The 119,600-nt window shown below is 31.6% G+C and overlaps 1 protein-coding gene and 2 long non-coding RNA genes across 4 annotated transcripts; 1 reads left to right on the top strand and 2 right to left on the bottom strand.

Moving 5' to 3' along the window:
• Positions 1-2,857: 2,857 nt before the first annotated feature.
• On the top strand, positions 2,858-47,843 carry LOC111634520. The gene is made up of 3 exons (XR_002758235.1): positions 2,858-2,899; positions 42,153-42,341; positions 47,318-47,843. It is a non-coding gene; the product is annotated as an uncharacterized LOC111634520 (long non-coding RNA).
• Positions 47,844-59,854: 12,011 nt separating this feature from the next.
• LOC111634521 lies at positions 59,855-63,855 on the bottom strand. The gene is made up of 2 exons (XR_002758236.1): positions 62,126-63,855; positions 59,855-59,962 (listed from the first exon to the last, which is right to left on the bottom strand). It is a non-coding gene; the product is annotated as an uncharacterized LOC111634521 (long non-coding RNA).
• Positions 63,856-64,495: 640 nt separating this feature from the next.
• On the bottom strand, positions 64,496-110,348 carry LOC111634522. 2 transcript variants are annotated; one of them, XM_023379318.1, is made up of 6 exons: positions 110,137-110,348; positions 76,213-76,359; positions 73,011-73,208; positions 69,219-69,404; positions 66,647-66,820; positions 64,498-65,873 (listed from the first exon to the last, which is right to left on the bottom strand). In XM_023379318.1, the coding sequence occupies exons 1-6, from the start codon at positions 110,246-110,248 to the stop codon at positions 65,584-65,586; spliced, it is 1,107 nt and encodes a 368-aa protein (XP_023235086.1). In that variant the 5' UTR covers positions 110,249-110,348; the 3' UTR covers positions 64,498-65,583. The 2 variants fall into 2 exon arrangements, with proteins under 2 accessions (XP_023235087.1, XP_023235086.1); XM_023379319.1 differs by lacking the exon at positions 66,647-66,820 and having other exon boundaries at positions 64,496-65,873.
• Positions 110,349-119,600: the final 9,252 nt, after the last annotated feature.

Below are 119,600 nucleotides of genomic sequence, written 5' to 3'. Positions count from 1 at the left end.
ACTTTCTCTTTAAGCCTTTCTGTTGAAAAACGGGCATTATGGCTGGCTTTAATGTCTCTTCTCCTCTCTTCCTCCGCTAAACATAGCCCCTTTACACTGATTTTTCGCCATTTTCTATCCATTAACCTTTATTATTTTTATCAATTTATCCGTTTTATCGGCGTTTATTGCGTTTCCCCCCTTAAAAATGGCTTTAAAATCCGTAAAAGTAGACCCAGTAGACGTGCCTTCTCCTCCTTTATTTATAATTAGGAAAGTTGAGAAGATTGAAACTCGTGTAGTTCTGCATTCATTAAGCGTGTGCTTCGTCTTCTCTTCTAAGTTTATTCTATTATTTTTGCATTTTCTGTATTGTTTCTAATGCGGGTCTTATTTAGAAGAGACAAATATTTAAATATATCTTTAACGGGAAATTATACACAGTTTTTATATTATTTACTCCTTAAAAACTTTAAAATTTTATAAAAATTCAATCCCTCTTACCAATCGATAAATAGTAAGAAACACTACAAAACACCAGAAAACACTACCATAAACAATAGTAAACAATCAAAGACACTGTATAAACACTCGAGTAGTGTTATAGGAAGCAATGAATGCACAAAACACTAGAATTCTATCTAGTGTTTCGTACCATTTATTGCTTCCTATAACACTACTCGAGTGTTTATACAGTGTCTTTGATAATTTATAAACAGTGAATCAGTGGATAGACACGAGGAAACACATCTTCATCCATGTTTACGGAAAGAAGTGAGGAAACACTGCCTATGGAAGTATTTCCTGATATTTCTTAGTATTTCGTGGTATTCAAACTGAATTTTTCAATCAAAATTTTTTAAATTTTTACACAGGGTCTACCCTATAAAAGGATTGCAGATTTAACAACAGTCTCAACTGTTAAATTATATAGAACCACACGGGAAATAATTTAAAATATTAAAGACAATTGCTGAAACTCCAAAGTTTTCTGGACTCTTGGACAATGTCCTCATCACGTTGCCTCAGCATAAGAGAGGTGCATGAAGATGTTGTAGTGGAGTAGCAACATTCTGAGGACAGATAAAGATCAGTTTTTCTTAATAGAAAATTTTTATAGGGACTGAAACAGACTTATATAAAAGGTATTGAAGTGCCCATTGTTTGACGACCTTCGTAATTCTTACATCCTGTTTTGCTTGGATTTACTAGACAGACATTGATGACTGATTCCCGAATGCTGCACGAGTCGTTTATAAGGCATGCGCTTATAGTAAAACGTGACTATTTAATTAAGAAGATGAAACAATGGATAAAACCCTGTTTGGATTTCATAATACCCATTTGATAACTGTGTTGGGCCTTGCCAACTTCGACTCACTCCTAGTCGAAGTTTTCACCATATTTCTTAGTGTTTAAACTCCAATCGAGTTCATTTTATTCGTGTTTTAACACTTTAAAAAGTGATTACGAGTATAATTTTATGAGAGAAGTTGCACTGTTTCGAATTTGAGAGGTCGAAAATGTGTAAATTTGCACGGTTAGAAGCGAAAAAAAAGAAGGTAAATTTATGTTGAAAATTGATAAAATTAAATAATTTTCAACCCAAAAATGTGTAATTTTACACTCAAAAATTACTGTGTTGGGCCTTGCCAACTTCGACTCACTCCTAGTCGAAGTTTTCACCATATTTCTTAGTGTTTAAACTCCAATCGAGTTCATTTTATTCGTATTTTAACACTTTAAAAAGTAATTACGAGTGTAATTTTATGAGAGAAGTTGCACTGTTTCGAATTTGAGAGGTCGAAAATGTGTAAATTTGCACGGTTAGAAGCGAAAAAAAAGAAGGTAAATTTATGTTGAAAATTGATAAAATTAAATAATTTTCAACCCAAAAATGTGTAATTTTACACTCAAAAATATATTTCTTTTTCCTCTACATACATTTATACAGTTTTGAACGGAAAAAGCTGTAAATTTATGATAAAATTCACAAAATTTCGAATTTGAGACACGTAAAAATTCAATTTTTACATACAAAAACGTATAATTAAAAGAAAATAATTTAAATAAATAATACATTCTTCATCCCTTTCTCATATAACATTCCCCATTTAAATAAACCCGTATAAAAATACACATCATCCAGAATCGGATGCTGGAGTGATGCGGAAGATCAATTACAGCATCACTACGCATTTCGGGATAAGAATACGCGATTTAAAAAAGCAATTTTTATATAAGTCAGAATGGCTTTCACTAGGATCGGGAGTGATGCGGACAGATCAATACGTCACGTGCTCAATTAACATCTCTCTACACGTTGCAGGATAAGAGGAAGACGTATCTGGCCCATAATTTCGAGTGTAAAAGTCGCAGATTTCCAGCAATCTTCTTACTTGTAATTGGATGAAAGGGAAGCAAATGTCCAAATTTTCTCTCTCTCTCTCTCTCTCTCTCTCTTCTTCTCTTCTCTGTCTCTTCACTGCACGCGAGCGGAAACCCACGACCCAATTAAGAAATGCAAGCATGCGTGACAAGCTTCCTTCCCGCACACATCTAAAAGACCCTGAACTGCGGTACTTCACGGGTCCTAACCTATCTTCGTCAATTAACAGTACATGTCAATGTACGGAAGCTTAGAAGAAGGGAGGAGAGAGAAGGATGGAGGAAGAAAAAAAACTATATATTTTTAAATATATAAATTTATATTTTAGTAATATATATATATATCTATATACGTGTACTCCGAAGGGGGGGAAGATGTGTGTGTGTGTGAGGTTTCTTTTTAGTGGAATGACGCATTAATCACGTGATATACCGTCCGTTGATTGGCTGGCCGATCAACTGGAACTCCTCCGCTTTTACAAGATTGATAGCTGAGAAGTGAGAGATGAAGTGGGCGGAGTTGTATGAAGTGGTAAGCTCTTTGCTTGAATAAATAACCTATTAATTGTAGATCATCTCCATAAAAGATCGAAATTTGATAATTTTCTGAGAGGCTGATTGATATGGCCTTTACTTATCGCCGTTTTACAGTTGTTTTATCCTATTTTCCACGAAAATTTACGGATTTTTGTATAATTATGACCATTCTATCGATTGTCAGCAACGTCTATAAAAAAGTTCCACGCTGATCCGAATATTCGTTTTTATATAATGAGCCTTTAAAGTTTCGATCTTTTAAAGAGTGATTTTTATAGTTTAAGATAAATATCTTATGTTTTTAAAATAATTTAAGTCTTGTGTTAGTTAATAAACGGCTGTTTACATTGCTCTGACGCTTCTAAAATTAAGGAAAGTGTCTTAAAAACGTCGCGACGATCGCTGTTGTTTCCTCCTTTAAATCTCTTCAAAAGCTTGAAAATTTAAGAAACTGCTATAAAATTACTTTTTTTTAATTGTTATTTTTATGTTTTACACTCTTTTAAAGCTTCTAAAATTAAGAAAATTGTGTAAGAAAGTCTTTTCGATCGCTGTTTTGAACCGCTCTAACTCAGGCCAAAATTTAAGAAATTGCATTAAAAGTCATCTTTTATGTTTTAGCTTCACTTAAAGTATCCAAAATTAATTTTCACTACAATATCCCTTTTAATTCCGCATAACAAAACGATAATTTAAACCCGTCTATCATTCCAACATCACCCAGGCCTGTTGATCTTTCTTATCCTTCACCAGACAGATACAGGATAGAAACCGCTCCTACACTGTATCCTTTAGGATAAAGCATTTAAAATTAAAGGAAAAAAACATTCTAATAATTAAAAAAAAAAGAGAGAAAGTATGATTAGCAATTATCACTAGAAATGCAATTAGTATCAATGAAAATTGCCTGGAGGGATGAGAAAATTGTTAAGTGTGTGTGTGTCCGTGTGTACTTAATTTATCTCGCACGGGATATTTAGAAGAAATTTTATTAATTTTTATATAAATTAATTGTTTAATATTACATAAGGGATAGACAGACATTGATGACTGATTCCCGAATGCTGCACGAGTCGTTTATAAGGCATGCGCTTATAGTAAAACGTGACTATTTAATTAAGAAGATGAAACAATGGATAAAACCCTGTTTGGATTTCATAATACCCATTTGATAACTGTGTTGGGCNTACTTAATTTATCTCGCACGGGATATTTAGAAGAAATTTTATTAATTTTTATATAAATTAATTGTTTAATATTACATAAGGGATAGAACTCGTTTAAATTTAATAGTTTTCTACTGATTTTTACGAGTGGTAGGGACGATTTTATAATGTTGCGTGAGACATTTTCTCCCTCTTCCCCCCGTTTTTTTTCCCTGTTCTTCTCGAATGTAGATAAAAGTAAAAGCACTTTTCGGATTTATAGCGTGTAGCACGATCTATATTCATCCAAGCAAGATGCATAATGACTATTAAACATTATCTTAAATTTATTTAACATGTTAAATAGTTATAAAATGCATTTAAAGTCGAATTTGCATAATTCTCTTTTTTATGTATGCATAGAAATTTAATTCATTAATTTTAATACATTTATTGTCTTTCTACTTCAATGATTCTTTCGAATTTTTAATGATATTAAGACATATTATTCAATAATTAAAGTTAATTGTAGGTGTGTATGAGTTTTCACCTCCATTTTTATAAATTTTTCCTATGTTTTTATGGTTAAAATATGTGTTTTATGATTAAATAAAGTCTTAAATTATATCCTAAAATGATTTTCTAACTATTTAAGTCTTTAAAAAATGAAAAAATAATCTTAAAAATCGTGCGAAAATTGAAGTAAAATCGTCACTTCAGTTGCCTTTTTATCCATTTTTTATGCAAGTATAAATGCTTAAAAATATTATTTTAAGACTTTTAAATATAAAAAATAGCATAAAATATTCGAACCTCCCAACGACGGCCATTTTTTCGGAGCATTTCTTTTTTTGGAGTGCCTACGAAATAACCTGCAAACAACGGCCACTTCCTAATAAAGGCCATTCTTTTTGGTTCCTATCAGTAGCTGTTGTTCGGAAATTTGCTTAAATGTTTAAAAAATTGCATAAAGTCTAAGTTTAAACGTTCAAAAATTATTTTGCCAGCCTTTAAAACCATTAAACATAAAAGAAATCACAAGAATAACTTCTAAAAACTCAAAAATTAAATTTAAAAAAATAATAATAATAATACAATTTCATTTAAATTTTAATTAAATATTACGCAAAATCCGAAATAATTCCAAAAATGACAATAACTTTTATACTGTAAAACCTTCGAACAACGACCATTGACATAAAAAACATAAAAAAAATGGCCGCCATTTAAAGGTACAGCATAAAAAAACCTAAAAATAACCGGATAAAACACCCAAATTACATTTATAATTATTAAATTTCGCGCCCCAAACTCAAAACCCCTCAAAAGAAAGAAAGAAAAGAAAAAAAGGGCCCAATTTAGGCCCAAAAAAACTCATAAAATTCGAGCAGTTTGAAGCTGGAAACTCATTTAAATCACGAAAAAAAAAAAAACTAGAGGAAGGGGTGGAAAAAAAAAACAAAACACGTGGATGATTAAATTAAAATCAAGAACTTAGTTAAATTACTAATAAAGTTATCAATATTTAATTACGTATTTAGTAGAGACTTTCTTCCTGGCTAACTGTCATATGCAATTCGAATGTCATGAAGATTCAATTTTTAATTCGCTCCCCCCTAGTTAATTTAACGACTATAATCAAGTATCTACGAATGACAAATGTAATTAGATTTCCTTTTATTTTTTATTATTAGTTTTTTTTTTTTTTTTTTTTTTAAGTGTCCACAAGACAAACTGGAGTGCGTATATATATATATTCAGCAGTAAAGGTAGAACATGACTGAATATAATTAATGTTTTTTAAAGATCACGTGTAGAAGTGAAGTAAATATTAATGACTTTAGCTAAGATTTAAGATCGTTGTCTGTGTATAATGAGTATTTAACTAGGTCTTCTTCTTCTGTTTTTTTTTTCTTTCTTGTTTTATTTAATGTTCTGTTCTTCGATGCTGTTCTATGGATAGATTATGTTTAGTTTTAATTCGTTTTTTTAGGGGGGTTTTTGTTGTGTTTATATGGGAAGATGTATTTGGATTTATTTTCTTTAGTTTTCGAGTATTGTGTGAAAGGTAACCAACCCTCTTTAACACTAGATTATATGCTCGATTCTTGAATTTTTTATGGGGTTATTGCTGGGTTTTGTTGTGTTTATACATGCTTATAGTTTAAGAATTTTTCACATTAAAGGGGGGTGAGAGACTGTCTTTGACACATTTTTATAGGTGGGTTACGCTTGAGATATTGTTGATGGGGTTGCTTTTGAGAGTTTTTTAAATATTTTTATGAGTTTTTCGTTGATTTATTGAGTTGTAATTTAATAAATATGATTATTTTGTTGAGAATTTTTAAATATTTTTCATTAGAGAGGAATAATACAGATCCACTTTAATTTTTATGAGATTATTATTGAGATGTTTTATGAGATTTTTGTCAAGTTTTTTGTTTAATTTATCATTATATAAACTCGAAAAATACTTAATTTATTCAGAATTTTCTCATGTTTTTCATTAGAGACAAAGACAAGCTTTAGCATTAAGCTTTAATAGGTGAATTATGCTTAATTTATTTAATTTTATCGAGGTTTATTCTTATTTTAATGAGGTTTATTAACTTCGAAGATGTTTATTTTGCAAAAAATATGTTTATTCTGATAAGAATTTGCGAATATTTTGCTATATATACACATAGAAAGTAACCCTCTTTAACACTTAATTCTTTATATTATAATTCTTTAATTGAGATTTTCCGAATTTTTATGAGATTTTATTAAATTTATTATCTTAAAAATCAAAAAGATATACTTACTTTGCAGAGAATTTTCGAATATCTCTTCAGTAGAGAGACCCATATCGCACTTGCTTATCGTTAAAACTTGCTTACGAACATGTGCAAGACATTCTTCACATTATGATGAGAAAGATGTGTGCGTGAGTCATCAACTACTCGTTTTTTAAAGCTTTATTTATTAAAAAAAATTCTATATTCGTGTATAGAACGGAAGTGGAACCACCGCTTTTTTTTTTATATTCGTATGTATCAATGCTACGAAGCCATCGAAATGTGTAAAGATGTTGGACGTTTAACAGTAAGTCTATGGCTTTTTTGCCAGTGTAAACAGAAAATTTGCATAATATTTCGAACGAAAATCGTTTAAAATATTATTTTTAATATTTTTAAACCGTATAAAATTCATGGTTGCCGCGTATCTCTATTAGTTTTGGCTGAATTAACAGCTGAATAACAAGAATATCTTACGCTTTGATAGTCACACAATAGGAATCGTTGTCCCACTCCAATGGTTCTAAAACTACAGCGTGACCCCCCTAAAGAAGGAGAGAGAGCTCAAAGTTCTTTATATAATATCTCCCACCGCTCAAATTTTCATAATTTCATCTAGAATTCTATAGTCTCTTCACCCCTCACAATGATGCTCTTGTACACCAGACTGTGACATAAGCACACTATTTTTTTAAACTTCCCGAGAATTTCCTTTCATATCGACCGTTTTCTACTAATTAAACTCCACGAAAAGGGTCTAATTATAAAGTTAAAAGCAGTTTTCTAGATAAGATTTCAGGATAGAGTAAGGGATTCTTCCTTGTTTTGGAATCCATAATACAGGAGAGGGATACAGGATACGCTTATTAGACGAATCTCTACATCTTTCTACGGATATACGAGAATAACTTTATAAAATTCCAAGCAATTTACAGAATTGGAAAAGCTTTTTAAGATATTTTTATAAAAAAAATAATGTAATGCTACTGTTGACGTTTCACTTAAGGGAGAAAGTTGTTTCAAGAAGAAAGGAAGAAGAAAAAAAAAATCACTTAAGTTTAAATTTCACAGATTAAGCGCTGTGTCTCCAGAATCGACAAGTAGATCCTTTGTCTTAATATTTTCTAGCTTAAGGCTAAGTTTTTGTGGATTAGATTCCAAAACACGTTCGAGCTCCCGATCGTTCAAGAATCTGTATTAGGAAAGTCAAGAAGAAGTAAAAAAAAAAGGGAGAGAATTCTTCTTAAAAATACAACAGCTATAAATTAGTGAGACCCAGATAACAAGTGGGACTTTGAGCTTCTATAATGTCCCAAAAAATAGGAAAGCTCTAAGAGGAAAAGAGAGAAAAAAAAGAAAAGGAAACATCTGCCTCTGACATGTAACGCAGATGCATTTTTCTAGCTCTTCCAGGTGAATAAATATCGATGGAAAAATATATATTTTTTTAACAATTTAACGAAGAATTGCGTTAAATATAAAATTAATACTTTCTTGATTTGTTTAAACAATTTAAATTGTATATAAAATCTATTTATGTGCTTCTAAAAAAGAAAGATTTATTTAGTTAAGTAACATTGGCCTAGATACGTGAGGAAGAAGATCCAAGGTTTACTCTTATACTTTCTGTTACTTCTTCCTTTATACTGCTCAAATTAGGTGAGTTTAGACGTGGTTTAAGTGTGGAATTTATATTTAAAGGTGGCAATATTTAAAAATAAAGGATTTGCAGTATTTAAGTGAAGCTCAAGATGTAATTTTTATTCGTTTTTCTGCTCTTTATTTTACATTATACAGCTCAAAATGGGTAAGTTTAGATGTAGATTTAAGTCTAGAATTTATATTTTTGAGTTATAATATTAATAATAATCGATATACAGTGTTCTGACATCATCCAGTTAAGCATCGCTGGCCAAGATGCTTGAGGAGCAAGAACTTTTACTCTTTTTCCTGTTCTTTCTAACCATTATACGGCTCAGATTCTGTAATTTTACATACAAATTTAAGTCTGGAATTTATATTTAAGTGGTAGAAACGTAGAAAATAAAGTATACAGGGCCGTTAAAGCACATCTAAAAATGACTTTAAAGTACGAAAAATGGCACGGTCGATAAATTATGATCGAAAATTTCGGGCTATACATCATACACACAATGTTACTTTTATGCTAGAACACAAAATAACTTTTATCTGAAGAGAACAGCGTAGATAATTGTAATTTGTAACGATTCTCCGTTTGCGATAAAAATAAGACATTTGAAAAAGGACCAGTGTTGACTTTGGCACAAAAATGGCGATGCTATCTCACTTGTAGTAATTTGAATCGAATTAGAAGGTCTAAATAGCTTCCTCTACTACAATTATTTATACAGGGATACGCTTATACCCTATATATTTACGTCCCTAATTCTTCTTAAACAGGAAGGGTATTCTAAGAATTCTCAAGAAATTCTCCATTTCTCGATTAAAAATACATATTTATGATCAAAATTCTTCACCTAAATATAGAATAATTGTATTTTTAAGCTTCTAGAGTTGTATATATTTTTTTTAAAAATTATTTAAATCATGGATAACCTGAGACTTGCTGGAAAATGAAACTTTGAAGGTAACTTTGGACCGAGCACGTGTTAACTAATGCACTTTGATAATAATAAATTATCCTTACGGGGTTTAAGTCCTACTCCATTTATATCATTTGACCCGAAACTAAGCGAGTTGAACGATATACTCCATGATCTACAACTCTACTCCATGCAGATGCGATAGAGACAAATTGCTTCACAACAAAAGTAATTGTCACTGGGTTAAATCCTGGTCAAAAACAATTTGTTTTGACAGTTATAAAGCACAATAAAACACTACAAAGTCCTATTTTTCATTCGAAATCCACCCACTCATAATTCAAAAATTATTAAACAAGCATCTTGGAGGATGGAGATGAGATTCTGTATGCATAAAGTGCATTGTTAGTTGGGAGGGTTAAGGAATTTTTAGTACAGAATACATTAAAAAATTCGATTTAAATGATGTTTAAAAGTATAAAATATATTCAAGCCAGTAATTAAATTGTTTAAATTCAAGAAATTCTTCCCAGTTTCAAGTCTTGTCGCAAGGAATAGAAGATCGGAAATTGGATGGATTTATCCACGTATTTTAATATTTATTCACCGAAAATTTATATTTTAATACTTTATAAAGTAAAGAAATTAATTTTTTTTTTACAATTTCAAAGGTTATTTTGTATAAATTTGTAAAAATAATAACGTTTCTAATGCATAAGTCAAGCGTATTTTCTCGTGTCAAACCGTCTTCATTAGTGAAAGATTTTTGAAGAAAGATGAGAAAGATTTTTATTTTAACTGAAATGTTTGTATTATGAATGAATGACCTCTTGTCTATCAACTCTTCTTCTTTGGGATAATGTTAAAGTTACACGCAAACTTTCCTTAGCCTCGGGTTATAATATGTTTTCTGTTATAACCCCAGGCGTTACAAGGTAGTCCAGCTATTAAACCGGTTGTTCTCTTCCGAATTCATCAAAGGGGTCCTCGAGTATATATAAATTTATCTATTTTTAATGTATTGCCTAGTAAAAAACGCTAATATTTCTACCCGAAAAGAAAATTTTCTCGAAAGACGACCAAACGTTTAGTTTAGATGATGATGCAGTTTGGCGGGAGAGGCAGGAAGATAAAGCTCGTGCTTTGAACTTGTGTAGTTTTGTTTTTATCTTCATTGAACGGCTGATGACCTATAGTCGATCCTCATGACCCTCCTCCTGCTCAGGTAGTACCACATTGATCCAGGTGTTGACATGTTGAGAATCCCGATACGCATCACGTACCGCCTAATAGCAACGTTTTGTCAAGGTTAACTTAGAGATATAAGAGTGTGGGAAGGATTTTTTAAAGTGTTTTATAACCATAAAACCGTAAAAATATTATAATTTCCTACATTTTTTTAAAATAGGAATAAAAAAATATATATCGAATTTAAAGTAGTTTAATCGATCAGAAAGGCGTCGGATGAAAGTTATCTTCTCTTTGTTTTTGTTGTTCGAGTAAAGGTCATAGGTCAAGCTTTGGACGTGACGTCGAAGGATTAAGTGGGGAACCACGACCTCGTCATTCATTACTTTCCAAAACGTTGCAATTTTCATTGACTCAGCGTGACGATAGGTAACACGAAATGGGTCGCTCCTGTCAGGTCAAAGTTCATCGCCACTTGTTGCGATTCACTGACAGGTTAATGAGTGACCTACCGAGGATGATTCACATCAAAAGGTGCGACCCTTTTTTTCATATATACCACATAAAACCCACTATAAATATATATATATATAGTACTACATATAGGCCTATATATATCTTTGGTCTCGAACACGGGACAGATTAATCCTTCATTTTGATCCCTACCGAAAGAAGAATGTTTGAACTTTGACCCGCAGCTCGTCTAGAAGCGAAAGGCGCCGGGTGACGTATTTTACCAATGCACAGTGATGATCCGGAACAGTTGATCCTAGTTAGTTCAAAGGTTATTCATAGATGAGAATGACCTTTGAACTTACGGGTGAAGTTATTGTAACAGCATTAAAGCAAATTTCGTAGAGTGTTATATTAAGGTGAATTAAAGATCACGATCTGTGATATATAAGTTGACCTTTGAGGCTAACGATACAAATTATATTCATTTTAATAAATTAACTCCAGAGATTTTTATGTTAGAAAAGTATATTTGAGTTACGATAGCAAAGAATAAAGAACGGGTAATTTAATATTTTCGGCTTTGGCCAATTAGTCGAAACTCGTATCGGGTTACGGTAACAAAAATAAATTTCTCCTTTGTTTACTATCGTTTACAGCCTCCTGATAAACTATAAGATTATATTGCAAGAGTTTCATGTAACCCCCAACTTGGGACGTAAATCATACCAACAAACACAGCAAACTACTCGAATATTTCGAATTTTCCAAGGTTTTCCTGCTTAAAAAATCAATTTTTCTCGTGATTAAAGTGTTTAAAATTGTTATAAATTAATTAAATTTAATTATAAATTAAACAGAAGTTAAAGAGCTTCGTATAAACCGGAACTTTGGACGTAAATCATGCAGCAAACACAAGAACTAGATGAAAAATTCCAGTCTTGGGATGTTTCCCTCCACCAAAAGAAGTTTTCAGAGGATTTCCCATACTAATACCCTTAAATTATCCTTGAAAATTATCAAATTTTATTATTAATTAAAATCATATTGCAAGAGTTTAACATAAACTAAACTCGGAAGGTAAAATAAATCTCGCAAAATAGTTGGAAAAATCGAATTTTGCATGGGTGTTTTTTCATAAAAACGTGTGCCTTTCTAAGACTCATACAGTTAATCTACGTCACAATTAATGAGAATTATTCCCTAATTCCCTATTTTCCAACAAATTTCGAATTAAAAAGTGCATAAAACGACACGAAAAACGTAGGGAAGAGCAGTAAGAAGGGTAAAAAAATAAAATCATGCGATACTGATTAACAAAATAAATTAAACCCCCCTTACAAGGAGGGGTGTGAAAGCTCGGGGCTTCTACACGGTAGCAACGCAAGGGGGGATTCATCAGGTGGCTACAACAGTTCAAATACCCTCTTTAAAATTCACCTCCGGATAGTCATTTGACCTTAAGTAATCCTTCATCTGTTTGGCGTACAATAAAGTGGATAATTACAATAATGTGGAGTGTTATTATAGACAAACTCTTTGGTTTAAAAAGTATAATGACAATCAAACGAGTTGGGTGTCTTTGGAGTGCAGTTTTTTGGTGAGAATATGTATTTTTTTTTATTTATTTTTTCTTTATATACGCGTATATATAGAACTAAACGCGTGGTAGGGACGTGGGAATGCTTCCATCATACAAATTCCTACTCCTACTTTACCTACAAAATATAAACTTATATATATATATTTATAGAAAAATAACACAATAGCCGGAAAGAAAGATTTCTACACTAAATTAGTGACTCATATTCTTCATTCTTTATTCATTAAAATAAAAAAAATATAATAAGAAGGGGAAAGAGAAAGAACTAGTAAGCTAGCGGCCTTGATTTTTGCAATGTTTTTGTTCCTAATTTTGGGCCTCTTTACTATATATACGTGTGAGGTAGGTCGCCCCGGGGGCCCTCCTTTTGTAGTAATACTGATTTGCTAGATATTTAACGCTGTTAATTGTTACCCTAGGCAAATTTATCGTTTGTGTGGGGTCTCTGGTATAGATACGAATCGTTTTCGAGACCGACCAATGACGGGTTTCGTTATATATTCAAAAAAAGAAAAAAGAAAGAAAGAAAGATGGCGGCTTCCTGCGAAAGATCCCACGTTTCACAAGTTTCTCGAAAAACAGATCGGTGGGTGGTAATTTCATTTCGTAGAAATGCAACTCCCGTAGCGAACGCGTTGCGTCAGTTCCTTTGCGTCTACCTGAAGCAACCAGGAGGGGTTCACACGATAGAAACGACGATTTGGTTGGTAGAAACGTAGAATAATCGAAAGAGAAACTTGACCTATCGAACCTTGACCTCTGGTATGTACATATCTCGTCTTTGAAGACATACGCCCTTTCGCGATCCCTGAAATCAGCCATGCATCAAAAGAGGGGGATTGGGCAACGAAACGGAACGCTTGTTGCGTGCATTTCTTATGTCAAGAAGCGCAATGTTAGGGAGGGTTATGCGACGAAAAGAAAGTGGAATGACCGATACACTATACTACGAAAACAATAGTAAAAGTCGGGCCTTAATTCTCGTCTGCTACGTGAGCCAGATACGCTACAATGCTAACGTAACTTATAATCACAATCGGCATTTATATACAATAAAAAAAAAAGAAAGAAAGAATTAATAAGTAACGAGAATTAAAAATATATTCGACCGTTTTTTTCGAATTCAAAAATCGTGACGTCAGTAAACAACTGTAGTACGTTGCCGAGCAACCGGAAACGTGGCACGTGACTCGAGGTGTCGCTGCTACACCCCCCGTCGCTCTATCGGGGTCTGTGTATGAGAAAGTTTTTTCTTTTTTTTTAAAGTTTTATCTAAGTTTACAATCGTTATTAAGAGTAATTAAATATTTATGTTAGGATTTATAAAATTTAACTTATAAATCATTTTGTCGCGCTGTTTTTCCTTCCACGCAAGTGTGACGTAATCGGCGTTATATCGAGTGAATCTGCGAGACGTGATGGTAGAGGGAGAAGCGAAGTTTGTAACCGTGGGAAATGCAGGACCGACGGGATGTCCTGTGGAGACGAGCATACGTCTGCTGTGACTGAAAGGGCGGGATGATTGTTCTACAACTCTAGCCCATTCACACCTGAATAAACGGCTGAAACAATAATGTGGTAACGTAACACGAGTTTTTTGATATTGAAAACCCTTATCTGAGGTTCGATCTGGCTCCCTATAAATATGAGATCGATTTTTTTTAACACTTAAAAATGTCTTCATTTACAATAGTGATCCGAAAGTCCTTCGGATTTGTATGAAAAGAATGTCACATATAAGGGATTTTATTCTTAATTCCTTATAATATATAGGCTATTATGAAAGATGATTTGATTTTAGATAAGAATATGAGACATTGCGAGTAATATACGTTCTAGAAGAGATGTAAAATGTAGTTTAATTAATTTATTTTTCACATAGATTAATCGCTGTTGTTTAGAGAGATAAAATATAGAATTTCTCACGTGTTTCTTCAAGTAATTTCACGTACAAGATATAATTAGAGAATTTAATATCAAGGATATACATAGGACAGTATAGAATATTTGTATGCACAGAGAATAACAATAGTATTCTCTGTAAATTCAATAGTAATTGTATAAGTGGTATAAAACACGAAATATTCTATTAAAATTAAGAATTTTTGTGTACAGGGTGGACTAAAAATCAGTTAACTGCGTTTTCTTTTATATGCCCTGTTTACACTTTCCAACAACATCGAGAACTTGAATAAAGCGCCAATTTATTTTTTGGTTAACTGATTTTTGGGCTACCTTGTATATGATTTAAACAGGGTGTAAATTACTACGATTGACTTACAAGACTTTACACTATGGGAATGTAACACAACTCTACGGATTTTCATGTAAATATACTGTGTATAAAATATTTCATGCCATATAAATTACTGACGTAGTATGAAAAGTGTGTAGAATGCACCTGTGTGATTCGAGCAGGTGCAATTCTTTCCCCACCCCCCAACTTCCTGTTATATAAGATTTAGTGTGACACTATAATCACAATAATAAAATAATAGTAATAAATTATTTTATGAAAGATTCATTTGGACTTTTGAATATTTTCTCTTGTTTATTTATTACAAAAGGATATACAAATAATCTTTACCACTTGTGACAATGGAAAAAAGGAAAGGAAACAGAAGGAAAAAAAAGGGGAAACCAGGTCTTCTCTGCCAGTGTTGTGCAATGAAGCATCCCTGAGAAAGAAGGATGCCTCTGTATCCCGAAGCATAATATATAAATATATTTTTTTCCCTCCCCGTGTTTTAAAGTCTTTATAGAGTACATTCTGCAGTTATATATTGTTCCAATTAGAAAATAATAGTGGCAAAAACCCATTTAAAGTGGGTGACTACTTTGCAGATTAGTAATGGTTCGTCGCCTGAGAAAATGCGCGGAAAATAGACGGTGTCACGATAACGGGGACGAAAAATTACGGGGGGTCGAGTTTAAGCACGTGTTGTTTCACTTGTCTGAATATATAACTCGCACACTCAAATGAAGTCATTCTCATGTTTCATATGTCTATAGACTATCAATAGTAAATGATATTCGATCCCCCCTTCTTTTTAAGAAGGAAATGGATGATTGAACCGGTTCTTCTGTGATCTTTATCTTAACACAGAGAGAAGAGAGAAGAAGAAGGGGAAAAAAAAGGAGTCTTGAATAGCCACTGTCATTCCTCATTCGTATGAATGACGTGTCGTGTGAACTTAAAAACAGTAAAAAAATCGCCCAGTAGAATTGAATTTGTAATCGCTATTTGCGGGAAGGTTTTTCACAATCCCACAATCATCTGAGATCGTGGATTAAGATTAAAAAACAGTAAAATTAATGTTGAAATAAAAAAGCTTAAAGATAAGCTTTAAATCTATCCTTTGGGGTATACAAGTTCAACTGTATTAATTTATAAATGATAGTGTTAATATTCAGGTCCTTGTACAAGTGTTATAAGTCCTCTGATCTGAACTGTAGGCCCTCGAATCTCCTCCTACTAAACTAAATTAATAAGGTCTCTTCTAAGAATTAAAGTCTGATTTCATAATTGGAGCTCCTCTGAAGGCCCTCCAATTCTTGTTTCCACTCTCCCATTAATAAAAACATTATGAAATTTATCAAATTTACTGGTTCCTATCGCTATTAAAATGGTTTTAAAAAGCATAAGAGATTTCAAAAATTAGATTCTTCTACAGAATGCACCCATTGATCTGTTTGGCATTCAACGTATGTGGACCGGGTCCACCTGTAACCTCTCTAAAGATCTAAATGCTCTTTAGATTCTGTCTAATCTTTATTGGATCCTGTTATGTCAGATCAATAGATGGTTTCTTCTAGAAATTGACCAATCAAAAACGGATTTAAAAGTCAAGTCATGACATGCTTGATGTAGCAAGTGATTGGCAAGTATAATAACCATATATAATCCTTTGACCAAATGGTTTTTCTTTTTCTTCTTCTTCTTCTTTCTCCCATCCTTTTAACTCAATAGAGCTGCATTTATATCCGTCTGGCACGTAAATATCTTAGATTAGGATGTATTTTCTTTTATTTTGTGTTATCTGACAAAAGATATCGAAGAAGAATTGATCCCGTCTCGTGGAACTTTAATTAGATCAATTTTCAAGAAGGATTCATGGTTCCCTCCTCGAAACAGCGACTTAGATTTTAGTTTAGACGTTGAATTATATTCATTATCATTGTAAATTTTCTTTTATTTTCTTCCAAGTATAGTTTATTTATGATAATTATTATGAAAATCAATTCAAAGAAAGTAATTATTGAAGAAATTATATATTCTCCAACAGCTCTTCATCAATAGCCCCAGGATAAAAATTGAATCTGTTGAATTATTAAAAGCAGATTCAGGAAGGAAAAAAAAAAACACTAAAAAAAGGGCAACTTTCTTTAAAATATGAGAAATATTTAAAGATAATTATTCAAAATACAAGAAATATTTAAAGAATAATTGAAAGTACAACGAGTAAAACGCTCGGAATTGCTACTATATTCATGCCATTTGCCGACAAATTCATCACAATCTGCGATAATTAATTAAAATTAAGATACACATCTTTGGGAATGTTCGTTAAATTATCCATAGACAAGTCTATTAATTGTCACTTAGTGAGACGAATCTACATTTAGATCTGCAAATTGAGCAAGGGATGTGATTACCAACCCGTTATCTTCTACCTCATCTGCTACTAAATTAATACACGGGGGGACCCGAAACGTTTATTGATAATGATAAAGTTTAAGCACGCCGAAATTATCTGATGTATACTTTTTTGAGGGCAGCAAGATGTCTTCTAGACGAGACACCATGAATATATATATATATAGGCCTATATATATAAATGGACGACGATAAAACCCGAAAGTTCTACTACTATCTCTGCTTCACCCATAAGAGATATGCAAAGGAATTTTTTGATGTTGTTTATCTGATTAAATGTAAGAAGTTGATTTAAAACCAGTACCGGGTTGTAAGTAATTGTGCAGAGGCCCCCTAAGGGTGGGAGCCTCTTGATGTTTGGACTAGAGTTACAAATGAATATACATAAGGCGGACGGAGACATTGAAAGAGAGACAGAGAACGACAAGATATTAAGACATTTTCATGCTTGATCGATACGTGTTTGGATCCTTAATTCAATAATCTACACCTTGCTGTATTGTATTTTTGCAAGGGATTGTTTTTCTTTAACACGGTTTCTTACTGTTTATGCGTGGGAAAAATGACGTATTTAGAGCCATAAAAGTGAATTTTTATGGTGAATAAGCGAAGGCTACCCTGGCGGTAATCGGGCATTCGGTGGCAAATGCCTTTTTGTATCTCAGCCAAGGGCTCCGCCAGACGCCATGTAACGACTTGTAGCCACGTGACAGCCGACTGATTTAGCGGCCCCTAGCGGTGGCACTAGAGACTATAAATTCCTACTTCTGGTGCCTCTCTGACTCCTGGGTGTTATGTGCGGTAACTACCCCTTATTCATGACAAGACAACGACTATGGTTGCGTGTCTCACGAATTTTGGGAAACAAAAATGTAAATTATTTTCCGGCTAATACACAATAGCGTTTTATTTTAAGTTTGAAAACAGGAATTTCTATCAATCGGTGCAAGGGTCTAGTATTCTCTCAAATGGAATACTCACTCTTCGTGTTATGTACTGTACGTATGTAAATGGGTAAAGACCGATTGGAAAAATCGTACAACGTAATAAAAAACTATCAAACGCATCATTAATCAAGCGGCAAACTTGAATTTAGCACCGGTCCGATGTACACAATATTGATCAAGTGTCAACTATCCTATTGTGTTCGATACGATTCCACCTGCGTTTATGAATTCTGTCGATGGGATTAAAACTTCCGTTTACGATTGACTGACAAGGTCAAACGATAAACACACATACGGCCAATAACGAAAGACTCCCGAGACCAGATTAACGTAGGAAGTAAGCCGAATGATCGATCACTTCCGATAGCAATCCCAGTTAGGTGAGCGCCATATGCTTTGCACACCCAATCATTGTAGCCCAACCACAAAGCAACAATAGTCGGAAGCGACCATTAGCCGAACGGAACTATCGCCTTTTACTAACAGCACGTTCTCCCATATTGTAGTCACGTGGACGCTCTTTCCATTGTCAGGCAAAGAAGCCGGTAGTCCTCAGGCGACATATGGTCGCTCAATAGGAGATCCAGATCGTGTTTCAGCCGCTAGAGGTCCCCGAGTCGGTTAATTATAAATAGGGACGCAGGTAGGGTAAGGTTTAATGAGTGCCACTAAGGTCCGGTTGATAGTGTAACCATTAATAAGGTATTACTGACTTCACATCGATTTGTATGGAATACGATACCTGGAGCACCCTGCGACTTCTTTGAGTCCCAAATGTATTTGATGGACTACAATAAATCGTCCATATGTTCTCTTATCTGGTTTCGGGTTTGTAATAGGAGTCTTAAACGACTAAATCATTAGCGGACAACTTATATATTATGTGCCTATTACTTCTTATTCAAGAAACATCTGTTTACGTTTTAGAACTTTTTTAAATCAGAAATAAGCCTTCTGTTACGGGAAATTAAAACAAGTAATGATGTAATTTCATCCTTTTTTTATTTAACCAATCAAATGCATTCGTTTCTAACCGATTTTCAATTTAGCCAATCAAACGTGTGCATTTCAAAAATTTAAATTTCGTAAAACGCCTCACTCAAATATATTTTCAATTTAAAATTTTCAATTCCGTTTAACTGCGCATGTATTCTTCAATTTCAAATTTAAAATCGACCAATCAAACGCGTCGGTTTTAAAAATTTAAATTTAAACAAATAAAAATGACGTTATTTAAAATTATCCAATGAAACGTGTGGGTGGCAAAATTTAAAAACGTATCGAGATATTAAATTTTACAGGCAAAACACGCAGTGGAAATATTTTAAAAAATCTTTTTTCTGGTTGCTTTTAACCATTTTTTAACCTGTTACAAAAGAAAAGAAGACTTGCCACCGAATCGTTTAGGTCAAGACGGAGAAAGGAAGACAAGAATCTTCCGAGAAAGGCAGGGCGACGTTACATACCCCCTTGCCCTCCCCCCACTACCGCAAGATGTGAGTGTCGTGAAGCCTGTAACAATCCGTCCGACTTGCTTGTTAAAGCTCAATCGATATAACATACCAAAGACGACCAGTTTCCGGGGGTAGAAAATGTCCGTTTGTTAGCGTTCTGTAAGGGTCTGCAGTAACTTTATCCTGGGGCAGATCATTATAGGGTGAGATGCTGTGCTTTCTCTTTCTGTCTTTCCTTCTCTTCTGCGATCGCTGTCCTAGAGAACAACGGTATTGGCTGTTCGGACTTTCTACTAAGACGTCCCCCATTCAATTATCACTAATGGTCTATGTTGTGTGGACTTACTTTTTTCCAGTGGGAACGTCGAACGATTTTTTCTTTCTTTCTTTTTTTCTTTCTTATTCTCTCTCTTTCCTATTTCCTTCCTGAGGAAATCGATAAGATTCCGTTTTTCCTCTAGTCTAAAGAATAAAAATTCTTTCCCTCTTTTTTTTCTTTCCTCTTCCAGTTTGGTATATATATAAAAACACTTTGGTTTATATTTAAAAACGTGGAAATTAATAAAAGTTTTTAAGGGACGGAATAAAAGGAATCTGACGTCATTAAATCACTCATCGTCTTAAATTGTTCGAGAGAATTTCGAGTGTAGTTTTTAAATGCTCCCCAAGGGGGGGAGGAGATGCGTATCGCGTGCATTTCTAGTGATGTTTATCTAGAAGTTTGGCGTGGAAATAGAGTAAGGATCGTTGTAAGAACAACGTATTATTGTATCCCAGTTTGATTCCAAGAGCCAAGAAGAGTCTGAGCCAATTAGTTGCTCACAAACAGCAATTAAGAAGGCTCGTTATGTTCCGAGATAAGATTAGAAAACCGAGTTTGAATGATGTTTTCACGCTATACTAAGATGGAAGAAGGAGAAGTGTTTATTGCAGGGGAAACACTTTAACTAGGATAAGTTATAGACTTAAAAATATATTATTAATTATTATTCAATTTATAAAAATAATAAAAATTAAAAAATATTTATGTTCTTCAGCCATTTCGAACGTAGAAAATTGAACACACTCGCTAAGACCATGCCTCGTTAAAATAGAAAATTGTGAGAAATATTTTAAAATTTAAAGTCCGCTGTATGCCTTTCGACGTGGGTAAAAAATAAAAAAAAAATTAAATTCATTAAAAAGCGGAACGTTAAACTTAAGCCGGCAGGAATGCCCTTTATAGTAAGGAAGGCCTAGGCCCACATGCCAAAGTTCGATTCGTTGGTAAGATAGGCTTAGGCTAGAAAGTGTACCGACATACCTCCGGCTTAATGTATCGTTAAATGAGGTCCTTCTACCAGTTTGAAGCTGCGCAAACCCCCCCTTCACGCAAAAGTCCGGTATGGGTGTAGTAATATGAGTAAGAGATGTACCTCGTTATCTTCGTGTTGGAATGTGAACTGTCTGTTCCGAGACGTTTAAGGACTTTTTTCCGTCTCGAAGGCCATCTTACACTAGCATTTCGGTTAGCTCCTTCCGTGACGGAATTATTGGAACGTTCCCTTATGGGTCTTAAAACAATATGACTAAAAGTAATTCGAGTTTCTTCCCCTGAAAAAAATAAAAAAAGTCTTACTTAAAACAAGAGAAAGACCTAATTTTGGCCATCCGAAAATCGGTCGTAATTTAGACTAATTAGTAGATTTTTGTCGTAATCAATCATGAAGAAAATTTAACCTAAATAAGGGGCGGGTCTAAGTGGGTCGATCTATCAACCCGACCAACCAGCTGCTTATCTTAGAGGCCTACAATTCGGTTTTACATACGCTTAGTTAAAGTGTCCGGCGCTAAAATTCCACGAGGAATCTATCCGAATTTCCCGAATAATTCGGGGAAGATGTGCGATGGCAAATTTACACCCGACATTTTCGGTAAAGGCATAATGACAAGCGTGAAACGTTATAGAAAAGAATGACTGATGACGTCAAGTCGGAGAAGGTATCAAATGAAGATAAACTGTTAAGTTACATGTCGTTGTTTTGTGTGCGTGGGTGATGGACCACCCAGTGAGAGGGACCAACAGCCAGTCGGACATAGTAACACTAAAGACATAGTATTTCATCGCTAGTCATGGCAGACAACGATTCTTAACATTAGCTACGGACGTTGTACAGATTCGGTTACTCCATGCGCGGTTAACACAAGAATGCGAAAGGGCCAAAATGTCTCTTGCCAGTAAGATTGTCTTATATTTAATCAGTTTTAATCCTAAAATATTTTATCAATTTAATAAATTAATCGGTAAGAAAGTAAATCAAAACGATTTCTCTATTAAATCACGTGTAATCACCCAATTTAAGGTGACATGTCGGCCATTGTGTTAGCATTGATGCCTTCAGATAAGAGATAAAAATATACATATATATATATATATATATATTTAAAGTAAAACACTGTTTTAATTGCAAAAAATATTTTTAGAGAAAGTAAAAAAGGAGAAGATTCTTATAAAAAAAAATATTCAAAAAAAGCCGGAGGTCGTAGGGTCAAGAGAAGAATGGGAAAGGTGGCGAGAACTGTCACCCTAGTAGGCAAACGTCGCCCGTACGAGACAGTGAGAGTTGGTCCTATCTTCCGTGGTCTCCCGTCATTTTTTCGCGCTAGGCCGAAAACAATGGGTACGTGACTAGAAAATCAAGTAACATTCGTGGGAAATAAGAAGAAACAGGCTCTTGACGAGCGACAGTAGCTCGACTTTCTAAAATACCAAACGTGCTTTGTGTGTGTAATAATGGAGAAGAGACACAACTTCTTTTTTTTTTAAATAAAAAAAAAGCCGCTTTAATATTCAACACTCGCCAATTACTTTCTTCTTCTAACTTAACCGCTCTAGATCTTTATTAAGAAAAAAAATATAGAATATATAGGACTGCGTATCTGATATTGCAAACACGAATGTTGCCATTTAACCAATGAGTTCGCCGCCTACATATTTAATGATCTTATTTTTAAGTGCGGCCTATTTAAAAAGTATTCATTTTTTAATTTTTTTTAAAGACACCCCATAGATTTAATTGTAAATATAGATAATGTGATAAAATATTAGGCTACTGGTAAATTAATACACTGATATTAATATTTAGCTTGCATGAGAGTGAGGAAAAGATGCCGCCAGGGTAAAATGGCCAATATGTGTTGGCACAATATACTTTAACTTGGCTAAACACCGGACAGATACGGGGTAATATGGCTCCGAAACTCTCAAAACTTCGTCTTTTATGCAGTAATTGAAGTTTATTTTCGTAAAATTATTCATTTTTATTTGTTTTATTCTCGTTTTTATGACTTTCAGAGAAGAGTGAGGCCCGGATCCCAATTCACCCCCTTGTTAACATGCGCTTCACTGCACAATCTATGGTTTCCACAATTATTTTTGACATCTTGCGGGTTCAAATTCGAATATATCTATACTTAAAACAGTAAAAAAACAAGTGAAAAATGAAAAAAATTACACTGGGAATTACTATTTCCAACACAAATTACATATGTTTTAATAAATTTTTATTTAATTGGCGCTTCAAAAGATGAAGATTCAAGTGAAAATTCTGAAGGTACTTTTAAGTCCTACCACTTAAACATTAAACACCAAGCGCGTAGGGCACGTCTTAAATGTATGATCATCATCCAATCGAGACGTATTCTAAATTAATTTTTACTTAATTTCTATAAAGAGATACACCGACGAGAGCGTGCCAGAGAGGTACACAACTGATAAATCACAGCGTGTTTAGAGGGGTGAACATTATATTTTGGGGCCTATTCGGAATGATATCTTTTGCATATCTCTGTGTCATTGTTAGACACACCTGAGTATTTTTTTTCCTAGTATCTCATCGCAAGTGGCGTTCCGACGTGCTATGACCTTTGATCTTTCCCACGTAATTCTCTACCAGAGACATTGTTTTTTTTTTCTTCTTCGTTCTCCCTTTCTTCATTGACTTCTATGTTGTAAGATGAATAAGTTTTAATTAAACACTGTTCTTTCGCGCTCTTGTGTTCCGACTTATATAATTACATGCAATTGATAGATTGTTATCTGCCGACTCGGTTATTGATGAATAATACTTTATTTTTTTATTTTTTATTTTTTCCATCAATAACTCATTTGCTTTGTCTCCAATTTGGGCGAAAAATGCGCTATACTTTGTGCTTAATTATTTAAAAAATTAAGCGATTTTTTTAAGGAAAAAACTGTAAAATTCGAGAAATTATAACGTGTTTTATTGTATTTTATACAATTTTTATAATTTATTTATAAATTCTACATATTTTCCGCCCAAATTTCTGTCGTACTCTCGACGAATTTTGAAATTTTAAATCGTTTATACTTTACTGCCATCTGTTGAGAACCTTACGAAGCTTAATTGGTAACATCAAAATGCGCCATATTTATTCTATTTGGGACATTTAATTGCCTAAAATATTAAAAATTCATAAATTATAAACTTTTCGAGGTAGTGTATGTTATTTTCCACATCAATCCGGATAAATCTGCAGCGCGGATTAGACTTGAAGTGAGTCATTTAGGCCTACCGAAACCAAAAAATTGGCTAACCTTATGTTTCCAGGGGGGGTGAGCTAGCAAATTGAGTAGCTTAACTTCTCTTTTTTTTTTATCATCAATGAGAATTGCCCGATCCGCTACAAATCCCAACACGTGCTTGGCGTGATAACCAATTAGGTGGAGCACGAGAGCAGATTAACTCCTAGACGTGTGCACAGGAACCGGAGCTAGAAATTGGTCTCATGTATAAATAATCCTCTTCCCCGTCGACTAATTCATGTATTTTAATCGTTCCATTAAAGAAATTTGAAGTTAAGACTCAAAAATTAATATAATCTTAAGGTTAACCATAGGTTAAGGCGATAATCCCGAATGTAGATTCTAAAGGTTAAAGGTTAAGTTAATGACGAATGGGAATTTGTATATCTGTTGTTACCCTATCAATAGGGACATATCTTTATCATCATTCCGGGACTGAGCAATGTAAACTTTAGGGCCTGGTGCTGAAACTACAACTAAAGGTCCTTTTAATTTTTACTATTGATGGAGAAAGGGTTCTTTTCATCTTCTGCATCAAGACTTTCACGCGTAATTTAATTATAATAAACGTAAGAGGCCTTAATATTACCTTACGGATCGAAAATAAACAAATATTTATATTCAAAGATAACTTTATAGGGCTTAATTTTCGAGAAAATTTTCATTCCAGGGTGTAAATTCCAGGCTTGCCTATAGGGCTACATTTAACAATAAAAAGTAGTTGTGGCGTAGTAAACACTAGTATTGTGTTTTATTCCAAAGACACATGGCAAGTTTCCATCAAATTCCATCAAAATCAACTCAACTAATAAAGGAATGTGATGGAAAATTTACCATGTGTCTTTGGAATAAAACACAATACTAGTGTTTACTACGCCACAATTATAAAACAGGACACGGTTTCAAAAAACAAATCAATAAAAAGTAGGCCTATTTCGTGTAAATTTATACGCAGGCCTTACACATTTTATGAAGAAATCAACGCGTGGTCATTAGCCCACTCCCTTAAGCATGCATATAAATAACATTTGGCGGGAGGGAAGGGCCCGTTACGCGTTACAGTCAAAATCCTTTAAATTGTTAACGTTTTCTCCTAGGCGAAACGTCGAATCGAAGTGGAAACGTGTTAAACATCCGTAACCTTCCCTCCCCCCTGAAGTTAACACGTGACTTTGCGCCAATATTGTTTAACAATTACGATAAAGTTTTAAGATCCTTAAAACTTTGTAACACTTGATAGAGCGAAAGGAGGAAACGTCGTAACATTAAAGGGGATAAAAATAAATTTGCGAAAGCGTCGGAACATCGGTAAACGTCTTTATTCTATTCTGCTCGAGCTGTTGTTAGAAATTTACTTGTGTCAACTGAAGCGCGGGAGGATAATCGTATCAGTAGAAATGCTATAGTATCAGTTATAGTTGGCCATAGCAACGTAAACCATGCGGGGTAAGAGAGTAGCACGTGATCTGTACTGCTTCCACTTTGATCCTTAATCCGTCCAATAATCTAACTTGACATCCAGATTAAGTACAACGATTGACAGGAGATTAATAATTACTCCTGATTAGCGTCGTGAAGTTGTGAGAACGCCATTGACCTAATACTTTAATCTACTTACGTGCCGCATCCCGTTCTGGGCTTAGTCCCTCTTGTGTGCTACTCCACTATAAATATTAGTATAGCCGCGTTTATTGCCTATATTATTAAAGTGTCAATCACCCGATCCGTGTTTTTTTTAACTTTTTTTCTGGAAGGAAATGGTGTGTCGTGATGGCATTTCTTTGCCGTACACTTTCATCCACCTGGCGTAGTAGAGTCTGTGCATCTTACTATTATAATCTATCACGTGATTTGTACCCTTTTATCTTATCACGTGATTAATTCGGCTTGTGTTCTACCTTACAGCCTAATTTACCGTTATAGTTACTTTCACCTCTTTCTGCTTCACGCACCGTCACTCTATACAAATGTCACTTGACGCTACAGTCACGTGATAAATTTTAACACCGTCTTCGTAACGCTTCCTCTTTATGTCAGGCCCTCTTACGACACGTCACTTAAACAAATTTCCAAAATTCGGCTCCGATCGCGCAATCCAATTTGCATAAACAGTCACGTTCCGCTCTACGTCATCTCAGTTAACGGGCGTTGAAAATTTCGTTGCAGGTGTTAATCACGCGTTATGTTCTGGCTGCGGACATTAAGAGCCATTGGCCTCTGCAGAAGAGAGGGGGGAGAAAGTAAAGGGCGCGTGACAAGCTCTAACCCCACACTCTTTTTTTTTAGCGTAAAGAGCGTGATAGATCACGTGATAGGACGGCACACTTTGTAGACAAGGAGAAGACAGAAGCAACGTCTCATCCCCGAAAGTTTTCTAGTGAACGTAACGTAGTTAAAAGCATATTCCATTCAGAGAAAGAAAGTTTGATTCCATCTGGCTCATCCATTAGCTTGACTCTCTTACAAATGGATCCTCCATTTAATGGAAGTCGAGAAGAAAAGAAAAATGTTTTCTGTTGCATTTGGAAGTGAAAGTCCATGTCTGGATACAAAAATCTGCAATATAATAATATCTCTACACGGCGTTTCCACAAATTCTCTTCTTATTTTTTTTTTAAAAAAACGTAAGGAAAAAGAATCTCCCTTTCTAAATCCTGTTCCTGTTTTTTTTACTATATATTTCCCCCCTAAACTTAGATATCTTAATTAAATTATCTTCATTCTTCTTCTTCTTCTTTTTTCCTTCGCCCCTCTTCGATAATTTTGCATTAGCCGGCGCCATTTTTTTCGCGTCACGTGATTTCCTTTACGTAAAAAAAAACGTCACACGAGAACGATCTCGTGACGCGCCGGGAAAGGAATGTTGCATTGTTCGCGCGATTTCGTGCGCGAATAATGCTACGTTTCTTCTCGCGTCGCGGGTTCGAACCCTCGAGCAATCACATGACCGCTATGCCAAGGTGCGAATCACGTGACTGTCCGCACGAAAGATATCTATCGCGTTGTGTCTTAGTATTTAATCACGTAACTGCTCGGTACGCCTGGGAATATGTAAATGAAGTGACTATTCGCACAGCTTGCCCGAGATTACGCGACTGCTCGCTTACGTCGCGCGAGAGGATCTAAGTAACACTAATACTCATTCGCGTCGCACAAAAGGCGATTTTTTTGCATGTGTTGTGTGAAACGTCACTATTGTAATACGTAAACACGTAAATTTCGCCCTCTGCGTGTCACGTAACTAGGTTTTTAGTGCTTTTTCCGCTCCGACTTATATTCTCGGAAGGGTTGCGATGCGGAAATCGTGTCGCGTGACCGTTACACGAACACCGGTTTCGTAAGGTTTCGATGTTTGTTCGGCGATTCGCGAAATTCAATCGTTTGGCACCGTCGTCGTCACTGTCGCGCTTGGCGACGCTTCAGTCACGCGATGCGAACGGCTTAAAGCGTTATATCGAAGCTATTGGTTGAATTTTCTCCATTTTTTTCTTAATAAGCGGAAGTTTTTCCGGGTATCTTTCGAATCTTGGTCACGTATGACGTCGAATTACCGAGAACGAAACGATCGAGAGATTTTTGGAATGTCTTCGAGAGGCGATAAAGCAAAAACACTTTTCCGCACGCATCGATATCGCTAATTAGATGCGAAACTTTCGATTCCGATGGGCACGTTCGCTTGCCCGTCCGCTAGAATCAACTGAAACTAGTCGAAAAATCTCGTGTTAAAATCACAAACTGCAAGCGTAACGTGATCACGAGCGCGTCGTTCCACGTGACCTTACTGAAGTGCCTACATTTTACAACAATTCGTGACAGGAGGTGACACAGTGTCGTAATTAACTCTCTCTTCTCTCCATCGTAACGCAAATTCGCCGGTTTAGATTTTCGCTAGCCTTGCACTTTCCGAACTTTGTTACGGTGTTACGCCCGTTAGGCTCTGTAGTACGTAGGCGTACGATGCCTACAGGCTCACGACAGCGTGTACTAAGCTCTAGTTGGAGCCCATCGGAGTGGGTCCTGGAGAGGAGAAAAAACAATTACACTTTATCTGGGACGGTAGAGAGGTAAGCAGCAACGCTTTTCTAAGCGCTCATCCCGTGACATAACGACATAAACCACCTGGGTGGGTATAAAAGGCGGCGACGGGGCTGAAGAAGGGACGGAAAATTAAAACAATGCTTTTGTTGTGTAGCCAGACTGACAAAAGCGCCGCCAACATTCAATAGCTATTGTATCTTCTAATTAAGCCATAGCTATGACCTTTGTGCTGTAAATCTATTGTTTTTGTCACAAAAACTTTCATCCAAGACTCAAGAAATACATTAAAAAAAAAAGAAGAAGGATTCCTCGAAATAACGCATTGTCTCCCCACCCGCAGTTAACGTTTACGGACACGTCACGTGATCCGCCGCTCCGAACACGTGACGAGTCAATCTCCGTAATCACGTGATCGGTTCGAATTCTGTTACGTCGGCAAAATGTTCCCGAGATCGTTAACGTCACGCGTGATTACTACTGTAAATGAGTGACGTGACGTATGGAAACGTAATCTGTTACGTGACTTACCGATGACCATACCAAACAACGCAGAAAATCATCGCACGAGCTAAACATAGCTCGCGTAACACGTGACTCACATAAGTTTTAAATTCCCTCGGTTACCATTAAGGGGCTCTTGGGATGTCACGAGTTATATACCGGGACGGGTTGTAGATTTGTACATTAAATTACACCTCAAATTGAGACAATTGGGATGAAAGTCGCGTGCGTACTGACCAATTTAAAGGTCTTGTATAGAAATTTACCTCCAAACTTGTAAATTTTGGAGGTAATAATCTAGGAGAAGTCACTAAAACGAACAAAAAGTCTTCCGGATTTAATTTGTAGGTTGGACATTCAAAATTTATCAACTAAAATACATAATATAGCCAAAAAAAACCCAAAAATTCAAGTTAATTTACAGGATTTATGCGGCTAAAATGGGCCGCCGGTCAGACAGACAGGCTGGATTAGCGAATTTATTTTTAGGCTGGCGAATTAAACATTCGGCTCCGTAGAATTTAAATCCGAAAAAGTGGTTAAAATCAGATTTAATAAAGAATTTAAGCCGTAAAATGGAGTTATAAAAATCGATCGGGTGGCTAAAAAATCGTGGAAATTTTACGATTGACACTTAAACGGAGTAACAAAAATATTACGCAAGTTTTATATTGATCGCTAAAATCGGCTTTTGGTAGTAACTTGGTAGTTTATTCGTGTCAAACGGTAGTTTTACCCCCGTTTTTTCTTGGGGGAGAGTCCAAAAGTTTAGAGCTAGAGGTACGACGATGGCATACTGAAGTTAAAAGCGTAGCCCTAGAGTCAAGGTGCGCTTTCACCTGGCCCTTATCGTCCATCTGCGTTTATGGGTTGGGTGGGGGAGGGTGTCGCCCTCATCTGCCGTGGGAAGAAGCTACTGTGTGCTGCCATCTTGTCATTGTAAATCACTATAAGTACAACCGCCTCGCATTCCGTAGTGCTAGGCCAAATACGTGCCGTGACTCGACTGCCCAAAAGTGTTATTTGTCCCAAACCAGATTTGCACTCGTAAAACTTTGAGGGTTATTTTCTTTTTTCTTTTTTTTTCTCCCTTCTTCTAACTCATTACCTTATATTCTCCGAGTTTTATTATCGATCCGAAATATTATCTAGCGCTTATGACGTCATAAATGCTCTCATTATCCATATGGCTTTGTTTACGAGCGTGGCTCTAGTGTACGCTGTATGGCCCTATACGTGTCTACGCTGTATACGGTGTGCTTGCTTGTATATAAGTCTAAGTCTGTAAGAAATTTAGGGACGTAACGGGGGGAAGAAGGTGGACGAAAACCCACTAAACTTCGCTTCATCGTTATAGCGTGTGTACGGCGCTATATTTCACCCCTTTACGCTTTTATGTGACGTTCTGAGCCCAGAGGGACTAACAAATCGAGATAAGGACGTTAAAACGATTAAGCATCTTGCATTTACATTTAACTTTCTCCTACTAAAAACCCCCGACTCGTCTCGTTCGTAATTAGTGAAGAAGATTAATTTGTCGTCGGTTGAGCAATGTCTTGTTCGAATCCCACGCAGGTAGACCCCCTCCCTTCTATCTTTTTTTTTATTTTTCCCTTCTACTTTCAACGTTCTGTATGGTAGAAAATGAAAAACAGGAGACAGAAGAGATAAGAGCAGGACAGCCCCCTTAACAGATCCTCTGGCGTCCTGTCACATGCAATCAGCTTTAGCACTTAAAAGTAAGTTGCTTGTAAAATTATGAGGGTTGGCTTCTGATACCGATTCCTCTAACCGTCCGCCATTTTCCAGTATAAGGAATTACAGTATACAGAACCTTAAAAGAAAAAAAAAGGCGCTACACAGGGTCGACCTTCTGTCGGCTCGTTCTGTAACGCTTTTAACTAGGACACCCATAGGGAAGCGTAGATACCACCTAACCAAGATAGGAATGTCTTCACGTTGTATACAATCCCGTTAACAGCGCCGTAAAGAGGGCAAAGTATAGGTTATTATACGAGCATACTTCTACGAAAACCCTCTACACACGACCTTCCCCTTTGTGAAAAACCCTTTAGAGATCTGCCAAGCTCGACAGTAGGAAGATTTTCTACAGAATCCCCCGTTTCTAGGGGTGTTCGGAGCAACAAGTGCGCGCGAGGAAACAATTATCGAACGAGTTAGAACGGGGATAAAGGGACATAAACGAACGCAATTTTTTAATAATCGGGGCATTAAAGGTGTTATATAAGTTATATTTCTGTCATCTCGACCACACCTTAACCCGCAGGAGTATGTCGGGTTCCTCCCTTGCTTCTTCTTTTTTTTTTGATAAAGTCGCCAATTTGATGGCATCCTTTTAGAAGTCAGGCAAATAGCAAAAGCATCGTAAAATCGATAAGACAAGAAGCTTGCCCACTTTATACAACTACCCAAAATAGGCCTATTTCCACACTTCTTATCGCTTTTCCACCAATACGATAACCCAGAAGATAAAAGAAGACGTACATAAAAAAAAAAGGGAAAGTCCAGGGGGGACTTTCTATCATCTATATACACTATATTCTATTATACCTAAAGATATAAGGGTGTTAACAAATCCGACCTTTAAAAAAAATAATCTAAACGTCGTTAACGTATTTTTTTCTACAAATTTAAATTGTTTTATGTGTTATTTACGCTTATGTTTACTGTTAACTGTTCTAAATTGCATCCCCCTAAACGTTTAGGGAATCGCCTTATACGTGTATTCGTTAACCCCCTTTTTTCTTATTGTAAGTTCAGGAAAGTTTTGCTCGTTTTAAATGTTATAAATTTCGGTAGTTTTGTTTATAATTTTATCTCTAAAATAATTAATTTATTGTTCTATATTTCGATACTTTACCCCTAAACTCTTGCTAGCCCCCTTTAAACCCTTCTAAATTCGTAACGAAAATTTGGGCATATTTTAAGCAAATGTCACTTATTTTCGGCAATTTAAACATTTCAGAACCTCCGAATTTTGACATGAGGCGGCGCTGTTTAGGGGTTTTACCCCTAAAACCCACTAGCGATCATAACAAAAAAAGAAACGCGAAAAATGTTCTCGCAGCGAGCCTGTTTTCTCTCAAACCATCTCCGTTAACTGTTGCAGTACAGAAGCAGTCGAAAGGCTGGTTATTTTCAATCGTGACCTTTAACCTTTATTAAGATTCCCCCCATCGTTTAGCACTGGAATGACGTAATATTGTTTTAGCGTTAAAGACATTTACGAACGTTAACGTTAAGTGAGTACCGATGTAACTTCTTTATTACATATTCGGTGGCGGCCACTTTATATAAATTTATATCTACTAGGGATAATTAAAACGAATTTTGACACATATTTAATTGTAGGGAGTTTTTATGACGTTAATTAAATTAAAATTTCGTATTATTAATGTCTCTAGTGGAGACGTAACTAAGAATATCAAAGATGACTAAGTGCTGACAGCTTCAGTTATTCTCCAAAATGTTTTTGACATCAAACAGGGTTTACAACACCGATAACAGACGAGGAATAAATAAATGATTTGGATAAATATTTAAAACTAAGCTAGCATTCGTGGCGCCATATTGCACCCCTTTCTTCTCTTCCTTTTTTTTTTATTTCTTTTTAAATTTTAAAACTTAAAATTTAGAAGAGCGAACACAGGATTGCTCTCGCTCCTCTCCAGAAGAGATTCCACACAAGAAGGAAGAAAACAGGAAAAAAAAAAAAATCAAATATTTTCGTCCCAATTCTTCGCCCTTATAAAGCCCATATTTCAGTGGCATATGGGGAAAATATGAGGCCTCGTTATACACTTAAAGCACGGTTCCTTTGACGTTCGGCAAAGGTGCAATTCGGATTGTTGCTAAAATCAGAGGAACTTGCCACTGCCAACTATTTTAATGAGCCTCATAAATAAGGAGGAGGCTTAAGAGAGATACTTGTTTTAAAGACATCGATGTCTAAATGATAAGTGCTGAATTTTCTTCACTCCAATGATCTTAGGAGTCCTTCGTATCAATCTGACTTCGCTCCATTCCGGTTTCGTTTACTATGCCAAATCATTAAACTTTATTTATAGATATTTTTTAGTTAAGACCAGATTTTTCTACTACTTTATATATAACCTTGCAAACGTCTCCCCCCCCGCTCGTTTGTATAGGTTACTTAACTAAGAATTCTGTAGATAAACCGCGGATAACCTCATTACTTGATTTAACTGCCAACTAACTAACGTGGTTACGATAAACAAGCATTAATAGCTGACTCCAGTAGAAAGACTGCCGCTTCGTTACCAGTTCTTCTAGACATTACTTTTCTAACTGTCACTCTATGCCAATGGCTCCCATTACAAGTCTAAATCGTCTATGCCTTGCTCTTTTTTGTTTTTTTTTTTTATTCGATTTTAAAAGGCCTCTTACGCTCCGTTTACAGAACAAAACTTGCCAATTTTTTGTGGTTTTATTTAAATAAAAATTGTTGGTATTTTGTGTAAGAATTCGTTTTATTCTTTTAAATCTTGTGTGAAAGGTTATTTATATTATAGAATTTAATTTTTAGAGGTGTTTTTTGAATATAAAATCTATTTTTCAGTAGATTCTCATGTGGAATGGTCAATCTTGGAACTTAATTTACCGAGTTTTCTGTAAGAATAGATCGTGTTTTTACGTGTCAAAATCTAAAATATTCGCCTTTTAATTTGTAATTTTTATTTAAAAAAGTATTTTACACAGTTTTTAATTAAATTCCTTTCAAAAACACGCGCTGGAAAGTTCACATCCTCCTCCGTTACGTTACACACACACACAAAATCAATTTTCTCCACGTTTAATTCTTTATAAAATACTCAATTGTTAGGCCCTTCTTCTTTTACACTATCTCAAATTAGGCCTTAAAATATATAGGCCTATCCTTCTTCATTAAGACCTATATGGACGTGATTATTATACCCTTGAAGCATTGGAGAAAATAGTCCTATTCTTGCATATGTAAGCATTTAAATGATGACAAATGGCCTCTAATCAGATGCAAGTTCTGCTCTTTGCTTACGAAATAACTTATTGCACGTCCTATTATAGTTATTTAAGAGATGCGATAACAATAATAATAACAAGCCACATAGTTTATTCTAATCTTAAAGGGCTCCTTTATCTAGAGAACGGGAGAAATCAGCAGCCATAAATCTAGATATAAATTGTCATCCGAAAGGATTTAAGCTTCCCTTTTATAAAGATCACTTTCCTTTCCACATTAGAAGGCCCGAAATATGGTTTAAATGATATTAAAGTGGCTCTTCCAGTGTTTAATTTAAACACTAGAAGGCCCACTTTCATTACGGTTAAACCAGGCCTTCTATAGGATCTTGAAAGGTCTGCTTTAATGGAAGTAAAAACAGTCCTAATATTGTTTAGAAACAGTTAAGGGCCTACTTTAAGCCGCTATTTTGTGTAAATCTACAAGGCCAACTTTAAATTACGTACACAGGCCTTCTAACACGTCTAAGAAAGCGAATTTTTTGCACAAGCCTTCGATGTTCGTTTAAACATCGAAAGGCCTTAAGGAAAGCACTACAAAGGCCTACTTTTGTTTCTTTTAAGCACTGTAGACAGGCCTTCTAACGAGTTAATGTAAATAGAAAACAATCAACAGGCCTTCCACTGTTTAAACGAAACACTAGAAAGGCGAATTCTAGAAAACAAAAAATTAGGCATTCAAACAATTCAGATTCTGAAACAAGCCCCTTTTTTCTAGTAGTAAAATCTCGGATTTCTTTCGACTCGACACTTTTACATTCTTCGGAATAGCCCCCAGAGAAGGAACAATGCTGTGTTCACCAGACAAGTTCATCATTAGACCACCAGGTGGCTGATTTATTACCCAGAACTTCCGGCTCTTGCAAGTCGTTATTTCCGGCAGTAGTCGAGCAGACCGACCACAGGGAGGGCCGTAATTGATATACAGTGACAGCTTGGTTGATATGAAATGCTCATAATTCTGCAGTCACAACGATCTAGTAGGTGGAGCCCGACAAGACGATTGGAAGATAAGGCATGGAATTACTGATTCCCCTTTTTTTTTTCTCTCTCTCTCTTTCCTTCCTCCCCCATCTTTCTGGTTAGAAGGGGAAGACCCATAATTTATCACATTCTTTGCTTCACCGGATATATTCAGTTGTCGAATCTAATTATTTGTATCCAGGACCTTCCAAGCGCTCGAATTTCCTTGTTTATTGTATAACAACCGACCCAACACGTTTCCTATATTTTTAATATTGATTTCTAAACCGATATTGTTCATTATTGTCTACCCCTTCCTTTATTTTAATGAGCGTGTTTACGTATAACGTTCCGCCTATACGTGACTTCCAACGTTTCAAAATTAACCAATAGCGACGTCGCTTAGTGTAATTCGATAAAGGATTCGAAGTAAGGGGGTATTTTATTAGTTGCACAGGATTTTAATTAATTTCGTAACGTTTTTGGTACCGCGATTGGCACCGGGTTACAACGCTAACGATGACAGGAAAATCTGAACTTTACGATAACCCTGTCAGCGCCTGTTTGTTTAGTTGTGAGCCCTCTTGTGCACTCGAACACAAGCAAAGCCAAGCCGACGATTGTATAACAATCCACCCCCCCGTTATATCCAAACATAAACACGCTTTCGTCACGTCCCAGATCATAAATCAATTGTCCTCCTTATCGCTCCATTTTTTTTTTTCTTCTTTCTACGCAAAATTCTTCCTCCCTTTTTATAGCGAATCCCTTCATTTAAGTAGTTAAAACACGTTTCGCAAGAAGAAGAATCGATGCGAATTAATTCTATACCAAAGCCGAGTAAGGAAAATATTTATATAATTAATTACGTCTTTTAATATGCCGATTCTAAAATAACCCCCCGAGTTAGATTAAGAAGAAGAAGGGGGAAGGTTTTTTGGAAATATTAACACGTATCTTATAAAATTTTCCTGTAGAAGAAAAAAAAAAAGGGTTTTGCAGAATGATGGATGGGATCGCCTTCAACTTCTTATAATAGAGTTATATATTTTAGTAATCGAGATCATAGATCAATTCGGACATGTTTCGGCACCACCTCGGGACCTTACGACCGATTTTACTTAAATTAAACACACCATGTACAGACCTTTTCATCTAATTCGCCTGCTTAATCCGTCAATTTGGAAGTCCGAAAACAATAGAATGCCGATTATAGCTACCGGGCTTTAGTCTTAATTAAGTTTTTTTTTTTAATTTTGTTTTTTGGGCTATTTTTTTTTTCCTCGATATCATTGATAGAGCTGCCCCTAGCGGTGATTTGACGGATGAGTAACAGCATCTTACACGTGTTCTTAACTAATGGAACTAAGTTTCGGATTAATTTATTATTAATGGGATGCACGAAATTAACTTTTAGTAAATCCGGGTGGGTAGAAATTTTTGAATGACTATCGATCTTTTTCTTCTTTTTTTTTTGTTGTTCTTTTCCTTATTTTAATTTTTCTTTCCTGTATTCCCCCTTTAACACGTGACCCAACACTTACTTTAAAAAAACGTTAAACTTCTTTGTTATTCACAAAATTTTACTTGTTTTCATTCCATTTTGCATTTTTTTTATATTAATTTTAATTAATTTTTATAGCCAGACGGATGAATATATTCACGCGCACGTCCCGAGTTTCTCCTCTTTTTAACCCCCAAAAATAGAATAAAATTATTAATAGAACTGTTTTAATGCAATGTAACCAATTTATAGGTCAATATATAAATAATAATTAGAAAATAATCTAAATTTAGACACGTTTAGACCCATTTTACTCGTATAAACTGTCGATTTGGTCGTTGTATTCACATTTCTTTGTTATTCGATTCAAAAATCGATTAATAAGATCGATTTTTGAATAAATCGATTTCTAAAAGATTTATTAAACAGTATATATAGCCTATATATAGACAGATGATGATTTCTATTTTATTGATCGATTCAAAAATCAGTATAATAAAATGATCGATTCGGATTTATTACAGTCGATTTATTGTTATTAATCGATTGTAAGCGGAATCGATTAATAAAATAACACGATTTTTATAGTATAAATCTATTTCTGATTCGATTAAAATCGAAATAAATGTTTATACTTGATTAAAAATAGATTTTTTGAATGTTTATCGATGAAAATGGAGTGAAACTGTAGCATAAATGAATGAATAATCGATTAATTTTCAATTTATAAATCGATGTAGACAGATTGAAGTTGATGAAAAAAACTGCTATAAATTGTTTTAAAAATATGAATAATGAAGCGAAAGATAAAACTAGAAAGCTACGACGATGATGAATTGTTCCCAGTTTTATCGTTTTATACATCGATTATATGATTTAAAATCGATTAATCAAAATAGAAAAATGGCCGAACGATTGTCTAAAAGTTTGAATAATGAAAAATATATTTTTCTATTCATCTTTTTCACTTAAGTTCTTTACTTTTTTTTTATGCTTTTGGCGTTAAATTCGTTCCTTATTTTTTACTTCATGTATCCGGACAATGAATTACAACGTGAACCAATTATTCCATTCACTACCGAAACGTGACGATGGGAAAATCCTATGATGCCACGTGCGTGGGAGGGGTGCCCAACGGCACCTACAAAGGAATAGCAAACCGCACGCCCGTCTAGCTCCATTGGGGTTGCTGGTATTTGAATGACATCTTGTGCGGAGAACGGCTCCATTTGAGGGAGTTCTGTTTTGTCTCTACAGAAAAGTGACATTTTCTAGCTCACAGAACCCATTCTCTCTTCATGCAAGAGTAGATAACAATGGAGATGCATTAAATAGTCGAGTCTTTTTAACTTTTTTCGCTAGATGGCCCTCTTCTTTTTTCCACTTTCGGTAAGTTTTAGAAGATCGAAGCCATCAACGAGTTGTTTTAAGGATATTGTACTCGAGTGCGGCACTCGAAACGGGCAAAAATCTTTCATCTGAATCACTCAGACCTTACTTTAATTATTATAGATAGCTTTTAAATCGTTGTTTATAATTAGGGGATTGTGTTTTATCGAAAATTTTCACCAGTATCTTTCTCATAAACAAACACTATAACAGAGTCGAGGGAGTGGTTTGTTTGCTTTCCTTCCATTTTATTTATGGACAGAGGTAAAATACCCCCGCTTACTTAATTAAATTTCATGTATTAATATCTTCAGAACATTAATATTCAATCATAACCCGGTAGCTATATTTCTAAGCATGCCCTTCTTACCTTAAAGTACTATTGTACGAGGGAAAGACGTATGCCTGGAAGTTAAAAATCTCCTTTTCGGTTCGCATTTTACTAACAAACTTAATTTTCATTCAGTTACAAACGGAAAATCAACGAAAAGTAATTTTCTTCCCCTCTTTTGAAGGTGCGTCTACCAAAAATACCCCCTGGCTTCTCTTAATCATAAATTATAGCGGTGGTTTATACATGAATATTTATCTTAAAAGTATTTTTCCTTCTACTTTGCCGTTCGTTAAATAGAAAATGCTTTCCCAAAAAGGAGCGGTTAGAATATCATTTGAATGCAGTTTCCTGTGTGAGTCTATCGGAAAGGATAAATTTTATTTTATTTTATTTTTTTGGAAAAAAAAAATATAAATCGATACATCAAAGAATATCGAAAAGACTCTGTAGCAACGATAATAAAACAACAGGTAGAAGAGAAGTTAAGAGCTGCGGGACTGCACTCGTGACCCTTATTTCCTATGTGTTTGATTTAATCAAAGACAAGCACTTCAATTGTTCTTGGCAAAGAGATGTCGCCCCCAGCCACGAACAGTTTGCACAAGAGAGAAAAGATAGATGATGCTGTTGTGACACATCACCGCAAGAGGGCATCCTGTCTTATCGGTGATCTTTTGTCTCATCATCTCCCGCTCGGCAGGTTAAAAAAAAAAGAAAAAAAAAAGGAAGGTCTACTTCTAAAAGAGTATGCCCGTCTCTTCTCATTGTCCACAATCATCGGGGTGTGAATAGTTAAAAATTCGATGGGTCTTTTTGTCACCTGTCCTTCACAAACTTCACCAAAATATTGGTAAACGGTAAGGGTCATTCAGAATCTTACAGATTCTCTTGAATTTCTCATTGTTTCAATTTATTCTTTCAATCACGTAACTCGTTCTGTTAAGTTTTCTCCACGTTTACGTCATTTAAGTAAATTTACGTGTGTATACGTATAACACATCGAATTTTTCATACTGTATTTGCTCATCGCGTAACACATATCATCCGACTTTCCTCCAAATTTACATCACAAACGAAGCAAATTTATTTACCAGTTTAACGTATGGATAAAATTTGTTTTAAATATATTCTATGGGAGTATCCTTCGATCACGTGATCCATTTTACACGAGTTATTCTCCATATTTACACCAATTAATGAAGTAAATTTATGTATACGCACGTAAAATATCTTCTTCAAGTACTTTTTAAACCATTCATAAATCTTTTTTTAACTGTTATCAATTCGTTTGGTCCTGTTTCTAGTCATTTGCTTTCTAACCTAGAAGCCTAACGTTTAAGGTTAAATTTTAACCCGTCAAACTTGTCTCTTTTAGATAAAGGTCTAAGAATTTAGTATTTTTTTTCCTCCCTTCTTCTTCTACGTCTCCTCCTCTCTAAAGCAGCGCACACAACTCTCTTCCAATTAAACAGATCGAGCCAAGAATTTTGAGTGTTTTAAGAGTAATAATGCACATTGAATATTAATCGGCACCCATAAAAATATCTCTCTTACAGAACCCAATTTAATGCAAAAATTACAATTTACTTAAGCCCCACATTTCTCATGTGGAACACAGTTTCAGCATTTATTTTATTTCAGATTTTTTTTTACCCTTTCCTCCACATTAATTGGCACGAATGATAGATGATATAGTATTGTTTTCGCTCAGCAAGTATGCGGGGTATATCAAGAAAACTGTAGCTATCTTCTCTATAATCGTTTCTCACGCGGCTACTGTGCAGTAAAATAGGATTGGTATGCAAAGACACGAATCGATACGTGAATTTCTCTTAAAAGAAAAGAAAAAAAAAACAAGGTTAACCGAATGTTTCAGCAATGGCTCACGTTCTTCATAGAGAATTTCGTGAAGATCTCGATACCCGAATTTATAAAATAAATTGACCTTCACCAAGTTCTTTAAAGATTATAAAATAATTAAAAGGTCGCTTACCTGATCTACAGGTGCGATCGTAAAAGAGGTTCCTCCAAAGGGGTGGCTGAATCGTCCTCCCAGCAATTTGTCTTATGACGCGAACAAGGCGACCGATGGCAACCATTAATGTCTTTATGGAAATAAAACGCGCGATCACGCAACTTCTACCTGTTTATACGCTGCCATAATGATTGTGTTTTTTTTTAATGCAAGTGTAACATTATTATTATTAATTTTTTCCTTTCCCTTTTCTCTTTGTATTTTATACATGAGTGGGGTATCAAAAAATCGATAAACGATAATTCTATCCTTTAAAGTAATTCGAGTAAGCGCCGTGTTGTCTCATTATGGAGAAATGTCTGCTGTAGTTGAAGTGACGAGTCCCTCAGGATTTATACTATTACAGACGTTATAACCGACTTCTACCCGTTAAGAAGGCAAAATTTCTTTTCTTTTCCCCTTCCAGAACGGGCTCCATCTGTTGGGTAATAAACAAAACAGAATTTTGAGTGAATTACGTTTAAAAAAAAAAAAGTTAATTTCGAATTCGATTTTATTTTAAAAAATTAAAATGTCCTTTTCGTTACATCAGCGCCGCCTATTTTTTCCACCTACAACAAGCGCCATCTGTTGGGTAGTAAAAATTTCTTAAATAACATTTTTTTAAAAAGTCAGTTTTGAAATTGATTTTTTAAAAAAAATATCAGTTTCTTTACAACAGGCTCCATCTGTTGGGTAATAAATAAAATAAATTTTAAATGATATTTTTTTTATTTAATTGATTATATACCTCGTGACGGAACTATTAATTATTTTAATTTTATAAATAATATACGAAAAAAAAAATGTTGTTAATGTCTTTAAACATTCAGGAATTGATAATTTTGCTTTTTTTGGTAGTGAAAAAGGTGGGGAAATGCGAAAGAAGAAATATTTTATGGGTGTTTTCGGTCACGTGTTCGTTTAGAGAACAAATAGCAATAGGGTAATAAAATAATTTTTCTTAAAAGTCCAATCAATTAATATTGTATTTCCGTAGCAATTAAGTTAGAATATTCAGCAATGAAAAAGTTTTTATCGGTTATTTGTACAGATATATATTTTTTTTTGTAAAGGGAGAAATGGTTGTACTCTTGTTTTTTATTGTTTGGCAATTACTAAGCGAATTGTTCATTTGGTGTCTAGGCTATCAAAATTTATTATCTCTTAAACACAATTTTATTATGACGACTAAACCAATTATATATTTACAGCATGTGCTTTCATAAACAAAGAGAACCATTACATAAACACTTTCACAGGTTAACAAGGTCGTTTGCCTGTTTCGTTCTACCGTGCAGCCATCTATTGGCACAAATATTCATTAATAAAATAATTACTTCCCGTTTATAATAGTTATAATATTTATTATTTAGCCAATTGAATATAATACATTTTCATAAATTATTCATTAATTTATCTATTAAAATAAAAAATAAAAAAAATAGAATTTAGTTTTTTTTAAATAAAATTTTTTGTGCTGCCATCTGTTGAGTTGTATAAATTAAATTTTAAATTTTTGGAATTTTTTTAAAACAGAAAAACTTTATAAATAAACATATTAACTTCTCTAAATTAATAAATTAAATATAATAATAATAATGAGTCTGTTGTGTGATTTAGAATTACATTAAATTTATTCTATTAACTTAATTAAAAATGAATATTTAATTGCGTTTCAATTCAATTAGAATGTTAATTATGATTTAAGCTAAAGTCCCTCCATCTATTTCTAAATTTGTCAACTAAAATCTAAACAATTAATCACGCAGGAATACACATTAATATTTAAACTGTTTGAAATTGAAACGTATTAATTTTAATCAATTATGCTGTTTTATTTGTTTCCTTTTAAAATTGCTCGATTTTATCATTAATATCAATTAAGATTTAATTGTAATTAATATCGACGCGCCACCTGTTGTTAAAAATTCTTTTTAAGAAGGATTTCTTTTTACAATTAATTTTTTTTTTTTTTGTTTTTTTTTTGGTGAGTGAGTTTTATAAAATGGGATTCGGCATGATTAATATCACAATATTGTTATTTCTACTTTAACGCATATGAAATTCCATACAATATACATTCTTTCAGATTGTCTCAAACTTTTACTTTCCTTACTTCAATCTGCAGTAGTTTACGACTGATGTAAAGGCAACTATAAAAGTTTATGAAATTGCCAGCATCTAGGAGCCATACAGCTAAGACGGAAGAATATAAGAGTGGAAGAAAGGAAGAAAAATAAAAACCGAAAAAGGAAAACAAAGCTACCAATAAAATTTTGTAGGTTGGATGAATTTTGTGAACATTTCAGTAAATTTCTTCTTTTTTTTTCAAATTTAATTTTGTAGTGCGTTATTTTACCAGTAGATGGTGATAGTAAGAGAATGTTTTTTCCTCCCTCCCCCTCTCTCTCTCTTTAAACGACGAGTTTATTTATTTCAAAAAATAAGTAAAATTAATTTAAAATTTGCGAAGTATTTTAATTTTAGATTTGTCATTGGTTTTTAAATTTAATTATTAAAGTAATTAATAAAAATATTTTTTAAATAATCACGATAAGAGATGGCAGTACAGTAGTACGAATGCTTTCTTAATTTAAGAGGGAGGGAGAAAAAAAAGGCGTTTAAATAAATCATGGCGATTAAAAAGGAAGAGCAAATTAATAAAATTTTAATAAAGAAAAAAATTTATTCGATGGAGAATATTTATCTTTCATTAATCTTCTGTTGGATAACGATACACGATTATTATAAATTATAAATGATACGAATGCAAGGTAAATGCGAAACTATTAATTAAATGAATATTTTATTAATGAAAAGGAGAAAGGAAAAAAAATAATTTAAAAATTAAATTATATAGTTTTTTTTTTCTTAATCCTTTCCTGCGTAAATTTTTCAATATAAAACGAAGGAATGATGTTGAAAACTAACGGTGCAGAAAGCCAACATTAGTTTAAGTATGCAGCATTCATTCGACATTATTCCCTTTACATGGATAATAAAGCACTTCTAATGATTAAAGACAAGCGTGAAATCAGTTAACTTGACATTAATAGCTCTACTTATTATCTATTAAGGAAAGAAGACAGAAAATTTGTTAATATAAACATTAAAAGCCGAAAATAATGAACATAATATATGAGATGTTAGTTAGAGTGAAGGGTGAGGATGTTTTAAAATTCTTCAATCTCCTCTCTCGTGCAGGTGTATTTGGAATTACCTTTAAAGGTATACAAAATGGACACGAGGTCAAACCTTAACTTTGGTTAATTAGAAATATTGATCCAGACAAAATCCAATATTTTAAACTATCCTGCATATAGATTATGTTAGGTTGAATGAAAAAGTGATAGGTAATTTACTTTTTTTTTTTTTTAACTTATCCTCTTTAATTATCGAGTTTTGACTTTGATGGCATAATTAAAGGCGTTTTTATATAATAAATGACTAAGTAAAACCGTATATCAAAATAATATATATGTAATTTTTTTCTTTACTTCATTTTTAATTGATTTTTCATATAAAAAATAAACTCGCAAACGAATTAAAATACGATTTTTGAGTAAGCGTAAATACAGCCAAACCTACGAAGGACGGCCACATAAAAACTGTCCGTCGTTCGGAGGTTACATTTTGAGTTCACACGAGAAAGCGGTTTCCGTTGTTGGGGGTGTTCGAATTTTTAAACTAATTTACATACATTTTATAACGGGCGATAGTAAAATTTTAATCATTTTTATACATAAAAAACACGGAGAAAAATACATAATGTATCAAGCCCAATGCTTTATTTATCGATAATCAATATAAATAAAGCGCTTAGCTTAGCTACGTGCGTGCGGTTTGCTATTATAGTGACAACGCACTTAATAGCTTCTAAAAATGCAGCACGTCATGCTAGCTACGGAATAAAACTGTCCATTGAAGTAATGCTTAAGTAGTATTTTTTTTATATATATTTTTAAAAATGTGTACAGCATAATCTGTGAGAGAAGGAAGAAAGATTTTTATTGCGACAACTACTTTAGGATTAATTTTAAGCATACAGCAGAACTAATAAACTTTCTAATATGATAAAAGGATAAAAATTAAGAATGCTAATATGGGAATATTAAATTTCCCTAATGGTTTGATTCTATTTAAAGTATGCGGCGAGGTAAATAATGCGGAAAGTACAGTGTTAATAATAATAAACCTGCGGGGGGGATTAAATAATGCAAACTAAGGAAAGAAAAAAATCGAGAAAAAATTTATTTAAATTATTAAACTTTTAATATAAATATATCCGAGGTAATTAAAGCTTAATTGTCAATAATTATATAATAATTACTGCTTACAATTAGAATAATTAGCATTAATCAGTCTTGTATAATAAGGTATAATTTAATAAATGCCTTAAATTAAAAGGAGTAAGAAAGGAAAAATGTGTGTGTGTGTGTGTGTTATTTACCTTTAAGGATATTAATCCACAAGAGAAGATTAGAAGTATAAAGTAAGACAAATGATTGTGGATTAGAAGGGTGAAAATGCACTAAGAACACAGATCTTGGATGAAGTAAATTTATGTAATAAAAAATTAAATCTGGCTTTCTTTAATTTTTTCTTTTTTTCTATTATTACTGTTTGTTTTTCTCTCTGCCTTTTGAGATCTTCCTCAAACAATTACAACAGTTTAAATTCTTTGTATATCCCTACTGTTTTCTCAATAAACATTTAAACCTGTTTGTTCAGGCCTCATATAAATTTACACTCTTTGTAATAAGTAAATGTTTGTCATTCTTCCTTGATGAATCCTTTCATTTTGCAGTTTTCAGTGAAGTAAATTGCCATTTTGTGTTTATTAGAATGGGGAATTGAGAGAGAGATAGACCCTCTGCTCGTTCACTAATGTGACGGCCTTCTCCGAAAGCCGCAAAATATGTAAGTATAGAGACTTTTTTGGCCTCATATCCTTTCGAATTTGGGACGCCTCTTGTGCCTGTTGCCCCACCCAAACAGTGTTGCTGTATCCCTCTTTATATAATGTATGGATGTATTTAAGAATTATATTTATTTTTGTTACTTTTTACAGCTTTATAATGAGTTTAATGGTGTTTTTATACTCACAAATAATCCTTTCTACTCCAAAGTAAAAGTAATTGATGTAGAAAATAAAGGGGAGAATTAAATAGGTAGAGAAATGATGGCAACACTAAGATTTTCTTAAGGCCTCATAGGTGTCCAGATAAACATAAATTGCATAGAAATTGTGAGCTACACGGCTCTTACTGTATACACGAGATATTTCCTGCACGCTTCTATTGTGTATTAACACTTAGCATAAAAACAATGCTTTACAATTACTTAAATGCATCCACATTACAGCATTCGATAAAAATAGTTACCAAAGAAATAAACTCTTGTTAATTGAAAGATCGATCCAATTATTGTTTTTATAAAAACAACACCAGAAATATTGTTCCTAAAATCTTATTATAACAATGATTTAGCAGACTTAGTGCCAACTTAATGGTCGAATGTCGCTGTCCTCCCTAAGGTCATGTAGACAGTAATTAGTTGGCACATGTTACCATGGTAACAAGACAGCTGTCTCATATTTTCTACAACATATTGACCAAGAAAGAGAAAAGGAGTAATTTCTTCTCTCAATAATTTTGATTTTATATGTTAATTTTTAATGAGATTAAGGCACTCGAATCGATTTTTCTCTTTAACTATTGTCATCTGATAACGTCATTCGCAGTCATCCCTTCCACTTCAGAAAAACAAAATTTAATAATAATAATAATAATAATAATTGTAAATTGCCTTTTATTCGTTTATTTATTTATTTATTTATTGGGGAATTTCTTTTCTTATTCAATTTCCCAATGGATCGATAAATTCAATAATAGAATTTGTCTTTTAAATAACATTATCCGTGTAGGCAAACAAGAAGAATTTCATTATGTGGCTCTTACTGAAAAACATTAATTCCTTAATGTGATTTTAAACATTTCTCTTGGTTATTTATAAGGTCAAGTGTCATACTTTTTAATCGGTTTTGCAAATATTTTAATATTTTCGATAAAAATCCGTCAAATGATCGATAACCAATAAGAAATGCAAATTAAATTTCAAAAATAGACAGTTTTTTTATAATATTTATCGTTGATTGGATAATTTGAAACTATCGGTATTCGTTCATTGATCAGTTTCAAAATTACGTAATTGCCATTTATTGGTTAGATTTAAAATAATAATGATAAATAAATAAAATTAAAGACCTGATTGGCCAACGATCAAATTATTTCATTCGAAAATTGGCCGATCAATTTCAAATTTTTGAAGAATTTTTATCATTGATTGGATAACTTGTAGTTGACGATATTTGTTTATTATGTTTTAAAATTACGTAATTGCTATTTATTGGTTAGATTTTATAAAATTTAATAACTTTACCCAATCAATTTAAATTTCAAATATTTAAAANAAAATAATTTATTAAAAAATTGATCAGAAAAATATTATTCGTCGAGAGCTTTTAAGATCAACTTGGATTGGGATAAAACAAGTTTTATTGAGTTACTCGCTTGTCTACTTATAGAGCATTGTGTCTTTGACAACAATCTATGTACTCTTTTGCGGGATTTGTTTGCTTTTGATTCATTCAATCGATATTTCTCTCTGTTAATCCCTTCTTTGACAAATAATCTTCAACCTCCCAATAGCATATGGTCGAAATTTACACTCAATAAATATCATCATATCTTTTCGCGAAAAAATAAATAAATTTATCGTAATGGAAAACACATCATTTTCCAATCTACTACTACTATATTTCTCGATAATTCGAAAATTTTTAAAAAGTAAAAAAAAAAAATAAATAAATAAGAAGCTTGTTTATTGGTTATCGTTTTACCTCTTATCTCTTTACTGGTTTAAATTTCAAAATTTCAATCTTGATTTAAACTTACTACTTGTGTTTTTTCAATCAATATTTCTATTGGTTTAAATTTAAAAATTTAAATCATAATGTCAATTTATTGCTTTTTTTTTCAATATATCTCTTTATTCGTTTAAATTTAAAAATTTGTAACAATTTAAGCTATACCGGTAAAATATTCGATTAATTTATTACTTAATTAATTTATGCTAAATAAAAAATAACGATTCAGAAAATTTTATATAAAACCTACGTTAAAATTTTAATTTGATAATGATAAGAATCAATAAAAAATGCCGAAAAGAATTTAAATTATAGATTATTTTCAGACTACCGCTCTGGGGGATCCGGAATCGATCCGCAGGATAACCCAGAAATTTTTCATGGATGGTCTGTCCCGGATATGCCCACGTCCCATCCTTCATCACCCTCCTGGAAGAACCCACGATGGGCATGGAAAACTGCTCTCCATAGTGCCCATAAGGAGGAGAGTTAATAATGGGAGATGTAATTCGGTAATTTAAAAATTTGAAACAGTAGCCAATAAGAATGCAAGAAAAATTATGATTGACCAATAGGAGAAGAGTTAGCAGTGTGATTCATACAGATAAAGCAAAAGTATATTTAAATGGGTTTTTTTTTGCGTGTTTTTAACTAGGAAATATGATATACGCCGTTTCACGTGACATAATTAGCAACGCGACAGTTAATTAACTAGGCATATGCCTACGGTTACTTGATATTGCCTTGGGACATCATCCTGAAATGAGGTAAATGGGAATTTCAATGATAAAATGACTTGACATATTCACTCCCGTTATCAAAACATTATCACTGAGTAAAATAAGTGTTTTTATCGATTTATTTTTCCATATTTTGATAAATTGCATTAATAACTTCATATTTCACTTTATATTTACATAAAAGTACTTTACATTAACGACGCGAATATTACGAGAAAATTTACTAAAGAAAAATAGTAATTAAATCTTTTATCCAATAGGGATAAAGATTTTAAATTACGTCATAAATTTTTAAATTTAAAAAAAGAAATTTCGATCCAATCGATTTCATTTGTGGAATTCGATAACAAATAGGAAATAAATAAATATTTAAAATTTTAAATTTTTAAAAAATAGACCGTTGATTGGTTAATTTCAAATTATTCAAATTTCGTTTATTGGCCAGTTTCAAAATTCAGTAAATGTTACATATTGGTCAATTAGTAAAAAGAAATTCAAATATCACACTGATTGGCCAATTTCAAATTCGAATAATTTGAAATTAACTAATCAACGCCCATTTAAAATATAATATATATTTCTATTTATAAATAAACTACGGAATAAGCTAATAATTAAATATTAAAATGAATATATAGTGTTTAAATTTATATATTACACAATATTAAAATTTAATTTAACATATTTCCATTAAAAAAAACAAAAATCACGAATGCTAAAAGACACGTTTAATTAGCATTTTAAAACTATTATTTTCATAAAATGACTTTATAAGTTATAAAGGAATTAATTATTTTCGCTTTCAGAATGCTTAATTTAATTACAAAACAGAGCGAATAATTTCAAACTCGACTGTATCGTTTGCATTTTAAATTAAATTTTATTCATTCAATCAAAATTCTCTTCGCATCCGAGGAAAATTTTATTTAAAATTATCGATACGAATCTGGTAAATAAAAAAATAAATAAATTTAAAATATAATTAACCAATTGGAAAAATATTATTAAAAAAAATAAACCAATTAGGTTCTAAAAAATTATTTTTAAAAATTAAATTAACTAATAAAAGAAGAGAGGAGGAATGAGATTGGATCGAATCATCGACCAATAGAAGAGCTTTTTTTTTTAAATTTTTTTACTTTAATCGAAGGTGTTAATTGAGTTTTAGATTGATTACTTTTTTTAATCTAATAAAATAATTTATTAAAAAATTGATCAGAAAAATATTATTCGTCGAGAGCTTTTAAGATCAACTTGGATTGGGATAAAACAAGTTTTATTGAGTTACTCGCTTGTCTACTTATAGAGCATTGTGTCTTTGACAACAATCTATGTACTCTTTTGCGGGATTTGTTTGCTTTTGATTCATTCAATCGATATTTCTCTCTGTTAATCCCTTCTTTGACAAATAATCTTCAACCTCCCAATAGCATATGGTCGAAATTTACACTCAATAAATATCATCATATCTTTTCGCGAAAAAATAAATAAATTTATCGTAATGGAAAACACATCATTTTCCAATCTACTACTACTATATTTCTCGATAATTCGAAAATTTTTAAAAAGTAAAAAAAAAAAATAAATAAATAAGAAGCTTGTTTATTGGTTATCGTTTTACCTCTTATCTCTTTACTGGTTTAAATTTCAAAATTTCAATCTTGATTTAAACTTACTACTTGTGTTTTTTCAATCAATATTTCTATTGGTTTAAATTTAAAAATTTAAATCATAATGTCAATTTATTGCTTTTTTTTTCAATATATCTCTTTATTCGTTTAAATTTAAAAATTTAAATTATAATGTCAATTTATTGCTTATTCTTTTCAATGTATCGTCTTATTGGTTTAAATTTAAAAATTTGAAATTACGATTTAAATTTATTGGCTAGCTTTTTTCAACTATCTCCTTATTGGTTTAAATTTAAAATTTTGTAACGTGATTTATATTTATTATTTGTCGTGTTTTAAACAATTTAAAAATTTAAACATAATTATTAAAAATTGCTTTTACGAGGCATTAAATTTAAATTATATAATTTCATTTTTTTTTTTTTTACAATTTAAAAGTACAAATAAAATTTATCGACACATTCAAACTCTAGCAGCGATATTTATTCCACAGTTTTAAATTTAACGTCAATTTTAAAGAAGTTACGATCACTTAATACTGTACAGAGAAAAACACAGGAGTCATTTCACTCCAAAAATTCCTCTTATTATTTATATAATGAGACATTTATGAGATCTTTCAGTAATTCTAACGTCGAGCGAAAAAATATAATAATAAAAAAATGTATCAGAATTTAAGAAGAAAGGGCGGAAATTAATAATAATAACAGTTTTATAAGCCAATTGTTTGGCATTTCATTTCCCAGACGGGAAATTTTCAAAAATTCTTTAAATGATTTTCATTTAAGTTTAATTTCCCAGGGTGGTTAAGAATGTCAAGCCGCAGAAGAAAACAAATAAATAAGTCTATTTTAAAGAGAAAATTACTTATTTTTCCTTTCCTTCCCTTTGAGATTTATTCATAAAATTTCCAATTTTGTACAAAATATATCTTTTTTTCTGTTTAAATAATCGAAATTTTATCCCGTTTGTGTCTCAAGAATATTATATCATTATCAATCATTGTTCGCACACAACTATACGCTGCATAATTACAACTATCCATCTCTTTATTGGCTATAACCACGTTACAAATAAGATACTAAGTGTCCAGATTGTATACTCGATCAATCTTTCTTAAAGATTGATCCAATCGAAACTTTCGTGCTCGAAAGTACTAAACGGGATACGAGGAATGATTCGCACGTGATCAATTCACGTGTCTAACTTTCACCTCCTCTAATTCTTTTTTCTCCCTCTGTTAAAAGATATAACAGATTTAGATACCGATAATGTATTTTTTTTTACATTGCCATGCATTAATTTTATTCTACGGAAATTTGCTGGAAATTTGAATAAAATGGGATACAATAAAACCTGCGTAAACCGGAATCGCACGATACCGAATATTTTTTTTTCTTTGGCAGGTTTTTTTTCTTGTTTGGCAGGTTTTTTTTTTTTGTAAAATAGAAAATCGCTCCGTTTCGGAGAATTTTTCCTATTTACGCAGATTTCCGCTTTATTCAGGTTCAGTTTTGGACAGGTTTTACTGTATAAACCTCTACCTTGTATTACAGACCTATAGATTACCACCGTCGTCCGTCCGTCCGTCCGTCTTTCATTAATCTCGAGAACGGAGTTAGATGAAAATCGAGACTAGATATGGAAAGCTCAGGGGTCGGAGGCCCCATTAACTATACGAACTTCCGATCCAGACTGGAAGTCATGCGATTATTTAAATTAAAATATGATTAAATATTTCATTCAGGAATTGTGACGATGTAACAATAATATATTAATACAACTATTTATTCATTAATTACTTTAAAATGTCATCTGGATGGTTACTTATCACGTGTCAGAAGATTCGGGTTCGGAGCTTTATCATAAATTGTTAAGATCTGGGCATTGAGGTCTGGCTTGCTTCTGTTTAATGCGTGTCAACAAATAAAATTTTTAAAAATCGGTTAAATGGAGCCCTCGCGCAATAGGCTAGCATGCTTATTAGCATGCTAGCCTATTGCGCGAGGGTTCCGGATTCGAATTCCGATCTAGGGATTCAACCCTCACTTTATCATGTGTAGTAAAAGTCAGGAACCATTCTCCATTCCTCATTCACGGTAGAAGAGCCCATTGCAAGTCAAAATTACCAGTAATTAAACTTATGTAACACAATTGTGCCATAGTGTAGTGGCATCTCGAGTTGATAAATCAATCAAATTTTTAGAGAAAGATATGAAAGCTTTATGAAATTTTGAATTGATTAGGCCTACGAATCTTTTTTAAAAGAGTAAATGTTCATATTTAGAAAACATTTTAGAATTTACAGAACTGAAAACATATTCCTAAAATACTATAATAAATTTCCGGAACATCTGTTAAAACGTCACCCTACTGTTCTAGGGCACTCGGGATCTCCAATAATTTTTCCGAATATGGTGCCCTATCCCACACCACCCATTCACCCTCTTGTGGGCTTAGCCGAATCCACGAGGGGCACTGAAAAAAAAAACCACCCACTTACTGCCCACAGAAGTTAAAAAATAAACAAACTACTGTACTGTACATCGGTATAAAATTGAAAAGTGTTTTAAAAAATTGTATTATTTTTTTATGGTTTCAAATATCTTTTTAAAAAATATTAGGAATATAAAGCCATACGTTTCATCGAATCTTCCGTGAGTATACTTCGAAGCAACGGTAATACTTTTCTGTTGCATTTCAAATACAAACAATCCCAAATGGTATTGTATATTGTTTCTCAATATCTGTAATATTTCCGAATTGGCCATACTTAACATTTCTCCTTATATATATATAGTCTATAAGTTTTTAAGGTATGCTACACACTAAACAGGAGAAGAACTCTGTTCTTTTATCTGTATCTTTTCAACTATACTTTCTACTTTTGTAGACGTGACTTAAGCTGTAAGCGTTTCTGGTTACTATCTTTCTAGTCGTATCAAGCGATTAAGACGTCATTTTACGATAATGTCTTATTCAATACTTCTAAATCTATTTGTTCTAGATATTTCTTTTATATCTGGGATACATTAACGACACTTTTATCGACTCCTTCAATAAAGTTTGCCTTTCTAATTGTCTTCCCTTCGTCTCCTTGATATTCTTACTTAGGGAATTTTTTTCCCACCCTCTCGCTAGATTGTTGAGAAATGTCTTAACATACGAAGTGATTAGAATGGAGAGGGAGAGAAGGGGAGGCAAGTAGAGAAGAGGTATTTGTTGTCTGGTGATAAAAGATATCCTTTACGTTCCTTAACGATACATCAAATTGACAGAAACATTTTTCTAATCGACCAGATCTTGTAAAGTTTGCAAGAAGTTTATTCATTACTGCGCTTTCTTTATAACACTGGCATTTGTCCAATTCTTTTTCAGAATTTATGACAGTTAAATTTTTTCCCCTTTATATATATATATCATTTCTCTTCCTATCTATTTTGCTAATTCCGAGGTATCCAACCTTGCAATATCGTTCTCTCTCAATTCATTCTAACTCCACTCTCGATTTTGTTTCCTCTTTTTGGATTGCAATTTGAAAAAAAAAAAATTGTAGATCTATAAACCTGTCTGTCTGGCTGTCTGTCCTTCCTTAATCTCGTGAAAAGTGTTAGATAGATGAAATTCGAGACCAGATATAGAAAACGTAAGGGCAGAATGATCGGCACGACTCTGCTATTATTACGAAAAGTGTGATGTACTGTACAGGGGCAAGCCACTACTAATTTGAAGTGGAGAGCATATATTTTAAATCAAATAAACTAAAAATATGATTAAAAATTTCAGCCCGGACTTTGCTCGTTCTTCTCCGTAACAGGAAAAATGTGTTTTTATTCTAATAAATATTATAAACTACCTTTCGTACGGGATTACATCGCATTAATCCTTTAACAAAAGATGTAATGGCACAGACATATAGACAGACGCACTAGCGTGTTTTCTTTTATCTTACAGCTCAGTTTATTACCTTCTGTTCCCTTTATACCATTCATAACTCGAACATAACCTCCATTTAATGTAACTGAATGTAAGACAAGGAGTTTAAGGGAGGGAGAAGTGTAGATTCTAATCATATTTCATTAATAACTCCCTCTCCTGTACGAATTTTAACTTTTAAATTATATAATTTAAGCCGATTTTAATTATTAATAATTATAATTTTCGGAAGTTTAAATGTACGTTATTATAAAGGGATTAATGTTATAAACATTTTTAATGATCCACTCTTACTTTTTACTTCGTATTTCCGGTCGACTGTCGTCGTAATCTCCAGTTTATCTCAGGATATTGTTCGAGAATCGATCGGTGTTTTATTATTTGACAGGTTAAGATGGGTTTAGTTATAATATAAATTCGAAAAATACAATTATATTAACTATATTATTGTTAAAAATTAAACATTAATTGTGTTAAATTAAGAGAAAAATGATTTTGCTTCCTTTAAAAAAACCCAGCGACGAGTTGCGTAACTTTCCCGGCAAATAAAGTTAAAATTGCGTGTGACGCCATCTGTTATGAGATTTTAAAAACTTTTTATATTATTAATTATTATAAAATGATAAAAAGCTTAATTTTGAGGGTAGAGAGAACTTTAAAAAATTGTAAATGCTAATAACGAGTAAAATCTTAAGTCCGACCCCACTCGAGTTATGACATGATCTCACCAACCCGTCGACCTTTAACCACCAAAATTTAATAGCATCGATCTCCCTAATATACAAAACTCCATGCAAAATTTCAGAAATTTTCGACAAAAAATACAGTTGTTATCAAGCTTTACATTGAGTGAACGAATTCCTTCTCCACCCACACTAACACCCATACATACAGAAGAAACCTTCTAATTTTTTGTATTTTCCGACGTTTGAAGGTCTGCTGAGTCGAAAAATATAAAAATCTTAGGGGGGTCATTCTTTGACAGATTGCCATACTTTCCCTCTGTTACATACAACAGTCGGGAAAGTAAAAATCATGTTATTATATTAATTACATTGTCTCAATAAAGCACTTATTTATTTTACTATTAAATAATTTTCAGCAATTTCACTACTTAAAACATAAAAACGAACGTTAATAGCAGTTGAAGATGCAGAAACGATATGATAACGACAGGATAATATCTAAAGTACTCCTTCATTGCTTAATTTAGTGAATGCAATTCGTTTATCAATAGCCTAATTTGTATACTTTCACTAAATTCAATCCATTAGAATTCATTGAATTCATTTTACACAGCCTTAACTACGCAANGTATAATTATCTGGATTTTCAAGCAAATATCCCGGAAGTTGAATCTTGATGAGAGAAATTCTTTTCGTCAAAATGAAATTTTATCGCTGTATTTGTCTAGAAAATATGAATATTTGCAAGTGTGTTCACGTTAAATTCTTATCTATTTAGAGGGAAAAAAAAGAAGAAGAAGAAGAAAAGTAACAAGATAAAGGGGAAATCATTGTATTTTTTCCTGTTTTTTTCCCCAGAAGCAAGGGGAAAAAAACTAGAAGAAAAAATAAAGATTAATAGTCCCGAGTAAACAATGTTATAGGTTCTGTTCAAATAAGATTTAGTAGAATAAAATTAGGAAAAATTGTTTCAGTCACAAACAATATTTTATAAAATATATTTTACTTTTTTCTTGTTAGTATTATCGTCGTAATTACTATTATTATTATTTTTTTCTTATTATGATTGTTTTGAAGGAACATTCTCTTCCACCCCCTCTCCTACCTCTACCCTAACAACAGACTGCATATACGATATTTGACATTCTTTAAGAAGAGATTAAAAACAATCCCCTTATCGTAGACGTGCCTCTTCTTTGAAGGATTCTTCCCAAAGGTAGATTTTCTGATTCTTAATTGGGCACGAAAGTGTACAGTTTTGCGATAACGAAAATAGGCTTAAAAGTTTTTCTCTAGAGACGATTGCTCGACTTTGTTTAACTTCAAAATAAAAAAAAAGTTCGATCTTTGGGTCCACTTAGTTTACTTGTACCGCACACTAAATCCTTTTTATACGGAATTTTTCCCCCTATTAATGATACCTTTTAAGATCTACCGATGATTTTTTTATGGAGCGTGTACGAAATATTTAAGTGATTTATCGATGTATTAAGCTGTATTTTATATTAAAATGTTTAATTAATTAATTTATTTTTTGCTGGATGATAAAATATTTCGCTTCATGCAGTCTATTTTGCAACTTTTTTTTAAAATGCTGGATGATAAAATATAAACGTTATTATAATAGTATAGAGCCTGAGAGATGTGAAGGCACCACTCGTATCTCTCGGGCCCCGCTCAGAATAAATCCCTGGTGTCTTCTTATCACTCTTCGGAAGTGTAGAAATATTTAAGTAACGTCAACAAGATGCTAATAAAGATAGATTTTTTTGTACCATTTAGCGGAATAAATTTTAATTTAATTTCCTTTTATATTACTATGTTTTGTTTTTCATACAAACAAAGGAAATTTTGGGACTCCATGCGTGTAGGACACGGGCCAAATAATCCGAACTCGAACCTGGTTTCTTCTCTGGAGAATTCGGGTTCGAGTTCGCTTCGAATCCTTAGAAATTTTCATGAACATTTCATTGAATACAGGGGAAAGACACTACTAAAATCGAGAGCATATGTTTAAAATGTGATTAAAAATTGCAGCACGGACGGCATTGTGACAGCGTCACAATGCATATATATATATGCCACTATCATATTTTGAAATAGAATATATATATATATATATATATATATTCTATTTCAAAAGATGATAGTGGCATTATTTATATATATAAAGAAATTTAAAATATTTCAAAAATTTCTTTAGAAGACCCCCTACGAGATATATCCGGAAGCATTGAGAAGGAAAGAGTATTCTTAGACACCAAAACATACCCAAAATAGAATCATTCTTTCCCCTTTTCGTTCACAGTAGATTTATGATCTTCCTTCTTACTTTCCAGGGACCTATACCCATCCTGTTTTGTTTTGTTCAAGACCTGATTTAGTATCATTCTTCCTATTTTGGATGACATTTAAACCTTTCCGTCTCATCGATAGGAATATTGAGTCTACTTTTATGCATCTGGAAAGGGTATTTTTTTTTAAAATTTAAAACCCATTGATTTAAATGGGGTTCGGATATTGGATCTCTCGTCTAATTTTCCGAAAAAAAATTAAAATTGTTTCCTCCTTACATTCTCTGGCATTGTCGTAAGTCTGTCCCCAGATCGATATCTATTTTGGCTCATAACGACAGACAATACTAAAGCGAAGAAAATTCATTGCGCCTAATTATATACTCGATATTGAGTTTCTACCCTTTACCGGGATGGATCAAAATTCAGTTAACCGTGCGCAATTCAATGTACTTAATTACGTTCGAAGTAATTAATTTTGTACACTGGTCTAAAAGTCAGTTAACTACACTCGCGAGTACGAGTCGCTAAATTAAGTGTAGAACGATAGAGGCAGAAATTTAGTCTTTAAATTGGTTAACTGACATGTGGACCACCCTCTTTCTAAAGCGTGGTTAAGCGACTTTTGGGCTACCTTACACGTAATTTCCTCTTTCTAACGCTACAATTCACTCCTTTATGTAACTCTGAATATATAAAAGTATATTAATTTTTTCTTCACAATAAATAAACTTTTATTCCATTACTTTACATTAGAAAATGAACTTACAGAACGCATATTCTTTCCATAATTATAAACTTAGCGTTTGCACTTAGAAGATAATTAATCGACATTTTAAAATTTAACAATTACCACGCAAGTAGTAGTGGTTTGGGCCATACTGATCACAAAATTAATTTCAGATGTCGATTAAATTAAAATTGCAAATAAAANCGACTTGATGTGTGTTTTTTTTTTTTAATATTATCTTTAATATAAAACATAAGAGAAGATATTAAAGTAGAAAAATGGCATTTTAGTAATGGGAAGAAGGCAAAGAAACGTTTAAAGAAACAAATATACATCTTACAAATATTAAAGATACGAGAAGAACAGAGGAAAGAAAGAAGACTTCATCATCGAAAATACAATAAAAAATAAGGAAAAAAAAAATAAAATAAATAATAAAAGCTCTCACGCACACATTTGTAGATATATATAAAAGGTTTTTTTTTTCTCCCTGAATGATTCATCAAATATATTAAAGTTGAAAAATTGATGCGTAATCACAAAATTGATTTTTCCCTTCGTTCTGGTGTGAATAATTCTAAAAACCGCACCAGAACATCAATCTTAACCTTTAGAAAAACAAATATTTTAAGGAAGCTTCATCAATATACAAACTTATTATTTTAAATCTGTCATCTTTGATCTATGATAAAAAGGAAGATGAAGAAGAAAAGGGAAAAAAATACATTCCATTTAACTTAACGAAGGTTACTTAAATAAATAAAAAAAACATTACTGTGTTAATAAGTACACGCTGTACAGCTCGATATAATTAATGATTTTTAGTATTTAACATAGAGAAATTTTAATAGAATAAAGTGGAAAAAAATGCCTTTTTTTCGCCATGCAAAAAAAAAACACTTCTCCAAGGTATAAATTTAATGGCGAACAAATTATTCATCTCTTTCCCCTTTCACGAATAAAATTAATAAGTTTTTCTATTGACAAACTGATTAAAATAATTCTTAAATAATTTCTAAATTTGATTAATAATTAAAAAAATACTTTAAGATACTTTCGGACATTTAAATTATGAATAAAAGGAATTTAAAATATTTCTATTCAGTAAAGGGGGAAGGGAGAGGGACCCTTTTCATCAAATAATGTTACATTTTCGATCGAGTGCAGACTCGATTTTCTTTAGTAAAATGTGCAAATTATATTAGAATCAAAGTCGTAAGTACTCCTACTTAAGGATCCATAGGGGGAGGGGAATTTACATTTTATTTTTCGAGATGAATGGAAGCGATCAAAAACGTCTTTTATGGAATTTAATGAGAAATATTTTTGTAATTAAGTAAAATTTTCTAGACACGATAACGTTTGTCGATTTTATCTTTCCCCCCTTCTTTATCGCTTTAGGTAAAAGGAGGAAATTGTGTGCTTCGGTCGTCTCCCCCCGTTTTCTTTACAAGAAATGGGGTATTTTGTCTTCGGCTGTTCTACCTTGTGTCAGTTTAGAAAAGAGGAAATATTATATGTGCAGTCATCTTCTTACTTTCTTTTTTTTTTGTTAAAAGAAGACTGGGAGTTCTGCGTTTAGTTAGGGATAACTGAACACAGTTTCCTTTTAGAAAAAGGGAGAAATTCTGTGTTCAGTTATCCCCGTTTTCTTTAGAAGGAACAGAACAATTCTGTGTTCAGTTAACCCTCTTCCTTTAGAAGAAAAAAAATGGAGAAATTCAGCGTTCAGTTACTTCCCACTTTTTTAAAAAATAAAAAAAAAACAGGAAGGATAACCGAACACAAAATTTATATAAATGAACTCAGAATGAATATATAAAATTCTGCATAATCTTCTCCTCCGCATCACTTCTTTATAACAGATTTCTGAAAACAAGTCGAATCAATACCCCAGTTCATTCAATGACAAAATATGCAGCCAACAGTATAAAAAAAAAGAAGAGAAAATAGATTTATACACACGAAAAAAAGGGAGAGGAAGCAACCATTATCATTCTAAATATAAAAGGAATAAACGTCGCTTCCTTTAATAAAATTTTTACTTTAGTGGAAGGATATAAAATTTTACAATTGGCCTCGACCGATACGTAAAATAATGACGTAGTAAATTGACGTCATTAACGTGACCTCAGTTAATTAAATCCGATTAAATGGGAGGGTTATTATTATTATTAATCGGTTAATTTAATTTTAAGTTGTGATTGTATCGAACTTTAAAGGTTTATCAATCTTTACTATTGTTGCCAATGTTGTTTCTTTACGAAAGTGCTTGTAAACATCGATATATAGACGTTGTTCACAGCATGCTTTCAGCAGAATCAATACAGTTCCATTTGTCAAACTTCAGAGCCTGAGAGTGTTCAAATATTTAAACACAGAGCCTGGTCTTGGGGGAATAATTCTGAAGTTATGAATGGAAGGAAAAGTTACTGAGTATCCAAATTAAATTAACTTAAGTTTCAAGTCGAAGACTGTAAAATTCTCTCCTCACAACTGCTCCTCTTCATAACTTTTCAGCTTGCGGTTTAGCTGCTTTTTTTATTATTATTTTTTAAATAAAAATAAAATGCTTATAAAATTTTCAGTTTAATTTTAAAATAGGAGTGATATTTATTAATTTAATTTTTTAAAAGAATTTTAAAGTGTCTGGAAGTATAGAAACTGAAAAAATGCACGTGTGCACAATCTAAAGATCTAGCAAACTCAGCGAATCTTATAAAGGAAAAAATATAAAAAATAGGGGGAAAAACCCAGTTACTATCGATTTATAGAGTTATAAACGTATATTACACTTATAAAATATATATTTTTTTCTTTATAGGAAGGTAGTAAAAAATGTTTACCGATTAATTTTAATATTCTTGTAGTAGTTGCAGTAAACTTAGTTGATACTTCCAACGTATTTTCTACGCTTCCTGTTGGTTCTATCTTATAAATTTTATGGATTTAATCTGGAAAAATTGCAAAAAAATTAGATTTATGCATCGAAATTTATCGCAAACTTCAATATTTTTAAATATTTAACTTCTCGTCTAGCTCGTCTCTCTTGCTCAATTAACCTTAATAAAGTGATTTTATGGAGTTATATTAACCAAGAAAATAATTATTGAGTTAGATTTTATAATAATAATAATTCTTGCATTATTAATTTAAATGCATTTAAAGATGGAATAAGTTCACTTTTAATTAATTTTCTGAAGTTGATTTGTTGAAGGGATAAGAAGCTTTAATGGATATGGAGTTAGAAAGATGGAATTGTTAATGTTATGTCTTATTTATTTTTTTTCTTTTTTAAATTTTATTCTGTTATAGAAATAATCTGAAGCTTTACTACTATAGCAACAAAGCTGATTACTCTAGTAGTAAGCAGCTTAATTTATTTAATACTCGGATGCGGTTTGTTTAGAAGATTATCAACATTTTGTAGGTTTGCAAAGATAAAATTGTTAGTATTAGTTAGCATGGTAATTAAAAAATAGCAAAACTTGATGCGGAATATTATAAATTTTCTTTCTCTCAGTAGAAAATTTACCTATTTATACACGAATTTAACTTAAAAACATAACAATTAGAACCTACATTCACCCGTTTACTACTGTGACTTGGATGAAGTTATAAGAATTTTTCCCTGTACTTACTTGATTTTTCTTAATTTATTTATAACGGTTAGAGGGCCCGGGCCCTCTGGATCCCCCTCTGATTAAGCTATTTGTACCTAGCAGCCAGCTTCAAATCAACAGAGGTAAGTTTTCTATAACAGAAACAGTTATAAAAATTGCAAATTACATGGAATTTAATGAGGAATTTATTATTTACACGATCAATTTTTGGTTATAAAATGTCCGCTTTAAGGCTGTAGATAGCCGCTAACGTGTTATATAATTAAAAGCAACTGGTTGTAAGTTAACAATGTAATTGTTTTTTCTGTAGCGGAAACAGTTATAAAAATTGCAAATTAAGTTTGATTCAATGCGGAGTTTATTATTTATACATCTTTTATTGGTTATAAAATAAATAAAATGCCCGTTTTAAAGGTTGTAGGTAGTAGATAACATGGTAATTAAAGCAATAAAGTTAAGTTTTCTATAATGGAAAGCAATGAAATTGTGTAAGATGTGTTGGCTTCAAGGCCAAATTTATTATTTACATACTCACATTCTGTTATAGAATTAATAAAATTCTTGTTTTAAAAGATGACCACAGCTTTAAAAACAAGAATTTTATTAATTCTATAACAAAAAAGTCAGTAATTTAAAGAGGAACAATTTAAGAAGGAACATGTGAAAGGGGCTCTGTTCCTCTTTATTGTTCTGTGTATTTTTAATTAATTTAATTTGAAATATATGCGCTCGATCTCAAATTAATCTTGCCCCTGTACATCATACTTTTCCCGAATAGAGAAACTCCTTTCCGGGGAAAATTTCTGAATTGAAACCACGTTACTTCCGGTCCAAGCCGGAAAGTTCGTATATAGTTAATCGGGTCTCCTCCCCTAAGCTTTCCATATCCGGTCTCGATTTCCTTATACCTAACGCCATTCTCGAGATTAAGGAAGGACAGACAGACAGTCAGATGGACGATAATGGGAATTTATAAGTCTATAATTTTTTTTTCAAATTGCAGCCCAAAAAAAATATACATATACATTTTATTATTTATATGTCTTTTATTGATTATATAATTAATTTTAGAAGGGAGAAAAAAAAAACAACTTACACTAAGGTTAGATGGTAAAAGCGCTCACTTATACGTCAATTTGACGTCACTTCGATTTAACAATGCGAAGTTCTGAAGAACGACGTCAAATTTACGTAAGAAAACGTTCGACAAACCATAACCAATGGAAGAGAATCTAACAGATATGTTCATTTGGAAACGAAAGTTTATTATTTTCCAACTCATTTCTGATTGCAAAGTAAATAAATTACGTGTCTCTTAAGCTGTCAGCAGTTAGCATAATGATTGACAGTTTTAATTCTAAAGTGGGTTAGAAGCAAAAGAGAAAAAAAAAAAAAAAAAGAAAAGAAAAGAGCGAAAGTAGCTTCGACTCTAGCAAATTTTTTTCTCTCTTTTCATCTCTTTAAAAGAAGAAGGAAAAAAAGGGTAGACATTACCACTCCAGTTACAGATGTCAATCCTTTTAAACAAACACCACGTCAACACAGGCAGACATTTCACCATCGATTTCCCATCAACAACTACTGAAATCTTCCTGTAGGCGGCGACACTTTACACGTCTTGACAATCAAAAGCAAAATTTGTACGACACAACTCGATTGATGAGCTCCATTAATCCAAACAGCGCTCCTTTTAGCTACCGAAAACGCACCTAAATATCATTTTTTCTGCATAAAAAGAAAAAAAAAACGGCAATAAAATCTTTAAAAAAATATATAAAATAATTAAACTGGAAAATCTATAAATTAAACAATATAAAAAAAACAATGCAAACAATAGGAGACACACGACTTTCTAGATGGATGAAACTCCCGAGTGATGCTTAAAAACGTATTTTTCCCCTTCTTCCTTCGAGAGTTGGGCTTAAAATAAAAGAAATCTCGCAGGGAAATCAAATAAATAAGGTTTTTTTCTGAAAGGTGGAGACTTAAAATAATATAATTAATATCTTGGAAGGCACATCTAGTGGCTTAAAAAAGCATACTTGGTTTATTTAAGTGTTATAGATATTAAAAAAAAGGTGGAAATTATGTCTAAGTGCGATATTATCTGTAGAAAAAACATATTTATTGCCTAAGGTAACGTAATTTATTACTCGAGAAGTTGATATCTTTAAGGAAAAATATAGCTTCTAATAATATTCTATAATGAAAAATATAAATAATATATTTTAAAATATAATTGGGAAAAGAAACACAGGGCATTAGCATTTATATGCGATTATTGAACAATTTTCCTTCTTGTTTCTTAAAAAACTATGGTAGAAAAATTTATTTAGAAGCTCGTAAAGTATGTTTAATGACTTAAAAAATGGATACGGCCCGGTCCAAAAGTCGGTTAAACGAGTTAAGTATTGTAAAATATGTTTCGGTTAACTGACTTTTCGTCTAGCTGGCAATTTTCCCACTACTTTTATAAACGATTTGTTGAGGAAATTGGATGGTAGTTAAAAGAGAATGTAGTTTAATAAGGGAAAAATACTAATAATATAGTTAAGAAAAAATATATAATAAACAGCAAATCTTGCAGTGTTTTCATGATAAACATCACAGGTAATAAAAGGTTAAGGTCGTGACCTAAACTCCGGTTCCTCCAGAACAATAGACTAGTTTGTAGTTTAGATCTCAAAATTAAGGTAAGTTGACCCGGTATACGGTTCACACCCCTTACGGCTTTTTACATTATGGGAAGGTCTAAAATAGGCACGAAAGGGATCTTCTTATCACCCTTAGCGAGAAAGATTTAAGATTAAAAAATGAATATAACCCGGTTTTATATCCAGAAATCTAAAAAAAACCACCTAAATTTCTGATACGCACACACTCCACGTGTTTACGCGACACAGCAAAGAAAAGCATTATCTAAAACACCAAATCTGCCACACGAGAGTCAGATTTTTAATATTTTTAAAGCGTGTATAACTTATTTTTATAAAACATAAGAACGGCTTTTAAAAAATAAGTTTTTTAAGTATAAATTTTACGTATTACCGCACAAAAATGTCACTCGAGTGAAGTCTATAAAGTGTTTTTTCCTCCCTTTTAGTTATTGTTGGGGGTGATTAATAAAGAAATTTCCTCTCCCCTTTTGTTAAAAGAAATAACACAGATGTATAAGACAAGGTGAAGAATGGAAATCACAGATAAATGAAATTGAAACGCATAAAATTATTTTCCTTTTCCGTCCCCCCGCCATTTTCTTTTTGTTTCCTTAAACGTCACTGATTGAAGAATTCATTAAATATAAATCAATAATTTTTCTACAATTATTCTAGAATCACGATATACTTATATATATATTTAATGTAAAGAAATTAAAAAATTCTTCTATTTTAATTTAAAAAGATTTATTTTACTTCTTTCTCCCTCTTAAATTTAATCTTAAACGATCGTTCGCGTGATCGAGTTTACTTATATATAAATTCCTCTCCCCTCTTATCGGTAATGAAAAATAATTTTCTTACCTAAAATATGGAAGATTTTTCGGATTTTCTCATGAAATAAGAACACAGATTTCGGGTAAACGAAAATTTTTATTTTATTTTTTTTTTAGAGAATTTTTCTTGACAGTTTTTTCTTTTGTTTCGAGTTTCAACACAATTTCTACAGTGTGATTTCTTATAAAATAAAATATCCATCAATAGTTATAATCTATTATTAAATTTTCCTTATGAGCTAAGAGGATTTAAATTAATTTTAATATATATTTATAGACTATATATATATATATATTTCTTTAAACATTTAACTCTGTCAAAAAAACCAATGATATGTTACTTTATAGAAAATATCCAGCAAGAAAATGAAAAAGTAAGAGGAAAGAAATATAAAATCAGGTGTTTTTTTTTTCTTGTTTTCTGGACTTAAAAATGTTTGAGATCCTTCTTTTCTTGTTTCTTCCTCTTTTTTTTTTTTATTTCGATTTATTCCAACGAGATATGTGTATGACATCGACTGTATATGTATGAATAATGCCATACAGAAGTAAAAGTGAATTGAACGACACATGACAGAATATAGCAGAGGAAAAACTATAAAAGAAATCGTTCCCAGACAACATTTGATAAGACATTTACAATCGACAGATTTGTTTAGATGCTCTGTATAAATTCTATAACAAAAGACATATAAATCGACCTCCATTCTTCTTCTTTTCTTTTTTTTTATATTGTTTTTTCTTGTTTTTATCCATGCTAAAAAAATTCAAACGGGGGTGCCACCGACTATAAACTTGTCACTAATTCGAATTCTGTATGCTATATATACATGGTGAACTATAAATAAAATACCCGATGATAAAGGAGACCAACCAAATAAAAATACAGTATAAATGAATATAGGCAGTTCTCGGCGATATAATGGGATAAATTTTGATTAAAAATATGTTTAATTTTGATTGAAGAGCGAATACGGGACGAGACGCGCCCACTTTTGCTTATTTTTATCTCTTGAACCAATCGTCGTTAAAACGAACATATTTTAACCAATCGTTTTCGTTTAAATTTTAAACCGTCGTATCTTACGCATATTGCCGAGAACCGCTTATGTTCATAGAATTTTTTTCTTTTTTTTAAAATATATCTCCTTTATTCGTCGTCGAAATTATTATATTTCTTTTGCAGTTCATCATGTATAAAATAAAGAAGAGAATTCTCACAACATACACCAATTTTATAAAAAAAAAATAATTAAAAAAGTAGCTTAAAAGCAAATCAGAAATGAAAATCCGCGAAATGGTATGATGATATGGGAGAGAAAGTTAGGCTTTTATTTATTTATTTTTTTTTGTTTAATCGATGAATGGTCCATGCTACTGAAATTCGTTCTCGCAGCTTGGTTTACGAGATGAAATGTATTCCGATTTTATTAATTTAAGTACGTGTAAAGAGAGTCGATCACGCATTTAAGGGACGATAAGCGGAAGGTGAATTATTGTCCCCTTCCATGTCATCACACTGAGCTTGAACAACACGGCTGGTGGCAGCATCCAGTTGTTGGTAATGGCAACCGGAGCTTAGATTCATTTTATCTTCTCTTAGTTCGATGCTCCAGAAAGGTAGTCGAAGTCTGGTTCTTCTCTGTGACCAATAACGATAACAAGTAGCAGATGCCGCCACTACTAAGAGGACTGCTAGCGTTACCACCACAGCTACCAAAGGGATAGTACCATCGTTTAGACTCTGATCTGTAAAGAAAATATAAAAAAAAAGAAAAGAAAATCTCGTTTAAATTATCACCAGATGACAATTATCAACACAACTGATAAGGGGGGGGCGATTTAAGTGAATTTCCGAATTTTTGGCAGGATTCCAAAATGGTTTACCGAAATCAATTTACAATCGCTAATTTGGCGGTTGCAAGTTTTTAATATTTTTGTAATTTTTATGTTTATGAAAGCTCATTTTTTTGTTTTTTTGTTTTTTTTTAATATTGAGAGGCTCATTGATGAAAGGTTATTTGCTAAAGATGATGGTAATTTATAAGCGTGGTCATACTATTTTTTTCTTTTTTAATTTTTTTTGCATTAAAATCTGTTACGTTTATGAGGCTAAATTACTGTAGAAGTTAAGAAAAAAAAAAGAAAATGATTATCGAGAACCAGTTTGGAAGCGATGACAAATTACCGGGACGTGCTCCTTTCTTGATGGCTTTTCAAAGTATGTAAGAGCAACAGTATCAATCTGTAATAGAACGTGCTTGTACCCATTTGTACTTTTTACGGGGGTAACAAATTTCGTTTTCTGTCCCGACAAACGTCCAAAGAGAATTTCTTCAATATTTCACCATAGAATTCTTTGGTGTTCTAAAGTCGAAATTCGCAATTCGATTAAGGAAAAAAGGAGGGAGAAAAAATAGATAGATTTTTCCCTATTAAATTTCTTTCTTTCTTACTTTTTTTCCCTGATATTTTGAAAAGTTTTAAAATGTTTTAAAATTGGGTTTATACGTGTTACGTACCTGTTAATTTGCTATGTAGAAGGGATGCCGTCGCTCCGGGATCGGGGCAAGTGTCACATTGGTTATCGATAGTTACACATTTATCGTCTCTCCATGTGTATCCTGGGGTACAGTTTGTACAGAGAAGACCGGTGTGACCCGGAAGACAAGATGTGCAGGTAACGTGTCCATTCGCTGTCAAAAGAAAGTAGAAAAGCAAAAGAAATCAATATTTATTCAACTGTCATCAGCAACGTTTCTGTTTTTATAACTTTCAAGTTTCTTTCCTCTCCTTTTTTTATAAGCATAATAATAAAAGAACCTGAAATATATATATATATATATATATATATATTTAAAGCATCGGTACATTTGTATACGGCTTGGCTATATTTTTGAGCGATTTAACTGACTTTTGGGCCACCCTGTATTATTTTATTATAAACCTATTATTGTCTTAATTTAGTAACATTTCTATTATAGACCTAACGAATAATTTACAGCTCTCGTGTATAAATTTTGAAAGAAAATTTGCAATTTCAAGAACCAATTGAGAGATAAGCTCTCTAGAAAATAATGGCATACCGCAAAATAATTAAAGAAGCTTCGTCACAGTTGAAAGTCTAATGAGACGAGAAGATAAATAAACGATTTAAGTACAATTTGATTTGTCTTTAGCGCACTTTACGTAGTTTTCAAAGTCTTGCTGCTGAGGTTACAAATGTAATTACTTAAGATCTCTACCTTGATACATACTTAGCTACATACATTGGCGAGAACTTTCGACTGTATTTATGTGTCTGGCTTCTTTCCATCTCTATTTTGTCTGGGTCCTTCGATTTAATACGTATAAATTGTCTCATTTTCCACATTTTTATCAGACTTGTATTTGGATTGCGCTCTTATTCTCCCCTGGAGATAAATGCCACGTCGCGTATCGTTTGGATTCTTCTCTTGATTGGTCCATTTGCTCCATCGATATCATCAAGATGTATGATGATTTCGATAAAGGTCCTGCTTCTTAATTTCCTTGTGGACCGAAGCAAATGAAAATGCACATACTTATGACAGACCTTTGAATATGGAGGATATCAAGAGGCTATAAAGGAGGAGGAAAGTGAAGAGCTTATTTTGATGATTATTAAAGTGTAATTACGAGAAAATAAATAGAAAATAATACAAAAGTTTCATGATGTTTAGGATTTTCTTCTGTTCAAAGAGTACTTCTTCAATTTGGGGGTACTTTTTAACACTTTTTAAAATATCTCCGAGTTGAAGAAGCACCTGAACTTTAATGTTAGAATCATAAATTCGAAACACATTTCATTGGATTAATAATATTTTAAATCATGAAAAATGTATTTACGCTTTTGTGATTGGTTAAAAAAATTGCTGGACTTATCACTATATTAGGGTGACCTAAAGTCAGATTACTGCCAGCAATTCAATAATTTATGAAAGTATACACAGCGTTTTAATAGGTGTCATTTTGAACAGTTTTTTCAAATTTTCTACGTAATAAAATATATATAAATAGGACAATTTGAATATTTTATTAACAGGTAATACAAAAATCAGTTAACCTTAATAAGGCAGCGATTAACTAACTTTTAGATCACCCAGTAAATATTTAGTAAGATTATCAGCATGTTTACCTTAAATAGAATTTATTTAAATATACTAAAACCAAATTTTGAATGCATATATTTCCGTACTTAATGCAACACCCGAATAAAACGTATACTTTAAATATACACAAAGCTTCACAAACGTATTAATTTGTAAGTAATTTTAATGGCGCCTCCCACTTGTAAAGATTTTAAAACTCTAAAAATCAATTATAGTGAAAGGACTTTAATGACTTTCTTTAAAAAATAGATAGAGAAAGTGATTTTATTTTATTTTATTTTGGTAGAAAGCATTCGACATATTTATTCTATTTGGAATCCGATAATGGAATATTTCAATCCATGGCGTCGGATTCAATTCCTTCATAACGTTTTTAATATCAATAGTGATGTACGTCACACAGATAAAGAAGAAAAAAAAAAGCCGTTTTTAGTAACAACCTCGACAGTACGTGGAAAAAAAGGCTTTATCTACACCTCAATTCTGTCCAGAAGACTTTATGGATCCTGAACACAACATTATCCTTCGTGAGGTATCAACGATCGATGCAAGTGCCACACTCTTTATTACTATCCAGTTTTACGTGCAGCAGGAAATATTGGTAGGAAATAGCGCAGTTTTCCACACCGGATATATATATAAGAAATGCAGATATTTATTTTCGTAGATGTATCGAAGAAATGGAATACCAGATGGGCATTTCCTTCCATATAAAATGTAGATAAGTTTAAGATAAAATTTTCAAAAGTTGAAAATTCTCTCTTCTACTCTATCTGAAAGTGTGTAGAGTTGCGTGTTTAAATTTGCATTCTTCTCTAACGCCGCCTTTCATTCCCCTCCTTTACAAAAACCGAATTTTAATTCAATTGTCACCGAACGCGTTAAGTGAATTGAACTAAATCGCGCCCCCTGAAGAAGTGTAAATACATAAAAAAATTTTTTTTAAAGAATTAATAAAACTTACCTAAAATACATTCCCCCGCCGAAGTGATGTTGGTGCAAGGGCACGGCTTGCATTCCTCGCCCACTTTGAAGTATCCTTGAGAGCACATATCGCACCATTTACCTTCGTACCCGTTGTAACAAGCGCATTTCATGTTGTGGGGGGATCTTGTACACGCCAACGTACCGGTTTCGCTGCAATTGCACTCTGTAAGAAAACAGTACAGCCAAAACTATTAATGGTAGAGGATAGAGAGGGGGGAAGAGTTCGAAAGATGTGCACATTTAGAAATGCCGCTTTCTACTGCCGTCTAGAGGAATAAACGAACTGTTAACGTTGCACGGTGACTGTGCAGCGGGGCAGAAAGAATCAGTCCAACTGAGATGATGCAGCAACAAACTAACTAATCTGCTGCAGTAAGTAGAATGAGAAGAAAGAGAAAAGTTTCCTCTTCTAAGAATAGTTCGTCCCCAGTAACGGGGATTGTAATTGGTATCTTTCACAATTTATCTTGATATAAAGATATATTTACTCTAGAAAAATTTAAATTACTTCTTGCAATAGTTTTATATAAGGAATTTATGAAAAGGTATGTGTAGTTTTGGAGGGATGTCGCTCTTACAGTGTTTATTTAATTTAAAAATAAGATATACAAAAAATTGAATTTAAAAATTTGTAAAACTCTGAATCAACAACTGGATTTTTAAAAAATATTTTTAATTAATATTGATTCAAGTAAGGAATAAACAAACTTAATATATATATATTTACTCTTTATATCTACGATTTAATGTATCTTTTATAGTATTTACATAAAATATATACATATATTTTTATGCGAGAATAAATTTTATTCGAATTTTACAGATGTTCGATGATAAAATTCTTTATAAATATACTTTTCTGAAGCTTGAAATTTGTAAATATTATATTTGAAATTTTATATTGTACTTGAAAAATATTGAAATAATTTCTTTATAAAGTGGAAAGGAAAAGAAATAAATTTTATACAGTAAAACCTGTCCAAAACGTAAACAATATTCGATACCGTACGATTCTGTTTTACACAAATTTTACTGTAAATCTATATTATATTAATTCTGGTAATTAAAGTGGTTTAAAATTTAAGCAACCTTCCTACTTTGATTCTTAACGGTGAATAGAGAATAAGTTGAAGTTTCATAAATTAAATACTTTTAATATTTTGGTATTCGTCTCAAAATTAGATACCTTATGATGTTTAGAAACTGTGAGGAGAATGCTAATAAATATTTATTTCATTAATTTTAGTGGTTACAGATAATTTTAGTGGTTACAGAAGTATATTTGTATTCACACGTACGGAATTAACAATGTAAGTAGAATATGGAAAATGATCGCAATGTCGGACTGCAATTCTTATCACATTTTAATTCAAAAATCACATGATTTTCTGTTAAGATCGAAAGTTCGTATATAGTTAATCGAGTCATCCGACCTCTATCATGTCTCGATTATTGTCTATCTAATCACGTTCACGAGATTAAGGAGGGACGGACGGACAGACGAACAACTTCCAGCCTGCAATTTCAAATTTGCAACCCAACAAGAGCTTAAAAAGAGCAATTTTGTTGAATTACGATAAAAATCTCCATTTAAAGAAATATTTTAAAAAGCTACGTCACTAATCCAAAGTTAAAGTTGTATGCGATACCATCTGTTACGAGATGTTATTAAAAATAACTTTTATATTATTAATTATCCTAATTAGGAAAAAAGACTTAATTTTGACGATAGAGATGAATTTTAAAATATTGTAAATGTTAATAACGAGTAAACTTTTCATTAAGTCCGACCCCACTCCAGATATGATTCGTCACCCCTTCTATCTTTCCGCCCTCGAGTTCAGTATTCCAAAATTAAATAGCATCAATACTCCTTATATACAAATCAACGTTGTTACGCTGTTACGATTGTCTCGTATCGTACAATATACATTTTTTGATAATAAAATTGGGTTTAAAGTAATTTAAAAGACACCTTGAAGGAACGTGGAGAATTAACGGGGTATCTGCCAAAAGTGCTGACTTTTTGCACTGGCCAAGTTGAAAAAGTGACAAAAAATATCCAAAATTTGACTTCGTGTCACGTGGTATTGCAATGGATTACCAATAAATTGTGTAACTTGCTACCAAAATATCAAGTTTGTATAATTGGGTTGCAATTTTAAAATTGAAGACATATTCTCAATGTTTGTCCTACGTTAATCCCGAGAATGCTGCTATATAGATGAAAATCGAGATTAGATATAGAAAGCTTTGTGGACGGAGGTCCCCAAAGCTTTCTATATCTAATCTCCTATACACGAACCTCCGGTCTGGACCGGACTGGAAGTAACGTAATTTTTTAGTTACAAGATGATTAAAATTGCAGCAATGTTACAATTAACAATTGCTCGTTTCTTTTTAGTTCGTGTATACAAATTTCTTTACAGTAACAAATATTTTAAACTATAGATCTGTACTATTGTGAAATTCTGATATTTTTGATGTAATTTAAAAGGATTATCCATAAAAATAATTATGAAAATGTAATTATAAAAGTAAAATGTATATTATTATGGCATCGTCACAATGGTGAACTGCAATTTCTAATCATATTTTAACTTAAAAAATCACGAGACTTCCGGTCCTGACAGGAAATTTGCACTGTGTATAGTTAATCGGGGTTTCCACCCCTAAGCTTTTCACATCTGGTCTTGATTTTCATCTAACTCCGTTTTTGACATTAATGGAGGACGGACGACATTGGGAATGTACAGGTCTTCAATTTGAAAATTGCAGTCCAAAAATGTTGACAAGGGCTCTTGCTCGACTTTCTCGGCACTCAAACAGGAGGCTAAGAACTAGGAAGGAGGTCCGATAATTTCAATTATACTTCAATATAAAATTTACACAATAATAAGAACTTAAAAGATAATCTTGTTAAATTATGATAAATTTAAAATTAAAATATTTAAAAAAAGTAAAAAAAACTCTATTGTAAAAAAGCACTTTTTAGCACATTTAAGTAAGACACAGTATCCCAAAATTAAAATTGCGTGCATCTATAATAGGATTTTATTTAAAAAATAACTTTTATACTATTAATCATAATAAATAAATAAAACTATATGTGGCGCCATCTGTTATAAGATTTTGTTATAAAATTTTTCTAATTTTTTAAATTGTTATAAAATGACAAAACGCTTAATTTTTCCTGATAACAACAGTCATGCCGGTCATCTATATAACTTCGTTCGGGAGAAATTTTTGAATTGAAATCACGTGACTTCCGGTATATATTTCCGGAAGTTCGTATATAGGTATTCGGGTCCTCCCGCCCCTCAGCTTTCCTTATCTAGTCTCGAATATTTCGTCTATCTAACACCGTTATCGAGATTAAGGAAGGACAGACATTTGTAATTTATAGGTGTACGATTTTTTCAAATTGCAGCCCAAAAACCGAGAGGGGCCAAAATTTGACAGATCATCATACTTTCTCTGTGTTATATTGTATAAGAGCCGTGAAAATAAAAATTGGAAAAAAAAAACTTTATATTGTTATATTTAAGAACAGAATTAAAAAATTTTTAGTACAGTAAAAACCTGTGTAAGCCGGAAGGACACGACACCCAATGTTTTTTTCGATTAGGCAGGTTTCACCGTATTAAATAAATAATTCTGTAGTGTGGGGGGGAAAAAACAGCATTTTTCTCTGGCATATTTGTTTAAAACACGTTGTAAACGAGTTAATTAAAAATATTAGAAAGGAAAAACGTTGTAAAAAACTTACCAAATTTTCCATCCGGGTATATATCATCGCCCACAATGAGATCTTCAACGGGGAAGAGAGTGGTGACATAAATTTCAGGAGCAGCAACTCTTTCTTTAGTATCATAAACAGCAGCTAAGACGATCCTATAATTCGTACCTTCAGTCAATTCAGTCACCATCATATGACTTGCATTCGGAGGTAATAAGAGATTCATTTCTATACCAGAAGAAAGAATTTTTAATTAAATCTCGCACTTAAAAAAATACAATCGCGATTAAGTTCTAGAAAGAAAATAAAATTAAGAAAGGAGAAGAAAAATATTCCTATATAAGATTGACAAATTAAAAGTTTGTCGCGGTTCGAAATTAAAATGGCGTTTAAAATAAAGTTACCTAACTTTCCCGGTAAAAAAAAAAAGTTAAGATTGCGCATGGTGCCATCTGTTACGAGATTTTATCAACAAATTTTTACGTTATTAATTATTATAAAATGAAAAAAAAAGCTTAATTCTGGCGGCAGGGATGGGTTATATAAAGGATTGTAAATGCTTGTAAGGAGTAAAATCTTTATTAAGTCCGAACTTGGCTCCTCGACCATTAACCACGAAAATTTAATGGCATTGGCACTTACCATGCAAAATTTCAGAAATTTCCGTCATAAGGATGGAGTTAATAAGCATCAAAGTGGGTAGACAAAATCGTGCCAACCCCACGTACACTACACTAACAACCATGCGTAAAACAAAATTCCCTAAATTTTTTGCATTTCTCGACATTTGGAGGACCCCGAGTCCAAAAAAATATAAAAATTTAGGGGGATTCGATAGCCATAATTTCCCTCCGTTATACATAACAGTCGGCATAGTAAAAGAAAAGAAAAAAAAGAGGAGGAGCGAGAGGAAGAGAAAAGGTTAACAGTGGAAAATTTCATAGATGAAATAAAATTCAACAAAAATCTCAACAGTTTTCGAAGTTCAGTGATCTGAAAGCAAAATGGCAAAGAAAATAATGAAACGGAATCAGTAATGCCTGAAGATAAAAATGTCTTTGTAAGAATCAAGGATATTCAGCAGCCGTTCTAGAGCATCATCTATTACCATTCATATCAGCAGCTGTCAGTAGAAGGAATAAAAGAAATCGATTCTAATCGTCTTCTTTGCATTGACTGAAGAAGTAAACCTATTTTCCATATTGGAAGGGGGGAAAATTTAAAAGAAAAATATAAAAAATAAAATAAAATAAATTAAAAATAAAAAAAATTTGTAATTTTCTCTTTACCCGGTCCAATTATACTGAAGAAATATAATTGAAAGGTATGAAGTATACACAAGTTAAAGCCATTTGTGTAGGATTATAGGTGACGGTCTTGGTGAATTATTATTAAATTGATAGAATGCTTCAGTCGCTCGACTAAAGTAAACTCGAGAGTGCTTTCTCTCTCTAATTTATTTGTTGAATCGTCTATGATTTTTGCAATTTAAATTTATTTCAAATTTGGAGATTTGCGAATTTTTCCCCTTTCTTCTTCTTTTTTTTCACCCTCTTTTTTTTAACACCGCAAGAAGGAAAAAATATTCGTGCTTTTGATGACTTTTTCCCCTTTTTCCCGTAGGTAAACTCTTCAAATTTCACTTTAGAAATGAGAAAAATCATTTAATTCTGCTCTGTTTTTGAAAAAATTCGTGTTACATCTCTCTAAATTTATGACAGTAAATTAAATATTTTGCGACTTGGCATCCCTTTAAAAAAGTAACTATAAAAATGGTCGTTGTTCGGAGGTTATTCACGACAAAAATAAAAATAATCCCGAAAGAAAATGGCCGCTGTTTAGAGGTGGTCGTTATTGAGGGTTCGTTTAATCCCCTATCCAATGATCTAAATAATTAATCCATCTTCGTTAAATAAATCTCAATAATTGTAGAATATAGATTAAGATTTCAATTATTTTTATTATTAATTTTCAAATAGATAATTTTCGTTTAAAATTAATTAGTGAATCGATAGATATAAACATAAATTAATAAGTATATTATCTTGTATCCTACCGAATATCTAACGATTTTTTTTGTATGTTTTGTGCGTTTAAAGATCGATAGATTTCCAGGTAATCCTGCACACTTTCAGTTTTGTTAGATCAGAAAATCCTACAAAACTTTCACTGATAAACAAGAAGAAACGGCACGCAAAATTAAAAAGAAAATCCACCCCTGAAACAGTAAAATATATAGAATATTAAATTTTCAGCTAGGAAGCGAGAAAAACACAGAATAGATCGAGTAAAATGCGGCTAATTACGTTAAGGTGTGCGACATGTTTAGAAAAAAGAGGGAAATGAGAGTAGAAGCGATACAGTTATCATATAATCGATAGTATCGAAAGTGGCGAAGGAAGAGATTGTTTTACTCTTTTACTAATCGACACTAAGTCTCCTAATGGAATTTAGACTCGGCGTTCACATCACAAGAAATCCAATCGACCATTTTGAAAGCTTGGAAGAGTTTTTCTTTCCTTCCGAATACTTTTTTCTTTTTCCCCCTATGATTCTGTTAATTTTCTTGTTGGAAATCACTTTGACAAAGGCGAAAGAGATTGAAACGACCTTCATAAAAGGCAAACATCGACAGGAAATTAAGTCTTTCGTAAATTAGACAAAAGTTGAAGGTGAATTGAAGTAGGCTTTTCGACTTAATTTAAATGCGAATTCTCCCGAGTACAGAAATAATTTGCAAAGTAGAAAGAAAGTGATTCTTTGATTTCCTCCCCCTTCAAGTTTTTCAGAAGGAAGAAGCAATAATTCGCTTTAAACAGGAGCAGCAGGAGCAGGAGAAGGAGGAGGAGAAGGAGGATGCGGAAGAGAAATAAGAAAAGTAGAATTTATGAATGAAACGAATTAAATATAATAAAGATCCACCTATTAATTATATTTTAATAAAGCGTGCCTTAATGTAATTAATGAAAATATATAAGATTAGTTTAATTAAATAAAATTACGGCTTTGATTTAAATTTATTAAAACTGAAGAAGGGGGAGAGAGAAAAACAATCTAACAGGAAATTAAGGTGTTTTCTTATTTATTTTAAGTGCAAACCTTTCTTAACGCAGCAACGTATGAAGAATCAGATATGTGATGGAGTGTGCTTGTGTAGATAACGTGATTGAAAATGTCCCCATGTTGATACATGTATCACTAGTCCTATAGATTATTTGATAGAAAAACCTACCTTTATCCTGTTTGTCACGTACGTTGTATGTAAGCGAATAAGCAACGAGATCTCCGCTTTGATTCGCAATCAACAAAGGTGGTTTCCATGTTAAAGTAAACGAATGTTCGGCCACTGCATCTATCGATAACTGTTGAGGAGACAAATCTGAAAAGGAAAAAAAGAAATATATATATATAAATTTTAATTACATCATAACTTAGAAACTGAAAAAAAGAAGAAATATATTTGATATATTAAAATTTCAACTGGTAAAGTATTGAAAATCGACAGAGAATTTCTAACAAAATGACATATGTACAGAAATCGATTCGTTACCTTATTCCTTCTTATGAAAAAAAAGAAGAAGAAAAAAAAATTTGTTGGAGAAAACCATTTCCAATAACAGAAAACTGGATAAAATTAACCCCTAAAAAAAGGGGAGAGTTTTTTAAGGTTAAATTAATAATAAAAAATTCAAACGGGGGATATCAAACTCGAAGCAATTTTCTAAGACATATGAAATATAAAATTCGATTAAAAATCCGTCCGTACCAATTGAAAGAATGGCATTTTTTTAAGCATAAAAAGCTAAAAAAAATCTATTAAACAAGACGATCTTATCGAAACAACTTATCAGTTCTTGAAAACTCCCTCTGGGACTTGAATCTCTTATCTAGAAAAGTATTCTTAGGAGTAGAAAAGAAAAAGAGGAGGAGGAAGAGAAATCTTTTAGATTAGAGACGGTTTGTTTTCGTTCTTACGACGTGATAATTTTGCCATCTGTAAAGCTCCAGGCTATAGTAAAGATAATTTTCTACTAATAAACAAAGATATCAGAATATTATAAAAGCAATTTTCTTCGATAACCAATTTTTTTTATATATATATATATATATATTTTTATTATTATTACTATACAAGTATAGGAGATGAGCCAGATAAAATTAATGATAGTGTGATTCATATACCCTTATCGAAGATAAATTAATGTCGACAGTGGCTATTAATTCACCGGGCAGTTAGAGACAAACTTTAACAGGAATTATTTATTCTTAAACAGGGTCGTACATATAATTTTAGGCTAGTTTGAGGACACGAAGATGTATATGATGTACGTGACACGAGACCATAAGAGAGCACTCTCTCATTCGATTTTCGAAATGAATTATTAGCGTAGTGAATCGAAATAAAACTATATTTCTAAAAATATAACTTAGTTTTATTGATTGATGGCAATGGAGGGACATAAAAAAACATAATGTATAATTTGATAACAACGTGAGGAATTTATTGTAAATAATTTCTGAAGGGGTGGCTTACGTGACGCGCACCAGATTCGAGACTACGTAACATGTTTAATATATTAAAAAAATTGGCGATTGGTAAGATTCACGTCAGCAATTTTCGTAGAATAATAAATCGGCTATAATTTTCTACAATGTAAAACAACGTTACGTCTCTTAAAATTTTAAAAATCTACAAATTACGAAGGGGGGAAGGTTACGAAAATGTAGCACCTGTCGCAAAGTGCTAGGGCGTTATTGCCGTGTTTAGACACACAAAAAAATGACATTGTCTCGTCTAACTGACATGATATATATATGAGGATATGGCCAATGCAACGGCTGAATTCATTTTTTGGAGTATAAGTCGAGTGGAGAACAGTTGTCGAGAGGAGCTGTTTGTCAGCTTCTAGATTATCCAGGATTTATTCCACAGCAAGAAAAGAATATAAACTTTCCTTACAGTAAAATATTTATTCTCGTTGTCATAAATGTTATAATTTAATTAACAATTCTCCTGGAAGCTCATTTAATAGTATTACCGACGAAAACATTAAAAGTTTTCTTCCCTTTTTGATAAATTTATCGAACGTAAAGTAATGCGTGAAGTGGGATGCATAATTTGCTTTCGTTTACCAAAAGAAATCTACATACATTATAAAATTCTTCAACCTTCTTTTTTGTAATTTCCCAAGCAACTTTCCTACTTATAAACATTTCAATAACTTTTATCCAAGAATTAATACGTTAAAAACCTTTGCACGATTCGTTTAACGTGATTAATTGATGGCACTGGAGGATGTCTAATGATTCGGAATCACTCAAACAGACATTAAATTTCGTCTGCATAATTCTTAGAAAAGAATATTTTACTAACAAATTTATGACAATAAGAAAAAAAGTAATAAGGATTACATTTTAATCTAGAATAAATGACCATCTTGTTGAAAATTGTAGTAAATAAGGTGTAATAAAGGGTGAAAAATGCTTATTTACAAGATACCAAACGTCTATTAAATATTCATTTCTATTTTCAAGACATAAATGCTACATTATGAAAGAGTGAAACTATAATTATCCCTTTGTTTTTCTTTTCTCCATGCTTAAAATTTGTGATTAAAATTAAGAAGGTGTACGCAAAAATATAATTTAACTTGTAATTCAAAAGTCTGTAACTATGTAAGTAGCTAGATACTTAAACCATGTTTGGCTCTATGCTCCTATTTCTTTCCTTTCTTCCTCCTCCTCCTCCTCTTTTTTTTGCCTAATTATAAGAATTCTTTGTTCGTTCTTTAAAGACTTTCGAGTGACAACGGTTCGTTGTTTCCACTCGAAAAATAGAAGGCTAAAAAATAATTAAAATAACGTTTGAAGAGTTGAAGGTTCTTTTTTTCAGTTTTAAGAATTTGTTTAAAAAAGTTCTTGTACAATTTATGTTTTATTCCTTGCCTTAAAAATAAATAATTCTTTTGTAATTTAGCTATCTACTTTTCAAGTACACAGAGTGAAATTTCAGCAAAAATATTAAGTTTGGAAGATGGTAGAATAGATTAAAAGAACAGAAACTGTTTTATAAACATAGGCAGTTCTCTATTTGATATCGAAGATAAAATGCTTAAAAGATTACAGAAAATTAACGCTAATTGGTTGAAAAAACAGAAATTGACAGTTGTAGGCTTGTTTCTTTTTAATTTATTACTCGAGTCAACCAATAAATAATCATTTACTCAAGAATGTCTCTAATAAACTTTTAATGATAGCTTAGGTGTTTTATCTACTATATTAAGCGGAGAACCTCCTGTATTTATATTTATTTGCACAGTTTTTCATTTACTAGAATTATTTCGGCGTTTAATTATTGCATTTATTTTAACGATTAACGGCTGTTATTTCAGGTTTTTATTGAATAAAAACAAGCAGAATTATGTTTACTTCTGTCTATATCTACTTCATCAATCAATCTTTGTCAAAACTACAGAATCTCCGGCAATCCTTTGTTAAAATATCTATCGATAAAAATGTCTATATTCGCATGGAAGCTTTTATTTAATTTTTTTTCTTCTTCCTAATTTCTTTTTCCAAAAGTTACTATATTTTACTAGCCTTCACCTTGCTGAATTGGATTAAGAAGTCTATGATTATTCAATCTATCGATGCATTCTTTCAATATATTTCTGCATTCCTTCCAAGTTCTTTCGTGAAATTAACTTATAAAAGTCTTCTATAACTTAATAACAGTATAAGAAATTTCATTTAAACTTTAAAAAAAGAAAAAAATTGATAAGAGAAGAGAAAGATGTGCAAGGATAAAAGCGAATTTCGAAAACAATTCTTAGATTTTCTACAAAAAATGGCGACATAAAAACTGCAGATTTTATCGAAAGAATGATCTAGTTTAAGAATACGTAAATTTATTTTTATAGTAAAGTATTTACATGGATTTTCTTTAGGAAAAAAATACATATATGGAAGAAGTGTGTAGTTGAGGTTTACGTTGAGAGATTGTTTTAACGTTAATTGATGTGTTTATGAAAGGTTAAATAAGATAAATTCGAAAAATTAAACTTCATTTTCTACTTTTTTCCCTCCTGGATCTATTCCAAATTGAAAGTATTAAAAACTCATCATCAATAGCTACTATCTTCTCGCATAAAAATCGATATTTTTTTGGAAGAAAAATTAGTAAATAGCATTATAAGATTACAAGTTAATAGCAGGCAATTAAAACGAGAGAGACACTAGACGATTTAAATGTTATGTAAGGCATTAAAAAAGTATACATATATATAGCCTATATAATATAAAATAAAAGAATAGAAAACAAAAAGAGACAGTTGACCTTTCTCTCTATTCATCACAAATTATAAACGGTGTTTTTATTCTCGACCGCTGTCAGCAGTTCAATTATCAGGAGTCGACTGTACAAGCTCGACGCGACAATGGACACTAATTAAGTCTCCCTATCTGCCAAGTCGACGACACGAACAAGGGAAAAAAGAAAGGAGAATATTGGTCTAGATGCGTCAAACCGTGGGAGGTGAGAACCCTTAATGAATAGGGTGATTCCAAGACAGGTTGAGCGCTCCGAGATAAATGACTAACCATGGATTTGTTTGTGGAAGAACGAAAGGAATTTGTACATTATATTGTGACTAGAAGAACGGATTAATGTGTCTTTTTCTGGTTAGAAGATGCAGAAACGGTGATTTTTCTTCCTTTATATACGATTTTTTTTTTTAAAGAAAAAAAGAGATTTTTCGGTTCTTTATTAAGTGACATCAGCTACATCTGTTTCGAATTGATCCCCCTCTTTTAACGTTGTAGAGCATTTGGTGGTGTGTTTAAGTGCAGTTACGCTATTTATCCGTTGGCTGCTACAGAATTCGATGAAAGAAAACTAATCGAGTAGAAAACCACTAAATATCTCTGGTTCACATCAGTTTGGTATCGTTAAATGTTGATTTTTCTGAGGATCTTTCTTAACCATTTATGCCGTTCCACTACGTTCAATCTGAAAAATGGTTCCTTTAAAAGAAAATACTTAAGCGTTACATAATAATGGCATTCCCGAGATAATAAAAGGAATCAATTTTGTAAATAGAAATGATAATTTCCTTTTATTATAATTAGAAAATTAAATATAAATAAAAGAAACATCTGCCCTTTCCTGAAAGTTACAATTAAAGAGTTAGAATCACTGGCCAATTGCTATTATTTTTTTTCTTTTAAATGCCGAGTGAAGGGAGGGTAAAAAATGCAAGGAAATTCAACATTTACAATTGCATGATTAATATTGAACGCATTGTTCAATAGCTATGCAGTTCCATCTGCAGTTTTCTCATTTATAATCACGGTTGGCGGCCGATCGAAACGGATAACAAATGGAGTACATTAAAATTCGATTGGATTTACAAATAATGTTTCCATATCCTAACAAAGAACACGTGTATGGAAACTGTATAAAATAGTTCACAAGAGAATGTTTTATGCACCAGTAACTATAGAGAAAAAAAGTGAAATTTATATATATAGTCTATATATATAGAGCAGAAAATCTTACCAACTGTTGAAAGCTTGTGTTTTATTTACTTCTCTAAGTAATGTATCTTTCAGATGCGATAATAAACCAACAAAAACCGGAGGTGAAAGTATCTCTAGATCGATGATAAATGGAGTAATAGAAGACGGAAGTTCATCAGAAGAATGTGTGATAACTGTATGGAGTAAATCATAAGTGTAGAAAGATAGAAAAGACTTCTCTAGTACTTGTTACTGATAACGTTTGAGCATCTCTTTCTCTCTTCCCCTTAAGGATAAAGCAATTACAATTTTACTTAAAAAAAACAAAGCGTTAAGGACATTTAATAAGCACATTTGTTTCTTTTACAGAAAAAAAATAACAAAGGAGAAAACACGTGTTTCCAAGCAAACATGAATAAAACATTTTTATACTAGAATTAATTTATTATAAAAATAATCTTATATGTTAAGTACACGGAATACATTATCCAAATGGTGGTAAAATAATCACAATCAAATTTAGATAATCTTAGTATTTTTTTTCTTTCTTCACATAAAAAAGTTTCTGTAAAATAGTAAATCTTTCTCGTTAGGAAGAGATTTAGAAACATGAAAAAAATAAAAGAAAAGATTGACAATGTAGTCTCATTTAAAACTAGAGAAACACAAGAGTTTTTAATATATATATATATATATATCTGTAGGCCTATATATTTAGTTTTTTCTTTCTGTAGTTTTTTCATCAGGATAAAAAAAAAGAAAGAGGAAAAGAGGAGAAGATAATTCAAGAGAAAAATATGTAGCAATATACAATGGAGTAGAGAAATAGATTTTACAAAGCAAAGCACGTTCAACATCCGAGTTTAGTAGATTTTTGTTCGTCGCGAGAAACTTTGATGGAATATGAATGTTCCATTAAAATGCCAATACCAACGTTTGTGCAATACAAGATCATTTATCAACTATACAGCGTTAGGCCAGAAACGAAAGAGTAACGAAATAAATTGATTGTTTTTATGAGGGATCCCGTGATTTTTTTTAAAACATTATTAATCAAAAATACTCACGTTTAAGGACAGTAATCGTCACGAAGATACGTTAGATAGGTAATGCAACACACAAGAGATGATTTATACCTTTTAACGGGTCGGGGAGATAAATCAGTAAAAGGTAACATTAAAAATTATATCGGTACCGTCGAGAAATGTATAAGGAATTTAGAATTAAAGAACATTAGTTAAAGGGAGAAAAAAAAGAGAGAAGAAATTCGATCGATCAATTGAGAGAAGACATCTTTACAGTAGAAAGTTAATAGTACAATTTAAGTTAGTTTAAAGGGGGCGGTTAAACATTCTTAACTTGAAGAAAATGAATGAGTAGCGAGTGATTCTGTTCTTCTGGAGTAATGGTTTAAGATAGAATTGAACAAGAAAGTAAAAAAAAATAGTAAAAATAAATCAGGATCCGGAAATTGTTCTTTGCAACGTCCGAGATCCTGAAAGGATTCTTCAAATGTTGATGACAGGAAAGAAGTCAATCGTAATAATGGAATTAAGTATCGAGTACTTTTCTATCTGAAGAGAGAAAAAGAAATAGGTTAACTTTAATACTTAATGCAGAGAGAATGGTTAAATTTTTACAAGACAANACAAAGGTGGTTTCCATGTTAAAGTAAACGAATGTTCGGCCACTGCATCTATCGATAACTGTTGAGGAGACAAATCTGAAAAGGAAAAAAAGAAATATATATATATATATCTGTAGGCCTATATATTTAGTTTTTTCTTTCTGTAGTTTTTTCATCAGGATAAAAAAAAAGAAAGAGGAAAAGAGGAGAAGATAATTCAAGAGAAAAATATGTAGCAATATACAATGGAGTAGAGAAATAGATTTTACAAAGCAAAGCACGTTCAACATCCGAGTTTAGTAGATTTTTGTTCGTCGCGAGAAACTTTGATGGAATATGAATGTTCCATTAAAATGCCAATACCAACGTTTGTGCAATACAAGATCATTTATCAACTATACAGCGTTAGGCCAGAAACGAAAGAGTAACGAAATAAATTGATTGTTTTTATGAGGGATCCCGTGATTTTTTTTAAAACATTATTAATCAAAAATACTCACGTTTAAGGACAGTAATCGTCACGAAGATACGTTAGATAGGTAATGCAACACACAAGAGATGATTTATACCTTTTAACGGGTCGGGGAGATAAATCAGTAAAAGGTAACATTAAAAATTATATCGGTACCGTCGAGAAATGTATAAGGAATTTAGAATTAAAGAACATTAGTTAAAGGGAGAAAAAAAAGAGAGAAGAAATTCGATCGATCAATTGAGAGAAGACATCTTTACAGTAGAAAGTTAATAGTACAATTTAAGTTAGTTTAAAGGGGGCGGTTAAACATTCTTAACTTGAAGAAAATGAATGAGTAGCGAGTGATTCTGTTCTTCTGGAGTAATGGTTTAAGATAGAATTGAACAAGAAAGTAAAAAAAAATAGTAAAAATAAATCAGGATCCGGAAATTGTTCTTTGCAACGTCCGAGATCCTGAAAGGATTCTTCAAATGTTGATGACAGGAAAGAAGTCAATCGTAATAATGGAATTAAGTATCGAGTACTTTTCTATCTGAAGAGAGAAAAAGAAATAGGTTAACTTTAATACTTAATGCAGAGAGAATGGTTAAATTTTTACAAGACAACGAAATCATGTTTTCTACTCAATAAAAACAATACTTTATCTGTAATACTTAAAAAAAAACATTAATATGGTTATGTATTGCCACCAAACTAAATGGATCAAATAACTACCGAAATATTTCTTTATCCGTATCAAATGATATAAATATAATAAGGATATAAATAAATAGCCACGTCGATTAATTTTCCAACATTTTTTTTACATTTATAGTATTAGTAAACTATAAATATACATATACATAATACTCGTAAATATATATACACGAGTATACATAATAATACTATATATACATAGTATTATTATGTACAGTGCATTCGTACTAACAGCAGGAAAATAATTTTACTGCTACTGGTATAGATAAATACTGTAAGGTACAGTACGTATGGTATTCATACTTAGTACTTCGTACTTACACTTAGTAAAAAGTCTGAAAATTAACTGGTATGGCTTAGTATCGATATTTACTTATCTACCAGTTAATTTTCTAAAATTTTTAAAAAGTATTATGTGAATACTAATTTTACTAGTAGCAAAATATTTTCCGTATGTCTGTATTCATATAAGTACGGAAATATCAGTACGGATATACCAACTATAAGTATGTAACACAGTACTTGTACAACCAACTTGGCTGTACTTGGTTGATACAACCAAGTACTACTACTTAATACTTAGTAATACTTGGTTGATACTGCATAATCAGGTCTAGTATATCAAATCAGGTACAGTACAGTACAGTACAGTACAACCAAGTATGAATGATTAGTAATCACAGTATTATTTGATTCAAAAAAGTTATAATCCATACTCAATACTTAAAAATTATGAAAAAATATTAAAAAATATTTACCCCATCAATTAATTTTCCAGAATTAAAATATATATANTTTTTATAAGCATAATAATAAAAGAACCTGAAATATATATATATAAATTTTAATTACATCATAACTTAGAAACTGAAAAAAAGAAGAAATATATTTGATATATTAAAATTTCAACTGGTAAAGTATTGAAAATCGACAGAGAATTTCTAACAAAATGACATATGTACAGAAATCGATTCGTTACCTTATTCCTTCTTATGAAAAAAAAGAAGAAGAAAAAAAAATTTGTTGGAGAAAACCATTTCCAATAACAGAAAACTGGATAAAATTAACCCCTAAAAAAAGGGGAGAGTTTTTTAAGGTTAAATTAATAATAAAAAATTCAAACGGGGGATATCAAACTCGAAGCAATTTTCTAAGACATATGAAATATAAAATTCGATTAAAAATCCGTCCGTACCAATTGAAAGAATGGCATTTTTTTAAGCATAAAAAGCTAAAAAAAATCTATTAAACAAGACGATCTTATCGAAACAACTTATCAGTTCTTGAAAACTCCCTCTGGGACTTGAATCTCTTATCTAGAAAAGTATTCTTAGGAGTAGAAAAGAAAAAGAGGAGGAGGAAGAGAAATCTTTTAGATTAGAGACGGTTTGTTTTCGTTCTTACGACGTGATAATTTTGCCATCTGTAAAGCTCCAGGCTATAGTAAAGATAATTTTCTACTAATAAACAAAGATATCAGAATATTATAAAAGCAATTTTCTTCGATAACCAATTTTTTTTATATATATATAATATATTTTTATTATTATTACTATACAAGTATAGGAGATGAGCCAGATAAAATTAATGATAGTGTGATTCATATACCCTTATCGAAGATAAATTAATGTCGACAGTGGCTATTAATTCACCGGGCAGTTAGAGACAAACTTTAACAGGAATTATTTATTCTTAAACAGGGTCGTACATATAATTTTAGGCTAGTTTGAGGACACGAAGATGTATATGATGTACGTGACACGAGACCATAAGAGAGCACTCTCTCATTCGATTTTCGAAATGAATTATTAGCGTAGTGAATCGAAATAAAACTATATTTCTAAAAATATAACTTAGTTTTATTGATTGATGGCAATGGAGGGACATAAAAAAACATAATGTATAATTTGATAACAACGTGAGGAATTTATTGTAAATAATTTCTGAAGGGGTGGCTTACGTGACGCGCACCAGATTCGAGACTACGTAACATGTTTAATATATTAAAAAAATTGGCGATTGGTAAGATTCACGTCAGCAATTTTCGTAGAATAATAAATCGGCTATAATTTTCTACAATGTAAAACAACGTTACGTCTCTTAAAATTTTAAAAATCTACAAATTACGAAGGGGGGAAGGTTACGAAAATGTAGCACCTGTCGCAAAGTGCTAGGGCGTTATTGCCGTGTTTAGACACACAAAAAAATGACATTGTCTCGTCTAACTGACATGATATATATATGAGGATATGGCCAATGCAACGGCTGAATTCATTTTTTGGAGTATAAGTCGAGTGGAGAACAGTTGTCGAGAGGAGCTGTTTGTCAGCTTCTAGATTATCCAGGATTTATTCCACAGCAAGAAAAGAATATAAACTTTCCTTACAGTAAAATATTTATTCTCGTTGTCATAAATGTTATAATTTAATTAACAATTCTCCTGGAAGCTCATTTAATAGTATTACCGACGAAAACATTAAAAGTTTTCTTCCCTTTTTGATAAATTTATCGAACGTAAAGTAATGCGTGAAGTGGGATGCATAATTTGCTTTCGTTTACCAAAAGAAATCTACATACATTATAAAATTCTTCAACCTTCTTTTTTGTAATTTCCCAAGCAACTTTCCTACTTATAAACATTTCAATAACTTTTATCCAAGAATTAATACGTTAAAAACCTTTGCACGATTCGTTTAACGTGATTAATTGATGGCACTGGAGGATGTCTAATGATTCGGAATCACTCAAACAGACATTAAATTTCGTCTGCATAATTCTTAGAAAAGAATATTTTACTAACAAATTTATGACAATAAGAAAAAAAGTAATAAGGATTACATTTTAATCTAGAATAAATGACCATCTTGTTGAAAATTGTAGTAAATAAGGTGTAATAAAGGGTGAAAAATGCTTATTTACAAGATACCAAACGTCTATTAAATATTCATTTCTATTTTCAAGACATAAATGCTACATTATGAAAGAGTGAAACTATAATTATCCCTTTGTTTTTCTTTTCTCCATGCTTAAAATTTGTGATTAAAATTAAGAAGGTGTACGCAAAAATATAATTTAACTTGTAATTCAAAAGTCTGTAACTATGTAAGTAGCTAGATACTTAAACCATGTTTGGCTCTATGCTCCTATTTCTTTCCTTTCTTCCTCCTCCTCCTCCTCTTTTTTTTGCCTAATTATAAGAATTCTTTGTTCGTTCTTTAAAGACTTTCGAGTGACAACGGTTCGTTGTTTCCACTCGAAAAATAGAAGGCTAAAAAATAATTAAAATAACGTTTGAAGAGTTGAAGGTTCTTTTTTTCAGTTTTAAGAATTTGTTTAAAAAAGTTCTTGTACAATTTATGTTTTATTCCTTGCCTTAAAAATAAATAATTCTTTTGTAATTTAGCTATCTACTTTTCAAGTACACAGAGTGAAATTTCAGCAAAAATATTAAGTTTGGAAGATGGTAGAATAGATTAAAAGAACAGAAACTGTTTTATAAACATAGGCAGTTCTCTATTTGATATCGAAGATAAAATGCTTAAAAGATTACAGAAAATTAACGCTAATTGGTTGAAAAAACAGAAATTGACAGTTGTAGGCTTGTTTCTTTTTAATTTATTACTCGAGTCAACCAATAAATAATCATTTACTCAAGAATGTCTCTAATAAACTTTTAATGATAGCTTAGGTGTTTTATCTACTATATTAAGCGGAGAACCTCCTGTATTTATATTTATTTGCACAGTTTTTCATTTACTAGAATTATTTCGGCGTTTAATTATTGCATTTATTTTAACGATTAACGGCTGTTATTTCAGGTTTTTATTGAATAAAAACAAGCAGAATTATGTTTACTTCTGTCTATATCTACTTCATCAATCAATCTTTGTCAAAACTACAGAATCTCCGGCAATCCTTTGTTAAAATATCTATCGATAAAAATGTCTATATTCGCATGGAAGCTTTTATTTAATTTTTTTTCTTCTTCCTAATTTCTTTTTCCAAAAGTTACTATATTTTACTAGCCTTCACCTTGCTGAATTGGATTAAGAAGTCTATGATTATTCAATCTATCGATGCATTCTTTCAATATATTTCTGCATTCCTTCCAAGTTCTTTCGTGAAATTAACTTATAAAAGTCTTCTATAACTTAATAACAGTATAAGAAATTTCATTTAAACTTTAAAAAAAGAAAAAAATTGATAAGAGAAGAGAAAGATGTGCAAGGATAAAAGCGAATTTCGAAAACAATTCTTAGATTTTCTACAAAAAATGGCGACATAAAAACTGCAGATTTTATCGAAAGAATGATCTAGTTTAAGAATACGTAAATTTATTTTTATAGTAAAGTATTTACATGGATTTTCTTTAGGAAAAAAATACATATATGGAAGAAGTGTGTAGTTGAGGTTTACGTTGAGAGATTGTTTTAACGTTAATTGATGTGTTTATGAAAGGTTAAATAAGATAAATTCGAAAAATTAAACTTCATTTTCTACTTTTTTCCCTCCTGGATCTATTCCAAATTGAAAGTATTAAAAACTCATCATCAATAGCTACTATCTTCTCGCATAAAAATCGATATTTTTTTGGAAGAAAAATTAGTAAATAGCATTATAAGATTACAAGTTAATAGCAGGCAATTAAAACGAGAGAGACACTAGACGATTTAAATGTTATGTAAGGCATTAAAAAAGTATACATATATATAGCCTATATAATATAAAATAAAAGAATAGAAAACAAAAAGAGACAGTTGACCTTTCTCTCTATTCATCACAAATTATAAACGGTGTTTTTATTCTCGACCGCTGTCAGCAGTTCAATTATCAGGAGTCGACTGTACAAGCTCGACGCGACAATGGACACTAATTAAGTCTCCCTATCTGCCAAGTCGACGACACGAACAAGGGAAAAAAGAAAGGAGAATATTGGTCTAGATGCGTCAAACCGTGGGAGGTGAGAACCCTTAATGAATAGGGTGATTCCAAGACAGGTTGAGCGCTCCGAGATAAATGACTAACCATGGATTTGTTTGTGGAAGAACGAAAGGAATTTGTACATTATATTGTGACTAGAAGAACGGATTAATGTGTCTTTTTCTGGTTAGAAGATGCAGAAACGGTGATTTTTCTTCCTTTATATACGATTTTTTTTTTTAAAGAAAAAAAGAGATTTTTCGGTTCTTTATTAAGTGACATCAGCTACATCTGTTTCGAATTGATCCCCCTCTTTTAACGTTGTAGAGCATTTGGTGGTGTGTTTAAGTGCAGTTACGCTATTTATCCGTTGGCTGCTACAGAATTCGATGAAAGAAAACTAATCGAGTAGAAAACCACTAAATATCTCTGGTTCACATCAGTTTGGTATCGTTAAATGTTGATTTTTCTGAGGATCTTTCTTAACCATTTATGCCGTTCCACTACGTTCAATCTGAAAAATGGTTCCTTTAAAAGAAAATACTTAAGCGTTACATAATAATGGCATTCCCGAGATAATAAAAGGAATCAATTTTGTAAATAGAAATGATAATTTCCTTTTATTATAATTAGAAAATTAAATATAAATAAAAGAAACATCTGCCCTTTCCTGAAAGTTACAATTAAAGAGTTAGAATCACTGGCCAATTGCTATTATTTTTTTTCTTTTAAATGCCGAGTGAAGGGAGGGTAAAAAATGCAAGGAAATTCAACATTTACAATTGCATGATTAATATTGAACGCATTGTTCAATAGCTATGCAGTTCCATCTGCAGTTTTCTCATTTATAATCACGGTTGGCGGCCGATCGAAACGGATAACAAATGGAGTACATTAAAATTCGATTGGATTTACAAATAATGTTTCCATATCCTAACAAAGAACACGTGTATGGAAACTGTATAAAATAGTTCACAAGAGAATGTTTTATGCACCAGTAACTATAGAGAAAAAAAGTGAAATTTATATATATAGTCTATATATATAGAGCAGAAAATCTTACCAACTGTTGAAAGCTTGTGTTTTATTTACTTCTCTAAGTAATGTATCTTTCAGATGCGATAATAAACCAACAAAAACCGGAGGTGAAAGTATCTCTAGATCGATGATAAATGGAGTAATAGAAGACGGAAGTTCATCAGAAGAATGTGTGATAACTGTATGGAGTAAATCATAAGTGTAGAAAGATAGAAAAGACTTCTCTAGTACTTGTTACTGATAACGTTTGAGCATCTCTTTCTCTCTTCCCCTTAAGGATAAAGCAATTACAATTTTACTTAAAAAAAACAAAGCGTTAAGGACATTTAATAAGCACATTTGTTTCTTTTACAGAAAAAAAATAACAAAGGAGAAAACACGTGTTTCCAAGCAAACATGAATAAAACATTTTTATACTAGAATTAATTTATTATAAAAATAATCTTATATGTTAAGTACACGGAATACATTATCCAAATGGTGGTAAAATAATCACAATCAAATTTAGATAATCTTAGTATTTTTTTTCTTTCTTCACATAAAAAAGTTTCTGTAAAATAGTAAATCTTTCTCGTTAGGAAGAGATTTAGAAACATGAAAAAAATAAAAGAAAAGATTGACAATGTAGTCTCATTTAAAACTAGAGAAACACAAGAGTTTTTAATATATATATATATATATATCTGTAGGCCTATATATTTAGTTTTTTCTTTCTGTAGTTTTTTCATCAGGATAAAAAAAAAGAAAGAGGAAAAGAGGAGAAGATAATTCAAGAGAAAAATATGTAGCAATATACAATGGAGTAGAGAAATAGATTTTACAAAGCAAAGCACGTTCAACATCCGAGTTTAGTAGATTTTTGTTCGTCGCGAGAAACTTTGATGGAATATGAATGTTCCATTAAAATGCCAATACCAACGTTTGTGCAATACAAGATCATTTATCAACTATACAGCGTTAGGCCAGAAACGAAAGAGTAACGAAATAAATTGATTGTTTTTATGAGGGATCCCGTGATTTTTTTTAAAACATTATTAATCAAAAATACTCACGTTTAAGGACAGTAATCGTCACGAAGATACGTTAGATAGGTAATGCAACACACAAGAGATGATTTATACCTTTTAACGGGTCGGGGAGATAAATCAGTAAAAGGTAACATTAAAAATTATATCGGTACCGTCGAGAAATGTATAAGGAATTTAGAATTAAAGAACATTAGTTAAAGGGAGAAAAAAAAGAGAGAAGAAATTCGATCGATCAATTGAGAGAAGACATCTTTACAGTAGAAAGTTAATAGTACAATTTAAGTTAGTTTAAAGGGGGCGGTTAAACATTCTTAACTTGAAGAAAATGAATGAGTAGCGAGTGATTCTGTTCTTCTGGAGTAATGGTTTAAGATAGAATTGAACAAGAAAGTAAAAAAAAATAGTAAAAATAAATCAGGATCCGGAAATTGTTCTTTGCAACGTCCGAGATCCTGAAAGGATTCTTCAAATGTTGATGACAGGAAAGAAGTCAATCGTAATAATGGAATTAAGTATCGAGTACTTTTCTATCTGAAGAGAGAAAAAGAAATAGGTTAACTTTAATACTTAATGCAGAGAGAATGGTTAAATTTTTACAAGACAACGAAATCATGTTTTCTACTCAATAAAAACAATACTTTATCTGTAATACTTAAAAAAAAACATTAATATGGTTATGTATTGCCACCAAACTAAATGGATCAAATAACTACCGAAATATTTCTTTATCCGTATCAAATGATATAAATATAATAAGGATATAAATAAATAGCCACGTCGATTAATTTTCCAACATTTTTTTTACATTTATAGTATTAGTAAACTATAAATATACATATACATAATACTCGTAAATATATATACACGAGTATACATAATAATACTATATATACATAGTATTATTATGTACAGTGCATTCGTACTAACAGCAGGAAAATAATTTTACTGCTACTGGTATAGATAAATACTGTAAGGTACAGTACGTATGGTATTCATACTTAGTACTTCGTACTTACACTTAGTAAAAAGTCTGAAAATTAACTGGTATGGCTTAGTATCGATATTTACTTATCTACCAGTTAATTTTCTAAAATTTTTAAAAAGTATTATGTGAATACTAATTTTACTAGTAGCAAAATATTTTCCGTATGTCTGTATTCATATAAGTACGGAAATATCAGTACGGATATACCAACTATAAGTATGTAACACAGTACTTGTACAACCAACTTGGCTGTACTTGGTTGATACAACCAAGTACTACTACTTAATACTTAGTAATACTTGGTTGATACTGCATAATCAGGTCTAGTATATCAAATCAGGTACAGTACAGTACAGTACAGTACAACCAAGTATGAATGATTAGTAATCACAGTATTATTTGATTCAAAAAAGTTATAATCCATACTCAATACTTAAAAATTATGAAAAAATATTAAAAAATATTTACCCCATCAATTAATTTTCCAGAATTAAAATATATATATATATATTATTATTATAAAATCTTGTTTAAATACACATTCATAAAAATACTTTAAAAACTGGAAAAAATTCATTTTTAAAAAGCTTAAAATAGAATAAAAACCTACTTTAGATAAATGCATAATTAAATCAGGCTTAAATTATTTTATTTTTTCTTAAATCGATTGCGACGATTGTTAATGTAATAGTACAGGAACTTAACTTTTATATTATTCCATTAAATTGCTTTTTAAATATACTCTTTCGTGTAATTTAACACTCAAAAAAAGAGTTTAATTCGGTCGAACACTTAACCTAGATTACATAAACTTAATATAGAGTTTCGAGTAACAATACTCGAAACTCTATATGACTTGTTACGTAAGGCATCTTGCAGTGTGCTGATATAGTAACAGCAGAGCCCACGTTTTATTTTAATAATGTAATTCAAGATGCGTAACTCGTGTCGATAATAAATGAGACGTTTATCTTGTGTTACATCAGCAATATCAGATTTTGTTTAAATACATGTTAAATTGCGCGAGATTTAATTATTACAGTAGTATGCTTTGTTAAAATAGTAACTTTGTAACTGTAGTAGCATTTGTGAATAGTGGTAACATAAATCTGCATTGTTCTTGTAAGATTGGTAATTTATACAGTAATATTGGAACTAGATAACATTATTTAAACTGTTAATATACTGTATAAGTAGCATTCCTTTTAAATTACAGGGAAATATTAGAAATACTTTTAATGCTACAATAGCATTTCACAAAACGATAGTAACAGAGTTTGTATGATCATACAAACAAGCATTTGTGGAGGATTGTTAAATCTGAATATTAAAACATAGCAGCATTCTTGAAAGATTGGTATCTTATCCAGTAATGTGGAGCCATTTTCTCCTCTTCTCAGTTTGATGGTACTCATATAACAACACACTTTATACAGATCTTCAGAGTTTTAATGCTGTAGTAGCATTCCTTTCAAATTACACACAATACCAACAATATTTGTGTTGATTTAAATCTGAATGTTAAAACTGTAGAAGTATTCTCTAATGATTGGGATTTTATCCAGTAATGTGGAACCATTTTTCCATCTTCTCAAGCTGATGATACTCATCTAACAGCACACTTTACTGTGAATCTTCGAAGTTTTAATGCTATAGTAGCATTCCTTTCGAATTACAGCACAATATTTGTGCTGATTTAACTCTGAATGTTAAAACTACAGCAGCATTCTCGAAAGATTGGTACTTTATCCAGTATTGTCGAACCATTTTCCCCTCTTCTCAGTCTGATGATACTCATATAACACAATACTTTACTGTAGATCTTCTAAGTTTTAATGCTGTAGTAACATTCCTTTCAAATTACAGCACGATGCCGATAACATTTGTGCTGATTTTAAATTGTTAAAACTACAACAGCACAATTCTCTAATGATTTATATAATAACGAGTTAAATTCGATAAAGTTTTGAATTGTTATAACTATATTCTTAACTATGGCATGATATTGCTTCAGGCTGTTTAAACTATTATTCTAACATCAATTATTACTATATTAGCATTAGATATGTAATTCATGTAAATATGTATTATAATTAGATTTATTGTCAAATATAATAACAAGTTATTGTTTAAATATTCTGTTATATAATGACATTCGATGTTAAATATATAAACTTTCTTAATTTTTAAAGTGTAGCAAAAATTTAATATAGGTCTGCAGTATTGAGTTTTTTTGTAACATTTTTATAATTTATTATTGAATAATTTCTAATTTTAAATAATAAAAATTGATTTTAGAGTTTTAGGTATGTTCGAAACTTTAAAAATCAATTCTGAACGTTTATTAACGTTTTGATCAATGTTTATTAAGAAATTAGAACGATTTGATCAACATTTATTAATAAATTAGAGTGATTTGATCAACATGTATTAAGAAATTAATAATTTGATCAACGTTTATCAAGTGAGAAAGTTTTCATCAACGTTTATTAACACATTAGAATGCCTGAAACGTTTTTAGCAACGTCAAACGTTAATGTAAAAACGTTAAAGATAACGTTTTCAAAGAAATTGATTACATGGTTGCAGGCAACGATTTTGACAATGCTCTTCTGTAACTAAAAAACACTGCTTGCGGCGTAAAACGTTACAGACAACACACTTAACAAGATTTTTAAATTAAAACGAATTTATTATAAATATTTTAAAGTCACGTTTTTTAACAACGCCACTAAAGAACGTTTACCTGATATTTTCGTAGCAAAGTTAAATGTTAACGTCGAAACCTCGCATACAGCAACATTTCCAATTAAAAACTCGCTTAAAACGCTTTAAAATATCCCAGACAACGTTTCTTAGAAGCTTTAAACGTTATAAAACATATTTAACATTTTAAACAGAGAAAAAAAATAATAATTATAATGTTTAAAACGTTCTTATAAAGTTACTTTTATTGACTGTAACGTTCTTAGAAGCGAATGTAACAAAAAACAAATTGATTATAACACTTTAAGAACACTGCAAATAAATGAAATTTGCAGAAAATTAAATAAATTAAAGTATTTAATTTTTAAAAAATGTTTTAAAATCTTTAATTAAATAATAATAATTTTTAAAAATTCAATTATTTTACTAATCGGCTTTGAAATGATTAATTAAGAAAACAATTTTAAATCATGACAGTAACACGAAAGTAATGGACTAACACACAGAACGTACAGTACACGGCATAATATAAACATCAAAGAGAAATGATTTTTCCTATTATAGTACTAATTAACAAAAGTGTTCTTCGGATAATAAATCGAAATTTTATTTAAAATGACTTCATTTAAGTCAATTATATTCACATTTGGTGTACAAACGACCTTACACAAAATGAGTATTATCATTAATTTCCATTGTCAAAATATAATATCGAGTCGTTTCTGCCACAATAACAATTTATTGGTCTTAATATATTGTCCAATGTGAATGATTAGAATTTCATTTTAATTGCAATTTTTTTTTAAGTACAATGTTAATTTAATTGTTACTATAATAGTAACAATGGGGGATACACTATTTTTAATTAAAAATAGTGCGATAATGCTGCCCTAAAACTGATAAATATGCTGATAAGTAGATTTATTACTTTGGTAGTAACTCTGTTAATTGCTACTGTAGCAATATTAAACGGAAGTGACGTATTTTCAATTGTTACTACTGTATTATTTCTTATTGTTTATTAAAGAAAACTAAATACAGTCGAACCTCCAACAACGGCCATCTCTTTTTTTTTTTTTTTTAAAGAATGTTTAATTTTTTTGGAGCAAAAATAACCTCCCAACAACGGCCGCCATTTTACAGTAACATATCTTTTTGAAATGAATACAAAATAACCTGTAAACAAAGGCCATCTCCAAAAAACGGCCATTTTTATGTTCTCGTCAGTGGCCGATGTTCAGAGGTTTATCTGTATAAAATTTCAGAGGTGTAGTAGAGGATACTACAGCAACACTACTTATTAATTACTAACAATACTAAATTCAATAATGTTACTGAATAGGTCTGCATTAGCAGTAGGCCTGATATTTATTAAAGTAACAACATTAATTGCAATTATTTAAATAAGAATATAAACTTCCATTGGCCAAATAATTGTCACTGCTGAATAATAGTGTCTGTGATAAAAAATAACTTTAATAGTGATATTATCCGTAATAATATCACTGTATGATATATAAACATGCAAAGATAAATTCAGTAGTACGTAAGTCCGTAAATTATTACTATAACGAGAAATGGCATTAATGCCAATACAATAGAAACACGATAACATTTCATATTCATAGTAATTAAGTATGTTAATTACTAACAATTACTACTACAGTTCTGGGGATCCGAGATCGAATCCGGGCAAGTAACCCCAGAAATTTTCGTCAGTATCGAAGCAAAGCTAAATAATTTAAGAAAAATGCGCCCCCTCACTCAGATCGGTTTGGCCCAAATATTTTGGATCCCGTCTTTCACCACATGCCCCATCACAGGCCTGAGAAAGGCCCTCTTATTGCCCACAGTAAAAACACTAAAAGATAATTTTCAGGCCCATAATGTAAAATTGATTATTTTTACTGAAATAACAATTTTATAATAAATTTACTACGGTAGTAAGTAAGTTTGCAAATTACTACTGCAACGTCATAATTCCAATATATTCTAGTTTTATTTAAAGAAAAATTGAGAAGTTACGCAGACCCAACTATTGTTAGTGGGTCTGTGAAATGTTAACAATCACTGCTACAGAAATTGTTACTATACAAGTATTAACTTAATTCGATCTTAAACAAATAATAATCCTCCATTGTTTTCTTTTTCCTCTCAGGAAGAAGGCAACATATAATTGATTACAGAAATCGTTTATTTTTGAAAGGATTCAGGTCATACAGGCTACGGGCTATACATTTTCTCCCTTATTTTTGTAGGAAAGTTCATTTTATGAAATAAATTCTTTATTTTATTTTATTTTTTTTTAATAAAGTTTCTTCAAAATAGAAATGTTTTTATCATTTAGAAATATTTTCTATTGAACTTTAGCATTTACAATGGATGAGGAAAGGTAAAAAAAATTATTGTTTTCTTCCCTTTTTTAAAGGATTAGCAAAATTCGATTCGATCAGCAATTCGTTAAAAGGACGAACCAATCAAAATTGAGCAGTCAGCTGATCACTTTCTTTATTTTTACTTCACACTCCGCCGCATCGCTGATCATTCAACTTTATGGAAAAATCTGACAAAATAACCAGAAAATGGGGAGTAAGAAGAAGAGAAACTTATCCAATTTAAAATTATTTAAGTCTCTCCTTCACAGAATGAATTTAGATTTATAACAAGGAACTTCTAACTCATGGTGGGTGTCTTTTATTGTGAGTACAGAGAGTAGTTTCCTTGGAGAGGACGGAGACGGACTGCCACGTCCTCATCTGGGATGCCCGCGTTGTAAAATTAACTGAGAAATATTAATTTAGTCGATGTTTGCGGAAAGAAATATTAATTTTAGGAATGGCACTTGCGAGGTTGCACGACATCCGAGTAATTTAAAAAATCATTTCGTTGGTAACTTAAAATGTACGGCATCTTCCCGAATTTATTCTTAACTTAGAAACGGCCAATTTACGACGTAATAACAGTAAAAATATACGTAATTTTGATGGATTTTTCTGTCGATTTAGTTTAATTAAAATGTTCTTAGTGTGCCCCCAAGCTTAGTTTTACAAGTCACCTGACGTAGATCACGCCAGGGCATCTCACCCGCACTCACCTTACATAACGGTAACACAATTTAGTTAATTAAACATTTAAGAAAAAGCTTTTCTTTCTCGCATCCATCAGGAGAACGTTAAAAGCGAGTGCAAAGAATACGTTACGCCTAGAGAAAGACATCGTTCAAGCCATTGTGCGTGGTAGAAAGGCATTGTTGCTGGCTGCCAAGCAGATAAAAATGCGTCATGCGTCCTCCACCGCTCATCCAATTGACAAGAGAGACGTTTCGCTGCACGACCGACTTTCTCATCCTTCTAGGTCGTCGATGGTTACTTTACGTCGGCGGAGATAGAGTTTTCTTGTTTCTTTTGACACGTTTATTCGGCCTACGATCCATCAACTCCGTAACGGAAACCTACGTGACTCTATAGAAGGACACGGCACTGGCAAAATATATGTGTCCTATCGACTTATGCCGTGATGTATTGACGCGTTACGGTATTTAGAATGACGAACACGAATCCAGAATATTTATAAACTTAAACAATTTAAGGAAAAAGCGCCCTCTCACTCAGATCCGTTTAGTGCGATGGATACGGATAGAGTAATTAGGAGTTTTTAACTAATTGCGGGATGGGCCAGTATCGAAGCAGAACGCAACTCTCTCGTGCTAATGGTTTACCGATCAGCCCTTGTCTAGAGACATTCTACGAAGCGATAAATCGAAAACGGGAACGAATTTCGTTAGTTTCCATTCACCACTCCACGTTAATTACTTAAAAATCTAAATGTTAGAAGTCTCCGTTTCATCTCGCTTTTTCTCTCTAGATATACTTTCCTTAGAATCTACACAAATAGAAGATATCTGGCAAGGGATGAGATGCAATCGCCTGTTGGGAAATCACGCTCAGACTTGGAGATAATCAAAACGAGAGATGATACGAAACGGTTTTGGGATGCCGTGCTGCAAAACTGCTGAGATAACTACGCTTTTCTATAGGAAGCCTGCTAGACTGCGTGACTGAAAGTTGTGGAAGAATGTCTAGGAAAAAAGTAAAAAAATAAAAAAATGAAAGAAAGAAACTGGGGAAAATCGATTAACTTTCTTTGCTGATATCAGATGTGACTGAAGATGACAGTTCCAACCAGCTAGCAGATTATCATCTCTAACTTCCAGAATGAATTTTATTTCTAGCAAATTCGAACAGTAGAATGCCAAGGATTCATATATATCCATAACTACACCCGGTTAATCGATATCCCGGATACATCAGTAAATAGTAAAGTTATAAATTACTTTACTTGACTTCTGTCGTTTTAATTATTCCGATTGAATAGGGGGGAAGGTGTTTAAACACACGAAGCGAAAGCAGAAAAGGGGGGGATGGAGTGGGTATGTTTTATTCAATCCAACTCGGGCAACTGGAGGATATATTTTATTTTCGGGAAAATATGTCATAAATAATCTAAAATTTCTCTACTGTAAGAAGAGCACCCCCAAAAAAAGATGAGTAAACATCGACAGCGGTAAATAAATTCAGAGAAAACAGAGTTGTGGTCACGAAAAGATTGACCATATGCAACATTCATGACCGATTCTCTCCTGTGTATAGTCAATATCAACCCTGCTTTATATATATATTGTTTTTTTTGTTTGACTTAGACATCGTCACACTCGGATTTCCACATCAACACGGGGATAAATAATAACGAATGCAACAAAAACACTAACATTATTATTAAAATAATATTTAATTTATTTAACATATTCAAACAATTATATCAAAGAGGGATTAATGAATTAAGTAAAGAGATGATTCTAAATATTGAATTAGTGTATATATTATATTTCATTATTATATTATTGTAGCCTGTATAACAGATCAATCGATACGTGTAGATTAAACGTACTTAGCATTTCCTTCCTATTGTAAATTTATAATTAGTTTCAATTTTAACAACACATGAATGGTGTGACTAGAAGTAATTTGCATTTACTTAGTTTACTCATTATTGGTTTTAATTCGATTGTTTTTAACTCGAATATGTAAGTAATACACCCACAAATCTAACACGATTTATGCGAATATTAATGTAAAATATTATAGTTATTTATAAAAATATATTAATGTAAAAAGGAATAATTTATTTGCGTATATTATATGCTAAACTGTGGTTAAAGTTATAGGTGGTGCTCTGCTTTATAAGTAAGATACACGGACATTGTTAGTTGATATTGACGCTTTTCGTGTCCAATAACAAAACGGTATGCCAATATTTCGATTACACTTTGCATAAATTATAGAAAAATCCTTATATTTTGTCTCCTTTATCATTTCATTAACTTTAGATAGCAGTTTTAGGTGTGGGCCTCCATTTCAGGAACTACACACGCGCATGCGATACACTTGTCGATATTCGATCTCAGTTTGATATTCGGAATCCAATACTAGCTAAGACCCTACACCTCGTGCAATGTGTAACATGGACTTGTAAGAGAAGAGGCCTTACCAGTTAGTTTAAAGGCTGGCATAAATGAATTACTTTAATACTTTAAACTTAAACTGATTATTGATTTATAAAATAAACACATAAATTTGGGACGATTGACGTACGTACTTTCAGAGTGATTTATAATGATATATTCCGACATTTACAGTAGAAGGAACACACGATATGATGATTCATCATAAGAAAGTTAAATAAAAAAAGCTATTCTGCTCAATGAGAACAAGCCCACAGCTACATATAAACTTATTCTATTCGTGTGTAGCCTTCTATTATCCAGAACAGAAGGAATTTATCTATAAGGATCTCGGTTAAAGCGTCATTTAATCGAAAATTTCCTTGTAGAACAAGGAAACGAATATTAAAACTCCAACTTTCATTAGAGCCTTAAAATCGCCAAATTTCTTAATTAAAAAGCTGCGAATGTCGAATAAAACGAGTTAAAACTAAGCATCGCAAAGTGTTTGTATATTAAAAAATCGAATCGATATAAGATATTAAAAAGATAGATCCTAAAAAATACTCATTTTATCCGCAAATAGAACGGGGGACCGGATCAATGACTAAATTAAATTGAAAGTCAAACTTTTATGTTAAGATGTAGAGAAACTGAGTTAATGCATGGCATAACGATTCTTAAAAGCTGGCAATAGAGACTAGAAAATGAATTGCTCTAGGGAAAGAATGTTGTAATCTGAAATTCTATTCTGTTTATATATATATATATATATATTTTTAACACGAAACAAGTTTACATTGTAATATATAGGTTAGGACAAGTTGAACAATGAAATTAGAGGGATAAAACGTAAAGGAAACGGCTACAGAAGACGTATTTAACTGCCCCTTTTTTTAATCGATAGGAAGATTATTATTATGTTGATGTTTATATATTATTTGGGGGTCGAAAGGGGATGGAAAACCAAGAAAATGAAGTAAAAAAAAATACGTGTTTCTAGCTCCAAACTGGATTGTATAAGGTTTCGGTAAGCGTATTGCATTTCGCATGATTACTATGATAAAGGTTTTCTAGTATAAAACACGATTTTTCTTTTGTTTTTTTTCTGTAAACTTGGCTTAAGATATAGTCACGGAAGACGTAACTCGGATTTTATTCTGCATTATTTTTTACTAGGTTACTACCTTTACGTGTTCGTCTAGTTCATCCCCATTCCTGTTTTGTCGATAATAATAAAAATAAAATTAAAGAAAAAAATAAAAAAAAATAGAAACTGAGTAACAACGAGATAGAAAAAGAAATTTTTTTTTTCTTCTTCTTCTTCTTCTCCTCTTCATTTTTGCGTGACTTTTTTTCATAAATTATAAATAAATTCATGTCTTTAAGTATATTTTTTCCTAATGGATACATTAAAAAACATATTAAAGACAATTATACGTTTGTAAACTGAGTTATAAATATAATTTTTACGTGATTTATAATTTCCATTTACGTTAAAAAACGTCATTAAATTTTATGAATTTAAACAGACATTACCAAAAATAAAATCTTTGGTTTGAATTCAATTTATATAAGTATACAAAGAACTTAAAATATATTTTAAAAGGAAAATATCTAGAAGCAATTTAATTTTTTTACAATATTATAAGTTTACTTCTATATATACAAGCTACACTTTATATAGAGGTAGAGATTCTTCTTCAAGAAGAATTTTTGATCTGAAAACAGAATTTTTAACATAAGACTAGCATTACGGTTGTTTTCTTGAATAAGGCATGTTTATCCTGAAAATATAAACAGGAGACCGGCTAAAGTCGATCACCATCTTCTAAAGTCACCAGCTGTGTCTAACAGTAGGCGCATGTACTAAAAGATATCTGATATAGTTACAGTTAGAATCGTCTTTCACTTTACTATCTTCCCCCCAATGAATGCCAAACATGTGAATGCCATTTTACATCGACCGTTCGACTTTAAAATAAATCATTAAATTTCGAAAAGTTTCACTTTCCTGTATCTACATTTACTTTGTTGTGTATACATTTATCATTTTCCTCAATTTAAACCTTAGGGGCTCGAGACGTGTTTAAAGTTTCTAGCCCGTGGACATGTGCGTTTTCTCTCTCCCTTTTTGAAAAAAAAAAAAAAAAGGAAAATGCAGACTTCTCGTAGCTTGAATAAAATATTATACAGTTAATCCGAACGAAATTTGATTTATGTATAGATATGATAATGATACTGTTAATAGAATAATGTTCGTAGGCCTTTATGTTGAGAGGGGGTAGAGTTAGAATATTATGTTCCTAGTTACGAATTATGATTAATGTATTCTCTTCTCGGTGTGCCTCTACAGTATTATTTGTGTAGGAAATCTGCTAACGTTGTGATCGTTAAATGATGTCATTGTACTTCCAGTGATATCATCTATCGATCAGGGTGCATCCAACCAATCTACACTAATATGAAACAGCAATAAAGATAATACACCTTGACAAACAGTCTTCCTTTTTTTTAATTTTAATAAATTTCAAAAAATGATACAGTGTATATATATAGGCCTATAAGTCGATACGGTTATAAATTTGACCTTACACCTTAGTCAATTTTTTTGAGATTTAATAAATAAATCCACACCGTAAAAAGAATATTGAATTTAGTGATTAAAACAATAAATTTTAATTATAATTTTAATAAATTCTGTATATTTATTACTCGTTATTTTTTTTGCTCTTGTATTGATTTTTCTAAATTAAATTCTCTGTTTTAAGTTTACTTAATAGATTAATGATTTTTTTTACGCCTAAGTAGATAAGCAATGCTTATGAATTTATTTAAATTAACAGAGCGCAGAACGAAAAATAATACAGAATAAAACTGAGTGATCGATAGCCCAAACTGTTTTGTCCGTAATAAACAGTGTATTGATAGAATTACAAGAACAGATGAATTGGAAAATGATAGGTTTATGTTCCGAGTCAGGAAATCCATGCTGGAGTAGAAACGTAAGATATGTGGAAAAAGAAGAGAACAAAGTAAATTATTATCAATACGAACGTGATTTATTATACTATCAGGATAGTCTTTCATATATCCAGTTACTAAGATGCTTTATTATACTTTAGCCAGGTTCTAATACAGGAATTCTCTCTTCTTCACCCATTCGTGAGTGAAGAATTTTAATCTTCACCTCCATACTACCAGACTTTTCAAGTATTTTATTATGGAATTCTTAATTTAACAAGGAAAAAAAACTGTATTAACTTGTTTCATATTGTTAATAATGCTTATCGAGAAGATAATAATGACACAAGGAAAAAAATATATAAGTAGCAACTAGTATAATTTAAGAATTAAACCTAAAATTATTTTAGAAACTAGAACATACCAGACAATGGTAGGACACAGTAAAAAAGAAACGTTATTCTTTTTTTATAAATTATCGAATGTATAGATTGACTTCCTGATAATAAAGCTATTGTGTCATTTGCAATCAATTTATGTTGACAATCTTATCTTGTTTATTTTACTTGTCCTGTACTTCACCTCTATTAAAGGGCAGAGAGAATCTCGTAACATAACGTCCTTTATCTCTGCTCTCATGGTTTCCACTAATGTTCCCTTGAGTGTATCATTTGAGACAAGCCAAGCATCTAATAATAAATCAAAGAATGTTTAAGATTAATAAAGCAAACTTCGAAGAGAAATCCATACATTTGGTATCTGTAAAACAAGCTGATGTTTGTTCGTTTCTGTATAATTTAACACGGAATAAAAGGGAAAAGTCCTTCGTATTTATTAGTTTATTTTTGGTTTGTGTCACGCAAACCGTCCATCACCTGGTAGAAGTTAATGACAGGATATGCTGAGTTAGTGTGACAGGTTGTCACACGTCAAATGACACCCCCTATTCTTTACGAGAGAGGAGTAGGACTTGTGTACTAGAAGAAATGAATAACTTGCTTAAGATCAATAATTCCTCGTATGAAAGTTTCTTCGTATACAGCGCAAGTGCAAGTAGAGGGGAAATATAAATATAGGGGAGATCGGGGCAACTTCGGCATGCGGGGCAAGTTTGTCAAGCGCTTTTTTTTAAAAACAAATTAAAAGGAGACTTTGGTTATAGGTTAGGCAGTTGAGTTTTATTGGTGGCTTGTTGAGTGTAGTGTTTTTATTGTTCTCCAACAAGCGTAGTTGAATTATCAACCAAATTTTCATTTTCGTTCAATTCCATATAATATTTTTTTTCCATTTATATTGAATTGGCAGGTTTTGTTATAATTCCATGATAACGAAAGTTACTTTTCCTGTTAGAAGGATGTAACTTCAACTTATTCACGTGGCCAGATCATGGCTTGGCATTCTGTTCTCAGGGTTGTACTTAATGTTTCGAAATCATGACTAGCGGGGTAAGATCGGCAACATAAAGCCACATTAGAAGCAAAGGATAAAAATCAAACAGATGATAAATGAAAACATGTTTGCATTTGTTATTCATGTATTTGAACTTGCATTTCGTTGTAATAATATTAAATGGGTGTTGGATTTGTATTTCTTTGTTTTAATAGTGAATTCCAACTTATACATTGTTAATAACATAATTTTATATACGTGCCTATCTTGCCCCATTACTGTTGCCCCTATACCAGGGACAACTTTAATAAAAATAATTAAAATAATTACAACTTTACAAAAAGAGAGAAGTTGCCGATCTTGCCCCTATACCCGGGGCAACTTCGTCAATTTCTCTCTTCTTGTAAAGTTGTAATTATTTTAATTATTTTTATTTCCAAACTGATTTTAACCAGTTCTATAGTAAGGTAACATTCCAATAGACAATATGAAAGCTTTTTTTTTCAGTTTACAGCAGTATTTATTACACAAAATTTAAGTAAAGCTTAACATGCCGATCTTGCCCCGATCTCCCCTATATATAAATTAAGTAATCTCGAATATCATCAAATCGACTAAACTACAGCCTGGAGCTATAATTGGTTTTTATAAGAAGAATTCTATTACTTATCTCAGATCAATCCAATAAAATATTAAATGCGGAGATGGAAGGAGAAAAATAATATATAATTTTTTTTCCCTCTAATTTTTTTTCTCTGGTTCATTGTAATTTAATTGCATATGACCTCTAGTTATTATTCATACGAAAGGTTTAATCGGCAAACTTTCTTACATTATAACATCTGTTCTTATTTCACAGAGTGGCAAGCTGCCAGACAATGAAAAAATACGAGAAGGTTATATATGTATTTTATTATAATTTGTTTACTTTTTTCTCCCCTCCTTTTCTTCTTATTGTGACTTTTATATATGCAAATTGCTCCGTTTTTTAAATGATTTAACCAATAAAAATCGATTATTTACATTTTCTTTTTACTTTAACTTGTGTTATTATATTCATTTTTTATTCTGTAAATAAATAGAATACAGAAAAACCTCTACGTAGCGTCCTCCCAAATAGTGACACCTTGGTAAAGCGCCAATTGAACGGATCTTTCCCATAAATATTAAATAGATCAACGAATTACTAAATGCGTGATTTAGCATTGCAAACGACATTTTTATCGCCAAATCACGTGACCGTCAAACTTGTATGTAGGCCTATAGTACAGTACACCTCGTCACTATATCTTATTTTCATAGCTTAAAAGCGCCAAACTCGATTTTATGCCAATTTCGGAAGTGAACAAATACCGGCGATAAATCGAAGTTTCGCTTGTAGTTAAAAATGCCAGAACTATCTCGATTAGTTAAGAAAATTTAAAAAAAATAGACGATATTCAAATTGAACCAATCATCGTTGAGATAACCATACCGCCAACCAATCGGCGTTAAAAATTTTAAACGTATATATTTTAAGTATATTAAAGAGGACGACTTATGTTCGCAATGTCATTTATAATATTAATTTCACAATTTCTCACTTTTGATTAATTTATTCACTTAAAATTTGGTGGCATAAAGTAAAAATTAAAATTCGACGTATTAATTTTTCGAGAATAGTTTATAAAAACGTAAACTCACATTGATCAAGTAAATGTAGAACGATATGTACTCGAAACACCGACTGTATAGTTTACCGTTAGCAGGACAAACAATTGATAAAATGTCAAGTAAAAATCGAAGATGTCTTTTACATCAAACCAATTCCGTCACAGCGATAGCAAAGAAACGGTTGGGGAGCAAACAACTTGACCAGAAAACGGTATCATTCTCGAAAAGGATCTTGAAATCACACGAGTGGTTTTCACTGTAAACAAAAGGTCATTTGTTTGCTAGGAGGCAAATGAGTTGGGGGATATCTGGCACCGAAAAAAAGACACAAAAAGAAGAAAGTAAATGTAGCAGAAGCTAAATTTTCAAACCTGTTTGACAAACCGAAAACTGCAACCAATTGAAAAGTAAGATCATCCTGATCACTCTCCATTATTTTCCTTATTTATATACATTCCTCTTTTTTAATTATATAGAAAGTATTTATTTTTTTATTTTTTATCCGTTTCCTTCCTATTTAAAAAAAATAATACTATTTACATGACTTCACTTATTTTCTATAAATATAAAAACAAAAAAAAATTTTAAAAATCCAAGCAGAAAATTTAATTACGTAAAAAAATATTTCGCTATTGACTACAACGTTTTAAATTTTTGTTTTTTTAATTAAAATTCTTTTTGATTAAATTTATCGATTTAAAAAAAAAACTATACAATATACGGTAATTTTTTTCTCGTTTATAACCTGTAATTTAGAGTATTAAGGGCTTTTTAAATAANTATATATATTAATTTATAAAAATAAGTTTAAAGAAGATTTATTAAGGAAAAAACGCGCAAAATCGAGGTATTTGGCAATAAATATTAGCATTAATTAATAGTTAAAATGCAGAGAAATCTTTCCTTTTGAGTTCAACTAATGTAAACTTTGATAAAACTTTTAATTACAAGGGATATTTCAGTAATAGGAATTTAATTTCGTTGTAATCAATTAGAACTTCCCAATTTAGTAAATGCTACACTTTCACTATAATCGCTAAAGCACGCTAAGATACTTTAAAAGATGTCGATTTTAATTTATAAAACTTTTCAAATTTATATATTCTAGTTCATTTATACTCTTTTTTCTTCCTCTCCGTCGCAATTCGTACTCAATTATGACGTAGGTAATAACGTTAATCGATTACCAAGCACAGTTTTGTACTTTCAACAACCAATAAGTGCAAGAAGATTGATTGATACGACGATGATCGGTTACATTTCGTGCCAAGATAGATGCTTGAAAGTAATTTTTTTCTATTAAAAAAAATTCAAGCTCTACTTCCACCGCACTAAGAATACGAAAACTGCGTGGATTATAAACTCCTTTATACTATTGTTAACGTCACACAACCGAGATACGAATCGTACAAAATTGTGTTATGTAAAAAGGGAAAAAGTGGAGTTTAACATTGGAATGGCGTGGCAATACGTCAAGATCTTAACTCCATTAAAGATAGTTGGAACGTTGTCAAGTACGTTTCCCCCCTCTTAAGTCCAAAACGTAAAGTTTTCTCCGGATTTCTTCTTAATGCGGTCGACTTTTGACAAATAGGAATAACCTTCTGTGTCATCTGACAAAGGGGTCAGAATGCAGACATTCTTATGCTGACACATAAGCAATCTCCTTTGTATGATAATCGGGAGGGCATTTGATGTGTATGTACTGTACTTTACTGTACGTGAGTGGCTCATTAGTGCCCGAACACGTATGATTCCGTGTCAAAAGGAGAAATGCCAACTTTACCCGAATGAATGAATCAAGTATGTGGAAAATAAGTGTATCCTTTCGGAAATTTACCTTAAGGGTACTTGCGATTAAAGTTTTATAGAGGGTTTATTAATAGACAATACAATTAGTCGAGACCCGAATGAAGTGATGAGAGGTTACGGTAGGTTCATTTACTGAAATGATTTAACATGACCTGCTTTTATCGCAGTTTCCGCACATAAATCGCTTTCTATATGAACTAAATTACATTGATACAATCGCTAATCTCCAGCAGCATTACAGCAAACATAATTATTCAAAAGCATTTATAAAGTGAGTTTATATAACTTAATCATTCTCTAAATTATTTTCTAAGTAAATATCTTTTTTCATTTATTTCCTCATTTTTCAATTTAAACTCAAATAAAAACTTTAACCAATTATAGTAAAGTGTTTAAATAATTTTAAAAAACGTCACAAATTTGATAACCAATTCAACACATTTATTAAATTTTTTTTTTTGAAAACGTCATAGAAATTTCAGCCAATTAGAGAATATTCCGTTTTTTTAAGTCACTAACAATTTAACCAATTAAGAAACAGATTAAAGTAAACTATAAAAACGTCACGTCGTATTAACCAATCGCGATCTGTTGATAGTTTTAAATTTTCAAGTTGCTTCGATCTTATTTAAGACGTAATATTATATTTTGATCAATTAAAATATTTTACTTTGAAAAATTTGCCCAGAAGTATTTAAATATATAAAAATTGCAATTTTAATTAAATAAATCTGTCCTCCAGGAATAATTTTTCGAACATTAATGATTCTTAATATAAATTTTCTTTCTGAAAACAATTTTTCTTTTTATTGATTGTTTCGCGAGATAATAACTCCGGAGCATAAAAACAAATAAAAAAAAAAGACCTCTTACAGATTATTACCATTAATAACTAAATGATATAAAAAAAGGTCTATCATGACATATTCACAATCTATTATCGAACTGGTATTCTGACAATTCCAATTAGAACTATTGATAATCCAGAAGGCAGATAATGGAATGACATCCTGTCTTCCACATCTATGAAATTTAATTAATTCTATACCGCATTATATTGAAGAATTTGCTATATTTGTACATTATAATTTATAATTACATTAACTAAATTCGCACACAATAATTTTATATTCAATTTAATTAGATTTTATCGATGTAGTTTCAAATTTAACCAAGAGTTCCCAATACACATTTTCCCGATTTATAACCAATTAATTCGCCCGAAAATAAATAAATAAATAAATAAACAATCTAAACAGTGATAAATGTTATTCGAATTTTCGAAATACGTCACACGCGTCAAAACCAATTACCGTGAAGATATTCGAAATTTTTCAAAACACGTCACGTCTCTTAAACCAATTAGAATCACTTAATCATTTAAAATTCAAAATTGCATCATAAGTTTTTATCCAATTAGACAAATGCAATATTTGTCATTTACGGACACCACATTTCGTGTTTTAAGTGATGTTTCAGTCGAATTTAAGTTAATATACGCGAAATTTATGAATTTTACTAATCATACGCAACTTTCTAAACATCGTAACATTAAAAAATACTTAATAAATGATGACATTTACACGTTTTACATGCCATACAAATTAAATTAGATTAATTATCTTAATGTAAAATCCAACTCGGCTTGTGTCTGAAGTGTTTTTTTTTTTCTTTTTTTTTAAACGCATTTTTCGCCTATGCAAAGTTTATTTACAGTTTTAAAGCATTTTATCAACACTGAAATGTCATTAGTCAACTAAGAGAGATAATTATGACGTTTCCTCGATGATTTACGCGTAAATTAATTGGATTTTCGCGAAAATAAGCGAGAAAAACTCGGACTTACCGAAGCTTGCTGTTACGTTGATCGAATCATCGTCTTCAATGGTAAACGATTGAATATTAGAAACTAGGACACAGATAAAGATTAACACAACGTACAAATGAATTAAATACATCGTTATTAATTCTAAAAAGACGTTATTAAGTTATTTAAACACGCCATTTTCGTCCAATGTTAACGCTCGATCGGTAGCACACGTCCGAATGGCAGCAGACGAAACAAGCGACTACTTTAGTTCGTACGATGAACGTTTGGAGGCGCTCTTCGATCGTGATTTTTCCAGTTTTTAATACATATGAGAGATTCCGCATCTGTTTTTCAGCATCGAGTTTCTTGTTTTCCTACCTTTTAACATTGTTTAAAAATTGTTTTTTTTTCTTTTCGCTTAGGAAATAACCGATATCGATGTTGATTTAATCTGTTTCCTCCGCTAATATTTATTTTATTTTTTTTTAAATTTATTTATTTTTTCGCGTATTATATAAATTAAAACCCGATAGAAAAAGTCGGATTAGATTGAAAAAATTATAAAAAATGTGACTAAATTAAACTTTTAAAAAACCTATTTATTCATTTTATTATCTAGAATAAAATTATCGCGTTTTAAACTGTTTTTTAATTAGAAAAAAATAATAATAATAAGGTTTTTTTTTTTGCTTAAATTTCTTCTAGTTTGCTGCTTTGTTTGAGTTTTATCCATTGTTTTACGTTAGAAAATCTATATTTTTAAAAAAATTTAAGAACATTTATAAGTATTTTTATACTTTTCAATAAGATTTTATAGCAAATTTTTAAATTATGGAGCAATAAATATCGGAATAAGCGTCAAATCGAAAAACGTTAAAACGGGGTATTTTAAAAAAATGGAACAGTTTTCGACTCCTACATCTTACAATTTTCAAAATTAATTAATTAATTTAAGCATTTATAAACTTAATAAACATTACAAATTAATCCGCGACGATATTAAATGATTTATGATTAAGCTCTTTAGATTTTATAAATAATTAAAGAGTATTTAAGCAATTATATATATTATAAAATTAGCTGATAGATTGATATACACGGCAAACAAGTCAAATTCAATCATTAAGGTTTCAGTTTAGTAGAATCAAACCGAACGGACCGACAGACACACACGCCTCTCCCTTCATTAAAAGAAGTAGCAAATCGTAAAATTGATTTTATTTAAATCGAATTACGTAACTTTCTACGCTTAAATTTATAAAAAATGGGGATTTATTTAAAGTAAATTACAGTGATGTACAGTACAGTACAGTACAGCGATCAGTATAGAGCTATATATAGAACAGCCCTATATAATGTATCAATATAAGTGTGTGTTTGTGTGTGTGTATATATATAAAAAGAGGGCATCGACACTTCACAAATTCCCATTTCCTCTTTAAATGATCTCATTTCAATTTCTTTTCAAACACATTTTGACATTTTGTCGTTCCATTTGGCTGCAAGGACAACTTTTGTGCAGAATGGTACAAGCTTTCAGTATGATAATGATAGAGGAAGATCAGGATATCTCGAGTTGCGTTAAATGAGAATTTTAAGCAGTAGTAAACGACTGTTCATAAAAATAAACTCTCTTCTCTCTCCTTTTTTTTTTATTCCCTAGTTACTTTCCTGTGTTATATAACACGGGAAAAGTTTGGCCATCGGTCAAAAAGTCACCCCATAAATGCAAAAATCATAGAGAATTTCACGTTTTTGAGTACAAAATGGAGTCCAAAAATGCAAAAATTTTGGAGATTTTTACGTGTTTTGGATTTGCGGGTCCTTAAAATGTTGCGAGATGGGGGTTTTCCCCCTGTATGTATGGTTGTTAGTGTGGGTGGAGCATGATTATTTTCACTTAATTTGAAGCTTAATAATTCCTGTGCCTTTTGTCGAAAATTTCTGAAATTTTGCAGATTAGTTTGTGTCTTAGAAGGGAATTTTTCTAGAAATTTTTTGGAAAAATCGGAACGTTAATTCGGGTGATATGGCTCTATCCTCTTAATATCGGCCGTGACTTATAAAGGTAATAGTAGCAGTTATTAGAGATAAAAACAAATAAAGAATGCCGGGAAAGTCTAGCAACAACGTTGCCAGCTTTTTTTTTAACTGTGTATAAGTAGCGATATTTTCTAAGCGAAACCTCACGCAAAGTATGGGTCAATCTCCCACATTATTTATCACGCATTTTTATAACATATATTTATACACACGCTTCAAGATTTATGTGGAATAGTCAGTAATATTTATATATACAATTACTCTTTTTTTTTGCTATAATTTCTGTAATATTTTATGCGAAAATCCAGTTAAATTTTACATTTATTTTGTTATAATTGCCTTTAAATGTAAGAAAAACACACGCTTTGTTATTCGCGTGTATTCGTATTTTGTGAAGTTTGTCTGGTTGTCTGGATGTTGTGATTTAACAGTAAATTTTTTTGTAGTTTAAGCTGGAAATTTTTTGCATTCCTGTTGCTTGTAGAAAGAAGAGAAACACGTGATGTTCCTCTTCTTCCTATAAGCTACAGAACTAAATATAACTAGATTCTAATTTAGGATAAACCTTTAAAAGTCGTTTTCTAAGATAAAATTCGGTTCTTGGATTTGGAATTTATCTCCTGAAGGCTTCTCCTCGGAGGCTTAAAGAGGAGAGCCAGACTTTAGCCTGTGAATATTGTAATTATATAACTTGTAAACTTAACTATATATTGTAAATACGCAACTTAAATCATTCGAATTCATCTCTTGTACTGTGTACAGTACATATTAAATTCTATGTAGAGATAAGACTAGAAGAGATGCCTCCGAGGGATAGCTAAGTTTATATTCTTCTACTTATTAATATTGAGATTCTCATGCAAGATTAATTGAGATTCTTATACTACAAGAATAAGACAAGAAAGATAAGAAGAATCAAGTATTCGTTTCTTTTGTCATCTTCTCCATCTAACATCACCCCAATAAGATGCTAAAACGAGAAGAGGATGATAATAAGATTATGTTAAAATACGAGAGAAACGTGGTTAATTTAAGTTTTCTATTCTTTGCTATCTTCCTTTAATAGAATCCTTTATAGAATAAAATAGAAAATATACCTAATATTGATGTTTACGTCTCTCAATAGAGATCATATTTATGTCTAAACCTCTCAATAAGGACATATTTATGTTTAAATCTTCAATAAAGACCATATACACGTTTACATCTCTGTAGAGGCACCATATTTACGTTTACACCTCTCAATAGAGACCATGTTTATCCAAATTATAATTAATTATCCAAATTATTTGGACAATTTTCGACCCAAGAAACGAACATATCATCAATTCAAGCTTCAATTTACCGAGTTAAATCGTCCATTAAACATATAGCCATTTAATTGGCTACAAATTTACAAAAAATATTTTAATGTTAGCCAGTAATTTTCTACACAATTTTTTACATGAACGTCAAAACTGATTAAGAAGACAAGTAAATTTTTATAATTGTAAAATATTAGCGGTTAGAACGACCCTTTTTTTTACATTCCTCTTCTTTTCTAATATACTATTTATCTTTATCAGTAGGAAACTAAAGTTACGAAACTCTCCTCTAACAGCAAGATAATTGGATTATCTTCGGTAGTTGTCTTTCTTCACGTGGAAAAAAAATCTCCACCATTTTATGTTTTAACAAATAATTCTTTATATTAATATAAATTTTTAATATGGAAATTTTTATTCCTTCCTCCTTTTCCTCCTCCCAGTAAACAAATCCTTGGATAAGTTATGTATATAAATATATATATAATTTTTGTTTATGGAACGACAGAGAAGAGAGGGAAAAGAGATTGGATGAAGCATTCAAGTTCGAGTCTACAGTTATATTTGGAAGGTTTTATTTTTATCCAGTGTGGTCTAAGATGGCTAAATGTATCACCAACAATACCGGGAGACATTTTTAAAGTGTTACAAAATTTATTTAGTCCCGCCAATCTTACCAAAAACTTCATACGACTCTTGGCCAGCATCCAACTAAAGTCAACAACCTTTCGACCTTGTTACAAAGAGTTAAAACAGTGAATATTGACGGAATTTCTGATTCTTAGTGCGACAGAAAATGAAAAAAAGGAAGAAAATAATAATAATAATAAAAAAATAAAATTCGCTACTCGGGATGACCCATTTTTATCTTCTTCTTCTTTTCCTCTTCCATTTTGTTAGCTGGTGGAGAATCATGCCAATTTCCAATTGTTCTTTATTATATCCGGTTTTTAAAATTATAAAATTCACACTTTTTCTCTCTCCTTTCTTCTTCTATTCAAAGTTTACTCGTAAATATTTATATAAGCTCGAATTTTTATATCGAAATTTTCATTATCAATTCGGTGTGCAATGGTTTTGAATACGAATGTTTTATTTTATTCGAATTCTACTTACAATACTTTTATTTAATTTTTCAATTCTGAGATTTTATTCATCTTCCTCCTCCTCCTCCTTCTCTTCTTCTTCTTCCTCTTTTCCATGTGGGTTATTCGGTTTCTCTCGATTCGGTGGCGAGATTTTTATTGTTATTCTCTTTTATTGTTTTGACTTTTATCTAGCTCAATGGCATCCGGCCCTATTTTTCTTTACTTTTTTTCCTCCCTTTTACTTCATTTTCCCTTTCTATGCCTATTATTTGGACTCATCTTGTCGCCCTTCCATTTTGTACGAGTTCCTGCCATTAACTTTCTATATTTTGCTGGATATTCTCTGTTTTTTCCATCAATTCACTGAATCATTCCCTATACCTTACTTGTTTTTTGATGATAATTTCGTGTTTTTTTTCTTCCTCTCTCAATAGCATCCAATTTCTTCTTTGATTCTATCATTCTCTGAGGATTATTTTGGATCTTTTCTCTGAACTATCGCAATGTTTTTTACTGCTTCTGACAGTTTATTTTGTCTTTTTTAAACCATTTATTTTGCCTCTAAGGGTTGAGTAGCAACCATTTTAACCTTTATAGCACCATTCTATGCAGGTTATTTGGCCCTATTTATATTTTATAGCTCTATTTTGATTACTTTCTCGTGCCCACTGATTTCTTCCTTTCTAAATTCGACAATTTTGTTTGATTTATCTCCCCAAATTCCACTACTCTCACACATACAACTTTTCAATACGAAAAAAAAAACCCACTTCGATTTTTTGAAAGGGAAAAAGAATCTTATTTTCTTTAATTAAAATGCTGGAAATATTATTAAAATTCTATTGAATTACACTTAAAACAAATTGCATTCGATTGTTTACAACAATATATTTAATTGTGTTATTTCCTTCAAGCTTCATCAACAATATTGTCCTCCGAATTGTCCATCTTTTTCTTCTATTTTTATTGCTACATTTTTAGTGTCAACAGAGTTTACAACTTGTTTCAACAAAACACTTGCGAGCTACTCATTAGACTAGACACAAGCAAACTTTTCTGTTTGCTAACCTGATTGCTCCGAGCGAATCAAAAATTGTAACTGACGTCGACTTATTCTTTACATAAACAAACCTTTGTATACGCGTTAAAAATACACAAAAAATGCTAAAATATATTAGCAAAATTCGTCAAATTCCCCCCTTTATAACGTCGCGAATTTACGCTCTTATACGTCGATATCCCATATCAAGAAAGAGATGATCCTCTTCCTCTTCCACTTCTCTCTTCTCTTTCAATTCGCTGGATCAACAAGATTATTTTCTCGATAATTTATTTTATCCAAACTTGGTAATGTTCGCTACAAATTTACAGATCGATATAATTCTTTACTGAAATTTCTTTCACTTTTCCTCTTCTTCATTCCGTTTTTTCCCCTCTCTAAAGAGAGAAATAAATTAAACTTATAAACAAACATTAGTTTAATTTAAATTTTTTAACATTTAGTTTGTAAATATTTATTAAAATATTNTTTAATAAAATAATTAAAATACAAAACATAAAAAAACTTATACAAGTAAATATAAAGTAATTAAACAAAATTAATAATATTTTCTTTAATAATTTATTAATTTAATGTTAAATTTAAAATAATAATAAATGATTAAATTAAATTATACATTTTTACCGTTTAAAATAAAAATTTGTGTAGCAAAAAGAATTAATTAATAAAGTATTAAAGGATTATTGAACAATATTTAATATAATTTAAAATTAATCGTTCTACTTTAATTTTTCGTTTAAAAAGTGCATAATTGCATTCTTAAAACGTAATTAATTAAATAATATTAAACTTTATTACTAAATTAATTTTTATATAGTTTATTTTATAAATTTTAAATAATTAATTTATCTTTTTATCGTACAGAGGAGAGAAGTTATTCAAGAAATTGTTCTACATCTTCTCCATCCTTCTCTTCCTCCTCCTCTTTCTCCTTCTCCTTTTATTTTAAAAATTTGAAAGGATTTATAAGATTGCTTTGATCTTATTGATTTTCAAACCAAATTGCTTAGATTTCTGTAGTGTTTATAAACATATCACAAGGCGAAATCTTGTTAGCTATCATTTGATCCAAAATAGTTTCGAACGTAACATATATTTGAAGTTTTATCCTTTAGGAGATGGATAAATCCGCATCATTTCTCTTCTTATGTCATCTTTCGTGATATCAGAAAAGGCTCAATGTCGTCCATCATTATAAAACAAGATATTTCAGATATGATTAGAACACTTTAATGATCTCTAAACTCTAATTTAATTTCGTTTTAGATAATAAAATATATAATTAATTAGGATTAATTACCTGAGCTACTACTCTGAAGCTAGTGATGCTAGATGAAGCCGTTCTTACTCAATTAAACCTCTATTTAGGGGGATGTTTATTCATTGGACTGCAATTTGAAAAAAGTTACAGAACTGTAAATTCTAACTGTCGTCCGTTGTCTGTCTGTCCTTCTTTAATTTCGAGAGCGGTGTAGATAGATGAAAGTCGAGACCAGATATGGAAAGAGTAAGGGTAGGAGGTCTCGATTAACTAAATACGAACTTACAGGTCGTCTACATCAGAAGTCACATGATTTTAATTCGAACCTTTTCTCTAGAATGGAGTTGCACAGATGTCTGGCCTAATTCTGTTGTTATCAGAAAAAGTATGATGTACAGGGACAAGGGGCAACTAATTTGAGGTGAACAGCATATATTTTAAAATAAATATATTTAAATTGTTTTTTTAATGGTAATTTTTAGTTTTTCTTGATGACTTTCGACCATCCTGATGCTAATTTCTCGAGGATGATTGTATATTTTCTTTAAGGATCCTTATTCCTTAAGGATTAAGGTAATTCGGTACAAAATTTAAACGTAATCCGATGCTGAATTTATTATAGATGGCTGTAACTTTCCTTAAAGGATGATTATTCTTTAAGGATTAAAGAAATTTAGCAAGGATTAACACGTTTTAGTGCTGGTGAAGGCTCTAAATTATTTAATTCCTCAATATAAAATTTTTTTAGAGAATAAATCCCCTTATTTATCTTTAGTTAGAGGAAATGCTGATGTCCTTTCGGAATCTCTTCCAATATATATTTAATTTAATGCAACTTTAATAGACTTTAAGTTATTTTATATTTAAAAATAATATNTCCTCTAACAGCAAGATAATTGGATTATCTTCGGTAGTTGTCTTTCTTCACGTGGAAAAAAAATCTCCACCATTTTATGTTTTAACAAATAATTCTTTATATTAAGCTGATAGATTGATATACACGGCAAACAAGTCAAATTCAATCATTAAGGTTTCAGTTTAGTAGAATCAAACCGAACGGACCGACAGACACACACGCCTCTCCCTTCATTAAAAGAAGTAGCAAATCGTAAAATTGATTTTATTTAAATCGAATTACGTAACTTTCTACGCTTAAATTTATAAAAAATGGGGATTTATTTAAAGTAAATTACAGTGATGTACAGTACAGTACAGTACAGCGATCAGTATAGAGCTATATATAGAACAGCCCTATATAATGTATCAATATAAGTGTGTGTTTGTGTGTGTGTATATATATAAAAAGAGGGCATCGACACTTCACAAATTCCCATTTCCTCTTTAAATGATCTCATTTCAATTTCTTTTCAAACACATTTTGACATTTTGTCGTTCCATTTGGCTGCAAGGACAACTTTTGTGCAGAATGGTACAAGCTTTCAGTATGATAATGATAGAGGAAGATCAGGATATCTCGAGTTGCGTTAAATGAGAATTTTAAGCAGTAGTAAACGACTGTTCATAAAAATAAACTCTCTTCTCTCTCCTTTTTTTTTTATTCCCTAGTTACTTTCCTGTGTTATATAACACGGGAAAAGTTTGGCCATCGGTCAAAAAGTCACCCCATAAATGCAAAAATCATAGAGAATTTCACGTTTTTGAGTACAAAATGGAGTCCAAAAATGCAAAAATTTTGGAGATTTTTACGTGTTTTGGATTTGCGGGTCCTTAAAATGTTGCGAGATGGGGGTTTTCCCCCTGTATGTATGGTTGTTAGTGTGGGTGGAGCATGATTATTTTCACTTAATTTGAAGCTTAATAATTCCTGTGCCTTTTGTCGAAAATTTCTGAAATTTTGCAGATTAGTTTGTGTCTTAGAAGGGAATTTTTCTAGAAATTTTTTGGAAAAATCGGAACGTTAATTCGGGTGATATGGCTCTATCCTCTTAATATCGGCCGTGACTTATAAAGGTAATAGTAGCAGTTATTAGAGATAAAAACAAATAAAGAATGCCGGGAAAGTCTAGCAACAACGTTGCCAGCTTTTTTTTTAACTGTGTATAAGTAGCGATATTTTCTAAGCGAAACCTCACGCAAAGTATGGGTCAATCTCCCACATTATTTATCACGCATTTTTATAACATATATTTATACACACGCTTCAAGATTTATGTGGAATAGTCAGTAATATTTATATATACAATTACTCTTTTTTTTTGCTATAATTTCTGTAATATTTTATGCGAAAATCCAGTTAAATTTTACATTTATTTTGTTATAATTGCCTTTAAATGTAAGAAAAACACACGCTTTGTTATTCGCGTGTATTCGTATTTTGTGAAGTTTGTCTGGTTGTCTGGATGTTGTGATTTAACAGTAAATTTTTTTGTAGTTTAAGCTGGAAATTTTTTGCATTCCTGTTGCTTGTAGAAAGAAGAGAAACACGTGATGTTCCTCTTCTTCCTATAAGCTACAGAACTAAATATAACTAGATTCTAATTTAGGATAAACCTTTAAAAGTCGTTTTCTAAGATAAAATTCGGTTCTTGGATTTGGAATTTATCTCCTGAAGGCTTCTCCTCGGAGGCTTAAAGAGGAGAGCCAGACTTTAGCCTGTGAATATTGTAATTATATAACTTGTAAACTTAACTATATATTGTAAATACGCAACTTAAATCATTCGAATTCATCTCTTGTACTGTGTACAGTACATATTAAATTCTATGTAGAGATAAGACTAGAAG

This window comes from Centruroides sculpturatus, unplaced genomic scaffold, assembly GCF_000671375.1.
Source record: "Centruroides sculpturatus isolate CEXI.00-Female unplaced genomic scaffold, Cexi_2.0 scaffold967, whole genome shotgun sequence".
NCBI lineage: Eukaryota > Metazoa > Arthropoda > Arachnida > Scorpiones > Buthidae > Centruroides > Centruroides sculpturatus.
This window is presented reverse-complemented; position numbering and strand designations above follow the sequence as displayed.

Coding starts and splice junctions, on each gene's coding strand:
- LOC111634522 (XM_023379318.1), bottom strand. CDS start 110,248: ATGTATTTAATTCATTTGTACGTTGTGTTAATCTTTATCTGTGTCCTA. Junction 66,821..69,218: donor GGCGGGGGAATGTATTTTAG/GTAAGTTTTATT, acceptor TTCTTTTGACAG/CGAATGGACACGTTACCTGC. Junction 65,874..66,646: donor TCTACATAGCAAATTAACAG/GTACGTAACACG, acceptor TTTTCTTTACAG/ATCAGAGTCTAAACGATGGT.